This window comes from Leptodactylus fuscus, chromosome 6 (assembly GCF_031893055.1).
Source record: "Leptodactylus fuscus isolate aLepFus1 chromosome 6, aLepFus1.hap2, whole genome shotgun sequence".
Lineage (NCBI taxonomy): Eukaryota > Metazoa > Chordata > Amphibia > Anura > Leptodactylidae > Leptodactylus > Leptodactylus fuscus.
Window position 1 is genome coordinate 68,644,305 of NC_134270.1, and position 117,458 is coordinate 68,761,762.

The 117,458-nt window shown below is 43.2% G+C and overlaps 1 protein-coding gene across 4 annotated transcripts; it reads left to right on the forward strand.

Annotated features, from left to right (window-relative positions):
• The first annotated feature begins 6,167 nt into the window (after nucleotides 1-6,167).
• PPP1R12C (protein phosphatase 1 regulatory subunit 12C) lies at nucleotides 6,168-97,460 on the forward strand. 4 transcript variants are annotated; one of them, XM_075280115.1, is made up of 24 exons: nucleotides 6,168-6,586; nucleotides 35,436-35,566; nucleotides 37,207-37,325; nucleotides 42,266-42,425; nucleotides 42,511-42,655; nucleotides 42,961-43,035; nucleotides 43,714-43,802; nucleotides 45,389-45,528; nucleotides 50,264-50,352; nucleotides 52,224-52,346; nucleotides 57,813-57,995; nucleotides 60,156-60,308; nucleotides 62,627-62,721; nucleotides 62,999-63,142; nucleotides 64,899-64,989; nucleotides 65,368-65,484; nucleotides 66,927-67,014; nucleotides 69,479-69,579; nucleotides 71,950-72,005; nucleotides 73,609-73,702; nucleotides 88,659-88,763; nucleotides 89,216-89,266; nucleotides 90,544-90,594; nucleotides 92,926-97,460. In XM_075280115.1, exons 1-24 carry the CDS (start codon nucleotides 6,254-6,256, stop codon nucleotides 93,010-93,012), a joined length of 2,820 nt encoding a protein of 939 aa, XP_075136216.1. In that variant the 5' UTR covers nucleotides 6,168-6,253; the 3' UTR covers nucleotides 93,013-97,460. The 4 variants fall into 4 exon arrangements, with proteins under 4 accessions (XP_075136216.1, XP_075136217.1, XP_075136218.1 ...); XM_075280116.1 differs by lacking the exons at nucleotides 52,224-52,346; nucleotides 60,156-60,308; XM_075280117.1 differs by lacking the exons at nucleotides 52,224-52,346; nucleotides 60,156-60,308 and having other exon boundaries at nucleotides 69,482-69,579.
• The last annotated feature ends 19,998 nt before the right edge of the window (nucleotides 97,461-117,458 follow it).

Below are 117,458 nucleotides of genomic sequence, written 5' to 3' on the forward strand. Positions count from 1 at the left end.
TTCTCCCAAGTACCCCCATATACGTACATGCTCGGCCGAATGTGTATGTAACTTAAATAGGGAGAAGAGAGTAAACAGCAGCTTATCTTCCAGGAGGTCAAAATGATCACATGTTAAAATAGAACAGCACACTCTTTCTTTCCCTTGACATCTAATACAATTCCATACACATTAAATGCATAGGGGTCCCTGCAGAAATTGGCAGGTTTGGTCTGACATTAACCTAAAGTGTATGGCCACCTTAAAGTGGTATTTCTATTTTGACATTTATGCTATATTCATAGGATATGCCATAGATGTCCAGTGTGAATCACATCTGAAACCGGCATCTATCTCAAGAACAGAGTTGCCCTAATAACTTGCTGCTGCAGTTTAGGGGGCGAGATGGCCACTGTACATGGGGCTCTTCACTCACTTGTATAGGAGTTCTAAAAATAGCTGTGCCTTTGTATGGGTATAGCTGTAAATGTCCAAATAGGAATACTTCTTTATGTTTGTGGCAAATATTGAGCCAAATTATTATTTTTTTTAGAAAAATAGTGGAATGCATTGAGCAGAAGTTAAAAGTATACATGTTTCCTAGATATTTCCCATTCCTTGAATGAATGGGCCTACACTGGAGGGTGTCTCGAGCTGCGGATGCCGCGGCTGATTCAGACGCAGAATACGTGGCAAGATTAGGCATGTGGCTTCTTTTTTCCGCTACTAGCTAGTGGAAAAAAGAAGCAAGTGGCTCCCATTGAAATCAATGGGAGCCGTTTTTGGCAGCAGATTATGAGGCGGATTCCAAATCAAAATCCGCTGCTAAAAAACTCTGTGTGAACATACCCTAAAATTGATTTTAGATATAAACATAGAACGTGCAGATATTTGGTGTAAGAACTGATCCACAAATCTTCAAAGTCATACAACAAAATGGAGTTTAGAAAACCTATTCACATGTCGTGTTAGAAACCTATGCAGATGTGAGAGGAGAGAACCAGTGGATTACACATGGATTTACTGCTGACTTACATTAGGTATGATACAGGCAGTGACAATGACAGTTTATTATATCAGCAGCTTACGTGGCCTGAAACTCAAGAAGATCATAGTCTGTTCAGATGAGTCAACAGGGACCTGAAGTTCAGCTTCTTGCACTTTCATTTCCTTTCTTGGAAAAAAGTTCAAGCTTTGGCCTTGCTTTCTTCACCACACATGAATCAGCTTATGTGTGAGGAACTTTCTAGTCACCTTCATATCACAATATGACCACATGGTAATATACTGTATATTAAAACCAAGAGAAGAAAACATGTGAAACACCATAGCATGCAACAAAAGAAAAGCCTGAAGACATGTTCTTTAAGATCTGGGTTTAGTCTCTACTTCAACCTTGTGTTGTCTGTGGAAAACTGAATACGTCCATGTTTCACCAAACAGGAATGGCCAATGATGAGATACTATGAAGGAAATGTTTACGTTGAATTTAGGGCTTTTTAGGGGTTCAGCACAGGAGGGGCAAACGTTCACATTTCTCTTTTCTTTCATCTGGACTGCAATGACTGCTTCTTCCAGCTGTGACTTTGTCTTCGTAAAGTGTACAGAACAGACATCTTTGGCTCCTCACTTTTACAGGCACCTGACACATTGTCCTCACCTACATATAGTCTTCATACTGCTGCTGTCACAATGATAAAATATATGATATAACCCCCCCCCCCCACCGAGAATAAATAATATTCCCAAGTGCATCCTACTGTGTGCCCATTAAATGTTGCCCCTTATGCTCCTCATTAAAGGGGTCATCAATAAAAGATCAGTGGGGTTCCAACACCCAGGACCTTATTGATCAGCTGTTTCTCTTTTGACATGGTATCATTTATTGCATAGTGGCCATGTGATATAACTACAGCCTCATCCTATTCACTTCTATATGACAAGGATGCAATTACATTGCACGGTTACTATAGAAGACTGGGTGTGGTGTAAATAGTGAAGAAGTCGCTGTGGTTGCACGTGGGCTATGCTCCCTTCAAACAGATGATCAGTGGAGACCCCAAGTGTCAGACCTCCACTGATCTCTTGACATTAGATCATCAATATAAACCCCTTTAATAAAGTCCAAGCACCGCCTACTACTGCCTAATGACCCCTTATAAATGATGCCATTTATTTGAATGACTCCTTCAGTTCATGACTCCCCCTATTGCCCCCTTAAATAAATAATACCCCTTATATTCATAATGCCCCCTTATAATATTATAAAGCCTCCCAACTGCCAAAAAAAGGGGAAAAAAGTTATACTACCTGGCAACCATTGAAGAATGGAGCTACCCCCTCATATCCGGCGACCCTGTGATATCACTGTGGCCGCCTGTGCCAGGAAGCAGAATCTTGTCTATGGTCACAGTGTCTTGTAAACCACAGGCTTGCAGTTAACAAGTCCCAGGATGCACTTCAACTAGATCAGTGTCCAGCAGGTACTGATATTAAAATTACTGCATACAGTGGCGTAACTACCGCCATAGCAGCAGAGGCAGCTGTCACAGGGCCCGGGACATTAGGGGCCCGGTGACAGCCTCTACCGCTGCTATCATTATACTCGGGGGTCTTTTCGGACCCCCGAGTATAATGATTGGTGGACCGGGAGAGGTAAGAAACATAAAAACACTGTTACTTACCTCTCCACAATCCTGCCAGGCCTCCTTCCTGACGTCTCTGACGTCACATGAACCCGGCCTGCGTCCCGGGTCATGTGACGTCTGACGTCATTGAAGAAGGACAGCAGCTGAGAAGACAGCATAGGAGCCGGGGGACAGATAAGTAACAGTAGTTTTTTATGTTATTATTCCCCCGGGTCTCCGATTATTATACTCTGGGGTCTGAAAAGACCCCAGAGTATAATAATTGTTTATGGGTGTCCACAGTGGGACATAATACTGTGTGCAGGGGCCACTATTGGGGACATAATACTGAGTGCAGGGGCCACTATGGGGCATAATACTGTGTGCAGGGGCCACTATGGGGCATAATACTGGGTGCAGGGGCCACTATGGGGTGTAATACTGTGTGCAGGAGCTACTATGGGGGATAATACTGTGTGCAGGGGCCACTATGGGGCATAATACTGTGTGCAGGGGCCACTATGGGGTGTAATACTGTGTGCAGGAGCTACTATGGGGGATAATACTGTTTGCAGGGGTCACTATGGGAGATAATACTGTGTGAAGGGGCCACTATGGGGCATAATACTGGGTGCAGGCGCCACTATGGGGTGTAATACTGTGTGCAGGAGCTACTATGGGGGATAATACTGTTTGCAGGGGCCACTATGGGGGATAATACTGTGTGAAGGGGCCACTATGGGGCATAATAGAACGCCCAGGAATGCGTAGGAGGGGGTCGGTCGAGGGGGGGGGGGCATGTCAAAAGTTTGCCACGGGGACCCGCCATTCCTAGTTACGCCACTGACTGCATATGTTTATGGCGACTCATGGGTGGACCCCACAGAGTCAGTGGGCCCAGGATACTGCCCTCACTAACTACGCCTCTGGCTCTTTAACGTGATAGTTTTTTTCTATCTGCATGTTGTCTGTGAAAACATGTCAAAGGAAGATCTGTGAGAAAGAAAACGTAGCCAAACCCCTGTTCTGAATATTGACAGCTGTAATGGCTGCCATGTCGGTTATCACTGAGATCTGGCTGAAGGGGATGATAAATAATTTCAATGTGAAATAAACTGGCTACGTCTTATATTTCCATGTATCTATTATATTAAATATGATTCATTTGCTCTTTAAACCCTCCTCCTGACATGTCACAGTCCCTCCAGCTCATCAAAGCTATTGCTAAATCGGATATCCCTCACTTCATATTACCCAATCTTGACAACATTTTTGGGTAAAAGTCGGTAAGTGTATAGTGATGGACCTCGTGACACTGACCTGTCCATTGTCCATTCCTAATGCCACTATTCCAGTTGTGTGACTGAAGTGGTTACTAAGGCTAATTGCTGTAATCCTTCCTATTGTCATCTGTGGTTCAGACTCCAAGGAGTCTCTGTATGCCCAAGGCAGGGGTTATTTGCACATCCTAGTCTAGGGCAATATAGGACAGTAAATTACCCATGAGACTTTACACATGTGCAAGTGGATATATAACTTACATATGATTTTCTTCCAGTAGAAAATATAATTCCATGAATCAGCTTCTTCTCTCCAGGTGTATCTGTGACTATTTTGGGAGATCCAATGACAAATACCTCAGCTTTAATAATGACTGTCACCCAGCTTTCCCTAACTCCTGAATGGAAAATCTGTTGCACAGACTGGAAACCCAGGGAGCAGTTTTGATGAAGGTTTTTAATGCACTTGTGAGCTAAAAGTTTTATCACTGTGAACAAAGAATTTGTGTGCACAGGTCATTGGTTGCTTACGTTACATATTACTAACCTATTTTTACAGTAGCTCATCAATATTTAATTGGTAGAGGTCCGACACCAGGGAACACCACAGACCAGACAATGGGGCTTCACTTCCAGTTCACAAGCCAGTGACATCATGTTTATTTGTCACATGGCCCATCTGCTGCTCAGGCCCAATGGTTATTGTACAACACTGTGATGATATTCAATGAAGAGACCGCAGTACTCATTCCAATGCTGTGGTCAGTTCAGTTGACCTGTGGTGGTCCCGGGTGTTGGCCCCTTACGAATCAGACATTGATAACCTACCCTAAGGATGCAATATCAGTATGGAACTCCAGGAATACCCAGGGCCTGTCACCTTTCCTAAAATGTCTTCCCTATAATCATTTTGGCTTTGTAATTTCTTAGAACTCCATGCTGTGTTGGTCCTGTTATTGCTCCTATAAGTGTATGAGTAAATTGACAGGTGGGTGTTACATCAGTGCTGACAATGTCGGGCCCCTTCACACGGTGTAAGCGCTCGGCTCATTCCGAGCCATACACGCGAGCGCTTCTAAACACTTCCCATTCACTTCAATGGGAGTGCTCGAAAAGCCGGCTTGGGTGCGTTCACATGATGTTAAATGGAGTGTGATCTGGCACGTATACGGCGTGTCAGAGTTTGAGCGCTCAAAAAGATCCCATTGATTTCAATGGGAGTTATGAGTGTATATACGCCGCGTTATTTTGCACCCTTAATTTTGAGGCGCAAAATAACGCGGCATATACACTCGTAACTCCCATTGAAATCGATGGAATCTTTTTGAGCGCACAAAATGCTTACACGCGTATACGTGCCAGCTTGCGCTCCATTTAACATCGTGTGAACGCACCCTTACGAGCGCTCCCATTGAAGTGAATGGCAAGTGTTTAGAAGCGCTCGCGTGTATGGCTCGGAATGAGCTGAGCGCTTACGCCATGTGAAGGGGCCCTGAGAGTCTAGAAACAGAACCCTTTGATAAAGGCATACCTCCCAACTTTCCAAGGACAGAAAGAGGGATAAAATGTGCGTCAAATTTATCTCCATCCACTTCTAGACTGACACCGCCCATTCTCACCTGCTTCTCCTTGTGCCCCCACACAGTATAATTCTCCTACAGTCACCCCAATATTATAATGTTCTCCTCCTGTGACCACACAGTATAAAGTCTCTTTCCTGGTTCCCCTCCATCTCCCCCCAGTTTAATGTCCCATCCCTCTTCATATGGCCCCCCTAGTTTAATGTCCCCTTCAGTTTGTCCCTCCATCTTACGCTCACAGTTTAATGCCCCTCTTCATCTGCCCAAGTATAACATAAACCCCCCTGATACTCACCTCTCCTCTCTCCCCTGCCGCTGTCTCAGGTCTCTGAGTGTCCCGGGAGATACAGGCATGCTGTGAGTAAACCAAATCCATGCAGTAATAACTGTTCATTGTACATGTTCTCTGTGCTGACCGGCACAGATTATACGATGCTGAACCAGGCCCGTCCCGCAGATGTCGCTGTGTTCTTGCTCTACTTGTTACACTAGCGCCACCGTTTCATGTGCGGCTGCAGTGCTACGACTTGCCGGTCACCATGGCGATAAGGCTCTTTACTACGCTAGAGAGCTGTTTCTTGGCTATTGACAATTACCACTAACGAAGGTAAATTAGACACGAGAAGACTCCTATACTGAAACTACATCTCCCATCAAGCCCTGCGAGCGCAGCCTGGTGACGTCATCACGCAGAGCAGCAGTCTGGCGGCTGGAATCTGAGGCGTTAAGGGCGGAGGAGAAAAGGGGGGGTTCAGGCGGCGGCATTAGGGAGCGACATAAACAAAACATGGCGGAAGGAGCTGCCGCCGCTGCGCAGGCTAAGGAGAGGCGGAAGGAGCAGCTCCGGCAGTGGGCCCGGTCCTGTACTAACCAAGAGGCGGCCGAACCCCGGTGGCAGCGGCGCAGGAGGAGAACCGGGGACGGGAAAGAGGAAGATGAGGGGGAAACGGGGTCCCGGGGAGAAGGCGATGGCCGGACTGTCCGCTTCGAGCGGGCGGCGGAGTTCCTGGCAGCTTGTGCTGGGGGAGACTTACTGGAAGCGGAGGAGATGCTGAGAGGGGAGGCCGGGAAGGAGATCATTGACAGCACTAACACCGACGGCATCAGCGCCCTGCACCAGGTGAGAGACTGGACGGGGGACATGACCAGGCTGGTGCTGGTCAGAGAGAGGCTGTATGGTGGTGACCATGCTGTGTGCCCACTGGTGACCAGGCTGTGTGCCCACTGGTGGTGATCAGAGAGAGGTCGTATACTGGTGACCAGGCTGTGTGCCCACTGGTGGTGATCAGAGAGAGGCCGTATACTGGTGACCAGGCTGTGTGCCCACTGGTGGTGATCAGAGAGAGGCCGTATACTGGTGACCAGGCTGTGTGCCCACTGGTGGTGATCAGAGAGAGGTCGTATACTGGTGACCAGGCTGTGTGCCCACTGGTGGTGATCAGAGAGAGGTCGTATACTGGTGACCAGGCTGTGTACCCACTGGTGACCATGCTGTGTGCCCACTGGTGGTGATCAGAGAGAGGCCGTATACTGGTGACCAGGCTGTGTGCCCACTGGTGACCAGGCTGTGTGCCCACTGGTGGTGATCAGAGAGAGGCCGTATACTGGTGACCAGGCTGTGTGCCCACTGGTGACCAGGCTGTGTGCCCACTGGTGGTGATCAGAGAGAGGTCGTATACTGGTGACCAGGCTATGTGCTCACTGGTGCTGGTCAGAGAGAGGCCGTATACTGGTGACCATGCTGTGTGCCCACTGGTAGTGATCAGAGAGAGGCCGTATACTGGTGACCATGCTGTGTGCCCACTGGTAGTGATCAGAGAGAGGCCGTATACTGGTGACCATGCTGTGTGCCCACTGGTGGTGATCAGAGAGGCCATATACTGGTGACCAGGATGTGTGCCCACTGGTAGTGATCAGAGAGAGGCCGTATACCGGTGACCAGGCTGTGTGCCCACTGGTGTCCATGCTGTGTGCTCACTGGTGCTGGTCAGAGAGAGGCTGTATACTGGTGACCAGGCTGTGTGCCCACTGGTGACCATTCTGTGTGCCCACTGGTGGTGATCAGAGAGAGGCCGTATACTGGTGACCAGGCTGTGTGCCCACTGGTGGTGATCAGAGAGAGGCCATATACTGGTGACCAGGCTGTGTGCCCACTGGTGGTGATCAGAGAGAGGTCGTATACTGGTGACCATGCTGTGTGCCCACTGGTAGTGATCAGAGAGAGGCCGTATACTGGTGACCATGCTGTGTGCCCACTGGTAGTGATCAGAGAGAGGCCGTATACTGGTGACCATGCTGTGTGCCCACTGGTAGTGATCAGAGAGAGGCCGTATACTGGTGACCATGCTGTGTGCCCACTGGTGACCAGGCTGTGAGCCCACTGGTGGTGATCAGAGAGAGGCCATATACTGGTGACCAGGATGTGTGCCCACTGGTAGTGATCAGAGAGAGGCCGTATACCGGTGACCAGGCTGTGTGCCCACTGGTGTCCATGCTGTGTGCTCACTGGTGCTGGTCAGAGAGAGGCTGTATACTGGTGACCAGGTTGTGTGCCCACTGGTGGTGATCACATAGAGGCCGTATACTGGGACCAGGCTGTGTGCCCACTGGTGGTGATCAGAGAGGGGCCATATACTGGTGACCATGCTGTGTGCTTGCTGGTGCTGGTCAGAGAGAGGCCGTATAATGGTGACCAGGCTGTGTGCCCACTGGTGGTGATCAGAGAGTGGCCGTATACTGGTGACCAGGCTGTGTGCCCGCTGGTGGTGATCAGAGAGAGGCCGTATACTGGTGACCCGGCTGTGTGCCCACTGGAGCTGGTCAGAGAGAGGCTGTTTACTGGTGACCAGGCTGTGTGCCCACTGGAGCTGGTCAGAGAGAGGCCGTTTACTGGTGACCAGGCTGTGTGCCCACTGGTAGTGATCACAGAGAGGCCATATACTGGTGACGAGGCTGTGTGCCCACTGGTGGTGATCAGAGAGAGGCCGTATACTGGTGACCAGGCTGTGTGCCCACTGGTGACCAGGCTGTGTGCCCACTGGTGGTGATCAGAGAGAGGCCGTATACTGGTGACCCGGCTGTGTGCCCACTGGTGGTGATCAAAGTGAGACTGTATACTGGTGATTGTGCTGAGTGCCCACTGGTGGTGGTCAGAGAGCAGCTGTGTGCCCACTGATGTTGGTGAGAGACAGGCTGTATACTGGTGACCATGCCGTGTGCCCGCTGGAGATGATCAGAGAGAGGGCGTATACTGTGACCAGGATGTGTGCCATTGGATTTGGACAAAGAAAAGCTGTATACTAGTGAACAGTCTATGTGCCCACTGGTGGTCATCAGAGAGAGGTAGTGATCAGAGAGGCCGTATACTGGTGACCAGGCTTTGTGCTCACTGGTAGTGATCAGAGAGAGGCCGTATACTGGTGACCAGGATGTGTAAATTGTACAGCGCTGCGGAATATGTTGGCGCTATATAAATAAAATGTATTATTATTATGTGTGCCCATTTCTTTTGGTTAGAGGCTGTATACTGGGGACCAGGCTGTGTGTTTGCTGGTAGTAATCAGAAAGAGGCTGTGTGCACACTGGAAAGAGTGTATACTGATGACCAGGTGGCATGGTGGTGATCAGAGAGTGGCGGCGTGCCCGGTGGTGGTGATCAGAGTGTCTGTATACTGGTGACCACACTGTGTAATGATGGGGATCATAGACTGTATACTTACTATTGATCAGAGAGAGGCTGTATACTGGTGACCAGGCTGCGTGCCCGCTGGTGAATGGAGGGAGGCTGTGTGCCCGCTGCTGATCACACAGGCTGTATGGCTTGTGTCCATGCTGTTTGCCCAGTGCCAACTGAATTCTATAGAGATGCCATACTCAGTAGAGTCCAGATAGGCATCCAAGACATGAATTTTGTCTCCCTCTGACCTGGGGCATAGCAGCAGTTTGAAGATTTGTCTTGGATACTATTCGCCCTCAGTGTGAAAGGTTCCTTGGGTCTGTTGTGGCACATTTGGCCTTCTGCAGATCTGTCCGTATTTACTTCATAGAAAATAATTTGTGTTATTCAGGATTGCTGGAAAGTGTCTCCATGTTGGCTCCTCTCATGGGCAGGGTAGTAAGTTCACAATAAGCACCTGCTAACATTTACATCGGAATTTAAGCATTAGGTATACCTTCCTTTTGGCTGAGTCCCGTTTAGACAAACTTCTTATTGGTATGTACCATTTCCATACAAGGGGCATGGCTTTGTCTTGTCTTAAGTCCTTCCCACTGAAAGCTTTTTTCAATTTTTGCTTTTGACTCCCCGCCTTTCAAAAACCATAACTTTTATTTCTCCGTTAACAGAGTCATACGAGAGCTTAATGTTTGTGGGAAAAGTTGTTCTTTATATTGTTACCATTTTAGTATTTCATATGATGTACTGGGAGGCTGGAAAAAAATTCAGAATGGGGTGGAAATGGAGAAGAACTGCATTTACTGACTTTTACGCTAGGTTCACACCTGCGTTCAGGGTCTCCGTTCTATGGTTTCCGTCTTCTTCATGCCAGAAGTACGGAGTGCCGGTGCAGATATGAACGAGCCCTTACTGGCATTCACTCTGCAGCCTAATGGATTGGTACAATTATGGTGATATAAAAAATATATATATAATTTTATTTATTTTTTTAATCTATCCTATCATACTAATATTAGGATGCTTGTGTGTTTGTTACTAGATCAAGCAAAAATGGCTGAACAGATTTGGATGAAATTTGACACGTAGATAGTTTGTAACCTTGAACACAGGCTACATTTTATGCTGGTAAATGACATGGCTTCATGCCTTGCCAGCAGGAGAATCAGCTAATTGGAGTTTGCTGATAAACCCAGGTCTGTTATCTCTCTATGTAAACACACAGATAACCCTGAGTCCATTGTGTACAGGCATTTGCATATTATATGATCTGATCCAGTGCTGAGACACTGACCATGGGGAAAACCCCCTTTAATCCAAATGTTGCCAATTTTAAACATGCCGGGGAAAAAGAAAATCTAATTTTTCACAATATTCCAAAACAATGAGAGCTATGAAGATAGCCAGAAGTCAACAGAGTTCTCAAGCGGAGCGGAGGAGGATTGAAACACTGGAGTAGGAGGATCATCAACGCCAACAACATACTCATTATATGGCGTCCCAGCGAGCTGCTGAGATGCCGGAACAAGTTCAGTGGCAAGCCAGCTTGAGAGCTGCCGGAGCAGGCCAACCATCGTTGGCAACAATTTGCTGAATATAGGCGGATCATCGATGCCAAGAACACGCAGATGAAATCGCGGGCAGAAGCTAGTTATATTATAATATTTATATATATATTGGCTGTCATATTTAAATACCCGCCATTCACTGTAGTAGTACGAAAGGGTTAAAACGCTCTGATGGGTCAGTGCTGTGTGTCATTTGGCCACAGTGGTGAATTTTGAGCACCTTGTGACTGCGGCATCTAATGGACAGCATTAGTAAATTTGGATTAATATCTGACTATAAGGGCCAAATCACTCAACTGTGTCCAGGAAAGTCAGTTTGTGTGACAGACGCATTTCCAAGTCTGAAGCTTCTTGTCTGACCTGGGCACACAACGTTTTTGTGATTTATGAAGCTACAAGCTCCCATATAACCACGGCTCTATTGTATTGTAACATCATACAAGGAGAAGTTGTTAGAGCCGTGGTCAGCATTATAAATCCCTAGCCTGTGATTCACTTTCATGACAAGTGAATTGTGAAGTTCTAGGCCTAGTCCAGCCTGGCATCTCTGTTCCCTGCAGCTTCGGCCTCCCACAGCACTAAGCAGATGTCACAGAGCCATTGTCTTATCTCTGCAGTTTGTTGGCAGGTGCCCAGTGACACCAGGAAGGAGCTGTCAGCTGGCAGTCTTCAGATATCCAGCCACCCAGTTATATCTGCAGCGTGCCTCTACTGGGTCAAAAGTAATAGGAAAGTGTAGATATTGTAGTGTCATCTATCTACATGGCCAATGGCTATATTTAGTTTCATATATATATATATATATATATATATATATATATATATATATATATATATATATATATTTAATAATTATTATTTTCTCCATGAGGTTTATTACAAGCGACTGTCAGTGTACGAGCTGTCTTTGTATCAGGTCAAACATTCATTGCCTTCCCCCTCATCTCGCTTTATGGTTCAATATTTTATCTCCATTGCAGTTATATAATAACTATTACGATGCCTTACAGGGAAAATGCATTGTCATCAGTGCGGCTGCCTTGTGGACTCATACTGACATATCCATGTTTCTTGGCCAGGATTGATGTGCTGCTCACAGCCGCGTAGTACTGTCCTGTGAGATGATTGGGGACATTATGGATTGTTCCTTGCTTGGACAGAAGTGTGTTTGGGTTTCAGACCCGGACAGATGACATACTGATGACCTATCCTAAAAACTCGATTTGAAGTTGGAAAACCCCTTTAAACAAATGGTGTGTATTTGAAGCTGTGATACCTGAATCATCCACACTGAAAAAATAATGAGGGGGAGACCCACAAAAGTCGATAACTCTGATGACTAGGCAAGCCAAGAAAGTGTTGCAATTCAGTTATTACTTGTTGTGTTGTGGATGAGCATTATCCTTCTGAAAAATGCCAGTTGGATGCCTTACCATACACATGTGGCTGCTGTATGTCCTCCATTTATCTCTGAGATGTTAGGGCTAGTTCACACTAGGCTTCCGCGTTTGCACACTCCGTTGCAGTGCACGGCATCCCGTCGCGGCTTTCCGCTCTGTATTAGGCCCAAATGAGTGGACCTAGTCCGGAGGGTGCTGTTGCGAGGTGGATTCCATGGCTGAATCAGCCGCAAAATCCGCCTGAAGAAAGGGCAGCTCACTTCTTTTTTCCACTAGCGGGAACAAACCACTAGCAGAAAAAAGAACACTAGCGGTCTGCATAGACCTCTATTGTGAGGGGGCGGATTTTGAGGAGGATTCCGTGCCAAAATCCGCCCCTCTTGCCTCGTGTGAACTGGCCCTTTAGTGTCCCTCATGTTGCTTCTAGGTGACAGACTGTTGTATATCATGGCTCCGCATATGATCACAAAAACAGTTAAGGTAGTATGTCTGTCCACAGCAAAGGCAGGATTGAAGAGCTAACCATAAGGTCTCCATACCTAAAACCTGAATTCGTTGCTAAAGACCTTACAGTTCCATTCTGTAGCAGACCAGGCTTCACATCCATGACAGGACTGCAGGCGACAGTAGTTGCAGGACTGTGTAGCTGTTAGGCCTAACCACAGACTGACTCCTCTGTTTTTCTACAGCCGGACTCCGACTCCTTCTCAGAATCCAACTGGCTGACAGCCATGGTCGGTCAGAAACAGTAAAGCTCCTCTATATTAAAATAACAGTGATTATTTCCTGTGAAAGTAAATGTGCTTCAAACTATACATCTAATTAAACCATACTGGTAATTATATAATAAAAATAAAAGTTAATTAGTTTGAATTATAAGTTGGTCAATAACTTTTTCCAACTTCATCCAAAACTGGCTTGTCTCCACAACCCTTGGTGGCTGCCTGTCAATGTACCTTGTGCTGGTCTGTGGATCAAACCATCCTCTTGTTTAAGGGGGCGTTCACACTACCGTCTGTGTCCGACAGGTAGTGTCCGTTCAAAATCTGGCATGGACATTAGGAGCGGACACTAGCTGTGTCAGTGACACCTGTCATTTATTTAAATGGCGATCGGGTGCGTTCTTTTGCACTTCGTGCCCTTCCTTCACTGTCCGCAAGTAAAGATGTCCGACTTTTCAAGCGAACAGAAAAACCCTACATGTCAGGTTTTTCTGTCCGCTTGAAAAGTCGGACATCTTTACAAGCGGACAGTGGGCGAGTCTTAGAGGCATGCTTAGTAGTAAACCGCCTCTCACCAGTAGGTGCACTACCCAAAAAAAACCTCTCGGAGCCCTTTTTTTTTTTTTTTTTTTTTTTTTTTTTTTTATAAATAAGGCATCAGGGGAAGCACTTTTACAAATTCTTTTGGCAAGATCCAATGTATAATGGGACAGTATCTGTAATCTTGTACATATCTGCATGTGAAGTGCATGTGCTTGGCCCGTGGAGGCCCACTGATGACTTTTCTGGGGAGGGGGTGCCAGGTATTGGCAGAGTGTGCATGTGCTACCATTGCGGGATGGCAGTAAGCCACTACTGGACATTTCTGTCAGAGTCTTATTTCTATGAAAATAACTGGAAATGTTGAAAACGTGGCATCTGTTACTGGGGAGACCCCCATACATGAAGCTGGTGGGTTCCTCTGAAGTTCATCTAATGTTCAGGGTCACTTTTAAATAGTTTTTAAGGGTCACTAAACTTTGATGAAAAGTGCAGCGTCTACATAAGATGTAGCACTATTTTTGGGAATTATGACTTCCATATTCCATTTTATTCCTTTTGGCAGTCTTAATTTACAGTTCTCTGAGCTGCTATGTCTCCCATGCCCTTCATAGAAAATTGAGGATTTTATTCACTCTCAGATGCAGGAAATAATAGAGCCGCACTGACCAGTATTCATGTTGATGATAACACTTTGGTTAGATAAAGCATTCCTATTAGCTGCTGCAGACTCTGTGTGTCTCTCATTATTTCTTACTGGGCACCTGCTCACTCGTCCCTTTCCCTTCTGCATAGACCGTGCAGTTCTCTACAACAAAATGGCGCTCGGGCATGCGCAGTACCGCTCAGAACTGAGCGTTACTGTGCATGCACAGGATTTTAACCACCCGGAGCGTGACTACAGAAGATATAGGCAGTACAGGACGTGTGGAGAGGAGGTCTCCTGGAGTACAAGCAATGCAGGGGCGTTTCAGAGGTATGACGCCCAGGGCGCTCGGTGAGTCTCATTTGTATAAATTAGTTACCCGTTTTTACTATAAACTGGGGGTGGAGGGGTCTTTGGCAGGACTGGAGGCAGCACCTGAATATACTTGTCTCAATATTTTTTTTTTTTTATTTTTTTTTTTTTTTTACGGTGCAGCCAAAATGACATGCCATCTGTATTCTATGTTTTGGTAGATTCTGGGAATGCCAAATTTTAAATAATAAACATTCGCCATATTTAACAATACTATTACGGTGGTTGTCAGGGTTTAGCCAATTGCAAAAGTTTGAGTTCTGATACAGTTTATGCAAATTTGTTGAAAAGTTAGTTGACCATTTAAGTGACTAGCTTCCAATAAGGCTACATTCACACTACCATTATTAATGTACGTTGCAGTCATAGGATAACAACAACGCATATTGAAGAGGACCTTTCATGGGTTTGGGCACAGGCAGTTCTATATACTGTTGTTCTATGTACTGCTGAATTCAGCGCACTGTCGGCTTTCCAGCAGTGTATAGAACTGCCAGTGCCCAAACCCATGAAAGGTCCTCTTTAACTATAGTAAAGTAACGGACACAGTGCTGCAAAATTTCATTTCTATTTATCTGAATGGGGTTGTTTTGGTAGTAAGTCTATGGTTTAGGTTTTCACTTCAGAGCTGTTTACACAGGCCAATGCAGACTGCACAATGCAGGGACCACTTCCAATATGTCAGGGACATGTCACCGACTATTGAATATACTTATGTACACACAAACAATTAGGTCAACGTTTGCTCACTTGTTGGCTGATGGGGACCTCTGTTTGGCCATGATCGGGTGATATCTGATCATGGGCCTGAAATGGAGCCTTAAAGAGGACCTTTCACCTCCTGGGGCACAGGCAGTTTTATGCACCGCTAGAAAGCTGACAGTGCGCTGAATTTAGCCCACTATTGGCTTTCCCGTTCTGTGCCCCCGGTGAAGAGCTATCGGTACCGGTACCGTAGCTCTTCACTGTCTGAAAGGCTTTTCTGAGAGTCAGGAATGCCCTTCCTCACAGCAGCGAATATTGCGTTGTATTGTGAGAGCGGTGAGGAACGCCCCCTCCCCTCCCAATAGTACTTGTCCATAGACTAATACTGGGTGGGTGTTCCTCAATGCTTAGTGTCATCACTGGGTGGTAAGCAAAGCCCCCTCTCACAATACAGCGCAATAGACACAACTGTGAGGAAGGGCGTTCCTGACTGACTGTCAGAAACGCCCTTCTGACAGTGAAGCGCTACGGTACCGGCCCCAATAGCTCTTCACTGGGGGCACAGAACGGATTCAGCGCATTTTTGGCTTTCTAGCGGTATATAAAACTCCATGTGCCCCAGGAGGTGAAAGGTCCTCTTTAAGGTTGTCCATACAGCTTGTTATATTGCCTTCAGCTAAGTGCTTGTTTGGCATACAATTCCTCCTGTCTTCCCCATATACTTGCACCCACTTCTTTTTGTTGGCCAAACCCTTAACCTGTCATACAGATTTTGTAAACCTCCAGCTGCCCGCGGAGTGAACAAGGTGCATTTCAAGTTGATTCTTTTGTTTGTGCTCTTGTCTCTGTGTGTGAACTCTGACTACATAAGTGTACATTGCCTTTGATCCCACATAAGATTAGTAATGTAGAAATGCATCAGGAATGTGCAGCGCTGTCTTCTCCATGCAGGCTCCTACCCATTCCCAGCTGATAATAGAGATCAACACATTGCACAGCCAGTGCTGGGAAGGAAGTTTCCACTGATATGTTCTACTATACTAGGGAGGGGTCACTCCACTGAGAAAACTATGTAACCGAGCCTCCGATCTACAGTACAACCCCATAATAAGAGGTTTGTCAGGATCCGTCCTACCAGAAGCTATAGTCCTGGTGTGAACAGATACTTGCTTGTCTAGCCATTGTTTCTTGTACGTTTTTGGATACATTGATACTAGTATAGCACTGTACTATTTTTCAAAATTTTTGAAACCACAATGGAAACTGGTGGGCTCCATTAGGTGGGCCGGTGGGGTCCTGCAATGATCTGGCAATGTGTCCTGGTTTCTTTTATTAATTGTGTGAACAAGGGCTGCATTTACTTTGGTGTATTTGCGCTCTGATCTATATTTAGTGAAGCGTACACATAGCATCGTACTTCAGATGTTACTTGTGCCTGGCTTATTCCGATTATTTCTGTTATTTTCTGTTAAGGGGTAACACAGATCAGTTACACTTGGAGCAGATTGACATGTATCCCATTTCAGTGTCAGATTGGTTGTGAGAAAGCCCGCTAGTGAGAAGAGCCCGCTGAATGCTGTGTTTTACTTGCTGGCTTCTTGGACGTCTACGGTCATACAAAGAATAATAGTGGGGTCAGGATTGATCCTCTGGGAAATAATCCTCCCAGCAGTCAAACGTCTCACAATCAGAAGTCTGAAGCCTTTTTATCTAGTGAAGCCCCTAATACTTTCCCAAAATGTCTGTTTTCTGTAGCATTTGCTTTACATTATCACTTCCTCTTAAGTCCCTGTTACAGATGTTGTGAGTTTGATGGCAGTTTCTTGAGAATGAAATGCTGTTATTTGTAGTACTGCCCTATAGAAAAGTGACCGCATTGTGCGATATTGTAATGTACACTGAGATATGTTTAAGCAAATAAAATCTAATTATTACATTATTGGGATAAGTTCACATCAGCATCCTTCTTTCTTTTTTTTTTTTTTTCTTTTTTTGTGCCACCGTAGGAATGAAAACAACTGTAAAAATGGAACTGTCTAATGATTGAAACAATGGAGTCTGACGGGGTCCATTGACTAGAATAGGGTTGGTCTGGTATCTATCATGGCGCCTGCCATTTTGCTGGACAGAAAGGTCCTGTGTGCACAGTATTTTAGATGGACTCTGTTAGGAACCTCTGCAGATGTGACCGCACCAATACAATTATTCCAAAGCTATACAATTATTAAATGTGAAAGTGGCTTAAAGGCATTGTATGACCCACATAATGTATATTATCTTCTACTCCACTCTTTTTTTTTTTTTTTTTTTTTTAAATCCTATTTTCTATACATGATTATGGGGACAGCCATCTTGTCTTTGCAGCAGGCAAATAGACCTTAAACACAATGGCGTGGAGCTGCTCATTGAGTGTTGTGGACCTGTGCCTTGAGCAGGGAGGGGTGTAGATGAGCAGTGCCCCTCACCAACAATAGACCCTATAGAGGTGTTATCTATGCTCTAATAATAAGTTGACTACTGAAAACAAATTGCAGTCTACCAAACAGAAGTGTCAGACTCTGTGGCCAGGATTTTAGGGTTTCTTTTAACTGAGATGATATGGAAAATTAAAAATACATGCAAGATAAAACCTTAATACAAGCAATAGGTAACTTTCTGATGACTTATTCCCTTTCACTGCAGTGCCAGGGACAAGCCGTGCCGTGGTTTGTGGTGCTGGGAAAAAACTCCTTTTTGCCCAGACCACCATTATAGGTTCACATAGTGTTTAATGTCTTCTCTGTATACTTTGGCAGTGCCATAGCACATTTCCTGAACCTACTCATAGAACCACATTTAGATTGTGTATACTAAAAGACCTTTTGGCTCTTTTTTGGTTATTGAATACCATAGTCTAGTATGCTATTCTGTTCAGAGGTATCCTGCAAAAAAAAAAAAAAAAATAAAATGCGCCACTCTGTATACTTTATTTATATTTATGAAATCTAGTATATTGTGTACCACAACCCTATGTAAAGGAAATGTGAAAAGACCCTAAAAGTAGCCCAACATATTCGACACGCAGCCCAGATGAAACCATTTCAGCTGAATTGAAGGATCATCTAATGTGAATACTCTGTCCCCATTGTCTTCCCAAGTCCTTTCCTCTGACTTCTAAGACCACTGAATGACTACAGCGATCACACGCAGTGACGACTTCTGCTGTAACAAGAGAGTTGTTAATAATAAAAAAAATAAAAAAATTATTTGTCGTCACCATCCCCGGCCTCCAGCCAGAGATCTGTAATTCCTATATTGGCCAAACCTGCTTATATCAGCAAGGCTGGTCCACCGTCTAATATGTATGGAGGCCTCTTGATACTCCCCCAAAGGCAGGTGATAAGTGAGATAAGGTTTGGGCTGTTGCACTTCAGCTGCCCATCAGTTTCCATCATGGCTGACTGATGGCGACTTTCTCCGCTCCCGCTCTTAATGGCTGAGCGTGCTTGTGTGAGGAAATAGATGGCTGTCTGCAGAGCAATTGCCATGTAAAGTGTATGGGCTACTTTAGCCAGAGTCTGAAGAGGGAGTCTGGTCTGCTGGCACATGTTGTTTTATAGTCTCTGCATATAAACAATGGTATCTAGGCTCCTACAATTGTCTGTTATCTGTTATGTCCATTGTTTACCAGGAGAGCTGTGAGTGTAGTGCAGGCATTGTAGATGGAAGGTGTAGCATTGTGCAGGTCGGTGCGCTACAATAGCGAGAGTACATTGATGTGTAATGTGCTTTCATAGCTCTGCCGTCCATCACTCCCTCGTATTTTATGATTTAGAAGGTTCATCTGTTGGGAAAGCGCCTCTAATCTCTTATCTTGGTTACATGGTTACTTTCTGTTGATACAGTCAACACTTTATCGTCTTGAAACCTTCAGTTTGTTTGATTTACATTAAATTATTGATAGACCAGCTACTTTGTAAAGTATCTGATTCATGGTATCTGTAGGCCTTGCACTGCATCACTACCTGGGATATGTAAACCTAAACGGTATGTGTCTGACAGATATTCCTCCCGAATAGTAGGGAGAGGTGCCAGACACCTCTTATCTCCACTAATAATAAGGTTGGGCCTGTTAAAATTCAACAGATCTGATCCTTCTTTCCTTGGCATCTGCTGCCTTGGGAGCGTTTGGAAACCCCCATACATAGTTACTTAGTAGATGAGGTTGGATGAAGACATCACTCCATCAAGTCCAACCTATAACCCTACAGTGCTGATCCAGAGGAAGGCAAAAAACCCATGAGGATTATGCCAATTGCACCATAGACAACAAAAGTTGGTGGTCGTAGTACCATAATTTACTAGGCAGACAGCACATCTGGAGGGCTCTGTGCCCTACATTTACACAGACTAAACAGTCTGAAAATGTGCCAGATTTTTCACAGTAGCTGTTGCTGGATGGTAAATCTTCCAACTACGTAGTCTAAGGCTAGGTTCACTCTTGCATCATTCAGGTCCACCATTGGACCCAAGAAATGGAGAGCCAGTCTTCTAAAACAGCAGTTACCTGTGGACCCCATAGACTATATTGGGATCTGCCAGGTTTCTGCCTTTTTTTTTATACCGAAATCAGAGTCTCCTGCTGGAGATTCCGCCCAAAATCGTCAGACGAGTCTTCTGTGTAGGACTTTTCTCTCTGCCGGAATCGCCTGCGGGAGACTTTGAATAAGTTTGTATAACACCCATTAGTTGGCATACTTTGGGTCAGAATTTCAGCGAAACATAAAAATTTGGTCTTGGACTAGATATACAATTTACACCAGGGTTTTTGGTTTTTAAATATACATTTTACACAAAGGTTGCAATGTGTAATGGAGCAGGAGTGAACCCAAAGTTTCACTGTATAGATTTGACTTGAGGCTATTCATAAAGAAGTTCCATTTTTATTTTTTTTTCCCCATGTGAAGTTCTCGCTATCTCTTGGAGTAGTATCAATTCACGAGGGCCAGCTGTCCATGAATGGAGAAGTGCCAACGCACTACGGCAGAGAGACAGGCTAAGATTAAAATAACTAAATAACTATATTTGGTCTGTGTGCTTACAGAGGTTATCCATGATTTGAAAAACCTCTTTCATCCTCAGACTGGACCACATCTGTATGAGGAATTGCAGGTTCATTTAATTTAATGGGGTGAGCTATAATACTAGCTACTAGTAGTAGTATAATACTACCCCATTAATCTATGCACTGTCCCTTTCCTCATTGGCTAGATTAGATGAGCTTCTGCAACAGCCAGAGCCCAGTATGATCTTGGACGTGTGAGAATGGCAGCTATAGGCCACATACAGGACGACTTTGTATCTCTGTGATCCAATTGCAGTATTAGACCTGGGTGGAAAAGAATTGAATAAATTCAGTTTACCCTATTAATTTTTTGCGTTTGGTACCCTTTTCTGTTATTGGTTAGGTGAAGGCCCAGTGACATGTGCTCCTGGAGCCCAGTCACTCTGCATGTAGCCTTCTTTGAGTTAAAAAGCCTCCCATTGATTTCAATGTGTAACGCCCGTAAGCCGGTGCACATTAAAGGGGCTCTATCACAGGGAAAAGTCATTTTTAACTAATCACATCCTTGCATAGCCTTTAGAAAGTCTATTCCACACCTACCTTTAGTATATAGATTGCCTCAGTGGTTTCTGAATAAGTCCGTTTATATTCATATGCTAATTAGACTGGTGCACGATACTTCGTGCACTCCTCTCCTGTTGTTTCCTATGGGAGACTGCTGCTGATGACTCAGCTTCCTGTTTGCCTCACACACATAGGAGATAATAGAAGAAATGAGTGCTGCTGGGAACTTCCTGTGCTGGCTGGAGGCTCATTAGCATATGAATAAAAACGGACTTATTCAGAGACCACTGAGGCAAGCTACATACTAAAGGTAAGTGTGGAATAGACTTTCTAAAGCCTATGCAAGCATGTGATTAGATAAAAATGACTTTTCCCAGTGATAGAGCCCCTTTAAAGTGAATGGGATTTGTTTTGATCGCTCACACTCTGACACATGTATACATGTCTGAATGCGCGGCGCGTTACTCCGTGGGAACGGAGCCTTAGAATTTCCGTTGAAACTGTAGCCCATTTTATGAAGCTTATTATGTAAGCTGCCAAAAATCTTCAGTTCTGATTTTGTCCTACCACATTTACCCCAGTTTTGTGCTTCCTAAATGAGGTGCGATTTATTTTAATATAATAAAATTATATATATATATATATATATATATATATATATATATATATAAAAAATTTTTTTTTTTTTTTTTTATTTACAAGTCCCTTTTAGTCTCCAGTCCATGCAGTGAAAACAAGTGCCCTGTCGATACACAAAACAAGGGATAAAACTTTTTTTTTTTTTTTGTATTCCATTACAGCATGGTTGTAGGTGTATGTAGCTGAATACTTCAAAGCTAGGCAAATTGCCATTGAGAACTTTTTTGAAGTCCAGTTGACTGTCCTTTTAGCTGATTTAATAATGGTTGTCACCCAGCTTTCCTGGGATCAGACACACAACCTCACAAAGGATACTAATTCTAAATCTTTCTTGAGTTCTGCATTTGTTAGACACATGTGATTCTTTGTCAGTCTTGTACAGGACAGATCTGGGATTGTCATTACTCTGGGATGTGCTGCATGCAGAGTCTCTCCTGTTTTTCCATGACTTCATATGTTTTTGGCTGATGTGGCTTCCTAAGATGTCTGATCCTTTCCACACCCCGTTATTTCTGTGTGGAGCTGAACAGTAACTAAAGAGATTCTGCTTGATGTTTTTGACAATGTAGTATGGATTTGTTTACTCGGAAGCACTACAGTATAATGAAGGGGGACCTGAAAATTCCAGGGATTTTGTATACTTAAATACATTCGGGTTCAGGACTAGGGGACATTTACACTACTGTCCATTGCTCTCATCCATCATAGGGTACTAGGAACTCACATGAACAGCGATAGAATGACTGTTGCAGATGGAGCCCCCTTCCACATGCAAGAAACGTGATGGCAGAAATCTTTTGTCGTGTTTTTTGCATTGGGGAGAATTTATACAGAAAAAGGGTTCCCGGGAACATAACCATAGTTCACAATGATACATCATGGCTGGGATTCTGACTAGTCACAGACCATAAAAAGTTCCTGCATTCATGGTCGTATCCATTGGCAACTGATTGAGACAAGAGTCTTCCTCCACTGAGATGGTTAGAGAAAATCTTTAACTGTAATTATTGTCTCCAACTTAAAATATGGTTATAGTCCTGGGAAAACCTCTTTAAGCTGGAACTCTGGAGCATTTAGTATAGTAAATCTGCTCCAATGTGTGTGAAGGTTGTCCTAACTTTAAGGCCTAGGTCCATACAAGTACTGTCAGGGGAAGAAGGGTGTTCCTCACAGCCCAACAATGATGCTAGACTATTAGGAATGCCCTTCTGACAGTGGGGAGATATCGGTGCCAAAATTAACGGCACGCAGGGCAAGTACCGGGAAAGTGAACTGAATTGATAGCACGGTCTGCTCTCTAGCAGTATATAAAACTGCAAATTCCTGAGGACATGAAAGGTCCTCTATGACCAACATTGAGCTAGCAAAACGTTCATGTACAGATAGGCAAGTTAGGAAACCTTGAGAGGCTAAACATATACTGTAAGTGACCATTCACATGACATGGTGCCCCTGTAACACAGCACGTCTTCTTTTCATGGTTTGCCATGTACAGGAGTGCCTATGCTTGCTATCACCGAGGGAAGGACGCTGTGGTATATGAACTTTCCTTCCTGTGGATCCCTGGAGTAGTACATTAAAGGGGTTGTCCAGGATAATCTGATAATTAACTCCTAAACTAAACTCCCTCTCCCCACCTAACTTTTTTAATTTATATAAATAAAAAAAAATAAAAAAGTATAATTACCTATATCCCTGGCTCCAGGGACACTTTCTGATAATCTGGTGACGTTTCGTTTCACCACTTCCGAAATGGAAATGGAACGTCACCATCACTCTCCCCCCCCCCCCCCCCTCTTCCGGTCTTCTAGTAGTAGGCGAATAGCTTAGATAGGAAGATGGGGGAGGGGTTATAAATGGGTTTTAAAGCTGACCGCTCGCAAGCCGTCTGGTTTTCCCGGGGTTCACCACGGACACCCTGGGGCGGACAGCAGCGGCAGCGTGAATGCCGCTTTAACACTTACAAGTTCTGGGCCTCACTCTTCTATTTCATTCCAATTATCGTTGCTTGTGAAAACTAATAAATAGAATTAGAATAAAATGTAAATTTTTACCATTCACATTTTTTTTGTTTAAAGGTTATCTGAGCCGAGTTTCCTCATTCATTATGTTATTACAACGCAAAAAGGTTCTATTCCAGAGGAAAAGTGACGACATTTGACGTTTTTTGATACAATAAGATTCTATCGCCAAAAGTCATTGCTTATATATTAATTAAAATGTAAACAATTTATGTGAAAAAAACTCTTCCTATAATAACGTTCATTACTTATGTACAGTAGGTTATGTGGAGATAGAACCCTTTTGATCTAACACAGCGATGTGCTGCCCAGTGTCAGAAAGCTTGGTCATGGGTTATGCAACAGGATAATGACCCAAAACACACAGCTAAAAACATCCAAGAATGGCTAAGAGGAAAACATTGGACTATTCTGAAGTGGCCTTCTATGAGCCCTGACCTAAATCTTATTGAGCATCTTTGGAAGGAGCTGAAACATGCCGTCTGGAAAAGCAACCCTTTAAACCTGAGACAACTGGAGCCAGTTTGAGGAGGGGGCCAAAATACCGGTTGGGAGGTGCAGAAGTCTCATTGACAGTTACTGTAATCATGTGATTGCCTCAAAAGGTTGTGCAACAAAATATTAAAGGGGCTCTATCATTTGGAAAAGTCATTTTTAGTTAAGCACATCCTTGCATAGCCTTTAGAAAGGCTATTTCACACCTACCTATAGTATGTAGATTGCCTCAGTGGTTTCTGAATAAGTCTGTTTTTACTCATATGCTAATGAGCTTCGAACAGTGTCTGATCACAGTCTGCTCTGTGTATGTATAGCAGAGATGAGTCATCAGCACAGTATGTACATACACATAGAGCAGACAGTGCACACAGACACTTCCGGTGCACGTTCAAAGCTCATTAGCATGTGAATAAAAACAGACTTATTCAAACACTACTAACGCTGGATTCACACTAGTGTTCGGGTCTCCGTTCTGAGCTTGCAGAAGACAGAAACCTGTCAGATCGGGTTCGGCCGTGAGCGGTGGTGAGCGTTTTATGCTCTCCGCCGTAAAACCTTTTTTTTTTTTTTTTTATAAAATCGGACACAGAGTACTGCATGTCTGACTCTGTCTGTTTTTTGTGTTTTTTTTTGTTAAAAAAAACAACTTTCGCGGTGGAGAGCATGAAACACTCACGGCAGGACAGCTTTCAAACCCATTCAAATGAATGGGTATGAAGGAGTCCTACAGGTTTCCGTCTCCTGCCTCTGTTTTGTGCAGGAACCAAAAACCTGCAGAACGGAGACCGGCCGCAGATGTGAACGAGCCCTGAGGCGATTTACATGCAAAAGGTAGGTGTGAAATAGCCTATCTAAAAATGACTTTTAACAATGATAGAGCCCCTTTAAGTTAAGGGAACCATCATTTCTGTGCAGGCCAGAGTGTGGTACACACCATGTCACCAAACGGCACAGGGAGTATCTGTAGATCTATATACAGGCCCACTGAGTGATGACAAGATTGTAGGCACCTGTGATGCCAATGATAGACACCCCTTGATGTAACATGTCCCTTTGGTCTCATTATTTTCAGGGGAACCATCATTTCCATCCAGGCCTGTTTCATGAGGTTTATTTTTAAAGAAATTCTGTTGCATAGTTGAAAAGCAATGTCTGACTTTCATTTGTTCATTTTCATAGAAGTTTTATTTATTATTTTTGTCAGGTTCAAGTTATTTCTGTGACCATTGTGGGGTTTTCTTTCATTAAACAAAGGGTACCAACAATTTTGTCCACGTGTGTATATAGTAGAGGGTGCGCTTTTGATTTTCTAGTGCAGCTGCTCATGATTTTCTATGTATGATCTCCTTAGTTGTATGGTTTCCCATTCACATAGTGGTGTGTGCCTTTACTAGTTAAGCTCAACACTTAATAATAATTTTCTTAGTTAGTTACCATTTTATTCATAGAGTTGCATTTTCTGTATTACAGTTTCAGTTTCTGGCTAGTCATGTCACTTGTCTTCATAAATTATCTGGTTTTGTTGTATCTGACATTCAGACTTGTTATACCTCATCCAGCATGGTACTAAAAATACCGCTTAACACTTAGCGCTATTGAATATTGATCCCATTTATTGCAGGCCAGGCGCGTTAGAGAGATGCCCATCCCATATATAGGAAGGCTTGAAGCTACAAGATAAGTGGCTTAACGCTTTTACCGCTGGTGTCCCTGGGTTGTCTAGGAAGTCTATTTATGGAGCCAAATGCAAATGGCAGGAAGTGATACTTAAAGAGGACCTTTCATGGTTTGGGGCACAGGCAGTGTTATATACTGCTGGAAAGCTGTCAGCGCGCTGAATTCAGTGCACTGTCGGCTTTCCCCATCTGTGCCCTGGGTGTAGAGCTAGCGGTTCCAGTACCGGAGCTCTTCAGAGTCAGAAGGGCGTTCCTGACACTCTGTCACGAACGTCCTTCTGTACAAGCAGCGCTAATAGCGCAATAGCGATGTGTTCTGAGACCGGAGAGGAACGCCCCTTCCCCTCCTGATAATACTCTTCTATGGACGAGTACTGTGAGCAGAGGGAGGGGGCGTTCCTCCCTGCTCACACTGTACAGCGCTATTGGCGCTGCTTGTACAGAAGAGCTACGGTAGCAGGACCGCTAGCTCTTCACCCGGGCACAGATCGGGAAAGTTGACAGTGCTCTGAATTCAGCGCACTGTCTGCTTTCCAGTACTATATAGAACTGCCTGTGCTCCAAACCATGAAAGGTCCTCTTTAACATTTGTGAAGTCGTCCATTCAGCTCCAAACCATGTATGTTTTATTTAACATAGGAAGACCTTACTTTCTGCCCTCAAACGCTGGTACCATGTCTCCCAGATTTACCTTGCCTGTTCCTAAGAATTTCTAGCCAATTATCTATCTATCTATCTATCTATCTATCTATCTATCTATCTATCTATCTATCTATCTATCTTAATGGCACCTATACCATGGAATAACAGATTTTACCTCCCAATATTTGGCAGCTGGTTAGTAATGCCTTTGGAATTGAACCTTGTGGGTTATGTACTATAAAATTAATATATAATTTTTATTCCCGAAACTTATTTATCTTCTGGATTTATCTGAGTCTGTGAGGTTGTGACCTGCAAAGACATTTCATTTTACAAAGAGTAGGCTTCATTTGCTGAAAACTTGAGGCTGCATTCAGACATGGTGGAAAAATCTGTGGCAGGTTTTGCTTTTGAATTTGCTTTGAAATGTGCAAAAGTTACATAAAGCTGCAGGCGGACACTGGCGGTTACCTTTAAAAACCCATTCAAGTGAATGGGTTTTAAAGCTGACCACCGGGAAGCCATCCCCTTAATAATGGGTATTTGTTCTTCAATAAAAAAAATTCTATTTTTATAATTCATGTGTGGTTGTAGATTTTTCCCGGTGAGGTATGTATTAAATATTGTCCTCTGTGAATCCACTTTGTTGGTATGTTAATTCAGGCCCGTATTTTGTTGTTCCATATATAACAGCTAGCGATGGACCAGAACAATGGACAGGCGCTAGTGTGAATCTAGTGCACATCGTAGACCTCGCTGTACTCTCCTCCAGTCACCACAGCTCTAGTGTTGCACTTCTGCCAACTTTTGACAAGTTTATTCTTGACTCAAACCCTGATGATCTCCTGTCTGAAGACAGGAAGCCTGATGTGACTGTAACAATAGCACGCAGGCGGATACCAGAATAACCCACTTACTGTTAAAGGGGAAGACTCGTGGTTAGTATTGTGCCAGTACACTATGATATAACTTTGCTGTCAGAAGAAATATCTGTTGCTCTTTGGCTATGTAGCAGCAGTATTAGTGACTTGTATAAAGCATCCTTGTTTTCTAGCATATACGCTTACTAGGTTGTATACAGTCCTTCCATGGTCTTTTTCCTCATTCCTATGGACAAATCCGTTATACGTTAGACATATTGATATGGAGGAGGAAGTAAACAAAACATTAAAGAGAACCTCAGCTCAGCTGTCAACATCCCATACAACAGACCAGGATGCAGACCAGAAAAACTCCTGCAATTTCCTTCCTAATTGAATTGTGGGATTTCAGTGAAAGCTGTAAAGGTGGTACCCTCAGTGATATAATAACTACCACCTTGGACATCTAGGGCATGTCCATGGGACCAGGCAAGAGGAGGTAGACGCAGACCGAAATCTAGAGATTGTACCTGTAAATCAGCCATTTCTAGTATACATAGATGGAAGCCCCTCTTAATGCCTTGTTTCTATGTATGCAGCCACCATTAGAATGAACTTATCATATATAGATGTGATATTGATTTCAGTAGGATTGTATAAAGTTGGCCATATGTATGAAAACACTCAGCTGATGGCTATCTTTATGGTCACCCCTGTACACATACAGTATATACTTATCTCGGCGGAGCAGTGCAAGTGTAATGAATAAGCGAGCCGAAAAAGCCACTGCTACCTCCCTGTGAAGAAACGGATCAAGCATCTGAAATCCAGCCGCCCAATTCTTCTCTCCTGACATCATTGCTCATTGGAGAGTTAGGACCTCATACATGTTAGCTGGTCGGCTGAGCATGCCTTCAATGTATATGAGCTGCTTATATCTATCTACTGGGTTTCTAGGCAGAGTTACCCCTCCCCGCATCAATAAAGGACATCAAATTACCCCAGGGTTGTGGTCATGTTCTGTAATACAAACACAAGAGCAGATGAAGGGCATGTAGCAAAGGCTGAGAACTTTTATAGTCTCAGTACATTCATATGCTAGGTTCACACCTGCGTTTAGGGGGGGTCCGCTTGGACAGAAACCCTGAACGGAATTCGAGCTCTGGTGTGAACCCAGCCTTTTAAGGGGTTGTCCTATTGCTATAATACAAATGATTCCAACATGTGACCGTTCCAGCTGTTACAAAACTACAACCCCCAGCATACCCGTTTTCGTTTCAGAAGTCAACAAATTGGTATTCTTTGTCTATTCTTTGCATTGACATTACCTCGTACTGACTTCTTGGTTACTGAGAAGTTTATTTTTTATATATATTTTTTTCTCATTACAAAAATCCGCATAGCTACCTGTTCAGTACATGAAGTCCTGTCTGCTGACCCTGTCCAGGCTGCGGAGGTTGTTAGCTGATGTTTTAAGGGTGTTGGAAGTGGCTGTGACAGCTTGTAGAAAGACTGCTGGCAGTGTAAGCAGCGCTGGGAAAGCGATCAGGGCAGTGAACGCTCCTCTCATATCTGATTTTCTGTAAAACTTTCTGCCCGCTCTGTCATTAGCAGAACAGGATTCTCTGCAGCTGGAAATGGATTTGCAATGGCTAATGACATCAGCAGAGCTCCACTTGTGCTTTAAGCCGGGAAAGGACTTTTTGGATGAGGTAAACGTTGGCTCTGAGCGCCGTCCACGTTGTTTCCCAGTGAGGATTAAATCAAATAGGATCCATGCCAGACACATTAAACAGAGCGACCTATGTGTTTCGTGAACGGAGTGCGAGACATGGCATGTGCCCAATGCTAGTATGTTACGTGAGATCTCTAGACCTGTGCACTTTTTATTTCTTTTTTCCTCCACTACGTATCTGGACTTGGAGAACCCTTTTCGGACAAATATTAACTGTATTGTGTTTCGAGAATTTGTTTTTTTTTTTTGTGTGTGTGTAGACGTAAAAAAGGTTCAGTTTGGTTATACTGTATGTGCTTTGCTACTTTGTGGGATCAAATCCAAAGCTTCCAAGTTACTGAAAAAGGTGAAAAGTAAAAAAAAGTAGTCTACCACCAAAACACATACCTGTGTCAATAAGGGGGCGTTCACACTATCGTTGGATGTCCATTTAAAAAATAAAATGGCTGCCTATCATAACTGATGTTAAAGGGGCTCTATCAGCAAAATCATGCTGATAGAGCCCCACATATGCGTGAATAGCCTTTAAAAAGGCTATTCAGGCACCGTAAATGGTATATTACACTACCCCCCCCCCCCCCCCCCCCCGTTTTCAAAATAAAACCCTAAAAAAGAATGTGCTCTACTTACGGATCGTGCACGCTGGGCGGGCATTCAGGGTGTGTCTTCTTCTTCATCCCCGCCTCTTCTTCCTCTGATGTCCTCCGGTCCCGTCTTCCTCCGGCATTAAAAAATGGCCTGCGGCTTCTACTACGGCTACTGCGCAGGCGCCCAGGCCATTTTTTTATATCAGTGTCCGCTCATGAGCGCCGGAGGAGGACGGGACCGGAGGACGTCGGAGGAAGAAGAGGCAGGGATGAAGAAGATGGTGCACTCTGAATGCCCGCCCATCGTGCACAATGCGTAAGTAGATAACATTCTTTTTTAGGGTTTTGTTTTAAAAGGGGGTTGGGGGGGTAGTTTAATATAACTTTTACGGTGCCTGAATTTTACGGTAGTTTAATATAACTTTTACAGTGCCTGAATTTTACGGTAGTTTAATATAACTTTTACGGTGCATGAATAGCCTTTTTAAAGGCTATTCACGCATATCTGGGGCTCCATCAGCATGCTTTTGCTGATAGAGCCCCTTTAATGTTACTGGTTTTGTAAATGCTTCCAGTACTAGAACTCCCCCATCTTTATTGTTTAATCCGCTCTTCTGTTCCTACAACAGACCAGGAGGACAGATTGAACAACACGCCCTTGTCTGGCAAACTTTTGCCATGCCATCGAGTAAGGCTTCAGAAATACGGTAGGACCTGGGTAGGAGCACAGTTTAAAAAGAGCCCCGACTGTAACATTCCTTCTAGTATAGATTTGAACGTTACGATCTGGGAAAGTACCAGGTTGGATCAGCGCTTATTTACCTGTAATAGTATTGAAATGTTGACCACTGACACTTTTGGCACCATGAAGTACACCATCTGTAGGGTCAGGGAAGGGGTAATGGGTCGCGCTACCAGCTGCTGCTTTCATATGTGCAGCATTTGGCTAGATGGCTTTTTGTTTTCAATTTCTTGAACTATGTAATCGAATATGGATGGTCACGCTATGTTTAGAAGATCTTGTCATCTTGTCTTGAAAAGTAATTTAATTTAGAACAAATTTTGATTTTTCTGCCAATATTTGGCTCATTAATATTGTAATATGTTTTATTAACAAATTTTGGCTTCTTTCTGTAAAACGTGCACTTTTTTATTCTTTTCATTTTTCTTTTGGGAGCTAAAATTTGTACAATGCTTTCACTAGGTGTAGGGAGGGGATGGCTCTTATATAATACAAGGAAGTTAAAGGGATCTTCTCATTAGAACTCAATTTTTTTTCTGCCTACCACGTAGGAATAGCCTTAAGAAAGGCTATTCTTCTCCTACCTTTGGATGTCTTCTCTGTGCCGTTGTTTGGTATATAATTCGGTTTTCTTCGGTATCCAAATGAGTTCTCTCGCAGCACTGGGGGTGGGCCCCAGTGCTCAAACAGCACTGGGTATGTCCCCGATGCTGCAAGAGAACTCTCCAACGCCGCCTCCATCTTCTTCAGGAACGGGTCTTCATCACATCTTCTGACGGTGGCTTCAAACTTCTAGGCCAGGGGCAAAGCCGACTGCGCATGCCCGCCGGCTACAAGAAAATGGCTGCATACAATACTGCGGCCGGCGGGCATGCACTGTCGGCTTTGCCCGAGGCCTAGAAGTTTGAAGCCTGCACCGGAGGAAGATGCGTGAAGAGGCCGTTCCTGAAAAAGATGGAGGCGGCGCTGTAGAGTTCTCTTGCAGCATTGGGGACACCCCCCAGTACTGTTTGAGCGCTGGGGCCACCACCAGTGCTGCGAGAGAACTCCTTTGCATACCGACGCAAACCGGATTATATACCGAACGGCGGCCCGGAGAAGAATAGCCTTTCTTAAAGCTACACCTACATGGTAGGCAGAAAAAAATTGAGATTTAATGATAGGATCCCTTTAATGCTGGGGGGAATTACTTGTATGTTACATGAATATCTCAGGTAATGTAAAACATAGAACAGTACTTCTGTTGTCATACGAAAGAGGACATTCTCATCCAATCATGATTACTTTATTGGGGCTGGGTCAATTTCCTGCACAAGTAACAGTAATTTTCAGACCATAAACAGTTCCTCAATTAATACATATCATAATAAATATATATGTATATATATGTGTGTGTGTGTGTGTGTGTGTGTGTGTGTATATATATGTATTTAAAATATGGTTATGTTCATGGGGAAGACTTTTTAGACTAAGGCTGGTCTTACACGACCGTAATGCTTTTACGGTCCGCAAGTTGCTGATCAGCAAGCATAGACTCCGCAGATGCCCGTAATCTGCTGTACTCGCCCATAGAGTTCTATGGGCGAGTCCGTGCAGTACCGTGAATTATGGCCATTACGGACATGTGCTATAAAGTGCGGACCTCTGTTGCGGCCCGGCCACACCACAGATAAAATATCCGGTGGTGTAAGAGGCCGCATTGAATATAATGGTCCGCAATTGAAAAATCTCAATTGCGGACCATTTGCGGTCTTAAACTACGGTTGTGTAAGACCAGCCTAAGACAACGCACCACAGGTTTTTTTTTTTGTCTCCCCCGGCCCCCCCCCCCCTTTAACTTTTCACAGAAAACCCAAGTTTTCTTCTGCTGATATTCTGCTTTCATTATACCTATATGAAAACTGCCATCATTTCCATAGGTATCATTGACATACTATGATTTACAAAAATGCAAGGGTTTTTCAGATCGCAGCATTTCTGCTGCGGATTATATTCTGCAATGTGTGGATGAGATTAGCCAAAATCCTATTCACTTTTCAGTTAATGTAAAATGCAGCCATTTTTGCCTTTGTGTTTCCGTCTACACTACGTGAGGGCTTGGCCTGAAGGAACTTTGCTTTCCAGGTCTAGTTTTTTGACGGCTCATCTATGTGGAGTCTCCGTTTCAGACGGCAACAGATCAGAAGCTGATGACCTATCTTGTAGATGGACAATTCGTATCAAACATGCAATAGACAGAAATCTCCATTTCAGGAGGTCTACTAACGCAAAAAGGAAAAAAAAAATTGTTTTAATGCATCATAAAATGAAATGAAGCATTTTTTCAAATAGTCTACATAAAATATCCTATAAGGAAAAATATATCTTTGTACCGTATTAGCCAGTGGATATGAAATATAAAGGTTCGAAATTCCCCCTTAAAACCAAAATCTTCATGTCATTGATGATGCAAAACATGCCAACACATACTGACTGCTGACAAAATAAAGATCCCCAACTCTAATCAGGACTACAAGATCCTAGGTACGTTCATTTGCAGCCCACCTAATGTGGTGAATTTAATAATATGTACCAAATGTAGGGGGGGGGGGGGGTGTCTTTATGTAGGGGAGACAGGACAAACACTCAGGATGCGGATGAACTCACCGCCACACGATCACAGAGCAAAGAATGCACCTCCCTGTGCCAAAACACTTCTGCAATCAAAATCATAATATCATCAACTAGCCTCTGTCCGTGACTTCGTCTGTGTGTTGTTGACATCGATGATCCGCCTATATTCCGCAAATTGATACCATCGATAGTTTGCCTGCTCCGGCGTTTCGGCTGCTTTTAAGCTGTCCTGCTGCTGAACTTGTTCTTTGCGCTGTTCCCGTGATTGTTCCGGCATATCAGCAGCTCACTGGGACGCCATATAATGAGCATGTTGTTGGCGTTGATGATCCACCTGCTCTGATGTTTCAGCAGCTTTTAAGCTGTCCTGCTGCTTAACTTGTTCCTCGCACTGTGCCCGTGATTGTTCCTGCATATCAGCAGCTCGCTGAGACACCATATAATGAGTGTGTTGTTCGTGTTGATGATCCCCTTCAGCTCCGCTTGAGGAGAACTCTGTTGACTTTTGGCTACCTTCATAGCGCCATCCTTTGAACTTATTTGTTTTTTATCTTATCTATTTGTGTGTATACTGCTTTCCATCACCTGTCGCACTGAACACTTGATTCCTGTGCCCCTTTTTGTGTATACATATGCATGCCTTCAGAAATTATTATACCATGCCTGATGAAGAGACCTAGTAATCTTGAAAGCTTGTAATGTGTCATAATTTTTGTTAGCCATTAAAAAACTATATTAAAGGGATTCTACCACTAAAACAATTTTTTTCTAGTTAACACGTCGGAATAGCCTTTAGAAAGGCTATTCGTCTCCTACCTTTAGAAGTGCTCTCCGCCGCGTCGTTCGTTCAAAATACCGGTTTGTACCGGTATGCTAATGAGTTCTCTCGCAGCGATGGGGGCGTCCCCCATCGCAGGAGCAGCGATGGGGGCGTCCCCATTGCAGCTCGAAAACCGACCGCAGCGCCGCCTCTATGGTCTTGCGTATCCTCCTCTTGCTTCTTCAGCGTCCTATCGCACGACTGCGCAGTATGCTCTGTTCGGCGAAGATTGCCGAACGTACTGCGCATGCGCGAAATTGCGGTCCCAGCCATAGTGCGGGCACTGCAATTTCGCGCATGCACAGTACGTTCGGCAAACTTCGCCGAACAGAGCGTACTGCGCAGGCGTGCGACAGGACGCTGAAGAAGCAAGGAGAGGATACGCAAGACCATAGAGGCGGCGCTGCGGTCGGTTTTCGAGCTGCAATGGGGACGCCCCCATCGCTGCTCCTGCGATGGGGACGCCACCATCGCTGCGAGAGAACTCATTAGCATACCGGTACAAACCGGTATTTTGAACGAACGGCGCGGCGGAGAGCACTTCTAAAGGTAGGAGACGAATAGCCTTTCTAAAGGCTATTCCGACGTGTTAACTAGAAAAAAATGTGTTTTAGTGGTAGAATCCCTTTAACAATTGAAGTCTCTCAATCGCTATATAAAATATCCTATCGTTTGGACATGCAATTCCTATGTGAACTTTTATGTTTCTGTGGTAACCGACTACAGACAAACCCTGTGTATTTTAATTATTTTATTCAATTGAAATCCATTTCATGGTAACCTACCAAATGTAATTTTTTTTTTTACCAGGGCTTTTTTAGATGGTCCCAGTAACATGGTCTGTGTGTTGTGTTGGTTTCTTTGCATTGGGCCACCTATAGCATTTGAGAAAGCCAAGCATGGCAATATGCAGGTGGTTTTAGTCCCTATCTCCATCTGCCTGGTGCATGCTGTTTTATATGCCTTATCCTTTTATGAGGTGTATTTGGTTATTTGATGTTACATATATGTATTTGTTTCGTTCATGTGTGTGCATGTATCCCCTAGAGTTATTATTTATTAAAGGGTATTCCCATCAATATAACCATATTTAAGTTTGTAGACAATTCAAAGTTAAACGTTTTTGCAAATAGAAGTGATTAAAAGTATTGCAGCTTTTGAAGATTTTTTTTTTTTATTTATTTTAACCATTTTATTGGTGACAGTCTGTTGTCTTGATCAGTTGCCAATGGAAAAGACCATGAATACTGGAACTTTCTAGGGTCTGGGACTTTTCTGATTTCCTTATCGTGCTCGAGATATCTTCTCATATTTGTAGTGTCCCTGTCCTGTAAGAAATAAGAAAATCATGGCTGGATTTCTGACAAGTCCCAGAACATAGAAGTGCCAGCATTCATGGTCCACTGATCGAGACAAAAGACTGTCACTACTAAACCTATGTTCACATCTGTGCCGACGTCTCCTTTGTAGATTCCTTAGCAAAAACCACTGACGTTCGGAAGAAAGAAAAGTCCTGCACAATATAAAAACTGCGGACCCGAATGGCGGAGGCTCGTGCACAGATATGAACCTAGCCTAAGATGGTCAGAGAATCTTTGAAACACTTAAACAATTTTGCGCACTTACACACACTCATATACAGTATGTAAAAAACCAAAACAGTCTACAAAGGTAAAAATGGTAATGTTCATTGGAGAACTCCTTTAAGTGTAGATGTGGGGAAGGGGTTTATATATATACTATAGTAACTTATCCAATTATCAGGACATGCTGCTTTTTAATTGATTGAAGAATTCTTAATTGATAATTTAGGCTACTTTGGTAAATGTACATGAAATATTTATTGAATTCTTTGTATCACCTCTTGGTTTTTGACAATGTGATTGTTTTGTTCTTCCTTAGGCATGTATAGATGAAAACCTAGAAGTGGTAGAATTCCTGGTAAACCATGGTGCCAATGTGAATCAGGCAGACAACGAAGGATGGACGCCTTTACATGTCGCCGCTTCGTGCGGTTACATGGAAATAGCAGAGTGAGTAAAAGATCGCTAACTTTGTACACTAAATAATCATTTCCTGTCAGAAAGGCTCTAGTTGTCTTTGTTGTTCGGTGCAGTTTGTGCCAGTTTTGCTGCTGTTTTTGGCTGTAAGGATGTACAGGACCTCAGAGACTTGGGTTACATGGAGAATCTTTGTAGCAGCGTTTTATTGACTGAGCTAGTGGCAATCATTCAGTAAAGATGGCTGCTATCACCAAGGGATGGCACTCATTTGACTGCAAGAGTAGCAGGAAAAATGGCAAGGTGCAGAGCAACTTTGTCAATGGTTGTGATGGCAGGATTCATTGGTCAGAACATAGTCTATGAATCAAGGAAAATCCTATTAAACATAAAGTTGATGTGCTCGCAGTAGGACAGTCATATGCTAGTCCTTTATCAGTAATGAATAGTTACTGCTATATTCCTCCCAATCTTTTGTCTTTGCAAGGATAAAGTGGCGTTCACACTGCCGCTGCTGTCCGCCCTGAGGTGTCCGTGGTAAACCCCGGGGAAACCAGACAGCAGACGGCTTGCAAGTGGTTGGCTTTAAAACCCATTCATTTGAATGGATTTTCAAAGGTGAACGCCAGTGAGCGTTTTCAGCCTGACTGCCTGGTGTCCGTTTTTTTCCGCGGACACAAAATCCTACATGGAGGACTTTGTGTCCGTGGAAAACAAACTGACAGCAGGCGGAGAGGCTGAAAATACTCATGGGCGGTCACCTTTGAAAATCCATTCAAATGAATGGGTTTTAAAGCCGACCGCTCGCAAGCCATCTGCTGTCCGGTTTCCCCGGGGTTTACCATGGACACCTTGGGGCGGACAGCAGCGGCAGTGTGAAGGCCGCTTTAGTGGGGCAATCACTTACTCTTTGCGGTTTGTATTAGCCACACTTGGGAAATCTCAAGATCTTCTAACAAGCAGCTGGGGTAAAATTTAAGGTGCTTAAGAGTGTCTTACTATCTGACACAGTCATTCTGTATCCACAGGATGTTTTATAAATGTGTGATAGATAGGTGTCCATTGTCCCCCATCTCGTGACCACACATGTGCGGGGTCTCTCTATTATTGTCTATTAGAGTTGCAGTAATACCAGAAGTTAACTGCTTGGCTATTTTCGAGACTTGCATTGACTTTAATGCCCAAACGTGAAGCTGTCTCCATTGTGGGTATGTCCATATATACCAGAAATGCTGTAGATGTTTTTTTTTTTTTTTTTGTGTGGAGATTATATACACACAAGATCTGCAGCAGTTTGCAGTTGCTGTTTAGTGCATATTTTAACAAAACTCAATTTAGACACTGCAAAAATATTTTCATATACGAGTTTACGTAGAATCTGTATTTTAAGAATACGAATACATGAATAAGAGAATGAGACAACGCATTGTAATACCTGGCACAACCACTACTAAAAATATGGAGCTGTGCCGGGCTCTTCCAAAATCAGATTGGTTGCCGATAGCTGAACCCAAAAAATCTTCAGTTGATGGGCCTATACTAAGATTAGTACAACAATAACCATGTCACATATCTGCAAGGTGGTGGCGTACTTGAGTCATTTTTTTCCCTGTACTTTTAAACCCGTGAAGTACTTTGAAGACTTCTAATAAACTTTCTTCACTTCTTCCTAGGTATCTCCTGAAGCATTCGGCAAACATTGCTGCTGTGAACAGTGACGGGGATGTTCCACTGGACATTGCTGAAGATGACTGTATGGAGACTCTGCTCCGTGCGGAGATCACAAAGAGAGGTGAGAGTCCTGGCACTCGCTAATCTTCCTCCGAACAGCAGCCATTAATCCAGGACAGGAAAACGACTTCATGCTGGAAAATGAGGCTTATTGCCGGCACGACCCTTAACTACATAGCAAAACATTTCCACAATGCTTACATTTAAAAACTGCTTTTGAATCATTTATTCCATAAGGGTCTAGGAAGCCTTAAAAGCTGAAATAATGGGGTGTGTAGACAGGTTCTGTCCTGTACTAGAGCAGCAGGAATACAGTAATACACTTCAGACATTTTTGTCATTTAGATTTAAAGAGGACCTTTCACCATATCTGGGCACAGGCAGTGTTATATACTGCCAGAAAGCTGACAGTGCGCTGAGTTCAGCGCACTGTCGGCTTTCCCGATCTGTGCCCGGTGTAAAGCGCTATCGGTCCCGGTACCGTAGCGCTTTACAGTCAGAAGGGCGTTTCTGACCATTAGCCAGAGACGTCCTTCTGCCTCGCGGCGCCAATCGCGCTGTGCTGTGGAGCGGGGAGGAACGCCCCCTCCCTCTGCTGATAATGCTCGTCTACGGACAAGCTGAGTGAGCAGAGGGAGGGGGGAGTTCCTCCCGGCTCCACAGCACAGCGCGATTGGCGCCGCGAGGCAGAAGGACGTCTCTGGCTAATGGTCAGAAACGCCCTTCTGACCATAGAAGAGCTACGGTACCGGGCCGTAAGCTCTTCACACCGGGCACAGATCGGGAAAGCCGACAGTGCGCTGAATTCAGCGCACTGTCAGCTTTCTGGCAGTATATAGAACTGCCTGTGCCCGGATATGGTGAAAGGTCCTCTTTAAGAGGATTGTTGCTTATCTTGATATATAACATGGACGACAACAACTGCTTGTGTGGCTATTTATTATAAACTTATAAAATGATAATTGAATATAAACTTACAATAAATATTAACAATTTTATTTATTTTGATTTTTTTTATGCCTATTGATCCCTCAAAATTGATCCACCTGCACTTTATCTGTTTCAGGCAATGATTTGGACCCATAAATATATATTGGGTGAATAATCAATAATGAATCTGACCCAAGAGTAGGAAAGTAGAGAGGAAAACAAATACCCTTTAATACATCAGTCATAGAACGCTTGAAGTAGAAGTTTGTAGCTTTTCAGAACCCTTTGAGTGAAAAATTGAGTCTTGTTTTCCTGCTGATGTTCTTTTCTACTCTTTTTAGAGGGGTTGTCTAGATGATGCCCTCGGAATGGTTTAAAAAAAATAAATCAGTAATTTCCTATGACTGAGGGGTCCCCACTGGTCTTTACTTGTCTTTACTGGTCTTTACTTTATCCTGTCTCAACATCTGGGAAGTGCCCACCTTGTGCTGTTCCAAATAGTGGTATATATTAGGTGGCAGGTGCAACCAAGGATGCCTCACAAGGGTCCAAGGAAAGATGAGGCGATTGTACCCCCTAACACCAAAAAAAGTTTTAAAACAGTAAATGTACGTATGTATTCAAATCGCCCACTTTCCCTAGAACACATATAAAAGTACTTACGGCCGGTCTACAAATCTATAAAAATATTTTTCCCATATGGTAAATGCCGTAGCAGGAAAAAGTCAAAAGTGCCAAACCGCTGTTTTTTCACTGTTTTGGCTTTGATACAAATTTGAATAAAAAGTGATCAAAGCAATAGTAACTCCCCAAAATGGTAAAGCTGAAAAGTACACCTGGCCCCTCCAAAAAAAAAAAAAAAAAAAGACACCCTATACATCCCCATACACGGAAGTATAAAAAAAATTATGGGTATCAGAATATGGTGACTTTTAGAAAAAAAAAATTAACAGTTTTGGATTTTTGTTAAGGGGTTAAAATGTAAATAAAACCATAGAAATTTGGTATCCCCAGAATCGTACCGAAACACAGAATACAGGTGACATGTCCTTTTCACTGCACAGTGAACGCTGTAAAAATGAAGCCCATAAGAAAGCCGCACAAGTTTTTTTCCAGCTTCCCATTACATTGTACAGTATAATTAATGGTAGCATCATGAAGAAAATTTGTCCACAAACCTCATATGGCTCTGGGAGTGGAAAAATGAAGGAGAGGAGTCAAAAACAAAAATCAAAAAAATGCCCTCAGCTTCAAGGGTTAACTGTTTACTATACACGCATTGAATATTCTGACCCCTTCTTTTAGCTGAGGCCCAGTTAAGAACTGTAAATACATTTTCTCTGTATTCCTGGAGATCGGCCCTGACCCCCATTCTCCCCTTTAGGGTATGTTCACATGGTGGAATCTGCTGCTGATTTTTAGGCAGATTCTACCTCAGAATCCCCGCAAGATTCTGTCCTGATCCTCCTGTTGTTTTCAATGGACAGAGTTTGGACACTGAAAATATAAGCGCCCTGCTCCATCTTGCTGCACATTTCTCAGCAGAACAGCGGCAGAATCTGCGGTGCTAGGCGGTTATCCAGGGCTGATCAGTGTCTGAAAACCACAGCAGAAAGCTGAAGCCTTACTCTCATTTTCCGCTATGGGGGCCAGAGGGCCAGAAAATCGAGAAGATTTTGAGGTGGAAATCTGGGCCCTTAGACCTGTGTCTAGCTGTAACATAACCGGCTGACACAAGGAGCCTCTTAGTTGTGTCTTGTCTGATAATATGGCAAAAAGATTGTAAAGTCCACGCCCTTGCTCAAGCCTCACCCTTCATCTATTCCTCAGAAGAAAGTGGATCAGATTAAGATTTATCCCTGTGTTTTGCAGGGTTTCTACAAGACTATTCCAGGGCAACTTAGTACAAGTCAGAATCTTGTAGCACAATGATCTCCTCTTCTAGGGTTTAGTGTTCCTTTACAGGGAACCTGTGAACGCTCTCTATAATTCTGGTAATCCAAAGTGTAGTTACGTGGTTTAGTATGGAGCAGTGCTTTGTTCTAGTAAAATCCACTTTCAGAAATAATCTGCTTTACAATTCTGTGCCCAGCAGCAATAGTTTGTCTTTTAATCTCTGGCCTCTATAACCGGAACTGTGTGTTCCCATTTTTTAGTACTGTATGAATGAGTGGCACTAGCAGGACTCTATACATGAAGAGAAACATTCAGCTTTATTCCGTAATGATTTATATGGCGACCGGGACGCACTACCATCTGTACTGACATTATGTAGTCAGAGGGATTTACTACTTCCCCCTGTAATAAGGATACAATCTCGTTACAATAAAACAGAAGTACAAAGATGGCGGCCATGCTGCTAACACATGGAGTGCGTGCCTCGAGGCTTCTCGTTCTGCTGGATCTATAGTTGTGGTGATTATCTGATCTTTTGTCGTGGCTGAACATCTTGTAGATTATAGTAATTTTCTCCTTCCTAAAAGGGAAATCATCTCAATATGCTCTGACTTCATGATGAGCTTATGCTAATACACAGCGGCTAATTTCAGGGCCTAGTGCTGCAGTGTAAAGTAAAATGGAAGGATGGGGAGGGAGTAGCCACTGGCAGAATTTTTATTTTATTTTTAATTTTATTTAAGAGAAACTTATTACTTTGCAAAAGCCTACCTATCTGTGTGCAGTAGGAATATCATAGACAGATACCGTATCTACTCGAGTATAAGCCGAATTTTTCAGCACCATTTTTGTGTTGAAAAAGCCCCCCTCGGCTTATACTTGGGGAAGGGGCAGACAGACAACCAAAACACCCCTTCCCCAGCACCTAGCATCTACTGCACCCCAAATCTCCGATACTCGAGTCAATAAGTTTTCCTAGTTTTTTGTGTTAAAACTAGGGGCCTCGGCTTATATTCGGGTCGGCTTATATTCGGGTCGGCTTATACTCGAGTATATAGTTGTGTGATAAATGTCCATTATTGGAACTTATTGACTGAACTCCCTTTCTGAGCTTGTGATTGACAGCCTTCCCTGTCTAAGCGGCTGTTCACATCCCATTTTGGTCATCTGTTTTCTGCATGCTTCATACGGATGATGACTGAAAATAATTCGTTTACATAGTCAGTGTTAAAGATTGATAAGTTTGTCCTTTTCCTGACAGAAAAGGAACAGTTCCTTTTAACATTGACTCTGTGTAAGGCCCAGTTCACTTCTGTACGTGAGTTTCCATTCGTGGAGTCCGTTTGGGGACCTAATCCACATAAAATATGGTTACTTTAGGAAACTTGCAGGCCCCATAGACTATAATGGGGTTTCTGCACGAAAAGTGCACAGAGGAAAGTGATCCATAAAACTGATCTTTTAGATGGATGAACAGAACATGATGTGAACGGTCCCTAGCACTTGTCAATCACATGTTGTCCATGTTACTCCTTATCCCAGAAAGGGAATACAATCAATATGTTCCAAGTTCTGCTGAATACTATACTACTAAACAATATATGTCTGCTGTATAGCATGCTGCCTGCCTAATAGCCTACATATTGCAAGTGACATGCTCCCTTTACATGACCTACGATTAACATAACTGGCAGTGGAGGTGAAAATGCACATCAGGTCTATACCTGGCGGTCTGACATCTTGCTGTATTCACACAAGGCTTTCCTGGTGCAATGAAGAGCTATATTAAGAACATGTAATCCGTAGTGTTCCAGTTAATGCATGGAGGAGTATATAGTCTCAGGGGACATATGCTGCTGGCTTCAATGTCTAATTATTTCTAGCAGGCATGATTAAAGGAATTTACTGAGAAGGCTATTGCCGTATCACGTCTTCTCGACAATTAGGGCGGCGTATATAAGATGCTAACATGTTTATCAGGCAAACATTTACAGCAGGCTCCAAGACCAGTACCAGAGATGCTTCCAGTTCCTGACTTCTTAAAGAATGCATCTAGAGGTTAAAGGAGGGCTCAGAGAATGACTTTGTATTATGAATGCTAGTTAAGAGATGCTAATCTCTGTCAGGTGTCTTATGCATTGTCATCATTGCAGGCTTGTGTTCTTGTCATTGTAGGCATAGATATCGAGGTGGCAAAGAGGGAAGAGGAGGAGGTGATGCTTCAGGATGCCCGCCAGTGGCTGAATGCAGGGAAAATAGAAGACATCAAGCATCCAAAGACTGGGGCCAGCGCCCTGCACGTGGCTGCAGCTAAAGGCTACATAGAGGTCATGAGGTAATCTGGTTAAATTGGAGATCATTCTATATTTAAAGTATCTGGAGCTTGGTTATTGATGTCCTTCTGTCCACACTCTGACCAGGCTTCTGCTTCAGGCCAATTTTGATCCAAATGTTCGGGATAAAGATGGCTGGACACCCCTGCATGCTGCTGCCCACTGGGGCGTAGAAGAGGCCTGTCGGCTTTTGGTGGAAAACTTCTGTGACATGAGTGCCCTTAATAATGTGGTAAGGCATGATTTGGGTTTTTTGGTTCCCCTTTCATCTGATGGTGTCTCATACTGCTGAAAGCACCATAAAGATCCTTAGCGAACTCCATAAAGCCACAAGCAGATATCCTGACTCCATCTGTGGTATGATAATTGCACTTTTTATTTTGTAGGCTATTATTTACACGTACATCAGCTCATCTAGTGATGGTAAAGAAGGCCCACGTATCCACCCACGAGCAGATGCTTTTGACCTGGTTGCTATTTCTCATACTGTTGTGTGTGTTTTCTGTGCATCCTTCTCACAAGAAGTTTTTCTTTTAGGGTCAGAGGCCTTGTGATGTTGCAGATGAGGAAATTGTTAGTCTTTTAGAAGAGCTGCAGAAGAAGCAGGAAGACGTAAGTAACACCCTCATTACATGCTGCTTTTCATTGACTTGCTGCTATTTGTTACATGCAGCCTGTCCTGGTTCTGTCTTCCTGCATAAGTTTTCAGGGAGGGGGCTTGGGTTGGGGTCAGCCGTGCTGATTGACAAGGACAGGCCGTGGGTTCTTATCCAGAGAATACACTGTGTCCATCTATGCCGTCAATACCCCCTCTCCCAAACCTTCCTAAGGGTCCATGCACACGGAGTAAAATACACGTGTAAAGAATACACGTATAAAAATAAGACTACCATTAACTTCAATGACATTTTTTACACGTGTAAAAAAAGCACCAAAAACCACGACGCCATTTGAGTCTTATTTTTACACGTGTATTCTTTATACGTGTATTTTGCCAAAATGAGCGCGCGTTTATTCCATGTGAATGTGCCCTAATAGAGAATTACACCTCAATTGGGTCAGAATTAGCTGATGATTTTGGTGTGGAACCTAAGTGAATGGATCCTTAGGTTGCAGAATTTAATGCCAAATACCACCCATGTTCAGTTTCTCAGGAGGGGCATACCTGACAATTAGACCCCTCTTGTATAAATAGTAAGTTCAGCTATTTGAGTGCCTCCATAAACTGCATTAAAATATTTAAGCAGAAATTGCTGTTACCACACTAATACATTTCTGTTGCTGTTTTAGCTATGGAGTGAAAAAGAGGCAAATCTTAAAAGAGCGGTTATCGATACAGGAATGGACCAACAGACTGTAAATACAAGTAAACACAGGAGGTGAGCTATATGGTGTAGCAATGCTGTGGATATGCGTAATATCTAGAGATGAGCGAACACTGTTCGGATCAGCCGATCCGAACAGCACGCTTCCATAGAAATGAATGGAAGCACCTGGCACGCAGACTTTGCCGGCGGCCAGCCGCTTAACCCCCCGCGTGCCGGCCGCTTCCATTCATTTCTATGTGAGCGTGCTGTGCGGAACGGCTGTTCCGAACAGTGTTCGCACATCTCTTGTAATATCTGCTTTCGGAATTTGAAGCAGATTTTGATGCTGATTCTAAAACCTTCACTTAAATGGGGGTCTTAGGCAGAGACTGCCTGAAGGAAGTGCAGGAGTCAGATTTCAGGCAGAATTTGGAGATGATTTTGAGGCAGAATCCAATCCAAATTTCCACCATGTAAATATACTTTATATCTACTATTGGGGAGAGGTCGTTATGTGGTTGGTGGGTTTGGCTAATGCATGTCTGATGTATTTGGGCAACCTTGCAGTGTGTCTTCTTTCTTAATAACGTTGTTTGTATCTCAAAATAAAAAGTAGCATTCCCTTTTTAAAGTAGTTTTCTGTCAAATAGGACCTTTTAACACCATCTCCAGTCACCACTCCATTGATTCCAGCAAAGTTGGAAATTTTTGTCCACCTTCCACAATTCCGAAGTAACTAGCAAAATTTTGGTGCCTGATATGCTAATTAGGCTCTCTATTAAGTGGGTGGTCTTGGCTCAGAGAAGACAAAAGGACATGATCCTGAGACGCGTCGTCTTTTACTGGATAGCATCAGACCTCATAACTACACTTCATTGCTTCATCTGCCTAAAACTGCCCACATGATGGGCTTATTGGAGGGCTCTAACTGCTGAGTCTTCACTGATTCTTACAGGAGGGCTGTTGCACCCTGTTGTGAAAGTAACCAGGGTGAGTGCAGTCTTGTCCCTGCTCCATTCATTTCACTAGGAGTGCCATAGATAGCAGTTGTACAACTCCGCTAACTCCTGCACTTCCATTGAAATAAATGGCCTGGGCGGTTTCCATGTCCACTGCAGCTACATCCACAACGGTGATATACCCGCACCTTTTCTGTGGTCGTACTCGCACCGATCAGCAATTTATTAATCATTTTCATGGCGTAAACCCTTTACAGGATGCAGTGAGTTGGTGGAGGTGGCGAAAGGTCCTCTATAAATCACTTCCGACTATTAGGTGAAGTTGCACATAATGAGCCATATCCAGCTCACAGGAATGTATCACGTTCTGCGTTTCTACTATTGAAATAGTTTTATATGGAGTGACGTGTGTGTTTTACATTTCCATGTGACCCAATCCTTTCAAGCTTTCTTCTTTTCTGAATGTGTTCCACATGTGACAGGGCTGTGATCTTCACACCTTTATTTTTGTCTTTTATCAGCACTCTGCTGTAAAAATAATGAGCAATTAATTCTAAGAGCAACGCGGCCCCTGTAGTCAGTGCTTTCCCTAGCAGCCAGGCTTGGCATACAGGGAGCTTTAGCAGAAAATGAATATAAAAGAGTAGTTTTGAAGCTTTTGACATTTCTGAATCCAGCTTTGTTTACACTGATTTTTAGAAGCTCCGTGTGTCGAATGAGCAGCAAAGAAAAGATTTCTGTGCAAGACCAATCAAAGGAGAGGAAGACATTAGGAACGATAGCTGTTGGCGATGAGGAAGGCTCTTCCAGCTCAGAAGAGGACAATGAATCTATAAATGGTAAGAGAGTAAACTTTAGAAATTCCTAGTGGGAGCTTTTAATGTGAAATTTGAAATATAATTTTATATTGCACTTTTTGTTATCATCGTATTTGTATCACTCTGGGGACTTGATCTGTATAGGCTGCTCCATTTCTGGTAGGCTAGAGTCATCCAAGTATCTGACTGGCCCACTACAGTGTTTCCCCGAAAATAAGACAGCGTCTTATATTAAATTTTGGTCCTAAAGATATGCTATGTCTTATTTTCAGGGGATGTCTTATTTTATTTTTGTGTGCTGCTGCCACCACTGCGCTACGCTGAGATGTTCTTGCTTATGCAAAGACTGTATGAAGAAAAGCATTGCGGCCAGCTGAACGCTGGGTGCGGTGTCTGTGTGCACAGGAAAGCCGGCTGCTGCCACTGCTGTGATACCGTACGTTGTATCCACTGTCCCTGCTGCTGTGGGATGAGCTGGGAGAGTGGACCCCCTGCCACATACGACGCTTAGTGTATGCACATTGGGCATCTCCCAGCTCATCCTAGTGTATCGCAGCGGCGTCAGCAGCCAACATACCTGTGCACATGGAACATCGCGCACAGTGTTCAGCCGGCTGCAATGTTTTTCTTCATACAATCTTTGCACAGAAATATTATTATTGGGGGATATCTTACTTTTGGGAGGTGCCTTATATTGGGCAATTCAACAAAACCTCTGCTATGTCTTACTTTCAGGGGATGACTTATTTTTGGGGAAACTGTATGTAACACTGTATTCCCCTTACATCTCCTGTAGTTGAAATGTCTTGTTGGGTTATTTGTTTGGCGTGCTAGGAATAAATATGATAGTCTGAATGGACTTCAGGTAGGAAAGTGAGATGACTGCTGCAGACCCATTTCATTCCAGTTCTTCCACGCTAAGTATAGCAGACAGTTTATTAATGTATAACAACTAGTTCACCACTGCTCCTATATACAGTTAGGAAGGGGAGGGGTACGCTATCCTGGAGAGGGCAAAACCACAGTGGCAGAGCCCATGCTGACTTTTTCTCAATGGTAGAGAATGGTTTACTGACTGTTCTGACTCTTACATAGCATGGTTGAAACAAATCCTATATCGGTTAAGTGCAGTAAAGAGATGTAAAAGAACACGGCTGGCTGAAGGAAAGGGTGGTCTGAAATGCCATTCACACATCTTTTTTAATTTGCTTTTTATTACACTTGTCACTGGTTGGAAACTGAAAATAATTTCATAGCATCAATAATTGTAAATTGTGTTCACCTTCCACTGAGCACAATTTATAATGCAATATTGGTGTACAGATTAATGCTGCCATCTACTGGCTAAAATTGAGTAGACCCAGCTGATATATATATATATATATATATATATATATATATATATGTATATATATATGTATATATATATGTATATATATATGTATATATATATCTATGTATATATATATATCTATGTATATATATATCTATGTATATATCCACACAGTTAGGGCCAGAAATATTTGGACAGTGACACAAGTTTTATTTTAGCTGTTTACTAAAACATGTTCAGAAATACAATTTTATATATATATATATATATATATATATATATATATATATATGTATAATATATAATATGGGCTGAAAGTGCACACTCCCAGCTGCAATGTGAGAGTTTCCACATCCAAATCGGAGAAAGGGTTTAGGAATCATAGCTCTGTAATGCATAGCCTCCTCTTTTTCAAGGGACCAAAAGTAATTGGACAATGGACTCTAAGGGCTGCAATTAACTCTGAAGGCGTCTCCCTCGTAAACCTGTAATCAATGAAGTAGTTAAAAGGTCTGGGGTTGATTCCAGGTGTGTGGTTTTGCATTTGGAAGCTGTTGCTGTGACCAGACAACATGCGGTCAAAGGAACTCTCAATTGAGGTGAAGCAGAACATCCTGAGGCTGAAAAAAAAGAAAAAATCCATCAGAGAGATAGCAGATATGCTTGGAGTAGCAAAATCAACAGTCGGGTACATTCTAAGAAAAAAGGAATTGACTGGTGAGCTTGGGAACTCAAAAAGGCCTGGGCGTCCACGGATAACAACAGTGGTGGATGATCGCCGCATACTTTCTTTGGTCAAGAAGAACCCGTTCACAACATCAACTGAAGTCCAGAACACTCTCAGTGAAGTAGGTGTATCTGTCTCTAAGTCAACAGTAAAGAGAAGACTCCATGAAAGTAAATACAAAGGGTTCACATCTAGATGCAAACCATTCATCAATTCCAAAAATAGACAGGCCAGAGTTAAATTTGCTGAAAAACACCTCAAGAAGCCAGCTCAGTTCTGGAAAAGTATTCTATGGACAGATGAGACAAAGATCAACCTGTACCAGAATGATGGGAAGAAAAAAGTTTGGAGAAGAAAGGGAACGGCACATGATCCAAGGCACACCACATCCTCTGTAAAACATGGTGGAGGCAACGTGATGGCATGGGCATGCATGGCTTTCAATGGCACTGGGTCACTTGTGTTTATTGATGACATAACAGCAGACACGAGTAGCCGGATGAATTCTGAAGTGTACCGGGATATACTTTCAGCCCAGATTCAGCCAAATGCTGCCAAGTTGATCGGACGGCGCTTCATAGTACAGATGGACAATGACCCCAAGCATACAGCCAAAGCTACCCAGGAGTTCATGAGTGCAAAAAAGTGGAACATTCTGCAATGGCCAAGTCAATCACCAGATCTTAACCCAATTGAGCATGCATTTCACTTGCTCAAATCCAGACTTAAGGCGGAAAGACCCACAAACAAGCAAGACCTGAAGGCTGCGGCTGTAAAGGCCTGGCAAAGCATTAAGAAGGAGGAAACCCAGCGTTTGGTGATGTCCATGGGTTCCAGACTTAAGGCAGTGATTGCCTCCAAAGGATTCGCAACAAAATATTGAAAATAAAAATATTTTGTTTGGGTTATGTTTATTTGTCCAATTACTTTTGAGCTCCTAAAATGTGGAGTGTTTGTAAAGAAATGTGTACAATTCCTACATTTTCTATCAGATATTTTTGTTCAACCCTTCAAATTAAACGTTACAATCTGCACTTGAATTCTGTTGTAGAGGTTTCATTTCAAAACCAATGTGGTGGCATGCAGAGCCCAACTCGCGAAAATTGTGTCACTGTCCAAATATTTCTGGCCCTAACTGTATATCTATCCGATTATTTGTGGTGGATCTATACATTGTGATGATGGTAACAACGTCATGTTCTTCATGTTATAATGTACTTGTGTGAAAGAGTGGCTTGCTTTAACTCTTTTTAATACAGCATAAGTTTTGGGGCGACTTCCACATTTTTATTTTGGTATATAACGACACATAGTGAAGCTAGATATACACAGGAGACATTTGTCTGCTGATCGTTGGCAGATCCAGCTTATTTTGATAGCATCTGCTTCTCAGAAGATTTTACCAATGTAACTGGCTCTGACAATGGTCTACAGATAAGTGCGCGGCTCTCTTAAGAGGAGATAACCAGGAGTGCTTAATACACGCTGTGCAGTTATAGAGGTTATCCCATCAAGAGTGGACTGGGGTACCTGCTGCACCTTCAACCTGGCCGCAGCCAGACTGAATGTGGGTGTAACTGATGGTAAACAGTCCCTTAAATGTGAGTGCCAGAGATAGCCAAAGTAAGCACTCTGCTTCAGCACAGCATCCACTACCAGTAAATGCTGCATATTTCCACCACAATGTATAGCATGTCTGCCCAAATTCTGTAGGTCCAAAATTCCTGGAAAAATCTCTGCTGGTTTTCCTCAGTCTACAGTGCTTGCAAACAGGTTTGCTTCATGCAAGTCGTCAGCAGCAAATACATAGCGTACTTGTCCTGTGTTAACATGGCAGTACTGTGAAAACACCTTTCTTTTCTGTTACTTCAATAGGCAAATGGCATACGTGAATAATACAAGTAATTGTAAGAAACATTGTAATATATCTTATTACAAGGGGAAAGGAGCATTTTTCTTTCAGTTGGTTTCCCTGCTTCCTCTACACCTGCTAAACTGATTTTCATTCTGAAAATGTCTGCTATATCCACCTGATACTATGGAGAGGGAAGAATGAGCAGAGGAAGAGCAAATAAGAGCAGCAACACAGGTTTAGTGTGATGCAGGAACTAAGAAGAAGCTTACCATTTCAACCAAAGTGCTTTATTTACATCAGCATAGGTCAATACGTTTGAATGTCATGCATGGTCCTGGTGCTGTTTCTGCCCAGGCCTTCCCAAAAAAAGTGTCAAATCTGTAGTCCTATAATGGCCAGGGTGTGTCCTACTCACATCTGTATTGTTTACTCTGTTCTTCTGCCCTGTTGTGGAACTAGAAAAACAGTTTAAACAATACAGATCAATCACAATTGCTCCCAAGTGACTACATTGGAGGCTATTGGGTACCTGTTTTTTTTTTTTTTCTTGTTCTTTTTCTCCCTGGCAACACTGAATGAAAAAATTTACAGGACTTTTGCGTCCACGATTTCAGACTATATCTGTGCTGAATGGACTCTAGTGCAGACATAATTGTAACCTTACTCCTCATGTACACACGCCAGGTTACTCTGAGGGGCAGGACACTTACACTTTTAGGTTATAGTTCATGTGGCTGAATTAAAGCGCTCACTGGTTATAAACTGAATGGGATTGCTAAGCAGTTTCTGATAACTTTGTGAATGCGACTTTTTACTGGAAAAATATTTATTCTTTCCACAGATCCTAAAACAAATGTTCAGGTCAATGAAAATGGATTATTGCCAGAGGCACAGAACAGCACTTTGAGCCCATCTTCACCTGACCAGCAGGTAAGGTCATGTCTGTTTCACAGATTTTTAATTTTTTTTTTTTTTTTTTTTTTTGTTTTAAGGATCCCTCTTCTTATTAATAGTAGTCTCACAGGTTTCCATTCCCATATGTTTTTTTTTTTTTTTTTTTTTTTTTTTAAACTAACCCTTCACTCTAGATCATTATCAATATTCCATGTATGTATTAGTGCAGTAGAAGAAGAATGAGATCGGGATGAGCCTCTCTGTAAGGATTGATGGGATCAGAAGGGAGATACCCTCTCCTTTAGCTATAGTCTAGTAGATCTGCACTAGACTGAATGACATTGATAATGACCTGGTGAGAGATGCTGTGATGTTCTTACCGTGCTCCTGTAACCTTTATGTAGTAAAATACAACATAGTACTTGTCATTTATCAAAGTGTTGTCATGAGATCACCACTAATTTTTAACCTGAGGCTTCAAGCCTGCGACATCAAGCAGTACTGAATCAGTATATTATACGTTATAGTAAAATGAATTTATTATGGCAACGGACCCTTTAAGTTAAAGCAGATATAAGATGCTTAAGCTAATACTTGTAACCAGTGTTACTAAAGCAGATTTGGTGATTCCAGGGTTGGCACGCAGCCGGTGCAGCATGGAAACCCATGCTAATGTGTTAGATTGAGCCTCTTACAGCAGCTGTAACTTTATGGGTCTGTCATCCCAGCAAATTTACCCAGTATGGAAAGGTTTATTCCTGGCTGCATTTGGTTGATCTCATAACATTTGGAAAACTTTAGTTTTCCATTTGTTATTAGGAGGTGTTAAGATTTCAGCTAGGATTGTGTGATACATGTGACTTGCACATAGGATACTGTATATTTAATAATGGCACCCATCCATATACTAGGTTCAGTTATTGGTATAGCCTTGATCTATCCACTGTCATTGTTGGGTATTTGGCAGCAATGTCCATTTTAGTTTATTGCTCCCCCCTCCATTATTTCATTGGCCACATGCATGTGTCTGTGCCGCAGATGTCAGTGCCTTGTGCAGTGTCAAAGCTTTTCATCTTTAAAGTGTAGCTCCGAGTACATATAATGGGTTATCCAATTCTTGTAACAGTTACTGCAGCGGATTACTAAGAGTATGTTCAGATTATAGAAATTTCTGCAATTGTATTATTTATCCAAATGGATGTTTGCAGATATCTACACATATGCACAACAAACAATCTCATACCCAAGGCCTGCCATGTCCAATGGATTTCTTAGTCTTGAAGAGGCAGATTGGAGACTTGGAGGATTGTAGTGTGCATGTGTAGGGGGAGATGGGGCTTGGCTAAGTATGTGGTGTGTATGACCAAGCTAAGAGAAATGTTCCTTTGACTTGTAAAGGCATACATGCTATTTCTACAGTTTACAGGTGGGACTCCTGCCCTGATCTACAGTGACTATACTAACATACAATTGCTTCCATTTATAAATAGATTTTTGTACTTGATTCGGAGTTACACTTTAAAGTCCTTTTATTTAGGCTTTGTCTGGAAGACTTGGTGAGAGCTTATTAACATTGGGTGGAAGTTTTAGTTTATTGGGCTTTTCTGTCACATTGTGCTTATGTTGTATGAAAAACTTCACAAGATAAATTTGCTACTTCTGGACCGATCTCTCTTCTGTCTTTGTCTTTTCCCTCTCTGTCTCTAACCACTTTTCATTTTCCTCCTCCTGCCTCCTTTTCCCTTTCATCTGAGGTGACTGGTTGGTCTTTTTCTTACACTTCTGCTGAATTTTAATTTCTTTCTCTATTAATTTTCCTTTCCGTCCCCCTGGCTTCCCTACTTGCTCCCTCTTACCGCGTGATTGTCTTCGTGCACCTGCTTGTGTGTCTCCTTCCATCCCGCCAGCCCCTTCTCACCTTTGTCACTCCCATTTTGCCCCTTGCTGGACCAATAGGTCCCTCCATGTGGCGTCAGAGCTTGCGCAAAACCGGCATCGTTCTGGTGCCCCAGAGAGGCCAAAAGGCTGCGGTGAGCAACATTTGTCTTGTTTGTAGTGTATGCCTGTGCGTGATCATTTTGGTTTTGTGTTATTGTATTGTTTTGTTTTTTTTGCCCTCTCACTTCTTTCCTGTTACTCTGCAAAAAAAAGAAAAAAAAAAAACAGGTTTGTTAAAGAGGACCTGTCGGCGACAAGTAAATACCATTTTCTCATGAAATTACAGTTCTACAGAATCCTTTCTTATAACTGTTATTGTTTCCTCTGCTATTCCTCCTGAAATATACAAATAAATTAAAGATTGAGCATTACCATAACTTTTGTTAGTAGATTTTTGAGGAATAACACCGGATCTGCAAAATTCTATGAAGGGGATTCTCCAGAATTGTTCAATAATGGGAAATTAAGTATTTACTTAAATCAAAATGCCCGGATTGCTAAAAAGTCCTAAGTTATTAAAGCGGGTCTCCTGTCAGCTATACTGAATCTGTCACCTGAATATGTTACCCTATGGATGGGTGGCATAGTATGGGGGTACAGGTTAGATTTACGATTCGTCCAAATGGCACAAAATGTAGGAGGAGTGATTTCCCTCACTTGTTTCCAGTGGATGATGGCTACCGGGTATCTCATATACACAGTACAGACCAAAAGTTTGGACACACCTTCTCATTCAAAGAGTTTTCTGTATTTTCATGACTATGAAAATTGTAGATTCACACTGAAGGCATCAAACCTATGAAGTAACATGTGTGGAATTATATACTTAACAAAAAAGTGTGAAACTACTGAAAATATGTCTTATATTCTAGGTTCTTCAAAGTAGCCACCTTTTGCTTTGATTCCTGCTTTGCACACTCTTGGTATTCTCTTGATGAGCTTCAAGAGGTAGTCACCTGAAATGGTTTTCACTTCACAGGTGTGCCCTGTCAGGGTTAATAAGTGGGATTTCTTGCCATATAAATGGGGTTGGGTCCATCAGTTGTGTTGTGCAGAAGTCAGGTGGATACACAGCTGATAGTCCTACTGAATAGACTGTTAGAATTTGTATTAAGGCAAGAAAAAAGCAACTAAGTAAAGAAAAACGAGTGGCCATCGTTACTTTAAGAAATGAAGGTCAGTCAGTCCGAAAAATTGGGAAAACTTTGAAAGAGTCCCCAAGTACAGTTGCAAAAACCATCAAGCGCTACAAAGAAACTGGCTCACATGAGGACCTCCCCAGAGGAAGACCAAGAGTCACCTCTGCTGCGGAGGATCAGTTCATCCGAGTCACCAGCCTCAGAAATCGCAGTAGGTTAACAGCAGCTCAGATTAGAGACCAGGTCAATGCCACCCAGAGTTCTAGCAGCAGACACATCTCTACAACAACTGTTAAGAGGAGACTTTGTGTAGCAGGCCTTCATGGTAAAATAGCTCTAGAAAACCACTGCTAAGGATGGGCAACAAGCAGAAGAGACTTGTTTGGACTAAAGAACACAAGGAATGGACATGAGACCAGTGGAAATCTGTGCTTTGGTCTGATGAGTCCAAATTTGAGATCTTTGGTTCCAACCACCGTGTCTTTGTGCGACGCGGAAAAGGTGAACGGATGGACTCTACATGCCTGGTTCCCACCGTGAAGCATGGAGAAGGAGGTGTGATGGTGTGGGGGTGCTTTGCTGGTGATACTGTTGGGGATTTATTCAAAATTGAAGGCATACTGAACCAGCATGGCTACCACAGCATCTTGCAGCGGCATGCTATTCCATCTAGTTTGCTTTTAGTTGGACCAACAGGACAATGACCCCAAACACACCTCCAGGCTGTGTAAGGGTTATTTGACCAAGGAGGAGAGTGATGAGGTGCTACGCCAGATGAACTGGCCTTCAGTCACCAGAACTGAACCCAATCGAGATGGTTTGGGGTGAGCTGGACTGCAGAGTGAAGACAAAAGGGCCAGCAAGTGCTAAGCAACTCTGGGAACTACTTCAAGACTGTTGGAAGACCATTTCAGGTGACTACCTCTTGAAGCTCATCAAGAGAATGCCAAGAGTGCAAAAGGTGACTACTTTGAAGAACCTAGAATATAAAACAGATTTTCAGTTGTTTCACACTTTTTGTTAAGTATATAATTCCACATGTGTTACGTCATAGTTTTGATGCCTTCAGTGTGAATCTACAATGTTCATAGTCATGAAAATACAGAAAACTCTTGAATGAGAAGGTGTGTCCAAACTTTTGGCCTGTACTGTACACTGCAGTCTTCAGTCACTAATGATCGGGAAGGGGCAGAGCGCCTCCTTGTGAATACAGTGGACCTATTATTTGCTTTGGTAAGGTGAAAGCTGCTCTATGATTGGTTTCTTTGGACATGAAGTTCTGTCTTTCTTTAGACAATAATGCGAAATCTGTTTAGCAGTTTTGTGCAGTTTGGACTAATATTATAGCTGACTTGTACATTCATTTAGAAACACAATTAGAAAATGCATCATATTTAAGTGACAGATTTAATATCGTCTCTGAGACGTGACACTTTCCCTTCACTCTGCGGCAGGTTCGTGTCGGGCAGATTCATGTAGTAGGTGTAGCACACTCACATAGACTGGTTATAGACAGAGACAAACCTCTGGCAACTTCCACAGCCCGACTTTGACTCCTTTATAAATGGCTAACAGCCATGGTCAGAAAGAAGCCGTAAAGATCCTCTAATTCACTAAAAAGCAAGTGACAGAATTCCTATGAAAGTAAATAGATAACTAACTATACATCTAATTATACAATATCAATAATTGTCTAATAATTCTAAATAGTCAGTAACCTTTTTCTAACTCCGACTCCACCCAAAATTGGTCCTGACTCCACAGCCCAGGATATAGGGTGCATTCAGCTACAACCTTGTTTTTTGTGTTGGCTGCAGTGGGACTTACTATATCAAGAAGACTACTATGTCTATGGTAGAAATTCTTCACGCTGACAATGGGATCACACAGTTGCCAGATTAAATCATTTTAGATTTGTTGGAAAGTATATAGAGAGAGAAATTCTCCAAAGTTTGTATGTAAGGGGTTGTCCAATACTCAATATTAACGACCTATCCTTATGAGAATATATTGCACTTCTGTTGTAGAAACGAGTGCCCACACACTGCCCACGGTCAGGTCACCATGCCCCCTATACCTTCCCAAGTGATGGCAGCAGCAGTTATTGACCTCATCTGCGCAGTCTAAGATCGTGCAACATATTAGCGACATATATGCAGCCACAACATGCATCACGCCTGGTTAAGTTGCAGTTGGAGCTGTGCATTGGTATACACTTTATTTTTATTTATATATGTTCACCTGAATGTTCCCCTCATGGTAGATTCCAAATGGTAAAACCAGAACCAAAATGCTGGCTGGCATTCATCGGATTCTAATAGCCATTGCTTATTATTGCTGCTTCATCTCATTCATTGCATGTGTGTGTTGCTTTATCCATCATAGTAGTGTACGTGGAAATCTCTTCTCACTTTAAGAGTATCGCTCACCTTACCTGACTTTAGTGAATGTTTTTAGTAAAACTTGGTACTATGTGGAGTTACATGTATTTCCCATAACTGTTCTGTGCCATTTACTTTCATTATAAATTTCCACCATCCAGTCAGAATTTTCCGCCTCCCATTTACTTTAATGGAAGTTATGAGATGGAATCCACATGAAGACTGAGCATGACGCTTGTTTATTCACTTATTTATTTTCTGTTATCATCGGCCTCTTATTCAAATCAATGGAACGTGGCTTTAGGGGGAATTTGGAGCTGATTTTGAGGTAGAATCCCCCTCAAATTCAGCGCCATAATCTTCTGTGTGAACATACCCCTGGAGGAACACCGAAATGCAAAGTGAAAAGGTGTTTCAGCATTGTTTGCTTGGGGGTATGTTCTAAGACTGATCTACTTCAAATCGATCTCTGATCCAAGACCGCTTGCTTTCTTTATTTTGCTTATCTGTTATGGGATTTAGTGTCTGGCTCAATTATTATTCATGTTGTGGTTTTTTTTTTTGTTTGTTTATTTTTCTTCCACGCCATGAATTTTTATTCATATGAAATATATATATAATATTTTATTATATATTGTGATTATTTATATTATAAAAATGTATACGAATTTATTCAATACATTTTTTTTCTTTCTCTATGAAGCACACCTTCCATATAGCTGTGTCTAGCTGGAACATCCCTAGTATACAATATACCTTGAGCTAAAGACAATAGGGAATCAAAATAAAAGGGGTTAATTTCTGAAGGCTACCCTTGCTACACATTACAATTTCTGAGTACAAAGTGAAAGTTGGAAGCTGAGCTGTATTTGGTTGCTTTAGACAACAAAGACTATTTTTTAGTCCTTTGATAAATCTCACCCATCGTGTATTAGTAAGTCAGATAACTTTACATTGCTGTGAATAAATTGTATTCACCCAGAAAACTTATTCAGCTACATCTTTACAAACAACATGAGGAGGAAAATGTAAAACTGCAAAACTTGGTCATTAGATTTACAAAAATGTTACACTTTTATTGCTGTAGACTGAACTCCCCTTTAACTTGCATTTAGGATGATGTTAATTTATATAGTGTTTTATGTCCTATCCATTAGTCACACCTCAAGGGTCATGTTATAATAATGGGATATATTTCATAGTTGGGAATAGCCTAATAGTAAGGGGCAGTTATAGGTTTCCACAACCTCCACTTATGCCGTTGGCGAGTCCCATTGTCACCAGAAAATGACATGTTTAAATGAAGTTTTTACGTTAAACATATTCCAACCCCTTTTCTTTCCTGATGACGGAATATCTAGAATGATTGTGTCTTACATAATGTCTGTAGTATTAGCAGTACAAAGTTTTATTCCATCTTCGATTAAGAGAAATGTTTTACTTTTTTATTTAAGGTTCACAATGCAAAAGCAATGTGGTTTCCTACTTTGCCCTTTTTACCAAATAAGTGGTTTGTCGGGGTTTAGAAGCAGAGGTTTGCCTTTTGTTTCTTCCAGCACCACACTCTTCCATAGTTTATGATTATTGCAGCTCGTGCACATTCAAGTGGGTGGGCTTAGCTATAGGACCCAAAATAACCTGTGACCAGATTGGCACCTTTTTGGGAAATCTGTTCTGGACAATTTTCTTCTTTGTCTTTAGTTTTGTTCTGTTCTTTTTTTATTTGCTTGAATAGAAATGATGTGCCTATGTATGACTGTACGTTGTTGGTTCCATCCATTCCAGCATTGATGTGACCATGATGCTTGAACTATACGTACACGTCATTCTCTTTATATAAATCTGCTTCTACTGTAGTCTTACAAGGTGATAGCCTTATCTGCTTTCCATTAGGTTTTCTTCTATAGCTTAGAGCAGCTGGTGCATCAGTTCCTACCTGTATGTATATGCCAGAAGTGATTGATTTTTTTTCTTAAGTGGAAACCTTGAGATTTCTCCATCACAATTCCCCATACATACCCTTCTTCCATATCTGTAGTTCTCTGGGTCACCGAGCAGCATCACAGAGAAATGCCAGCTTTCCTTTTCCAACTTGAGGGCAGGCTTACGGAAAACTGGCAGCTTCGGGGCTCTGCAAGATGCCAAAGTAGTGGACAGTAGCTTCAAAGAGCCCGGAATCAAGCGCTCTGCTTCCAGCCCCCGACTGGACACCCACGAGAGGGTGAGCAGCTCCTTCATTTGATTCTATTGATCGATAAAGTGAGCAGATACATTATAAGAGGTGTTCTCTTTATACATGTGTGGAGGCCTTTACCATGTCGTAAGTTACCAATTTTCTTCAGTGGATGATATTTCTAGGTATTTGAAGCAATGGCGCCCCTAATAATAGGGGGAGGGGGGGGGGGCTCCTTCCTTTGAATCTTCTCTTCCACAGATTAAAATAAGAAATATCCACAAAATCGATCTTTGGTGGATCTTGCCTCATGGTAGAAATACCACCCAGACTTTTCTGTGGTACTTTTCTAGGTTAAGGTGTATTTTTGCGCTAAAATTATCTGAAAAACCATTACGGAGTCTTTTATATTAGCTTATATTAAAAAATAAAACTGCCAGTGGTAGGAAGAAAAGGTAAAGTACGTCATAATCCATGATATTTTATCCTCTGGATTTACTAGCTCAGGCTCTGTAATCTTTGTAATACGTTGCGGTATACTACTGCCATTCAGCCAACATTATGAAACGCACTAAAAATATATATATATAAAAAAAAAAAAACTAGTTGGGAGAAAGTAGCAAACACTAACCAGTTCGTTGGGCTCAGAGTAGAGATTAGGAAAATTATAGTGGTCCTCTAACTTATTAAAGTCCTTAAAAAGGCTGCTCTGATTTTTTTTTTTTTTTTTTTTTTTTTTTTTTTTTTTTTTTTAAGCTGGTATGGAAGCTTAAAATAAGAGACCGTTCTGCCAGCTATCAAGCGGAAAAATAATCTGTTTAAGATAGGCCATTAGTTTTAGGTGGGTAGGGGTCAGACTATCTACATCCTTGTCAATTGGCTTTTTTTTAAAGGGGTTGCAGCCTTTTGGCGAGTACTTGGACAATTTCATTCTTTATATCAGGTGTCGGCTATATTTTTGTGACTTGCTCTTCTAGTAAAATGAAATGTAACAAATATGAACATACTCCTAATAGTAGTCCAAGAAGCTGAGATATGGGGACTTGTTTGGAAGGGTTTGTCCCTCTGTAAGTGCTGCTTCATACCTATATACAAGGTTGCGTTCACACTGCCATCGTCCGTTGTTCTCTGTTATAGGATTAAAATAATGGGCTTGATCGTTGACTGAAGGAAGAATACAGACAGAGCACCTTCTGCAGAGTCCGCTGGGAATCAGACTTTTTACTTTGCTGCTTTCTGTTTAAAAACCACTGACCCATTATAGTCAATGGGTGCGCCAGGCTCCATGTGTAACCGCTGTTTTAGTGGTTCGTCTCTCCATTGTTTGGGTTCCCCAATGGGAAATCCAAAGCTTTTTTTTCCCATTTACCTTTTCCAAGAGAAGATAGTCTTGTGCATCCTACAACATATATCTCATCATTTGCCTGTCTTTTTGTTTGTAGAAGTAATGGGGGGGGGGATTTTAATAAATGGAGAGGTGTTCCATGCACAGACTATGGCATTGCTCATTGACTTTAATGGTGGCATGTGGAAGTGGAAATAGTCATTTAGTCAGGATATTCTCTAAAGATTGACAAAACCTATGCCTCAGTGGAAAGGCTAGGCACTGATTAGTTGGATCTGCCATCATTGCTAGATCAATGGTGACCACCATCAGAGAAAGAGAGCGCACTTGTTTCCCGCTTGTCACATGGCAGCCTTGTGGACCCCCACAGACTATTCCACACATCTCAGTTTCCAGGAAAAGCTAAGCTGAACTTTTAGTATTTGATTGGAGTTCGGTTCATTTTAACCCCCGTCAGGAGATTCCTGCTGTCCTTTCTGATAACTGGTTCTCGAGAGAGAAGCTGAGCTTTGTGATATATAGGTTAATATGATTTTGACCAGAATTTTATTGGTAAAGAGCAGAGTAATTTCTGATAAAACCCCTCACAGAGACTGTTCGGATTACCCCACCCACACTGAAAAAAGAAGCATCCTTGCCACAGATTTTGCTGCAGGCTCAGACGTATAACCCACTAAGCAGGTTACTCTGCACAGCAAGTAGAAGCTACACTGGAAATCTATATATCCATGTATCAGAACTCAACTTCTCCACTTATGTCATACCCTACTCTCAGATATGGCAGTAGAAACCACCTAAAGCCCATGTATCTGTTGGTAAGTGAGGTCAGTCTTTTGAGTCTCTGTTCAGCGTTTGTTACATAGCCCCTCTTTGTTCTGCTGTCTCAGAAGCCGGACATTTGGGAGATCCTCCAGAAGTGGAAAAGAAATCTAGAAGCGGTTGCAGTGAGCCACAGTGTCGCTACATACAGTAAACCATTGTGCAGTCAGCTGGAAAAACGTTTGCAAGGCTCAGTGGTAGGGATGTCAAAATGGCTGGACATAGTATAGCAGTAGTAGTTACAGCGTCATGAAAACACAGCTTGCTTTTAGAGATGTGAAGACAGTGGTGACTCGTACTAGATGTGTGTGATGATTGGATTGTATTATAACTGTACTATCATTCAGATTTCACTTCTCTTTTCCCTATCCTTGCCTATGCACAATGGAGGCTGCCAGTGTATGTCAGTACTAAATGGATTCTAGTCCTTTTTCACGTTTACAATTGAAGGAGAAAAAAAACTGCAAAACATTCCATGGTCTTGTTATTCTGCCTTGCTCTTAGGCCTGAGAAAGTTTGTGGCCACACTGTACATTAAGTCTGCTGACCCATAATCTAAATGGATATGGATCATACACAGCTCAAAGGACCATGTCATCAGGTTTATTCTGTTTACCTGGCACCTGGCCTGGTGCTGTAGGGCTATAGCACTTCTACCATGCCATTGTCAGCAGCCTTGACTCTGTACATCCCCCACACCACACCATGGTGCTATTATATTCAGTGACCTGGTGGAAATGCAGTTTACATGCCCTATAACACCATGCCTTTGATTTCAAGGGGTTGCCTGGCTTATTTTTTTAAGATTTATACAACTGCTATTGATGCCAATAAACCAATAATAATAATAATAAAAAGTTATTCTCCTTTTCCTAGTTGTGGCAGCTCCATTCTTCTACTTATAGGCCCCTTGGCTGCTGTCCTGTTTGTCCCAGATGGACCCCTGAAGCCAGTCACAGGCCTCAGTAATGACCTCTTCACAAACCGCATGTGACTGCTCTGTGGTGCCATTTGTGATTAGCTGAACACTGAGGCCTGTGATTGGCTGCAGGGGTCACCTAACACAAAGGCCGGGTTCACACCGGGTGTTTTGGTCTGGAGGCCACCTCAGTTTCCAGACCAAAAAACGGGTATCTGTGATTTGATGCTGGTGCAGTGCATCCAATGAATGGGCCTAGTTGGGAGGAGGAGTGTCTTCAGGCGGATTCGCCTGAAGAATCCTGAAGAATGAGCATGTCGCTTCTTTTTTTCTGGGAGCCGGAACAAACGGCTCCTGGAAAAAAGAACTGATTGATTTCAGTGGGAGCCGTCTTTTTGGTCAGGATTTTAAGGCGAATTCGACCTCAAATTCCTGACAAAGAAAACTGTGTGTGAACTCAGGAAAACAGCTGACAGTCCTGTAAGTAGAAGACTGGAGCTGCTTCTGCATCTGGAAATGGAGGACAAAGGAGAGGTGAGTAATGGTGTTTTGTTACTTGCCCCATCTGTATAACTGCTAAATTTAAAAAATAAATAAAAATGGTTTATTGAGCAGCATTGCATATGGTTGGGCATTACTCTATTCATTTCTATGGAACCTACTCCACAGTGACATCCTGCAGTCCCACAGATGTGAATTGAAAGGCGGCCAAGCATGTGCGCCATTGGTTTTGTTGCATGGATTACTTGGAGTTTACTTGTGAACCTCCATTCTTTCAATATCTGGGGTCCCAACAGTACCCCACCAGTCAGTATCTAGGGTACCTTCACCAGTCAGACATTTCTCCCCTATCCTCTGGATAAGAGGATAAAGGTCATAAAGTGGCCATCTACCTTTAATAGCCGTCCATGAAACTTTTTTTGGCCATCAGCTATTCCTCCTAACCTCAGGTAACATATACATGTTGGCTTGATTTGGTCCAGCGTGCGTGTGTTGTAAGTGTGGAGAGGGAAGTAAGGAGTTGGCAAATGCCCCTGGCGGTGGCTTATCTCCCCTGAGAACAAATGGATTTTGCATGTAAAAGTCAACATGGCAGATCTTTCTTTCCCTCAGCATTGTCTGTGTGGGACAAGCCAGGAGGCCTCCATACATATAGTTAATCTTAGGCTGAGTTCAATCTAAGTTTTTTGGTCAGGTATCGCCTCAAAATCGGCCTCCAAAAAAGCCTCCCAATAGAGTTCTACCTGACCAAAAAACTCTGTGCGAACTCGGTGATATTTCTACGGACATCTTAATATGATGAAGGAATAATGTTTTTCATAATATATATGCCATTCTTTCCTCGTATGTAGTGACCAGTCCTATAATAACTGCGGTATCAGAATATTCACTCCTACTGTATAAATGGGATGTGATCAAAACTTGCACTAAAAAAATCACATATGTGATTGTGTTGCTTGTTGCTTCCTGTATACAGTATAGCGTGTAGCATGTTGTATACTATGATTATACATGTAGTTATTCTCATTTTAAAAAAAAGTGGATGAGTGACAGATTTTTTTTTTCTTCTTTTTTTGCCCCCTCCTCATCACCTAGAATAAGGAGCCGCGTATGGCTCGTATTCCTCCAACTCCTACAAGGAGGATATTCAGCCTACCCGAGGCGGACTCTCTGCCAGACACCAAGAAAGAGTAAGTACTGCTGGTCACAAGCCCAGTTTGGGTTGTCTCTACAATAACCTCATGTCATCTACCTGTACACCAATCCACGTATCACTTAACCCCATCACTCTGTGTCTGTACTATTTTTTTCACTAACCTAATAAAGATCACCCACAAACCATATCATTGTATCAAGCTGTACTAACTTCTAGATTTTGGAGACTGATTTTGGACTGTAAAGTCTTTAAGTTCTTTGAAATGGTTAGGAAAAAAAAGTCAAAAATCTTTACTTCGATCGTCCTAATAGAGACTTAGAAGGTGGACTACAGATGAAACTTGACATGGTTCCCACCACACAATTGCACACAAACACTTTGTCCAGCATGACTGCCACTTCTTCCACTTCGTCCTCCAGCACAAGCTCCAGTACTGATCCCAAAGACAAGCGAAGGTAAGACACCTCTCACCTGCATGTCCTGCACTTCTTGGGTGCTCCACGGTGGTTATCACTTCCAGTGTTGCTTTCTTATAATTTAGACCACCTTGAATTAATCTAAAAATAAGTGTTTGTTTTCTCAGCCGCACCCTCGCTCAGTTTTTGATGATGTAAAGGTAAATTGTGTTGTATATATTGGGTGAGACAAATCCATTCTGTAGTTTTAACTTTTAATTACAAAGCTGTGCACTAATTCTCTCAGCCCCATCCCTTTCTGGATGTCTTATTGATTTGCACACTTGCGCTAGGTTCACACCTGCGTTCGGGGTCTCCGTTCTGTGGTTTCAGTCTTCTGCATGCAAGAAGACGAAAACCAAAGACTGGGTCCGGCCGTGAGCAGCGGTGAGCGTTTTATGCTCTCCGCCGCGAAACCGTTTTTTTTTTAAATCTGGACACAGAGTACTGCATGTCCGACTCGGTGTCCGGATTTTAAAGAGACGGTTTCGCGGCGGAGAGCATAAAACGCTCACCGCCGCTCATGGCCGGACAGCTTTCAAACCCATTCAAATGAATGGGTTTGAAACAGTCCTGCAGGTTTCTGTCTCCTGCCTCTGTTTTGTGCAGGAAACGGAAACCTGCAGAACGGAGACCGGGCGCAGATGTGAACGAGCCCTTAGCTGATCCAGTTGAGGAAATTGTCCATCTTAATTGGAGGTAGAGACTTTCCGGTGATTATTGAATGTCTATAGCATATAGTCCTCTATGTAAGGTGCAGTATGCACTCCATTCTGTCATGTGCTGCTATATGGCCCATGAGGCACCTGGGTCTATCCCATACATCTATATTCAATATAGTATATAGAGCTTGGCATAATGTGAAAGCTGAGAATTTCTGCTCTGGCTATAATAAAAACTGAGAGGTCACATGAACTGCTGCATATAAAACTCCAATACCCAACTGGGTTTTTAACTAGTGATATCTTAGGTTATTTTATAGCTAGTACTGCAGTCTTGTGATACCAGAACCATTTCTAGGTTGTTTAACCCTTGAAGAGGACCTTTCACCGATTTGGGCACAGGCAGTTCTATATACTGCTGGAAAGCCGACAGTGCGCTGAATTTGCGGGGAACTCCCCCCTCCCCTCCTGATAATTTAGTCTATGGACGAGCACTGTGCGGAGAGGGTGGGGGCGTTCCTCCCTGCTCACACTGTACAGTGCGATAGGCGCTGCAGTGGAGAAGGACGTACCTGACTGACTGTCAGAAACGCCCTCCTGACGGTAAAGAGCTACGGTATCGGGACCGATAGCTCATTACCCGGGGCACAGATCAGGAAAGCCGACACTGTGCTGAACACAGTGTGCCTGTGCCCAAATCAGTGAAAGGTCCTCTTTAAGTGCTATCATGGTGTCCATCATAATGATATGTGTATGATAGTGGTATGATAGACACCATGATAGTACTTACGGGTTAAAACCAGAGATACAGCCATTTGAAGTTACCCTTTCTCCCCTTTGGCAAGTGCTCCAGCTCTATATACTGGCAATACAAATGTGCATGTGACTAAATGGATTTCCCTGGTAAAAGCTCAGTTAGAGGGTTGCTAGGGAGAATCTTTTGTACTAATATAAAGGAAGTTTAGGTTGGTGGTGTTTTTGTTACAATCTACTAAATTAACATAACAACCCCTGACTTAATAGCAAAATAAAAGTAAAATGGGAGTTACACTTTAAACAAAATTATTTAATTGTAATTTTGTTGCTTTCATCAGGTCGTATCAAACTCCTGTTCGTGATGAAGAATCGGAGTCTCAAAGGAAAGCTCGCTCTCGGCTCATGAGGCAGTCAAGGCGATCTACTCAGGTGAAAGTCCAAAATCTCTTTCCTTCTTTTCAGGTTTTTTTCTGTTATTTGTATGAAATCTTCACTAAAGTGAAACTAAACTCATTGGGGATACTTTTGCCAAAAGCCCTACATACACATATATGGACCGTAAATGGATGTTTGTACTTGCCAGACTTACTGTATGGTGCAGGAACTCTGTCTAGTATTGGCTGTGAGGTTTAAGCTTATAGGAGCTACAGCTTTCAGCAAAGCACTGTGCTTCTTCAGATCCATTTACACTTTTTTTATTTTATTTCCGAGAGCGTCTTCTTCACTTCTATGTGAAGATGACCAGACGTGAGGTGGTGTTTACTTCGTTTCAGAGTAATACAATACATTTTACTTTATATTTATTAGGGTGTCACGCTTACTGACCTGAAAGAAGCTGAGAAAACGCTAGGCAAATCTGTAGAGATTCAGTCCACTGAGCAAAAGGACAATAGAGAGCAGGTGGAAAATACTGCAGAAACTACGGTTAGTACTTTATTATTGGTTAAATGGAGCTTTATGTATTTAGATTGCTTTGTTCATTATATTGGTTAAATTGGAGTTTTTATGATCACATACATGTTAACAAATTATACAAATTGATGACTTTTCTTACAATAGATACTTGGCATTTGTCACCTGCTACCCCTACCAATGAGATACTCACACTGAGCCACAGCTAACACAAAACTGTATAGTGGCTTAGCCAAGTTGCTGCCGCACATCTTCCATGGAAGTGGCGTCTATACAGTGGCTTCATCTGCTCTATAGTACCAGCGGCTGCTGAGAACAGCTGATCATTGGGGGTTGCCAGATGTTGGATATCTACGATCTGATATTGCCTATGTTACAGAATAGTGCTTTAGTAATTTTGATGTGGAAAACCATTTTAAAGGTGTTTTTCATTCCCAAATTGATCTTTTTTTTTTTCCTTCCCCCCTATACTGATGACCTATCCATAGATTTAGACTTTGTCTTTACAATGAGAGATTATTTATTATGGTTAATAGAAATCTAATTTAAAAGCAGATCAAATAATATGCACATTAGATGAACCATATATTACATTACACAGGTTTGTACAAAACACTGATCATGCTCCAAGAAGTTCTTGCAGTTCAGAAGTTCTTTTCAGTGTTATCTTGGTGTTTACATAGGTAACCAGATTGTCAGAACTGCAATTTGCTGAACTGATTTTTCTGACCATCACAGGACAGGACAGGGACCAAGGAAACTTTGTAATATAGCAGGCAAAGGAAGTAGCATTGCTAACTCAATGTATTTAGGAAATCTCTTGAATTTACATAAGCTAGCAGTATAGATAATATCCATGAGATGGGAATACCCCTTTAAGTATGCAGAGCAAAATTATCATTTACTTAACTCCCGTTCACCTTCTATAGTACACAATGCTGGTAAGGTTACTGGTATGTCCGAGGTCTCGTGCACTTTGTAGTTCAGTGATGCGCAGACTATTAATAATACTACCCTGATTCTGAAGCCAGGGTCTCCAAGAACTTCTCTAAAGTTGCCAATTTTGTGGCAGCAGCTAGTCTTTCATTCCTCCTTATACATACATATATGCATACGTACATGCTTGGTTTGGCCAAGTATGCATCTTTTCTTATTCGGGAGAGGGGGTGTAAGCCACTCCCAAAAATGACTTACAATCCTTTTGTTTTCAGGGGAGATAAGATAAGTCAATATTATCCTTCTTTTTCCCCAACATCCTCTTTCGGGGCACCCCATATACTTCAGATCAGCTAGTTCAGTTGACATTAATCTAATGTGTATGGGTGTCCTAAGGGACTGAATTGTTGCACAATATAGAAAGTGCTAAACTTTACTTATAATGCTTGTCACGTGTGTGTATATAGATAGTTCCAGAACTAAGGTATATATTATTCTTCCCTTTTCTTTTGGAACAGGATCAGATCCGAAGATCTCGGTTAGCATCGAACACTGAAACTGTCACATCTGCACCTGTAAATACTGTGATATCTCCAACAAAGAAAGGTTATATATATATATATATAGACTATTACATTTGTTATACTATGTAGTCTTTTTCCTTATATTTCCTTAACAGAAATAAAGCAGAGGTCTGTATATTTAATCATAGTATATATGGTTATATATACTATGGGATAACTATATATAACCATATATACCGTATATGCCCAAGTATAAGCCGACCCGAAAATTCAAAAATTAAATTGGTCGAAGTTTTTGGGTGCAGTAGTTGCTGGGAAAGGGGAGGGGGTGTTTTGGTTGTCTGTCTGCCCCTTCCCTGAGCTTGAGGATTGGGTTTTTCTTCTCCCACTTGGAATTCAGTCTGGCTGAATATAGGGTATCTGCAGTACTCCTAGTAACCCCTTCCTGATGGAACAGGAGCACTGCAGATCCCCTATATTCAGTAGACCGGGCACTTTCAGACACATGGATATCTAATGTGTATGTGTTTCACAGTCATGTTCTACATTTGTATGTATTCTAGGGAAAGGAGGGATTTAGAACTTTATTTTATTTTTTTAAAGCTTCTTATTTTTTTCACTACTACTTCATTTTCACTATACATTACTATATTACTATATACTTTTTTTTTTTTTGCTTGACTTGAGTAAAAGCCAAGGGGGGCCTTTACAGCACAAAAACTATGCTAAAAAAACTCTGCTTATACTTGAGTATATATGGTAGTTATCCCATAAAGAGTTCAATAGGAAACTACAACTTGTACAAACACTGTTTTTCCCAATGTGAGACCTCAAGTGATGGACTGTACCTGCTGACTTGGCGATGGATAGAGAATGACAGCTTAAAGTGGACCAATCTTCAGGCACTGTTAAGGAGCAGAAGGAGACAAACAGATTGCTATGTAGATTTGTGGGATAGGATACAGTATACATTATCATTTGTTCATTGAAGTATCGTCTTTCTATGTTGAAAAGTCAAGGAGGCAGACCTATCAGTGACTGACAGCTTCTCCTAAATGACTGTGCCTGCAGAGAGAGCTGTCAATCACTGATGGAACCGCCTTCTTGTTTTATCACCATAGACCAGAGATTTCAATAAATAAATGACAAGTTATACTAACTCTTTTCATACAACTATATATCAATCTGCTCAATTCTTCTCTGTGACTTGCTGACTGCAGATTGAACAGTTTGTCTTCTGAAAGATTCCCCTTTCCACGCTGTGGAAATCTGCTTTTCCTGGTTGCTATTTTTATTTTATTTTTTAACCGCACCCAGAAGCAGATTTAGCACAAGGATGAAGTATAAGTGCTTCCCTTATATTTCCCATTCTATTCGTGGCCACCGCTGTAGCCACTCTTCTGTAATTGGACCAGTGGAATTTGGCACCAAAGCACCTGCTTCAACACTAATTCAAATGGCCACGGATTCTATTCATAACGCAGCCACTCCTGACAATAGTGTTGGCTGCTCCACAATGATAGATATATATATATATATATCTCCATCCATGTTTTTATTACGATTCCTGTATTGTGATGTCATCCTACTGGGAGAAGAAGAGGCCACCGTGGAGATCGCTGCCCAATACGTGGCAAGCTGTCACCAAACAAGAGGAAGATGGGACTCCACGGACTGTTATATTTATCCCAATACACCCGCCCCACCACACCCCCACCTCCAACCCCACCCCCCATTTAGCAGTCACCAACGAAGAGGAAGATGAGACTCCATGGACTGTTATATTTATCCCAATACACCCGCCCCACCCCACCCCCACCTTCAACCCCACCCCCCCATATAGCGGTCACCAACGAAGAGGAAGATGAGACTCCATGGACTGTTATAACCCAATCCACCCCCCCATACCCACCCAACCCAACTCCCCCCCACCGCCCACTTTACTAGCTTTAGCAATGCCAAATACCTATTCGGACGTGCCAATAAAGCTTTTTTGATTTGATTAGTGCAGATGCACAGGGGTAGACTATAGTGTGCCCACCATTACTGGTGGTGGTCCCATTATTACAGAAGAGCTGCTGCTACTATTGAATTCAATAGCAGTCCAGCTGAATTTAGTACTGGATCACCTGCTTTGGTGCAAAATTTAAATGGGTCAATTACTTAAGAGCTGAGGTCTCTAATGATAGACAGACATATATATATATATATATATATATATATATATATATATATATATATATATATATCTCTATCTCTATCTATATCGACAGAATTGGTGAATCAATTTACCGTACTTTTTATTGGTTGGTTTTAGTTCTGTAAAATTGTAATTGCTGCAAAAGGGTCTACATACAGCACACATCAAATTGGTGTGATTTGCAATAGAAGGGGTCATGAAATGAGGATTCTGCCCAAAAGACACCCTGAAGGATTATAACAATGGATTTTCTATTAGCCATTTGCTTTATGAAATAAACCCCTCGCTTTCATACTTGGGATATCTAACAATTCTCTTTTTCTTTTTTTTTTTTTCCCCTCTACAGTAGAACTTGAAAATGTTAGCAAAGAAGATTGTGAAACAGAAAACCATTTAACAACAAGGGACCGAAGGAGATGGAGGAAAGAACTGCGGTCAAACCTTGTGGCAAGTTCTTACTAATTTGCTATTTAAAGCAGACTGCACATCGTAGATAAACTAGACAGCAGATTTAGGCATGTGATGTATATGGCGGCCTCATGACTGTTTCTGAACAGCAGGCAAAATTTCAGTATGTCTGCTCACTTGTACCCACAATAAGATATCTCAGAGGGCTCGGACAGCTACTTCTCTCCTCAAACAAACATGCTCCCTTATACCAAGCATGTATGTTGATAATGGAGTTGAGTGAAATAGTTACATCATACGTATGGCCAATGGTGACAATACATGTCATAACTAGCCTAAAGGGAAAATGTTGTGCAAGATGTCATTGGCACTTCTGAGCAGTATTAATAAAAGTGCCTGTACAGCATGTACCTGTAATACCAAATCTTGACAAATCTAGACTGTCAGTTTGGTATTTTATCTTCAAGATCAGGTGAATAATAGATCTTTCCATAAGATGTAATTTACTGCGGTTCTCTTCGTATTCTGATCTACTGTCTTGATAGAAAGTGGTCACCATCTCACAAGGTGTGTAACAAGAAGGCATTTGTTAAACCATCTGGTTAGAGAGGGGCAAATAATTATTCAGGAATTCATGATGCCATAGCAGCCCTACTCAAGTCTATAGGATGGCTAGAGAAAGACGTCAACAGCTGGCTAGAAAGTAAAAAGCTGTAATGGGACATAGCCCCATGGGTACTGAAAAGCTGAACCGTTTTTGTGATGCAAGTCTAGACAGGATGTGATTTATTTTTTATTTATTTTTATTTTTTTTCCCTTCAAGTAATTCCTTTTTGCTGCAACACAAAGATTACAGAGGAGCACCAATTTACTTATTTTTTGTTTTGTTTCTGTATTCAGCGCTAACTTATTCCACAAGGTTTTACAGATATGGTCATCACTCGCTATCACAAGTAGGGCTCAGTCTAAATTCCCACCGGACTATCCACACAAATACAGTGAGGACATACAAATGCCATGCCAGATGGTGCTATTGGCTCAATTTAAAACTGGCTTACTAGATCTGTCCTGAAACTTACTCAGCCACCTACACTATGTAGTGGCCAAGAAGGGTACTGCAGGCTCAGTGCAGCTGTGTTAGGTCTAGTTGCATAGTGGCTCCTCCAAACAGCTGATCAGTGGAGTTGCCCGGAGCCAGACACTCACTGAACTGATATTGGTGATCTATAGTGAAAATAAGTAATTAATATTAAGGACTCCAGAACTGCAAGCCGACAGTGCTAATCACTGAGCCACATTGCTACTTACAAACGGAAAGATAAAGTTATAACGGCAGGGCCACAAAACTAATAAGGGGTATGGGGGATCTGTCTACTGTATACATTGTGACTTCAGTTAGTCTCACCAGCCACACTGTGTAATACATTGAGTATCTGCTTGAATTCCAGGACAGTGGATGTTTTACAGTCAGCAAGCTGATTTGCCTATGTCATTTTACATTCCTTTTTAATATCCTCTCCCAGAAACCTAGGATGACGTGACTGTAGCTAACAAGCTTTGATGGCTACTAGTCATAGTGCAGTCAGCTTTGGCGCTTCTTGTCTGCAGTTGATGAAATGACATATCCACAAAGCTGTGCCCTACTCTCTTGTGGCAGCATATTCTTCCAGGCGCTATAATTTGTGGTTTATAAGATCTCTATGTCTACTACTTATACTGCAAATTACAAAAACGCAGCACTTCCAATATGTGTGAAAAAGTGACACTGTGGTTTTATTCCATATGTGACATTTTAGATGTTTTCTCAATGCATTACTTAGTACTTATACTGAACGTATGAACTTGAGCCTTTTGTTTCAAGATGGCACATTCGTAAGCTTTGTTGGAGCTTCATAAAATGTTCCCGATACCCTTCCTCACCAATCTGAATAGCTACCTTTTCATAAAGTTAATATAAATTCTTTATAGAATGATAAAGCACTTTTTCTCTCCCGTCAAGCAATAATAGGACCCCTTTAGTATCAGGCTGTCCTACGTTTGATGTGGTTGCTGATCTTTGTGCCTCCTTAAACCTTTAGATTTAGATCAGATACCAGATTAATACTTGTCACTGCTATATTATATTACCAGTAGAGGGCAGCTATTGACTATTGGTAAAGCTGGTCTCCATTCTGTAATCTTTACTGCTGAATCTGCATACCTTAAAACGGAAATGTGTTTTGTTCCTTTCAGGATGGGCTTATATGTCAGTCTGTCTTTCATGCATTATGTTGTTTACTTTACCTCCTTAAAGGTGTAAGGTTTCTAGTTGCACATTCAGGTTTTATCTGTATTTACCTGTATGTCCTTGCGTTACCAGGGCTGACCATGTATCCAGAAACACATAATTATCTTGGTTTGGTTTTACAGGTTGCAGACAATGAGGACACAGAGACTGTAAACCACAATGACACATCTGGGCACAGGTAATTGTCACTTCCTAGTTATTCTTTCTATTAAATAAATTTCCTCATCATGACTACCCCCTACCCCACAGACAAAATATTGTAAACATGGCCATACACTGTAGATGACTCGGCCAAGCATGCATGTGTTCTCTCAAGGGAATGGAAGGTAGGATACTGCCAGACCCTTCTGGTGATGCTTTATCTCCCATAAAAACAAAAGGATTGCCATTGTGTAATTCCCCCAATATCATCATCAAAGTAGGTTTGGGAAGCCTCTATATACATTAGATGGTGGGTGGTGTGTATGTGTAAGGCCACTTCAACATTTGTAATACTTCACAGATCAGCTGACAGTTGTTGATATCAGAGCAATAAAATTACCAAAATATAACTTTTATCGATATGCCCAAGAGGCTAAAACATCCTACCCAAATATAATATTAAAGTGTATGCACAGAAGTAACTGATCAGGACTACAAGTAAAACACTTCTATCCCTCAGCACACTTGTAAGGGAAAGCCCCATAACCCTACATCAGACCCTAATAATAAGTGTCTGCTATGCAAACAATCCAGACACAAACAAAGTTAGGGCTGAAGATAAACTGATATCTTATGTAGGGGTACGTTCCCTAACACCTTCGGCTAACGGTTGTTGCATTTTTGTCAACACACTGATATTTACCTACATGAGACATATGGGGGTTGTTGAGGCTGCTTAGTGGGGGCCGACTATCTCCATTTAGGAAGGGCTCCACATGCTACTTGGTATGCTCTATCACCAAATATGCTCAGTGGGTTAATGACAAATGTAGCAGCCGTGTTTAGCATTTGTATTTAGCACTGGTTTTTACCTGGTGGCGGAGTGGTTTGGGGTTTTTTTTGTTTTTTTTTATCGAACCATTTCCCTCCTATCTCAATCTGTGGTGTACATTATTAGGGATTGAACCACCTTTGGTTTTGTAAACCATTAGCCGAAGGTGTTAGGGAAAGCACTCCTACATAAGATATCACTTTATCTTCAGGCCTAACTTTGTTTGTGTCTGGATTGATTGCATAGCAGACACTTAGTATTGGGGTCTGATGTAGGTTTATGGGGATTTCCCATACAAGTGTGCTGAGGGATGGAAGTGTTTTACTTGTAGTCCTGATCAGTTACTTTTGTACATACACTTTAATATTATATTTTGAGTAGGATGTTTTAGCCTCTTGGGCATACCCCTGGTTCCCTGAAATATTAGACACCCCCCTTCACCTCCTGGACCACCTACAACCGGCAGTCATGCCGGCGCTCTGCTAAGGAAGCACCGCCATGACTTCCAATTGTCCCCCGCTCCAGCCGCTGCATAAGACATCCCCCAAAAATAAGACAGGTTATATATTTTGGAAGCGAATTTAATATAAGACATTGTCTTATTTTCAGGGAATCTGTATCAATAAAAGTTATATTTTGGTAATTTTATCGCTCTGATATCAACATCTGTCAGCCTATCTGTGAAGTATTGTTCCAAATTAGTGGTTGCTTATACCCTCTGTGAAGTGGTTTATAATACTTCAGCTGTATAAATTGTCATGCATTTAGCACATTCCGGTATGTGGAGAAATCTGTGTTCTGATTGCAGAGTAACGGAAAGCTTAAACAGTATTTTACCATACAGAGCGGGAACGTACTCCTTCTCAAGGCACAAGGAGGAGCCTGACAAAGATTACAAAAAGGTAGGTGAGATCTTCACAACTCCCGATTCACAATCTTAATGGCAGACTTGTATAATTCCATAAGGGAAGAGGGAATGGTGAAGACAAGTAGCCAGAAAACACCTCTGACTACAGACTTAATGTGATAACATCATTACTTTTGTCTTGGCACATCAGTCCTGCAGATTAATAACCTCATATGACCATCAAAACCTGCAAGCAACTTCCAGAAAACCCTTCTTGAAGTTTCTGTAAACTTTAGTCAGCATAAGTTCATTTTATTGTGATTATAGGTAGAGATGAGCGAACAGTGTTCTATCGAACTCATGTTCGATCGGATATTAGGCTGTTCGGCATGTTCGAATCGAATCGAACACCGCGTGGTAAAGTGCGCCATTACTCGATTCCCCTCCCACCTTCCCTGGCGCCTTTTTTGCTCCAATAACAGCGCAGGGTAGGTGGGACAGGAACTACGACACCGGTGACGTTGAAAAAAGTAGGCAAAACCCATTGGCTGCCGAATACATGTGACCTCTAATTTAAAAGAACAGCGCCGCCCAGGTTCGCGTCATTCTGAGCTTGCAATTCACCGAGGACGGAGGTTTCCGTCCAGCTAGCTAGGGCTTAGATTCTGGGTAGGCAGGGACAGGCTAGGATAGGAAGGAGAAGACAACCAACAGCTCTTGTAAGAGCTAAATTCCAGGGAGAAGCTTGTCAGTGTAACGTGGCACTGACGGGCTCAATCGCCGCAACCCAGCTTTCCCAGGATCCTGAATGGAATACACTGTCAGTGTATTCCCGTATACCCGATATATACCCCGATACCCGTTCCAACGGTGTGCCCCCCCACCTTCACCCCAGAAATACCCTGCAAGTCCCCTAGCAATAGAATTGGGGCTATATACACCCACAATTTTTACTACTGGTATACAGTGCCATTGTCTGACTGGGAATTCAAAGAATATATTGGGAATACAAATACCCTCATTTCTTGCTACTGCCATATAGTGCCAGTGTCTGACTGGGAATTCAAAGAATATATTGGGGTTACGTGCACCCACAATTTTTACTACTGGTATACAGTGCCATTGTCTGACTGGGAATTCAAAGAATATATTGGGAATACAAATACCCTCATTTCTTGCTACTGCCATATAGTGCCAGTTTCTGACTGGTAATTCAAAGAATATATTGGGGTTACGTGCACCCACAATTTTTACTACTGGTATACAGTGCCATTGTCTGACTGGGAATTCAAAGAATATATTGGGAATACAAATACCCTCATTTCTTGCTACTGCCATATAGTGCCAGTGTCTGACTGGGAATTCAAAGAATATATTGGGGTTACGTGCACCCACAATTTTTACTACTGGTATACAGTGCCATTGTCTGACTGGGAATTCAAAGAATATATTGGGAATACAAATACCCTCATTTCTTGCTACTGCCATATAGTGCCAGTGTCTGACTGGGAATTCAAAGAATATATTGGGGTTACGTGCACCCACAATTTTTACTACTGGTATACAGTGCCATTGTCTGACTGGGAATTCAAAGAATATATTGGGGTTATAAATACCCTCATTTCTTGCTACTGCCATATAGTGCCAGTTTCTGACTGGTAATTCAAAGAATATATTGGGGTTACATGCACCCACAATTTTTACTACTGGTATACAGTGCCATTGTCTGACTGGGAATTCAAAGAGTATATTGGGAATACAAATACCCTCATTTCTTGCTACTGCCATATAGTGCCAGTTTCTGACTGGTAATTCAAAGAATATATTGGGGTTACGTGCACCCACAATTTTTACTACTGGTATACAGTGCCATTGTCTGACTGGGAATTCAAAGAATATATTGGGGTTATAAATACCCTCATTTCTTGCTACTGCCATATAGTGCCAGTTTCTGACTGGTAATTCAAAGAATATATTGGGGTTACGTGCACCCACAATTTTTACTACTGGTATACAGTGCCATTGTCTGACTGGGAATTCAAAGAGTATATTGGGAATACAAATACCCTCATTTCTTGCTACTGCCATATAGTGCCAGTTTCTGACTGGTAATTCAAAGAATATATTGGGGTTACGTGCACCCACAATTTTTACTACTGGTATACAGTGCCATTGTCTGACTGGGAATTCAAAGAATATATTGGGGTTATAAATACCCTCATTTCTTGCTACTGCCATATAGTGCCAGTTTCTGACTGGTAATTCAAAGAATATATTGGGGTTACGTGCACCCACAATTTTTACTACTGGTATACAGTGCCATTGTCTGACTGGGAATTCAAAGAGTATATTGGGAATACAAATACCCTCATTTCTTGCTACTGCCATATAGTGCCAGTTTCTGACTGGGAATTCAAAGAATATATTGGGGTTACGTGCACCCACAATTTTTACTACTGGTATACAGTGCCATTGTCTGACTGGGAATTCAAAGAATATATTGGGGTTATAAATACCCTCATTTCTTGCTACTGCCATATAGTGCCAGTTTCTGACTGGTAATTCAAAGAATATATTGGGGTTACGTGCACCCACAATTTTTACTACTGGTATACAGTGCCATTGTCTGACTGGGAATTCAAAGAGTATATTGGGAATACAAATACCCTCATTTCTTGCTACTGCCATATAGTGCCAGTTTCTGACTGGGAATTCAAAGAATATATTGGGGTTACGTGCACCCACAATTTTTACTACTGGTATACAGTGCCATTGTCTGACTGGGAATTCAAAGAATATATTGGGGTTATAAATACCCTCATTTCTTGCTACTGCCATATAGTGCCAGTTTCTGACTGGTAATTCAAAGAATATATTGGGGTTACGTGCACCCACAATTTTTACTACTGGTATACAGTGCCATTGTCTGACTGGGAATTCAAAGAGTATATTGGGAATACAAATACCCTCATTTCTTGCTACTGCCATATAGTGCCAGTTTCTGACTGGTAATTCAAAGAATATATTGGGGTTACGTGCACCCACAATTTTTACTACTGGTATACAGTGCCAGTTTCTGACTGGTAATTCAAAGAATATATTGGGGTTACGTGCACCCACAATTTTTACTACTGGTATACAGTGCCATTGTCTGACTGGGAATTCAAAGAGTATATTGGGAATACAAATACCCTCATTTCTTGCTACTGCCATATAGTGCCAGTTTCTGACTGGGAATTCAAAGAATATATTGGGGTTACGTGCACCCACAATTTTTACTACTGGTATACAGTGCCATTGTCTGACTGGGAATTCAAAGAATATATTGGGGTTATAAATACCCTCATTTCTTGCTACTGCCATATAGTGCCAGTTTCTGACTGGTAATTCAAAGAATATATTGGGGTTACGTGCACCCACAATTTTTACTACTGGTATACAGTGCCATTGTCTGACTGGGAATTCAAAGAGTATATTGGGAATACAAATACCCTCATTTCTTGCTACTGCCATATAGTGCCAGTTTCTGACTGGGAATTCAAAGAATATATTGGGGTTACGTGCACCCACAATTTTTACTACTGGTATACAGTGCCATTGTCTGACTGGGAATTCAAAGAATATATTGGGGTTATAAATACCCTCATTTCTTGCTACTGCCATATAGTGCCAGTTTCTGACTGGTAATTCAAAGAATATATTGGGGTTACGTGCACCCACAATTTTTACTACTGGTATACAGTGCCATTGTCTGACTGGGAATTCAAAGAGTATATTGGGAATACAAATACCCTCATTTCTTGCTACTGCCATATAGTGCCAGTTTCTGACTGGGAATTCAAAGAATATATTGGGGTTACGTGCACCCACAATTTTTACTACTGGTATACAGTGCCATTGTCTGACTGGGAATTCAAAGAATATATTGGGGTTATAAATACCCTCATTTCTTGCTACTGCCATATAGTGCCAGTTTCTGACTGGTAATTCAAAGAATATATTGGGGTTACGTGCACCCACAATTTTTACTACTGGTATACAGTGCCATTGTCTGACTGGGAATTCAAAGAGTATATTGGGAATACAAATACCCTCATTTCTTGCTACTGCCATATAGTGCCAGTTTCTGACTGGGAATTCAAAGAATATATTGGGGTTACGTGCACCCACAATTTTTACTACTGGTATACAGTGCCATTGTCTGACTGGGAATTCAAAGAATATATTGGGGTTATAAATACCCTCATTTCTTGCTACTGCCATATAGTGCCAGTGTCTGACTGGGAATTCAAAGAATATATTGGGGTTACGTGCACCCACAATTTTTACTACTGGTATACAGTGCCATTGTCTGACTGGGAATTTAAAGAGTATATTGGGAATACAAATACCCTCATTTCTTGCTACTGCCATATAGTGCCAGTTTCTGACTGGGAATTCAAAGAATATATTGGGGTTACGTGCACCCACAATTTTTACTACTGGTATACAGTGCCATTGTCTGACTGGGAATTCAAAGAATATATTGGGGTTATAAATACCCTCATTTCTTGCTACTGCCATATAGTGCCAGTTTCTGACTGGTAATTCAAAGAATATATTGGGGTTACGTGCACCCACAATTTTTACTACTGGTATACAGTGCCATTGTCTGACTGGGAATTCAAAGAGTATATTGGGAATACAAATACCCTCATTTCTTGCTACTGCCATATAGTGCCAGTTTCTGACTGGGAATTCAAAGAATATATTGGGGTTACGTGCACCCACAATTTTTACTACTGGTATACAGTGCCATTGTCTGACTGGGAATTTAAAGAGTATATTGGGAATACAAATACCCTCATTTCTTGCTACTGCCATATAGTGCCAGTGTCTGACTGGGAATTCAAAGAATATATTGGGGTTACGTGCACCCACAATTTTTACTACTGGTATACAGTGCCAATTTCTAACTAGGAATTCAAAATGCGCAAGGCTCCCGGAAAGGGACGTGGACGAGGCCGTGGGCGAGGTCGGGGGAATGGTTCTGGGGAGCAAGGTAGCAGTGAAGCCACAGGGCGTCCCGTGCCTACTCCTGTGGGGCAGCAAGCATTGCGCCACTCCACAGTGCCAGGGTTGCTTGCCACATTAACTAAACTGCAGGGTACAAACCTTAGTAGGCCCGAGAACCAGGAACAGGTCTTGCAATGGCTGTCAGAGAACGCTTACAGCACATTGTCCAGCAGCCAGTCAGACTCTGCCTCCTCTCCTCCTATTACCCAACAGTCTTGTCTTCCTTCCTCCCAAAATTCCGAAGCTTTACAGAACAATAACCCAAACTGTCCCTGCTCCCCAGAGCTGTTCTCCGCTCCTTTCATTGTCCCTCAACCTGCCTCTCCACGTCACGATTCCACGAACCTAACAGAGGAGCATCTGTGTCCAGATGCTCAAACACTAGAGTCTCCTCCATCTCCGTTCGATTTGGTGGTGGATGACCAGCAACCCACCCTCATCGACGATGATGTGACGCAGTTGCCGTCAGGGCATCCAGTTGACCGGCGCATTGTGCGGGAGGAGGAGATGAGACAGGAGTTGGAAGAGGAAGTGGTGGATGATGAGGACACTGACCCGACCTGGACAGGGGGGATGTCAAGCGGGGAAAGTAGTGTGGATGTTGAGGCAGGTGCAGCACCAAAAAGGGTAGCTAGAGGCAGAGGCAGAGGTCAGCAGCTTAGGCGAAGCCAGGCCACACCCGGAATCTCCCAAGATGTTCCAGTTCGTACCCAGCCCCGAAAAACTCCCACCTCGAGGGCACGTTTCTCGAAGGTGTGGAGTTTTTTCAAGGAATGCGCCGAGGACAGATATAGTGTTGTCTGCACAATTTGCCTCTCGAAATTGATTAGGGGCTCTGAGAAGAGCAACCTGTCCACCACTTCAATGCGCCGTCATTTGGAATCCAAGCACTGGAATCAGTGGCAGGCAGCAACGGCAGGACAAAGGCCGCCTGCCGTTCACGCCACTGCCACTGCCTCTGCCTCTGCCACTGCCACTGCTGACTGTGCTGGCGATGCACTCCAGAGGACGAGCCAGGACACCACTTCATCTGCCTCCGCCACTTTGTTGACTTCTACCTCATCCTCCCCTGGTCCTGTCTTATCTCCTTCTCCTGCACCATCAAAGGCACCATCAGGCATTTCTTTACAACAACCCACCATCTCTCAGACATTGGAGCGGCGGCAGAAATACACTGCTAACCACCCACACGCGCAAGCCTTGAACGCCAACATCGCTAAACTGCTGGCCCAGGAGATGTTGTCGTTCCGGCTTGTTGAAACTCCCGCCTTCCTGGACCTGATGGCAACTGCGGCACCTCGCTATGCCGTCCCTAGCCGTCACTACTTCTCCCGGTGTGCCGTCCCCGCCTTGCACCAGCACGTGTCACTCAACATCAGGCGGGCCCTTAGTTCCGCGCTTTGCACAAAGGTCCACTTGACCACCGACGCGTGGACAAGTGCATGCGGACAGGGACGCTACATTTCACTGACGGCACACTGGGTGAATGTAGTTGAGGCTGGGACTGCTTCCCAAACTGGCCCGGTGTACCTCGTCTCCCCGCCTAACATTCCTGGCAGGGACACGAGAAGAACACCCCCCTCCTCCTCCTCCTCTACCGCCTCCTCCTCCGCCACCGCCTCCTCCTCCGCCACCGCCTCCTCCTCCGCTGTTAGATTGACCCCAGCTACGAGTTGGAAACGTTGCAGCACTGGCGTTGGTAGACGTCAGCAGGCTGTGCTGAAGCTGATCAGCTTGGGGGACAGACAGCACACTGCCTCCGAGGTGAGGGATGCCCTCCTCGATGAGACGGCAATATGGTTTGAGCCGCTGCACCTGGGCCCAGGCATGGTCGTTTGTGATAACGTCCGGAACCTGGTAGCAGCTCTGGAGCTTGCCGGACTCCAACATGTTCCATGCCTGGCCCACGTCTTCAACCTAGTGGTGCAACGTTTCCTAAAGAGCTACCCCAATGTTCCAGAGCTACTGGTGAAAGTGCGGCGCATGTGCGCCCACTTTCGCAAGTCGACAGTAGCCGCTGCTAGCTTAAAATCTCTCCAGCAACGCCTGCATGTGCCACAACACCGGCTTTTGTGCGACGTCCCCACACGCTGGAACTCAACGTTTCAGATGTTGAATAGAGTGGTTGAGCAGCAGAGACCTTTGATGGAATACCAGCTACAAAACCCTAGGGTGCCACAAAGTCAGCTGCCTCAGTTTCACATCCATGAGTGGCCATGGATGAGAGACCTTTGTGACATCCTACGGGTCTTTGAGGAGTCCACAAGGAGGGTGAGCTCTGAGGATGCGATGGTGAGCCTTACAATCCCGCTCTTGTGTGTTCTGAGAGAATCCCTGATTGACATCAGGGATAACTCAGATCACACAGAGGAGTTAGGGATAGCATCCGATCCGTCACAGCTGGAGAGTAGGTCCACACATCTGTCCGCTTCACTGCGTTTAATGGAGGAGGAGGAGGAGGAGGAGGAGGAAGAAGAGTTGTCCGATGATGTGATGGTGATACAGGAGGCTTCCGGGCAACTTCGAATCGTCCCATTGTTGCAGCGCGGATGGGTAGACATGGAGGATGAGGAGGAAATGGAGATTGAACTTTCCGGTGGGGCCAGAGGAGTCATGCCAACTAACACTGTGGCAGACATGGCTGAGTTCATGTTGGGGTGCTTTACAACCGACAAGCGTATTGTCAAAATCATGGAGGACAACCAGTACTGGATCTTTGCTATCCTTGACCCCCGGTATAAAAACAACATCTCGTCTTTTATTCCGGTAGAGGGGAGGGCCAATCGCATCAATGCTTGCCACAGGCAATTGGTGCAGAATATGATGGAGATGTTTCCAGCATGTGACGTTGGCGGCAGGGAGGGCAGTTCCTCCAGTAGGCAACCAAGTTCTCACCGGTCCACACAAACGAGGGGCACACTGTCTAAGGTCTGGGACACCTTGATGGCACCCCCTCGCCAAAGTGCCGCCACGGAGGGTCCTAGTGTCACCAGGCGTGAGAAGTATAGGCGCATGTTGCGGGAATACCTTTCCGACCACAGCCCTGTCCTCTCCGACCCCTCTGCGCCCTACACGTATTGGGTGTCGAAGTTGGACCTGTGGCTTGAACTTGCCCTATATGCCTTGGAGGTGCTGTCCTGTCCTGCCGCCAGCGTCCTATCTGAGAGGGTGTTCAGTGCAGCCGGTGGCATCATCACTGACAAGCGCACCCGTCTGTCAGCTGAGAGTGCCGACCGGCTCACTTTGATAAAAATGAACCACCACTGGATAGAGCCTTCATTTTTGTGCCCACCTGTGTAAAGCACCCCAACATGAAACTCCATGTCTGTACTCAACCTCTCCAATTCCTCCGCATCCTCATACTCATCCACCATAAGCGTTGCACAATTCTGCTAATACTAGGCTCCCTCCAACATGATTTCCCCCAACTCTGCTGGTTAGAGGCTCCCTCCACCCTGATTTCCACCAACTCTGCTGGTTAGAGGCTCCCTCCACCCTGCTTTCCCACAACTCTGCTGGTTAGAGGCTCCTTCCACCATGAATTTGCCAAAACTGGGCTGTTTAGAGGCTCCCTCCACCATGAATTGGTCCAAACTGGGCTGGTTAGAGGCTCCCTCCACCATTAATTGGTCCAAACTGGGCTGGTTAGAGGCTCCCTCCACCATGAATTTGCCCAAACTGGGCTGTTTAGAGGCTCCCTCCACCATGAATTTGCCCAAACTGGGCTGTTTAGAGGCTCCCTCCACCATGAATTGGTCCAAACTGGGTTTTTTAGAGGCTCCCTCCACCATGAATTGGTCCAAACTGGGCTGGTTAGAGGCTCCCTCCACCATGAATTGATCCAAACTGGGGTGGTTAGAGGCTCCCTCCACCATTAATTGGTCCAAACTGGGCTGGTTAGAGGCTCCCTCCACCATTAATTGGTCCAAACTGGGCTGGTTAGAGGCTCCCTCCACCATTAATTGGTCCAAACTGGGCTGGTTAGAGGCTCCCTCCACCATGAATTTGCCCAAACTGGGCTGTTTAGAGGCTCCCTCCACCATGAATTTGCCCAAACTGGGCTGGTTAGAGGCTCCCTCCACCATGAATTGGTCCAAACTGGGGTTTTTAGAGGCTCCCTCCACCATGAATTGGTCCAAACTTGGCTGTTTAGAGGCTCCCTCCACCATTAATTGGTCCAAACTGGGCTGGTTAGAGGCTCCCTCCACCATGAATTGGTCCACACTGGGTTTTTTAGAGGCTCCCTCCACCATGAATTTGCCCAAACTGGGCTGGTTAGAGGCTCCCTCCACCATGAATTTCCCAAAACTTGGCTGTTTAGAGGCTCCCTCCACCATTAATTGGTCCAAACTGGGCTGGTTAGAGGCTCCCTCCACCATGAATTGGTCCAAACTGGGGTTTTTAGAGGCTCCCTCCACCATGAATTGGTCCAAACTTGGCTGTTTAGAGGCTCCCTCCACCATGAATTGGTCCAAACTGGGGTGGTTAGAGGCTCCCTCCACCATTAATTGGTCCAAACTGGGCTGGTTAGAGGCTCCCTCCACCATTAATTGGTCCAAACTGGGCTGGTTAGAGGCTCCCTCCACCATGAATTTGCCCCAACTGGGCTGTTTAGAGGCTCCCTCCACCATGAATTTGCCCAAACTGGGCTGGTTAGAGGCTCCCTCCACCATGAATTGGTCCAAACGGGTTTTTAGAGGCTCCCTTCACCATGAATTGGTCCAAACTTGGCTGTTTAGAGGCTCCCTCCACCATGAATTGGTCCAAACTGGGGTGGTTAGAGGCTCCCTCCACCATTAATTGGTCCAAACTGGGCTGGTTAGAGGCTCCCTCCACCATGAGTTGGTCCAAACTGGGCTGGTTAGAGGCTCCCTCCACCATTAATTGGTCCAAACTGGGCTGGTTAGAGGCTCCCTCCACCATGAATTTGCCCAAACTGGGCTGTTTAGAGGCTCCCTCCACCATGAATTTGCCCAAACTGGGCTGGTTAGAGGCTCCCTCCACCATGAATTGGTCCAAACTGGGGTTTTTAGAGGCTCCCTCCACCATGAATTGGTCCAAACTTGGCTGTTTAGAGGCTCCCTCCACCATTAATTGGTCCAAACTGGGCTGGTTAGAGGCTCCCTCCACCATGAATTGGTCCAAACTGGGTTTTTTAGAGGCTCCATCCACCATGAATTTGCCCAAACTGGGCTGTTTAGAGGCTCCCTCCACCATGAATTGGTCCAAACTGGGGTGGTTAGAGGCTCCCTCCACCATTAATTGGTCCAAACTGGGCTGGTTAGAGGCTCCCTCCACCATGAATTGGTCCAAACTGGGGTTTTTAGAGGCTCCCTCCACCATGAATTGGTCCAAACTTGGCTGTTTAGAGGCTCCCTCCACCATTAATTGGTCCAAACTGGGCTGGTTAGAGGCTCCCTCCACCATGAATTGGTCCAAACTGGGTTTTTTAGAGGCTCCCTCCACCATGAATTTGCCCAAACTGGGCTGTTTAGAGGCTCCCTCCACCATGAATTGGTCCAAACTGGGGTGGTTAGAGGCTCCCTCCACCATTAATTGGTCCAAACTGGGCTGGTTAGAGGCTCCCTCCACCATTAATTGGTCCAAACTGGGCTGGTTAGAGGCTCCCTCCACCATGAATTGTTCCAAACTGGGGTTTTTAGAGGCTCCCTCCACCATGAATTGGTCCAAACTTGGCTGTTTAGAGGCTCCCTCCACCATTAATTGGTCCAAACTGGGCTGGTTAGAGGCTCCCTCCACCATGAATTGGTCCAAACTGGGTTTTTTAGAGGCTCCCTCCACCATGAATTTGCCCAAACTGGGCTGTTTAGAGGCTCCCTCCACCATGAATTGGTCCAAACTGGGTTTTTTAGAGGCTCCCTCCACCATGAATTGGTCCAAACTGGGCTGGTTAGAGGCTCCCTCCACCATGAATTGGTCCAAACTGGGGTGGTTAGAGGCTCCCTCCACCATTAATTGGTCCAAACTGGGCTGGTTAGAGGCTCCCTCCACCATTAATTGGTCCAAACTGGGCTGGTTAGAGGCTCCCTCCACCATGAATTTGCCCAAACTGGGCTGTTTAGAGGCTCCCTCCACCATGAATTTGCCCAAACTGGGCTGGTTAGAGGCTCCCTCCACCATGAATTGGTCCAAACGGGTTTTTAGAGGCTCCCTTCACCATGAATTGGTCCAAACTTAGCTGTTTAGAGGCTCCCTCCACCATGAATTGGTCCAAACTGGGGTGGTTAGAGGCTCCCTCCACCATTAATTGGTCCAAACTGGGCTGGTTAGAGGCTCCCTCCACCATTAATTGGTCCAAACTGGGCTGGTTAGAGGCTCCCTCCACCATGAATTGGTCCAAACTGGGGTTTTTAGAGGCTCCCTCCACCATGAATTGGTCCAATCTTGGCTGTTTAAAGGCTCCCTCCACCATTAATTGGTCCAAACTGGGCTGGTTAGAGGCTCCCTCCACCATGAATTGGTCCAAACTGGGTTTTTTAGAGGCTCCCTCCACCATGAATTTGCCCAAACTGGGCTGTTTAGAGGCTCCCTCCACCATGAATTGGTCCAAACTGGGTTTTTTAGAGGCTCCCTCCACCATGAATTGGTCCAAACTGGGCTGGTTAGAGGCTCCCTCCACCATGAATTGGTCCAAACTGGGGTGGTTAGAGGCTCCCTCCACCATTAATTGGTCCAAACTGGGCTGGTTAGAGGCTCCCTCCACCATGAATTGGTCCAAACTGGGCTGGTTAGAGGCTCCCTCCACCATTAATTGGTCCAAACTGGGCTGGTTAGAGGCTCCCTCCACCATGAATTTGCCCAAACTGGGCTGGTTAGAGGCTCCCTCCACCATGAATTGGTCCAAACTGGGGTTTTTAGAGGCTCCCTCCACCATTAATTGGTCCAAACTGGGCTGGTTAGAGGCTCCCTCCACCATGAATTGGTCCAAACTTGGTTTTTTAGAGGCTCCATCCACCATGAATTTGCCCAAACTGGGCTGTTTAGAGGCTCCCTCCACCATGAATTGGTCCAAACTGGGGTGGTTAGAGGCTCCCTCCACCATTAATTGGTCCAAACTGGGCTGGTTAGAGGCTCCCTCCACCATTAATTGGTCCAAACTGGGCTGGTTAGAGGCTCCCTCCACCATGAATTGGTCCAAACTGGGGTTTTTAGAGGCTCCCTCCACCATGAATTGGTCCAAACTTGGCTGTTTAGAGGCTCCCTCCACCATTAATTGGTCCAAACTGGGCTGGTTAGAGGCTCCCTCCACCATGAATTGGTCCAAACTGGGTTTTTTAGAGGCTCCCTCCACCATGAATTTGCCCAAACTGGGCTGTTTAGAGGCTCCCTCCACCATGAATTGGTCCAAATTGGGGTGGTTAGAGGCTCCCTCCACCATTAATTGGTCCAAACTGGGCTGGTTAGAGGCTCCCTCCACCATTAATTGGTCCAAACTGGGCTGGTTAGAGGCTCCCTCCACCATGAATTGGTCCAAACTGGGGTTTTTAGAGGCTCCCTCCACCATGAATTGGTCCAAACTTGGCTGTTTAGAGGCTCCCTCCACCATTAATTGGTCTAAACTGGGCTGGTTAGAGGCTCCCTCCACCATGAATTGGTCCAAACTGGGTTTTTTAGAGGCTCCCTCCACCATGAATTTGCCCAAACTGGGCTGTTTCGAGGCTCCTTCCACCATGAATTGGTCCAAACTGGGTTTTTTAGAGGCTCCCTCCACCATGAATTGGTCCAAACTGGGCTGGTTAGAGGCTCCCTCCACCATGAATTGGTCCAAACTGGGGTGGTTAGAGGCTCCCTCCACCATTAATTGGTCCAAACTGGGCTGGTTAGAGGCTCCCTCCACCATTAATTGGTCCAAACTGGGCTGGTTAGAGGCTCCCTCCACCATTAATTGGTCCAAACTGGGCTGGTTAGAGGCTCCCTCCACCATGAATTTGCCCAAACTGGGCTGTTTAGAGGCTCCCTCCACCATGAATTTGCCCAAACTGGGCTGGTTAGAGGCTCCCTCCACCATGAATTGGTCCAAACTGGGGTTTTTAGAGGCTCCCTCCACCATGAATTGGTCCAAACTTGGCTGTTTAGAGGCTCCCTCCACCATTAATTGGTCCAAACTGGGCTGGTTAGAGGCTCCCTCCACCATGAATTGGTCCAAACTGGGTTTTTTAGAGGCTCCCTCCACCATGAATTTGCCCAAACTGGGCTGGTTAGAGGCTCCCTCCACCATGAATTGGTCCAAACTGGGGTGGTTAGAGGCTCCCTCCACCATTAATTGGTCCAAACTGGGCTGGTTAGAGGCTCCCTCCACCATTAATTGGTCCAAACTGGGCTGGTTAGAGGCTCCCTCCACCATGAATTTGCCCAAACTGGGCTGGTTAGAGGCTCCCTCCACCATGAATTGGTCCAAACTGGGTTTTTTAGAGGCTCCCTCCACCATGAATTTGCCCAAACTGGGCTGGTTAGAGGCTCCCTCCACCATGAATTGGTCCAAACTGGGGTTTTTAGAGGCTCCCTCCACCATGAATTTGCCCAAACTGGGCTGTTTAGAGGCTCCCTCCACCATGAATTGGTCCAAACTGGGTTTTTTAGAGGCTCCCTCCACCATGAATTGGTCCAAACTGGGCTGGTTAGAGGCTCCCTCCACCATGAATTGGTCCAAACTGGGGTGGTTAGAGGCTCCCTCCACCATTAATTGGTCCAAACTGGGCTGGTTAGAGGCTCCCTCCACCATGAATTTGCCCAAACTGGGCTGGTTAGAGGCTCCCTCCACCATGAATTGGTCCAAACTGGGTTTTTTAGAGGCTCCCTCCACCATGAATTTGCCCAAACTGGGCTGGTTAGAGGCTCCCTCCACCATGAATTGGTCCAAACTGGGGTTTTTAGAGGCTCCCTCCACCATGAATTTGCCCAAACTCTGCTGGTTAGAGGCTCAATCCACCCTGATTTTCAAAACAAATGTTGGTGCCAACCTCAACTTACTACAAGGGCCAAATTCACTGCTGGTGACAAGCTCTCCTCACTGCAAGTGCCAAATACACATGTTTCAAGGTGTTTTCCTACTGTCAGAGAGGTGGTATTGAGTGTGTAAAGTGTGTAGTTGTTAGGCTGTGATGTTGGGGTAATAGAGGGTCTTTGGTGTGTTAGATGCCCCCAGACATGCTTCCCCTGCTGTCCCAGTGTCATTCCAGAGGTGTTGGCATCATTTCCTGGGGTGTCATAGTGGACTTGGTGACCCTCCAGACACGGATTTGGGTTTCCCCCTTAACGAGTATCTGTTCCCCATAGACTATAATGGGGTTCGAAACCCGTTCGAACACACGAACATTGAGCGGCTGTTCGAATCGAATTTCGAACCTCGAACATTTTAGTGTTCGCTCATCTCTAATTATAGGTAATCCATGTAGTGAATTCCCACACTATAGGTACCATGGTGTTTACAGTGTGCTAGAATATTCTAAGATCCGAATGACCCTAAATGTAGGAAATGCATTACAGAAAACAAGTGTGTCTTCCCTTATTGGAACACTAAATGAAAAGAGGAGACAAACAGACCTACTTCGATCTCTTTTGATCTTCTCTGTTCACTATGCTTCATATGGCGGTCAAAACTGGGATAAAATTGGGAAATCTTCTATAGGAGGTTAGCCATTTTTCTTTTCTTTCTGACAGACCAGTGTCTAGTGATAAGACATCTGGCTGTAGAAGGAGCCTTCCCTTATTGCCCTATCTATAACTGAAGGTGGTAGGTCTCGGCAAGTTGCCAGTCTTCCTGAGAGCATGTGGATAGGACAATAAGTTAAGGAATGTGTTTTTTTTTGTTTTTTTTTTTATTGGGGGGGGGGGGGGGGTTGAGCTGAAGTGTCCCTTCATGCAATTTAGCTTAGCTGGGGCCCGATGCTTATGAATTACTTGACGTAATATATGACTGTCGTTCGTTCATTCAGCTATATGAAGATTTATTTTCTGAAAATGATTCACTGAAAGAACAACTTCAAGAGGCCGAGCTGAAACTCACCCAGTTAAAGCTGGAGCTGGAGAGGGTCACGCAGGTATGTCTGTAGCGCCTACAGTGGCTGTGTTGTGGTGACCACTGGGAACTATGTCATATGGTAAATGACATGATTGAAGTTTTCAGACTTTAATTGAATTCTGCTCAGGAGGACGTTACCCCTCAGAAACATTATAGCTATTAGTATGACTCTTGGTTGTATAATTCATGCAAGTAATCCATATTAATAGTGCTAGACTCTGAGTAATTCTGGCGTACAAACAGGTTCTGTCCTTATCACTTGCATATGACTGCCTGCTAATCTGTATTCTGGCAAAGCTGGCAGTGGGAAAAAAAAAAAAAAACAGTAAATTTGCCACTTGTAAATCAGAGGAGGCTGGCTGGGAGATATATTAGAGATTGTACTGGTTGTCACCCTGCTTCCCAAAAATAAAGAATAAGCTCAATGGACTTCACCTTCCGTTAACTATTTGTGTCTGTGCTCTTTTGCAGCGACAGGAGAGACACGCAGAGAGACCTGCATTGCTGGAGCTCGAGCGATTTGTATGTATTTACGTTATTTTCAACATTTCATTGCTTAACCCCTATAACAGTCACATTCAAATTGCAAAACCGTCTCAAAAATGTCACTTTATTCATTGTAGCTATTTATTCATACATTTTAACCTTAAGCCAGTCACATTTTATCCCTCTGCATTCAAGTTTTCATAACTTTTTCAACTTTGTTTTAATGTTGCTTCACGAGACCTTGTATTTTGTGGGTACATAACACTTTTTGCTCAGTTTTTATTACTCTTTGTTTTTGAGAGGTGACACTAGATTCACACTAGCGTTAGGTTCTCTAGCATTCAGGTCCACATGGAGAAGCCAATCTGTTCTTACCTGCGGACCTCATACATTATAATGGGGTCTGTCAGTTATATACTGAAATCCGTGGTGAGAAGAGTCCTCCGTGCAGATGTGAACTTAGCATTAGATAAACAAAAAACATTAATTCTGGCATCTGAATTTTAATATTCATGGTGTTATGTAAAATAAATCACATGATGGTTTTATTTTAGAGGTTGTTATACATTTTTTGTTTCCTCTCCCTGCTCTGTAAGCTGCCCATGTTCTCCTGCACACTGGTCAATGCAAAGCTACAGTATGTGCAGAAAAATGATCTTCGTCTTATATTAAAACCAAGTTTTCCAAGATGTTTGCAGTTCACTGAACATATCCTGCTTGGGGTAAACTGTAATGGACTTTGCTTAACGCCCAAGTAGGCTTTGTCCAGAACTGTTGGGATTCTAGAAGGGGGATTAACGGATTTAAAGAAGAAATCCTGTGCAGTTATATTGTAGAGATATGGCAGCTGTACACTTGGAATAAGCCTGGAGAATGGTGTAGGGATGGAAAATAAAAAAAAAAAATAAAAATTTCTGCTAAATCCAATCCCATTCTTGGGTGAATATAACAATACGCAGAATGCCAGACCCATCCTGTCCATGATTTTGGGGGGGGGGGGGGGAATGTGCAAAAGAATGGGAAAAAATCCCAATTTATTCACCGCTTAAACTCCAGTGAAACCATTTCATATTTTCCAATAGTCACATGACCTCTGCAGCCAAGCAGTGACTTCAGTGGTCAAGTCCATCTCTATCTACTCTATGGACAGAACTGTGAAATGTGCGGTGTCTGAATGAGGGTAAAAAATCAAAATGTGTGCAAAAGCTGTAAAGGGGAAAGGATTTGTACCACACACTCAAGTAGATTTTCCTCCATGAAGTATTAAAAGTAGAATTACATTGTAAACTTCCCTGGGACATCTCTTCCCATAGGAAAGAAGAGCGTTAGAACGAAAGGCAGCTGAACTTGAAGAAGAGTTAAAGGTAATGTCTCAGATATTGATATCACATGTCTTTGAAGGGTCATTGTCATTTCATTAAGCTTCTGACATATTTTAAGGAATGGGGTAAAAAAGGAACACATGCTTTTCTCTTCATTCACCCAGGCTCCCACCCCAATATAAATTTGTCCTGTCTAAAGTTTATTGAAGTGACAGTAATCCTTCAGTAATGAATAAAGGCTTTATTTATACATTGTATAATGAGTGATTTTCAACAATTCTGCTTGCATTCAATAGCAACAGATCAGATGGGTGATGTTAATGTAAATCAGGGGTCCTCAAACTTTTTAAACAGTGGGCCGGAGGCAGAGCAGGTCGCACAGACATCGGGAGCGGTGCCCTTCAATAGGTAAAGTGAAGTGCGCTCCATGGCCTGACCCATGCTCCCCAGGCGGGGCCAGACAGAAGTGCTTGGCGGGCCGCATGTGGCCCACGGGCCGCAGTTTGAGGACCCCTGGTGTAAAGTAACAAAAAAAACGCCCCTTACCTTACCAATTCTTTAATGCTCCCCTTCCAAAGCTTCACTTAGCCCTTGTTGATCTCTGTTTTTCCTGCTCCAGGTTTGACGTGTCAACACTAACTAAAGTGAAGTTGACACAACGCTGCTGCAGCCATCACAAGGCTAGTTAGCACCAATTTTTAGCTGTTTTTATAAACCTTCATGGAGTTGGACAGCTGTGATTGTATAAGAACTACATACCGTATTTTCCGGACTATAAGGCGCACATAAAAACCTATGATTTCCTCAGAAATCGTAAGTGCGGCTTATAGTCCGGTGCGCCTTATATATGGATGGAAGCGGCGGCAAAATCTGCGTGCCGCTTCCATACATACATAAAAGGCACCGTAAGGGTGCATTCACACTACGGAACGCTGGCGTGTATCACAGCCGTACACGCCGGCGTTACAGTAGGGCTGCCGGACACTTCCCATTCATTTCTATGGGAGCCGGCATGCGAGCGCTCCCCATAGAAATGAATGGAAAAAAGCAGTCCATTCATTTCTATGGGGAGCGCTCGCATGCCGGCTCCCATAGAAATGAATGGGAAGTGTCCGGCAGCCCTGCTGTCACGCCGGCCTGAAACAGAACGTGAAACTTACCGAGCGGTGCAGGGCGGGCGGGCGGGCATTCAGGCCTCCTCTTCCTCCGATGTCCTGACCACTTCCTCCGGCGCTCGCGAACTAATGGCCTGGGCGCATGCGCAATATCATAATGCTTCTACTACTGCGCATGCGCCCAGGCCATTATCAGCGAGCGGCGGAGGAGGAGGACGGAACATCGGAGGAAGAGGAGGCCTGAATGCCCGCCCACCCTGCACCGCTCGGTAAGTTTCACATTCTGTTTCAGGCTTTTATTTTAAAACGGGGGGGTAGTTTAATCTAACTTTTACGGTTGGGCTCTATCAGCATGATTTTGCTGATAGAGCCCCTCCTCGCCTGCCGAGCGCTTCCAATAGAAGCGGCTGGCACGCGGGGGGTTAAGCGGCCGCTGGCAAAGTCTGCCTGCCGCCGCTTTCAACAACATATAATGCGCACCGGACTGCGGCTTATAGTCCGGTGCGCCTTATATATGAACCGAGACGGACTATAACGCGCTCATGGGCAATGCGGCTTATAGTCCAGTGCGCCTTATAGTCCGTAAAATACGGTAATAGTGCAAGTGTATCAGGTACAATGTAAGTTGGACGCTGTGAACCAGGATTCCTTTGAATGACATGTATGTGCTCCTTTTGCATGAACTGTGGGCTCACTCCTGCTGCTAATTGACAGCTTTCTCCCTATTACTGTGCTGTGCGTAGAGATAAAGCTGTCAGTCAGTGTCAGGTGGATTCTGCAGTTCATGAATAACAAGGACTTCTGGCTCGTTTCTAGCAAGTTCACATTCTACCTGATAAATTATGACTTTATGAAAACTTCAGCAAAAAAAATAAGTGAAATATAACACCTCTGCTTCTAATCCTCTTCTGATAGGGCAGCATATCCCTGGTGACATGTGTCATGTAATGGCTTGTTAAAAAAGACAGCTCTGTCCTGCACCCGTATCTTACCTGACCAGGACAGATTTTTATCCATTTGGAGTAGGACATAACTATTCCCACTGAATGACAACAGAGGTCTTGAAAATCTGTAAGGAATTATTGAGGAGAAAAAAAAAAAGTATATTGTGTGTAACCTGTAATTGTACAAATGTTTGCAGAATCTGGTCTATGCCTTTAAAACCAATATGTAGGTCCTGTAAAGTATAAATGTAAGGTGATAAAGAACTATAGCAGGCCTGCCTTAAGAGTCTTGACTTTATATGTGATTCTTTCAGGTCTTGTCTGATCTGAAGGCAGACAATCAAAGACTGAAGGACGAGAACGCAGCTCTGATACGAGTGATCAGCAAACTGTCTAAGTGAAAGCGCAGGTATCGTCATCCAGACACTGCATAACCTGGCACACAACCTTCAGCCTGTCTGGGCCAGAAACAGTCCTACAAGTCTCCTTGGCAAGAACCGCTGTCTTCCCGGATTTGGCAGTTGCTGCAGAGAAAGCTGCATTAGGAGCAGGAAAGACGTCTTGTTCGACATTGTGCTGCACACTGGAGCCAGACTTTCAGAGCCAGCTCCCTGGTCTGCAAATGTCAAGGAAGTCTAAGATCCTAGTTTATAAAAGTAGTTTTATTCATTTTTCTTTTTAATGTATAATCCATAAAATATACTAGTATATCCACATGTCCCCGAGTTATGGCACTGGCATCAGGTGATGCCCATGGACAAGTTTCCTCTCTTGGCTTAACAATGGCTTTATTCTTTGTCATAACTAAACAGCTGTTTAACCCATCGGGCAACCACTGGACCTTCCCTGCCTGTCTTACTACAACTGTGATAAACCCTTCCACATCCACTCCAGCAGTCCTAACATGTCTAAAGAAGAAAACCAATCTCTATCCACCCAGCAATAACAAAGGGTCCTCTTCAGACTGCCCTGATGCTATATACTTATTTATATTATGCACAGTTACCTCATTGTCTGCAGCCGTACACTAGGTAACTCTATCTTTAAATAAAAAATGGCGGTTGTAAGATATAGGTAATGCACCACCCAACTGTGAACACTCACGTGTGTCAACGTATTCTTGAATGTACTTGTATGCAGTACAAGTTTTAGAGCTTTAGTTACACTGTTTATGCCTTTATGCTGCATTGTCCAAACTGTATGTTAGATGTTTCCTGGTTTTACATGAGAGGAAGTCCTATCACTTGTATCCCGTGTTTCTAGTCTTCATTCAACAATGTAAAAAGGACCTGTTGGGTCCACGGTATTGTACATTTTAGTAAATATTGGACCACTTTTTCTTAGAATTCTACATTGTCATACCTTCTACAAATGGATATTGCTATTCCCTATGGCAGTTGGGTGGTTTTCCTTCCCCAGTCTGACACTGACAGCATTGTTATACAGTTTGTATGGACCAGGGTCCTCAGTGAGAAGGGGATCGATTAATGCCCAGTTACCTAAGTTTATATCTTTCCTGGAGGAAAAGTCTACAATGCAGAACTCTAAAAAAGGAAAAAAAATAATGTGCTCCAAAATTGCTATAATCTGGGTATTACAAGTAGTAAAACTCACACATGAGGATAGCTGAGCCTGTGTAATACTCCAGACAGAGGTCATAACCTGCCCAGGAGGATTACTGTGCAAACTACTGTCATTCTACCACCACCACTGCAAAGTAGTTTTATTGGAAGGTAAAATAGACCCATAGAGCCTTGTGGTTTTCCCATTGTCAAGCTCCATCGTACTAGTTGCATGGAGACTGCTGCTGCGACTCCATATCTCAAAGTAGTGAGCAGATGAAAGACCTTTCATTAGTATTTCCTGGTGAACGACCGGAATGAATATTAGCCCTCAGAAAGGCAGAGGGGCGCAGCACTGTCCGCAGGTTCCTTACTTATATATTTCTTGCAATGTATACAGTGTGTTATAGCTGTATGGGACCACATTCCCTCCAGCAGCAGTCAGCTAGGTGTCCTGGATCCATCATAGACACTTGACTCCACCCTGAGCATGATTTCCTGTATGATCATGTGATCTTGTCACACCTGGATCCGTTTTCCATTACTTTTTTTTTTTTTTTTTTAAACTTGCGGCACAAGCACATTTCTATCTATTCTTTAAATGAGCAGCATGTATTAGCACATAGTGACACAGAATGTTTTCTTGTCCACACCACCTACAAGTTATTAGAAGGGTCAGTATTACATTGACGTGATATAGGTTAAGTCTGTCTGGATCTGTTGAGCAGATCTTACTTCGTCGGTTTCTGGTAATGACTGTAATTTTTTATTTTTTGTTATATCCTTAAACCAAACAATCCGTCACTATGCATCCACCTGTACTTTACAGACTTTGTGAAAGGGAAGAGTCACTGTGTCATTCTGTTGTAGTTGGTAGCAGAGTTTTATCTGCTGAATAAAGCGGCTCCTAAAAACGTGTTGGGTCATAGCTTCTCCCAGCAGTCAGGTGTTCAGCAAAGTTTCTACACACTATAGTGTTTTGTATGAACAATACCCTGTACCTACGACTCCCAGTTTACCAGATTAAGCAGCCACATACTAGAACCTCACATGGAAAAGCTGGAGAGATTCTGATTTTATGGACAGCATGCTATCTAGAATCTCATATATATATATATATATATATATATATATATATATATATATATATATATATATAGTACTTGTTCTGGTTTCATGTAAAGCATCCTTTCCATATTTTTCCAAATAATTTTGCAAGATCTAATTTACTTTTGTAATTTGCTCACCATTTCCAAGATCTGTGCTTTCTATCAGTGAATGGAAATACCATCTTGTTTACATGTGTAAGCAGTTGTAAATCTGCTCCCTGTTGAGAAGTGGATAGATCTCGCTTCAGTTCAGGGCATGTTCGCACAGCGGAATATCGCACAGAATTTGTTGTGTTTTCAATGGGGATCTTTGTTGCCATAACTCTGCATGTAGATCCAAAGCAGAAATCTGAGGGGCCTACTAATATTGTACTGCCAGTGTTATCAGGGCATGTTCACATGGCAGATTTCTTTTAGTGGCTCAGCTTTGCCAACACTGCTACTTTATATAGTAAATCGGAACAGGAGGAATACTATGGTCTAGGCTTCTTACAACTGTAGCAAACATTATCAGACTAGATGTAAAGACACACGCTTCATTCACTGACTGCATGTAGGAAGCTTGTAAATGAATTAGATGCAATGTACATTACAAAGACCCGACTCCTCTAGGCACATTAGAGTTACATAGCCTGGTAGAGCCGCAGGTAAGTGGGTTATAGATGCTGCCATCCCTCTATAAGCTGACCATCTCTGGCATGGAAGATAGGGTAGCTTGCAGAACCAGTCTCAAGAGATATATCTCTATCTTCAGCTCACCTAGTCAATGGGATTTATCCTAATCCTTTAAAAGGGGGAACATAATAGATCCATCATATCGGCCATGATTCCAGTGTGTACAGGCCCACTTATTCTGAGTTACCTATTTGTAGACATAACCAGAACATGTGTCCTAAACAAACTTACATATAAATAGGGTTATGAAGAGGCTGCAACGTCTACTATTGGCTTATTTTATTTTGTGGGTGGCTCTAGGCTTAAGATGTGGTCTGTTCCAAAACAGCTTGTGGCCGCCAGAGCATGCTGGGAGCTGTAGTTCAGTCACCAGTTGTAGATCACTGGATTAAACATTTTTTTTTCCCTCAAACATGGAAGAAATAAATGGCTGCCGATAAAGCTAATAAATGGAATAAGATGTGATGTCGGCTATAAAATAAGCGAGACACTGGCATGAGCTGGCACTTTGAGTAAAGTAGTGTGGTTGCAATCTGTGCATAGAAACAAAAAGCATTGAGTTAACCCCTCTTTCTCCTCGGTGGGTCTCTGTTTTCTGTGTGATGTAAAGCACTGTGCTCTCGCTACCTCTCCAGCTTCATATTCTGCTCTCTAGTGACCACCCAGCTGATACCTTTCGGAGAACTTTCACTACCGGATTGTCCATTGATGTCTGTAGATCATATACTGCTTGTCTCGAGACATTCTGAGCTAAAACTGAGCAGCAATGTATAAAGGCTTTACTGGGCATGGCAAGGGTTTAAGGGGTAGAAGTCAGTAGCTTTAATATGTAGATGCCCTATGTATCCAAAAGCAAGGGCTAAATAAATGAAGCAAGAAATATGCAGGTTCAGTGTTTGCAAAGCATATATAGCTATTCACTTCAATTAGGCCTCATGTAAAGTCAGCCGAGAAATAAAACTGAATGTGGTCTATGGCTTTACTGCATGCTGACTCTAGAGTGATTCTTGTATTTTACATGGATAGTCCCATTTAGAGGCTCAGGTTATCCAGTTGTTCCCTGGAAGCTGCATGTTGCCATCTGCTGCTCTTTCTACAACCCTTTATGGGTATTACTGCCAACTCTGCCTTCTCTATGCCAAGGTATAACCCGCCAAGGCGGTCACTGCTTCTGTGTATCTTCTGGTTTTAAACTGTGCCATGCCAGTTCAGTTCAATGACTAAACATTACAGGCAAACTGCAAAAAATAAAAAAAATCAACTAAATGACTTGTATTTGTATATAAGGAAAATTATTTTATATACATAGTGTTGAAATGTGCAATATGCATGAGTTTTTGTTTTTTCCAGAGAAATATAAATATATATAATGTATTTGTTACAGCAGATACAGCTGCAATCTCCTATCCCTCAGGTTCTACACGGGTGTGCAGTACATTCATCTAATGCATTGCATGCACTTGTCGCACTGAAAGGGGATGAAGCACATGAAAAGAAAATATTAAAAACTATATATGTTAAAAGGTTTCGCTTTTGTCTTTTATTGTATTGTGCGACAAAACTGGATAACAAACTTGGAGCAGTGTTTTTACCTATAGGAATGCTTTGACAGGTAATCTCACACTAGATAGATAGATAGATAGATAGATAGATAGATAGATAGATGGAGATATATATTTACACTACACACACCCCTCATGTTACAGCTCCATTCATTTAGTATGGGGCCATATAGCGCTGTCACAGATGTATGTAAGGACATATATATATTTTTTCTCTCTAGATACTATTGCATGCCCTTTATGTTCCTTTATGTGCATTTTTGCCTAAGAAAAAAAAAAATCTCATTTGCATCCTATCTCCTGACTCTTAAAGAGAACCTTTCACCGATTTGGGCACATGCAGCTCGATATACTGCTGGAAAGCCAACAGTGCACTGAATTCAGCGCACTTTTCCTGATCTGTGCCCCGGGTAAAGCGCTATCGCTCCCGGTACCGTAGCTCTTTACAGTCAGAAGGGCGTTTCTGACAGTCAGTCAGGAAAGTCCTTCTCCACAGCAGCACCTATCGCGCTGTACAGTGTGAGCGGGGAGGAACGCCCCCCTCCCCTCCTGATAATACTCGTTTATGGACGAGCACTGTGAGGAGAGGGAGGGGGCGTTCCTCCCCGCTCACACTGTACAGCGCAATAGGTGCTGCTGTAGAGAAGGACATACCTGACTGACTGTCAGGAACGCCCTTTTGACTGTAAAGCGCTACGGTACCGGGACCGACAGCTCTTTACCCGGGACACAGATCGGGAAAGCCGACAGTGCGCTGAATTCAGAGCACTGTCAGCTTTCCAGCAGTATCTAGAACTGACTATAATATAGAGAAAAATGTAAAGCTCTAAAACTCACCAATACCTCAGAGTCCAAAAGGGGTGCACGATCACATATCCTGGGTCTCAAGGATAAACTCCAAACTGAAAAATTTTTTTCTTCAATAAAATGGATCCGCACTCCTGAAGTCTCGTATTTTTCTTAAAACTTAACTTTTAATCATCCATAAAAAGGTATACAGTCCAAAACAAACATAGACAGTGAAAAGAGTGGAAAAAACTAAGTGTCCATAAAAAACGCCAACGCGTTTCGGGGAAGAAGAAACCCCTTATTCATGGCATACATACCATGAATAAGGGGTTTCTTCTTCCCCGAAACGCGTTGGCGTTTTTTATGGACACTTAGTTTTTTCCACTCTTTTCACTGTCTATGTTTGTTTTGGACTGTATACCTTTTTATGGATGATTAAAAGTTAAGTTTTAAGAAAAATACGAGACTTCAGGAGTGCGGATCCATTTTATTGAAGAAAAAAATTTTTCAGTATCTAGAACTGCCTGTGCCTAAATCGGTGAAAGGTCCTCTTTAACTAAAGGGTCCTTAGGCTACATTCACACATCAGTGATTAATGGTTCTGTGTAGAGATGAGCGAGTAGTATTCGATCGAATACCTCCCCTGCATAGATATTGGTGTACTCAGTCGAATACACCGTGGTAAACACAGTAAAAATTTGACTTCCCTGGCGCTTTTTTTACGCCAATATCTATGCAGGGGAGGTATTTGATCGAATACTACGCTCTCATCTCTAGTCCGGTGGTGTCATTTTTTTTTTTTTTTGTGGCAGCATTAAATTCAATGTCCATTAATGGGGGCTATTCACAGGACTCTTATTCTAGTGGTCTGTTGTAAGAGACTGTTGAAATATAATAGATGATGTAGATAATGCCCTATTTTTGTCTATTTTCACGGTTCCTCCATACACTCAAGTGTATGAGGGATACTTGAACACTGGTGCCACTCGGGTGTAAATCGGTTGTGAAAAATGGACATTTTGCACCTCAGTCATGAGAATTTAGTCTTATTGTAAGGCTATTGAAAGTCTGCACAGTGTGTATTAGTCTCTGGGTTGGGGATCGTGGCGACTGCACAAATCTGATGAAAGTTAGAATTGTGCTTCTTTGATATGTTGAGTCAACTCATTGAGTTAATTCGACCTGTTCTAGGTGTGTACACGGAGCCTGCGCAGCTCCATGCTCTACCATATATATAGCTCCATAATGGATTTTTCACTTACAGAATAGGTAATAAATGTATGGTGTCATCATAGTGAGGTATGCCATGTGCACACACAACGGCCAGATCTACACTACTGAGATTACAGCTTCACACCAGATCTGTGCTGTAGTGATCCAACCGGTCGGGATCTCTGCATTGTATATCCCTATGATGCTCTGCGTTCCAATTCACATGGTTATGGTCAGTCTGGATGATGCAACCTGTGTCTGCTGCAGAAACACCCCATTCAGTTGAGTGGAACTTGCTTTTCACTTGTAGAATTTTTTTTTCTCCCCAACAAATCCAGGTAATCTGAATTCAGCCAAAGGTGAGAAATTGGCAAAAAAATACAGATGTGAATGAATCACTTAAATAATTTTTTATACTGTTGGCCTAACCTCTGTATAGAGTATGTGGTCTTTGAGGGTCTGGCACCAGGACCCTGCACAGCTCATCTGTCCTGGCAGCCTCCAGGTTGGTGACGTTGCAGCAATAGATAGGGAACACATGCAGATGCTTCTATGGATATTACAAGAATAGCAGCAGCTGTATGCACCACTGTCTGTTGCTGGAACAACTGGTCTGTGCAGGTACGGGTGTAGCGGATAGGTCATCAATATGAAAAATTATTTTAGGCCAGATTGCCCCCTTAAAGGGATTATGTGCAGAGGAAAGAACGTCAGACCACGTGCAAACTGCACGAGAAGGATCAACCTTCTACTATAGAAACCGTCCCCCTGTGCCACCAATTCTGAGCTTCTGCTCTTTATGTGACTGACCCTAGACTACTCATAGAGTACAAGCAGTATGAGTAGAGGGGTCTGTCATGTGACAAATCCAGCAAGCTGAAATAGCGCTACTGGAGAACCAGAAGTCTTCTATGAGAAGCTTCGAATTAGTGCCATATAGACTGGCAGCTATATGAAGTAGTTGGGTGTTCTAGGGCAGTATGTACACTAGCAGACGATTTCCTGCCCGACATAACGCCTTTAATGGGGATACTTTATTACTTATATTACATCTCATCATTGTATAGTGTAAGGATTTCTGATTGCTCAGTCACACTGGATTCAATCTTGTACAAGCACCAGTTCTGACAATCTCTGACACAGAAGACAGAAATGACATACAGAAATGATTCGAAATAAAATGAGATTCTATGTAGGAAAAGATTCTATCGATATAAGAGAAATGGAAAAATGTCTTTAGGATTGGCATCTTTCATGAGATCTGAACATGCCGTTAAAGGGGTCCTATCATTCAAGTGCCTTTTTTTCTCAGTAACACGTCGGAATGCCTTAAGAAAGGCTATTCTTCTCCTACCTTTAGATGTCTTCTCCGTGGCGCTGTTCGCTTGAAATCCCAGTTTTGATTGAAATTCCAGTCGGTATGCAAATGAGTTCTCTCGCAGCACTGGGGGAGTCCCCAGTGCTGCAAGAGAACTCTCTCCAGCGCCGCCTCTATCTTCGTCAGCAACGGCCTGTAGTTCTATGGATATTCTATATGGATATTCTATGCATAGAACTACAGGAGCGTACTGCGCATGCTCACGTAAGCGGCCACAAAAAATGGCCACCCGCATGTGAAGTCGGCTCTGCCCGAGGCCCACGGGCAGAGCTGACTTGCATATGCGTTGAATTTTGACCTCGCACACGCTGGAAGAAGATGGAGGAGGCGTGGAGATGGAGGGGCGTCCACAATGCTGCGAGATAACTCATTTGCATACCGACAAAAAACAGGATTTCAAGCGAACGGCTGCACGGAGAAGGCAACGAAAGGTAGGAGAAGAATAGCCTTTCTTAACGCTATTCCGACGTGTTACTGAGAAGAAAAAGAAAAGGCGTTTGAAATAATAGGATCCCTTTAATAATAAGTGCTAACCCAGAGTGCATATTTCCATATATATGAATAGTACGTTATTTCCCTACTGGATCTCTCAACCATTCAGCAAAGCATTGATGGCGAATATGATACATCATCACTTAACCCCTTCAAAATGCATGCGGTTTTGATGTGCTTCCAGCTGTAGTTTCAAAACTGTGCTAAATACACATCCAAACTGTAGCGTTTTTTTTTGTGTTTTGGTAAAAAATTATTTGGTAGGGGTGCCCTGAAGATTTTTTTTTTTCTACCAGTGGTGCCCGAATCTGAAAAGGTTGGGAAACACTGCTGTACGGTAGAATCACAGGCTGGGTTTACTCTGCAATTTGTTGCTACAGACTCCATTCAGTAGTAATGTGTTATATGGAAAGAAGATTCATGCTTTTCTATCTGGCAGTCTGATGGACAAATCTGGATTTGGACAGGAGAATGTTATCTGCCCGACTTCATTGTGGCAACTGTAAGGTTTGGTGGGGAAGGGATAATTGTATGAAGATATTTTGCATGGGTTGGCCTAGGCTGGTGAAGGGAAATCTTTGATCCAGGTAATATGGATACTCAGGGTATCATATTAGTTGGGGTCCAACACCTGCACCCCTGCAACGATCAGCAATTTCACCTGCCTGAAGCATATATAACGGATCCAGCCAGTAGCAGATCTACTCCTATATATAAGGGAGTAGAAGCAGAGCTGCAGCTCGGAGCTCCGTATACATTAGTGGCAGCCCCAGGGATATATGGCTCTGTACCAATTCACCTGAATAAGAGCAGAGCTGCTTCCAGCGGACAAAACAGTCGATCAAAGTGGGATCTAGGATCTGTTACTGATAACGTATGCTGTGGATAGTGATCAGTATCTATTTTATCCAGGTCTCGGACAACTCATTAGTGCTTACCCGTTAATTACTATCATGGTGTCTATCATAATGATATGTGTATGATAGTGGTGTATGATAGACATCATGATAGTACTTAAGGGTCAAGCATTAAAAGTCATTTAGGACAATTGTGTGCTTCCAGCTTTATAGGAACAGTTTGGGGAAGGCCCTTTTATGTTTCAGCATGACTGAGCCCTAGTGCACAAAACCTTGGACCTCCATAAAGGCATGATTAAGTGAGTTTGGAGTGGAAGTCTTGATCTCAGCCTTGTCAAACACCTTTGGTGTGAAGCAAAACAGATTGTGAGCCAGGCCCTGTAACCCAACATCCATGTCTATCCTCATAATGTTCTTATGGATGAAACGGCATTATTGAGGGAGATATATTCTAGTATACAGGTGCTGTATTAAACTAGCTGCATTCTTGTACATAGCATTAAAGGTGCTTAGTTAGTAGTTATTAGACGTTGTCAGGGACCACTGAGGCCTGTGTTTGGGCCTCAGTAGTCATGTGGGCCCTGGTATCATTCAGGAGGCAGAAAGGTACCAGGTGTTTTCTCATCTCCCATAGACTTCTTCTAATTATGTTCAGAGGGTCTGAAGAGACCCCAGAGTATAATAGTAGATTGTAGGTGTCGAACCCCACAAAGTTAACATTATGGGGGGGGTCTCTCACTGCATATCCGTAGAGATAGTGGGGCGTACCGCAGGTTGAGAACCACTGATCTACTGCTTTGTCAGGGTGCTGTGTGGGTGGGGGGGGGGTGTTTTGTTTTTTAATAAATTAGGATTGTGCAATGTTAGGTATTTTGCTGCTATTGTTCCTCATTGTATTCATGTCCTACCCTGACCACCACCTTGTTTTATTGGTCTGAACAGGAAATTTCCTATATCATTATTTACATATGTGATCAATAACTGTCTAATAAAGATTTATTTTTACAATTTATTGTTGCAGTATCATTGTATTAAATTGTGGTATAATGTTATTGATTTTATATGAACATAAGGGCAGTATTATATTAGTTATATTGTACATAGAAGTATAATAGCCGTTATATTCTTGTACATAGGGGTAGTATATTCTTGAATATAGGACAATCAAGAATTTGGGGGTAACCGTCTCAATGGGCCTCCTGTCAATCATGGTAAGAGGCCTGATCAGTTATATACAGTGAGCGTTGCAGTTCATAAGCACATCATATCTGCTCTTTATGAGTGGACAAAGAAAGTTTCAGTGTTTTTAGCATTACAGTGAATTTTTGTGGATTAAAATGGAGGGTGCAGCTACTGTCATTCTGTCAGAACTACAATCTGAATAGCGTGAACCTAGCCTTACTCATGCAGCACTGTATGTATACACCAATACTATCATACATATACAACATTAATTTTATTCTCAATATACTTTTTAACAAATTTTGTACCCAAAAACCACAAATGAAGGCTCAGCATCATGGATTCGGTTATAAATGCCCGGCATAGTGTGCATTCCTCTCATGGTCTATTGAGTTTTATCATTTCATGCTTTTACACTGGACATTTGTTGTAAAGATCCCTCATTACAACTGCAGCTATACACAATCACTGACAGCTGTGTAACAAGGGTGAGGTACTACAAGTCCCAGGCAGAACAAATATACAGTGAATGGATTCATAAATGTTAGAAAATTAAAACTTCCACTGCTTATCTTTCATTTATGTGTGGCCACCCAAATATCAGCTTTACAGAAGCACTATACATCACTTGGAGAAGACAGCAGCTACAGAGGTGTCAGAGATCAAAGAGGGGAAACTGTAGGACAGAGGTTGCAGACGGACGACAACAAGTTCAACAAGGCTTCTGTTAATAAAACTGATATTTGTAGTCCTCTGCTGAGCAGTGGACCCCTTGAGCTCAATGGGCCCCGGAATCTGCTCTGGTTTGCCCGATGCTGATGCCGGCCCTGCAGACTGTAATATTAATGATGTAATGATGTCAACTGTATCGGTCATCAGATGACTCAGGCGTACCTGTTTTCTGTTCTTGCGAATACCTCTATTGTGATTCGTTCATTACTAGTCAACTAAAATATGTACATCTACTTAACAAAATAGGGGCGGAGGTGCTAAGATGGATTTATTGGAAGTATCAATTATCTTTACATAACATGTCTATTTATTTGTGCAATGATAACACTTCCTGCTACAGCTAGTCCTGGAGTTTCTGTGATAGGTCATGAAAGTTACTGTCACCCTCAGTGTGTTTGTCATTGGATAATGTCAAATATATCAGTGCCCATGGGTATAATATCACTCTCATTGTGGCCCCCACTGTATAAGGTCACATTTATTGGTTTCCCATTGGTATAATGTCGCCCTCATTGAGTCCACCACTCTATAGTGTTGCATATATTAGTGCCCTTGGCTAAAACATCACCATGATTGTGTCCTCCACTGCACAATGTTGAATATATTGGTGTCCCTGGGTATATTGTTGCCTTAATTGTGTGTCCGCCACTGTGTACTGTCTAATATATTGGTGTTCCAAGTATAATGTTGTCCTAATTGTGGCACCCACTGCATAATGTCCCCTTCACTATGTCTCCTACTGTGTAATGTCACCATGATAGTGTCCTCCACTGTATAATATTGCATATATTTGTGCACCCCAGTATAATATCGCCCTCATTGTGTCCACCACTGTATAATGCCACCCTGATTGTGTCTGACTCTCTATAAGGGGCAGATGAAGAGGGGGAGAACGGCATGACACTAGGGCAGATGGAGGAGGGAGAACGGCATGGCACTGGGGCAGATGGAGGAGGGAGAACGGCATGGCACTGGGGCAGATGGAGGGGGGGAGAACAGCATGACACTGGGGCAGATGAAGGGGGAGAACAGCATGACACTAGGGCAGATGGAGGGGGGAGAATGGCATGACACTGGGGCAGATGAAGAGGGGGAGAACGGCATGACACTGGGGCAGATGAAGAGGGGGAGAACGGCATGACACTGGGGCAGAGACGGGGGGAAATGAAACTGTGGGCAGATAAAGGGGGAGAATGGCATGAAACTGGGGACAGAGATAGAGGGGGGGGACATGAAACTAGGGGTAGATGAAGGGTGTATATGAAAATGGGGGGGGAGATATAATTTACGGGTGACTGTAGGAGGATTATACTGTGTGGAATCACATGAAAATTGAATGAGAATGGGTGGAGTCAACATAAAAGTGGGCGGGGCCTAATTTGCTGCGGCGCGCTGCGCATGCTGCACATTTTGTTCCCTCTTTCTAGTCTTCAACAGTTGGGAAGTACAGGTTAGAAGTGCGAGACCCCAAGTAAGTAGGGCCCCGCCAAAGTCAATTGCCCAGGGCCCCGCAAACCCTGGATCCGCCACTGATTGTAACTAATAACATTGTCACTCATTTGTATGAACAGTTGTACCATCATGCCCTGAATCATTGATGGTGATAAACTCATCACACCGGTGCGATGACAAGAACAAGCTGTATTGTGGGACTCAAATGGTTCAATGTATCAGGACACACAAGGAAGTAGGAGGACTGGAGCAAAGGCGGGAAAACATGATTTCATCTGTAAGTGCAAATTATTTATTATTGCTAAGGGTAATGATAGCTTAGTTAGTGTCATACATATTGTATGTGTATAATATGATTATATTTTATATATGAGTAATGAGCCTTGTTGTATGCTTGGTACATGGGAGGTATAGACATTTTGATTGTCTTTTATTAATTCTGTTACTTATATTCATAGTCAAATACCTCAAGATGAGATGGAGCAGCTGTCAGGATCAATACCGCCCAGCGCCGCACCTCCCATGAGGTGACCTGAAGCGACCGCTTCAGGCGGCGCTATGCCAGGGCCCCAGGGAGGGCGGCATTTTTTCTTACCTAAGCCAGTCCAGGACAAGCTGTGGTTTGGGGAGGCCACTGGAGCAGCGCTGCTCCAGCAGCCTCCCCTCACGCTCAAGCAGAGAGCAGGTCGCTAAGCTCCTCCCCCTCCTCCCCCGGGGGGGGGGGTGGTGGCTTTCTGTCGTTCGCCTCGGGCGGCGAAAGGGGCAGGTTCACCCCTGATACCGCATGCCACTCCTTAGTGGAAAGATCTACATCTACAGCTATTGCCTTTATACTACTACATGTCATTGATCACAGTGACTTTATCTGTAAAAAAAAAAGAATGGCTAATCATTTTTATAACAATGGTAAAATTTTGATAAGGCGCCACTTGTAAAATACTCTGAATGCTGTCTACTTAATGTTTTGGTATAAAACACTTTATAGTCATGATTTTATTCTTAATGAAAATAGTGTGTTCAAGTTATTATAGTCTTAATAATTAACAAATTCATTATTTCCCTCTGCGCAAAAGACGAAGATGATGACACCTAAGAGACACCTCCTTCCAACTGGCTGTATCCCCACTGGCCTCAGAACTGCCTAGACCCAGTAAGGCTTGGGCTAAAGCCCCCTAAAACCAGAGCCTGGGGGCTTAGCCTGGCGGGAAGGGTGTTGCTGGGCTGCTGGGTTACTGGTCAGTGCTGCTCCCAATAGAGTGGGAACCCTCTATACAGAGGTCGCCATGAAGTGGCTAGTGGGCTTATACACCTTAATCAATATGTATACTAAGAACCTCATGTTCAGTACTGTAGAATTTGCTGAGAAGCACAGGATCAATGTATCGATGTATAGGATGTGCGGTCAATGTCTTTTTCCTATTGAAAGTTGCTGTCTACTTAATGTTTTGGTATAAAACACTTTATAATCATGATTTTATTCTTAATGAAAATAGTGTGTTCAAGAAGAAGATGATGACACCAAAGAGACACAGGTCTTCAATGTGGACGACACCTCCTTCAAACTGGCTATTTCCAAACCAGCCTCAGAACTGCCTGGACCATCATCTGTTAGCTCAGATCCCATGAGATGTCCTACCACCCACAAAAAGCCAGTACATTCTCAGCCTGATGCACTCACCCACGTGACGCTCATAGATAAGAAGGTAGAGGATGGAGTTTTCCTCTAAAGCTTGACTCCATAATTTCTGAGGGTATTGGAGAAACAATGCATAAAGGCAGCCATGATCACTGTGTTGGGGGGGCTCCAACCCTCCCAATGACCTATTTTCTATCATGTAGGCCAGAAGTTTATAGTAAGTAGACGCAGACAATTGCATGTTTGGACATGGCCTGAGCACTCAGAGGCCTTTTGCAAGTGCTTGGGAGACTTCTTAACCCTGTCACCCCTGGAGTGATCATACAGGTGGGAGTACTACCACCTCGACCCTGTATGGTCCAACCTCATCAACTTCATATGGTCACCAAAATGGGTAGAGCACGTTTGAGCCACCGCATGGCTTGATGTCATATGCATTCAGTCCCTCCTTTTGCTGCACGTTCATACTATGCTGCTACATAGCCATCTGCAGCACATACATATGTATAATCTCTTAGGCCTGGTACACATCTGCGTTGGGGACCCCCTGAATACAATACCGAACGCATTAAAAAGCGGTTAGCTAAGAAACCACATAGACTATAATGGGGTCCATGTGTTTTCCGCGCATTGTCCGCACAAGTCATATGGAGAGAAAAGTGCTGCTTGCAGCGTAAAACTGTAGCGTTTTACAGTACCTGCAAAGTGGATGGGATTCTGGTTAATCCTAGCCACACATTGTAGAAAAATATCCGAAGGGGAAATGCTGTGATTTCAAAAACCGTTATGGCTTTTATGAGTAAGAGTAGATTGGGGCTATAATTGATATCAACTTTAACAAGTCTGTTAGTCTGTGGACAACCTTTTCCACTATCCTTGCAATAAAATATTGGGGCAGTTTTTGGCATGATTTGTAATAAATACATCAGGTTGAAGCATTCCTGACCTGCCCAGTAAAGAACATAAGATAAGATAAGAGATAAGATAAGATAATCCTTTAATAGACCCACAATGGGGAAACATGGGTTATGCTGCATCTTTGGCATAATAGAGAGCTATTCCTATTGTGTGTGCCAATATTTACAAATTTTATTTTACACCACAAAACTGATGGAAGTGGCCTAATAAACAGGGAGCTGGGCCCCATCCCCATTGTTTGACATATAAATTACTTTGTTAAATTGTTTGATGTCTGGGATGTCTGTTCAAGTACCCTTTGATTTGACCAGTGCTCTGAAATATGTTGCCGCCATATAATATTATCATAGAGCCAAGGGCACATTGTATGGAGTATGCACAGGGTGTATATGGCTCTGAGAATGCTTTACTAATGACCACATGTACTTTCCAGAAATGTAACGCCACTAAGATTAGAAACCATTTATCCTCTCTATCAAGTAGCACAAGGTTACCCTGATAATTCCCATAATCTCACAGCATAATGTTTAGTAGTTTCAGCCTATATATTCCTATATACTTGTATTTATTTGTATGAAAGTTCTCACACGAAAGGTCAAAACACACATTGTAAAGAGACATGTCCTTGACGTAATGTTGTAGAGGAGCGATACCGGATTGATTAAACAAGGAAGCAGATTAATTTCCATTGATCAGGTTTTTCATCACGTCATTTTTTATATGACCTGTACAAAGTGAGAACAAGATTGTATAGGCATCTGATAAAAGTGATAGATCTACCGGACTGCCAGAGATGCAAGCACCATATCTTAATAGTGCTACCATTGCTTTCAGAAGGAGTCAAATAAATATGTATGCACTGAGCTCCTCCTACCATATTAGCAGACAAGAGCTGCTAGATTTCTCGAATTTTATCATTTTATCATGCTTGAAGAGCATTTTGTAAGAGGGCATTCTGCTGCAGTATTGTTTAGTTACGTGGAGGTAGCCTCCTGGCAAAACATAAAGTGCTTAGACCCAGTGCAAAATCTGAACCAGTGTAATGTAAGGGTGAAAGTTATGGGTGGCATGGAAGAGTGCAGTCATAGATAAAGAGAGGTTGCATATGCACATATGCCACATAAATAACTATTACTTTGAAAACACATTTTTAAAATCACATAAGTGAATAAATGCATAAGGTGAAAGTATTCTTCTCTCGGAATTCTCCATTTTCAGCCGATTGCCCTTCAGGTAGGGAGACTCCCTCTCATCCTCTGCATGTTATCTAAGGGATATCTTGACCACATTTTGGAAGCATCATCAGGTGTAGATCATCCACTTAGAGGCACGATAACAACAGTCTCTATCAAAAGCATAATTAGTCTACAAATCCAGGAATGCAGCACCCACACTATACCTCACTGGTATCACTTACCAAGGTGCTACTCAATAACTGTATGGAGAACGCTATATAAACTTTGGGTCACTGTAAATACTTGTGCTGCCGGGCTAAGCGTACACTAAGAAATGATCTCTAACATAACAGTTTTACCCAAGCTGCACACATGGGCCAAACTATTCTCAGAACCTAAGTCTAAAAGGGTCCAGACCACTCGTGGTTCCTATGTAGAGATGGGCAAACCTCTCAGGGTTTGTTTCGGGTTCATGTGCAAGATTCGTTTTGGGTTGATAAAGTTTGGTATGAATCACACATTAAAATGGCATAAAACAGTGTACGATATTCTGAGGGTTCCTAGGAACCTATCTATCCAATTTCTATCTCTCTAAGGCAAACACAGCCAAAGTTATGTAAAAGTTTTATAATTATACTCTCAGGTATCTTCATCATAAAAATAAAAACATTCACACTCACCTTCTGTTTCATTTCTGTCCTTGCACTGGGCCTCCACCTTTGTGATTGTTATTTTAGTTTTCTAAAAATGAAACTCATGTCGTTCACGTATCTCTATTCCTAATACATTGGCATTCAGTCGCTGGGAGCCAGGAGGCAGAAAATGAAGAGAAATCCAATGTCCGCCTCAAATACCTCTTCATTTTGAGACGTCTCAAGGGGGCCGTAAACCACACCACACACTATCACCTCTATGTATTAACTCTTCCACAACTAGATAACAATAATGAATCAGAATATTTCAAGCTACGCTATGACTCCACTAGGTGGCAACAAAGTATCAACTGATATCACTATCTACAGTATGTAATAGATATTTTTTTGGTTTCTGGCTGAAAATTCCAGACATCCAAGGTGGTGACTTGAACCAGACTTTTTGTATCAAATAAAAGAGATGAATCATCATCAGCAGCCTCTCTGCTCTCACACACATAGAGAATAGCAGACTGAGCACAGAGACACTTCCAGGGTGCACGGAGAAGGCTAATTAGCATTTCAATAAAAACAGACTTATTCAAAAACTACTGAGGCAATTTATATATAAAAGGTAGGTGTGGAATAGCCTTTCTAAAGGCTATGCAAGGATGTGTTTAGTTAAAAATGACTTTTCCCAATGATAGAGCCCCTTTAAGTCTATTCTGACATGGGTTTAGCTAAAAATAGGAATCTAATGATAGAATCCCTTTAATCTGTCAATATAGTCATATTAGCCATAACTTTAAAACCACTGACAGATGAGATGTATAAGGGTGCACTCACACTACGTTTACGGCAGCTTATTCTGAACGTAAAACACGTTCAGAATAAGCAGCGTATAAAGCAGCTCCATTCATTTCTATGGGAGCCGGCATACGAGCGCTCCCCATAGAAATGAATGGGCTGCTTCTTTCACTCCGAGCAGTCCCATTGAAGTGAATGGGAAGTGCCCGCATGTACGGCTCGGCATGAGCAGAGCTAGCCGTATACGCCGGCACTTCCCATTCACTTCAATGGGACTGCTCGCAGTGAAAGAAGCAGCCCATTCATTTCTATGGGGAGCGCTCGTATGCCGGCTCCCATAGAAATGAATGGAGCTGCTTTATACGCTGCTTATTCTGAACGTGTTTTACGTTCAGGATAAGCTGCCGTAAACGTAGTGTGAATGCAGCCTAACATTGCTAATCTGGGCACTTTGATGTATATAGGTGTGATGGCGAGCTTGTCTGGTCCAGTCACACAAAAAAGCTACTGTAGTGCAAAATAGTGCTATGATAGAAAGACTGCAGAACATACGCTGTATTGTGGCTAGCTCTGTATGGGGTTGTGTAGCCACAGATTGATCAGAGTGCTCATGAACCTTAGAAATGGGACATGGACTATGAAAGATGTCGGCCTGATCTGATGAATCACATTTTCTTTTACATCATGTGGACATTTGGATGCATAAGTGTCACGAGAGGAAGAGATGGAATATGTGTTTACTGTGGCAAGAAGGCAAGTTGACAACATGATTATCAGTTGGCAAACCTTTAGTCTTGTCAATTATATGGAATTTACTTTGACACATAATACCTACCTAAAGATTATTGTAGACTAAGTATACCCTTCATGGAAACAATATTTCATAGTGACAATGAATAATGCCACACTGCAAACATTGTAAGACATTTCCCTAGCCTGGAAGCACAGCAGTGAAAACAAACCTTTTCTGTCTAAATAACCAGGGCCGGCGTCAGCGCACGGCGTAGTCGGGCAAGTGCCAGGGCCCACAGAGCCTCTGGGGGCCTCCCGGCACTTGCCCGCCCCAGCACTTGCCTGTCCCATTTCAGCTCTTCGGCGTCCGATGGACGCCGATCAGCTGAATACATAGGCAATTAAAGCAGGAGCTGTGACAGCTCAGCTCCTGCTTTAACGCTGCGGCCCGGCTTCAGCGTGTGTAGGCGCGATGTGATGACGTCACATCGCGCCTACAACTATGTGAATGGCATGAGAGCAGAGAGAGGAGCGGCGGGGGAGTGATGGAAGGTGAGTGTGTTTGGTTTTTGTGTTAAACATTAAGGTGGAACATAATGAAGGGGGCCCATGAAACTGGGGGGCATATGAAGGCGAGGGGGGGAACGGCATGACACTGGGGCAGATTAAGGGGGGGAACGGCATGACACTGGGGCAGATGAGGGGGGGGAACGGCATGACACTGGGGCAGATGAGGGGGGGAGAACAGCATGACACTGGGGCAGATGAAGGGGGGAAACGGCATGACACTGGGGCAGATGGGGGGGAATGGCATGACACTGGGGCAGAGACAGGGGAACATGAAACTGTGGGCAGATGAAGGGGGAGAACGGCATGAAACTGGGGACAGAGATGGAGGGGGGACATGAAACTGGGGGCAGAGGAAGGGTGTATATGAAACTGGGGGAGAGATAGAGGGGGGGCATATAATTTACGGGTGACTGTAGGAGGATTATACTGTGTGGGAGCACACGAAAAATGAATGAGAATGGGCAGAGTCAACATAAAAGTGGGCAGAGCTAAATTTGCTGTGGCGCACAGAGTCGGGGTGGAGGTGGGGCAGGGTGGGGCATTAGTCATATGGGGCATGGTTATGGAGGGGGTTGAATTTTAGTGCATACTTATTTAATTATGACATTTATAATGTGAATGTGACTTAACTCACCCTAGGTTAAGAATGAGTAGGAGCACCGAATGAGACAACCGACGTTATATCTAGCTGCCCACTAGCATCCAGAGGACCCCCCCTTCCCCAACCCACAGAACATACAGCTAGAAGGAGGGGAGAGAGGGTTGGACACATATGATATTCTTGTCCTTGCTTCTATCTGAGCAAATTCTGCAAGTAGAGTAGCAGTACAAAAAAACAACGGCCCAGTCCTGGTCCACAGACTGGTGGTTGGGGACCACTGCTATATGGTATGTACCTGAAAACCTTTCTAGATTGTCTGTGAGATCTCCCAACATTCTTCCTGCAAAGCCAGGGGTCTATTCAGCAATAAGTGACCTGTTGAGTAGAGCACTGATTATGGGTACAATATCAAGGTGGGGCACTAATTAATAGGGGTAGCATCTGGCTGGTGCAATGATTATGGGCAGTGGCGTAACTACCGTGGTAGCAGTGGCAGCGGCTGCCACAGGGCCCGGGACATTAGGGGGCCCGGTGACAGCCGCTACTGCTGCGGGGTTTTTTATTGTTTTGTTTTTTTTAATAGGCCGTTACGGGCCCTATTTACTTACCGATCCTGGTTGGGCCGGGATCGGTAAGTGACACTGCGGGTCCGACAAACACTATCATTATACTCGGGGGTCTTTGCAGACCCCCGAATATAATGATTGGAGGCCCGGGAGAGGTAAGAAACATAAAAAACACTGTTACTTACCTCTCCACGATCCTGCCAGGCCTCCTTCCTAGTTGTCTGACGTCTCTGACGTCACATGAACCCGGCCTGCGTCCCGGGTCATGTGACATTCGACGTCATTGAAGAAGGACGGCAGCAGAGGCCGACAGCGTAGGAGCTGGGGGACAGGTAAATAACAGTAGTTTTTTATGTTTTTATTCCCCCGGGTCTCTGATTATTATACTCTGGGGTCTGAAAAGTTATCCTATTAATATTATAAATGTGAAAAACAGTGGTTTTGGACTTTTCAGTATGTTTGCCGCTATGGCGTTAAGCGTCCAGGCAAAATATTTGTATAGCTTTGTAGAGCGGGCGATTTCGGACACAGGGATACCTAACATGTATCTGTTTCACATTATTTAACTACTTTTATATGTGTTCTAGGGAAATGGGGGGATTTGAATTTGTAATACTTTTTTTTTTTTCCTTTTTTTTGGTTTTTGTTTTTGCATTTATTAGACTGCCTAGGGGTATTGACATGGGTGGGTGGTGTCGCGGATTGTCAGAGCAGTGGGGGTCGGCAAACATGGCTGCTCCGGAGCGTTAAAGAGAGCCTCCTGGAGTATCGTTAAGGTGAGGGGCAAAGTGGTAAAGTATATGTATATGTGATTGTGTGGGGTTAGGGGTTAGGCTGTAGAGGGCAATATGAATTTTGGGGCTTGCTATGGTCCAAAGTGTGTGAGATTGCAGAGATGGTGGTGTGAGTTTGGGTTTTGTGGGGGTCCTGGCACAAACGTATGTGTGCTATTGTGACGAAAAGTAGCCTATTGCGCAATCGGGTGTATTAACTATATTTGTGGAAACTTTCAGCCAAATCGGTCGTGCGGGTTTTGCGTGATTGAGGAACAAACATCCAAACACACAAACCCACAAACTCACAAACTCAGGATATAGCAATGCTGCTCCAGGTTGCAACCTGCCTTCAATGGGCCATGAAACAAGGAAATACAGTCAGAGTGTATGAGACATGATGTCCTATTGTCCAGACCAAATCACAATGTAAGTTTAATTAACTAACTAACTAATTAGTTGCAATTGTGGTTTGAGTTCTATGACTTTCTTATAGGGGGTTGACATCCTTACAATTATTGCATGGCACACTGACTACTTCCTATTTGATTATTTTTTTGTAAGTAGTACAATAGACAAAAAAGATTGCCAATCCATGTTCTAGAAACTATCTATTAGTTCCCTAATTATATATCAACCCTGACATTAGGGTCATAATTTAGTGTATTTTAGACTCCAAAATGTCTATATTCAGATCATGTTAATAAAAATTGACTTAAATGTGCAGATATTCAAGCAAATTTTAAGCTTTTACCCAGGAGCAGTATCTGGCTGCCAGTGGTGTAACTAAAGTTTTGTGGGCCCCGATGCAATCTTTTGTCCGGCCCCCTACCTCATCCCTACAGCGAATTCTTGATAGTGATGGCTCCAGGTGCTAAGGAGTTTAATCCACCTTATTGTGGTTAGGGTAATCTGTGAGTCTCCTTGGTTTATGGGCCAGATGGAAGCTGCAGTCTCAATACTGATGCCAGTTCTTATGGGCCCCCTAAGGCTCCTGGGCCCCAGTATGACCGCACCCTCTGAACTCCCTCAAGTTATCTCTCTGCTGGCTGGAAATTGAGTTACTACAAAGTCACCCTCTGGGTGGGACATTGAATAGGGGAGTAATCTTTGTTTGGGGTATTCTCTGGTCAAAGCACTAAATGTGGGGAATCCTCTGGTCGGAGTCACAGATTGTGCTGAATTCTGCATGCTATTCAGCTCCTTAAGAAAAGATCTGATGAAGGGGTGAAGCCATTTGTATGACTTCAATACTCCGAAACGCGTCATCATATTCCGAATAAAGTGTTTACTGTCAACATATTCTTTCTACTAATTTTTAATCGAGTGAGCGCGTAGCCCATCAGCTGTTTGGATACTATCCATAAATCAGATTGGTCGACCTGGAGTCCCATATTGGATACGCTGCCACACATTACTCGGTTATTCACAAGCACAATTGTGCATACGTGCCGTGAACCTGTTGGTTACCTACATCTATATCTACATCTATATCCTAGAGAAGCGCGGTTACCCTTGAAAAATTTTTCTCCATTTTTTGAATTCTGAGAAGGTGATAGACAATGCAATGCTCAGTGATGTACTCACCCATTAGTGGCATTCTAGCATTTTTTCCCTCTGCATCCTGTACCCATAAAATCTTGCCAAACAAGTTAATCTAAAGCTGCCTGGATTCCTGTATTATCTATCAGTGTATTAAACAACGGAAGGGGAGACTCCTTATCACAATGTGTGTCTCATAGGGTAGGGCATGACAAGAATGTGAACTATGTTACATTGTCAGAAAGGGGTTAACTGTATTCATGGCAGTTCTACCTGAGTGTCCTCCTCCCAATCCTTGTCAGACTGGTTGAGCCACCTGTAAAATATTGTTCTGTCACTTGGAAAAAAAATCCTTAACTCTTTAAGATAAACAGTAAATGCAAACCTTATGACTGAAACAGTCTGTATAACGCCCAAAGTAACGTGCTGTTATATGGCCATGGTCTGCTTGATAAAGGAAGGCTCACCGGGGCTAAGTCTAACTTTCACAGCTTGGGACCATCTTGACTCAGTTTGGTCTACTTGACTTAACTCAGCTTGGCTTATATGTAGTTTGTACCACTGCAGAAAGTGTCTGTTTCATGTAATTGGATGTTACACATGACCTAATATAACTTTGGTCTGTTTGGTACATAGACTAAAGCGGATACTGAAAAAGCACCGAATAGTAATATTGTTCAATACTTTTTATGGTGGAGAAATGACAAAGGCAAGCTGAAGTGATCCATTGCCATGCAGTGTAATAGTGTCTAATACTTTCTATTACATTATGTGATATCCATATCTTATTGCTCTATTCTCTTTAAATGAGTTAAGCTGCTTTAACCCCTTAAGCACGCAGGATAGTTTGTACGTTAATGCTCGTGACTTTTTTTCATATTTTCCCTCCCCGTCTTCCAATATTCTTAACTTTTTTATTTTTCTGTCGAACTAGCTATATGAGAGCTTATACTTTGTGTGACGAGTTGTACTTCCATTTGCTAACATTTTGGGGTACATATAATGTGTTGAACAATCAATTCTATTATAATTTTTTGCATTTTGTTTTCACTGAATTCACTCTAGCATTCAGTATATATCTGTATGGCGTTCGTCGTACGGGGTAAATTAGGCTGTTTTTTGATAGTGGGGACTTATACACACGTGGGAATACCTTACATGTTTGTTTATTTATTTTTGTTTACATTATCTATTTTTTTTTTAAAAAAAAAAATTAAACTTTTTATTGTTTTTTATTTACTTTTTTACTTTTTACATGTCCCACAATGGGACTATCTCACATCCAGAGTGCAATGTCCTGCAATACATAGTACTGCAGAACATCGCATATAGGTTCCTTATGGGAACTGTGCATAGGCGGTTAGGAGGCTGTTGCTTGGCCTCCTGGCTGCCATTGTAGCACCACAGAACCTGCAAATTTAACGCAGGGTTTCCTTTGGGTGAGGGGTGGTGGGCTTTTAGACATTAGAGAACTGCACTTGCAGGTCAAGTAAAATGGGCAATGTCATAGCAGTATATATATATGTATTTATATATGATACTTTCCCAATAAGTGTTGCATTGGGTTAGGATTAGTTGCAAGGCTTTGTGGTCTACAGAAGCTTGGCAGAGTTACTGGTGCAAATTATAGCTCAAATGTAAGTCATCTTCTTGCCTTTGTAGATTTAGGGTGCATTCACAAAGAGGGAAATGGCGCAGAATTTGGTGTGGAATCCGTGTCAGATTCAGTGCTGAAAAAAAAGCCTTTTTTTTTTTTCAAAGAAAAAAAAGTAAAAAAAAATTAAAAAATTGCCTGGGCTGTCACCCCCCTCATTAGAGGTGTGGCGCTGCCTTACGGTTCTAGCACAGAAAATGTGCCTGTTAACACAATAGGTGTATCTTCACCCTGGTACA

Excerpts from the sequence above, each read along its gene's own strand:
- PPP1R12C (XM_075280115.1), top strand. The coding sequence starts at position 6,254 with ATGGCGGAAGGAGCTGCCGCCGCTGCGCAGGCTAAGGAGAGGCGGAAG. Across the intron at positions 37,326-42,265 it reads TGCGGAGATCACAAAGAGAG|GCATAGATATCGAGGTGGCA; the intron begins GTGAGAGTCCTG and ends TTGTCATTGTAG. Across the intron at positions 67,015-69,478 it reads GATATCTCCAACAAAGAAAG|TAGAACTTGAAAATGTTAGC; the intron begins GTTATATATATA and ends TCCCCTCTACAG.